Consider the following 144179-nt stretch of genomic DNA (forward strand, 5'->3'; position numbering starts at 1 on the left):
TATCTGATTTGCATATGCAAACTCATCAATAACACCTGATGATTCACATGTGACATTTTTGCCACCTCTCCAGTGGGAAGTGTTTGAATTTTAACCATCCATATATTTACTCAACTGCTACCGTAACAGGTAGAAACAATTGCTTCCCCTTCAAACACGGGTGGTGTTGCCTAAAGAATGATTATAGCAAGATTTTTAATTTCAAGCCCAACTATTAACAGTCAATAGCCTGTTACCACATCACCCTGACGCAGATCTTGACACGTAACCCTCGCAATTATTTTTCATCCCACAAATCTTAATATTTACTAGGCAGAATCAATCTCCAAACCGCAGAGAGTAATTTGCATTGTTGGTGGTATAAATTATGCATTAGCTAAATGAAAATGTTAACCTTCCACTAATATAATTATACAAACAGAACTCACACTTGAGCACGGGTCAAATACTTCTGGTTAATGCAAAAACGTTTTCCATCCTCACAAGATCGCAGCTCGGCAGGTGCTGGGTGCGAGTGCAAACCGTGGGACCTCTCTTGCTCCGCCTCTCCCCAGCAGGGCAATTAACGCAGAAATAGGTCTCAATGAGCTGTGATTGTGTGAAGTCTCTGGGGCTGGAGAGTCACCAACAGTAATCCTCTGTGCAAAAGCTCCCCCTTATGGAAATGAAAAATACTAAACAATGCTTTTTTTCCCCCTCCTGAGTCAGACAGGACTAAGAGTTGATGAGGATGAAGTGACTTCTCGAGCCTACATAGTGTTTTGAAACTCAGTGTTTGAAATGCAGAGGATTTAAGGAATTCGCTTATGCTCCCCATGACACACGTGAATGCTGAAGGCACGTGTATGTGTTTATACTTGAAATTATTTGAGCTGCTTTCGAAGTTGGAATTTCTCGCAGCATTGTGGCAATGAGGAAGGGGAGGGAGACTCTTTGGGTAGCAAGCAGGACTAGGGTGTCACAGTAGGAGTTGTAGTTCTAGTCATGGGAGATAAATAATTTAGTTTTGGAATAGTTTTTATACGTGTTTCTGAGGACACACTACGATGTATATTTGGAGTTGCATCCTGATGGTGTAATTTCACCCATGGCTAATAACAGTAAGAAGTTTCAAGTTGTTTGGACGAGACATGCTGCTTGTAGGCTCAAATGTTACATAGGTGCTGTTGGTCATGCGTTGTTATATGGTCACTTCTCTGCTTAACAGTTCCCAATGAAACCTGTGCGAAAGCAGTTACAGCTCTGTGCTCATCCTGTTCTTGCATTCTCCACTAGCATGTCTGAATCCCAGTCGTAGCCTGTATAGACCTTTGCACTGACTTGACGGGACAGCTCTTGTGATTTGCAGACCTTTCCTGGTGTTGAAGAGCCACAGTCTGAGCTAATGGCAATCAGTATCATCCCACCAATGTTTGCTGCTTCAGAGAGATGCCCTCATGGCAGTGTGAATTGTTCTCGTGCAGGAATCTGAACAGAAATGTTCTTGCTTTTGCAAAACTGGTTCTCAGCTGGGTTAAGCTATTTAAATGGGGTTTGTTCAAGTAATACCTGAATGATCCACTTAGCGGGACTTTCCCTGATGTTAGCGGGCCAACATCAGTGAAAATCAAATACACTCAGCAGCTCACAGGATTTGACACTGGACCTAAGCATCTAGTAGGAGTGGGGAGATGGCTTGAATTAATTTGAAATATATTAAAGATATAGTATTAGTAATATCAAATAGTATTATTGGTATTAAGGATAATGAAAGGGGGAAACTACTGGAGGAGTGGACAGAAAAGTTGTTTCATCGTGGTAGCCTGGGGCAGCTGAAGACGGACAGCCAGCATGCACTGCAGTGGCACAAACAGTGGCACAAACTATACCCAGTCATTTTGACTGACTGGAGAGATGGACAAGTTGTTTTTGAGGGAGTATGTAAAGTGTATCAGTACAATACGAAAATCAAGAACATCGCGCTAAGCACTGCTGGCATAGGAGGAACATTGCTGAAACTGCAACATTTGAGAGCAGCAGTTAAAACTGAACTTCTCTTCAGGGTGACCTGAATATGTTCTACACTATGAAGAACAGTTAAACCTGAAAATCAGGTTAAAAGTTCATTTTTCACCTTTCCTATGTCTACAGTGGCACGTGCAGTGAAAGCAGATTTGAGCGGTTTTTGTTAAAACAATGAAAAACCCACATTGGTGCTGGCTGCGTGCATTGTGTTACAGCTTTCTCACCCATTGCCTGAGCTCTCTTTTACTTGCCAAGTATCAAAAGAGATATTAATGCCAACCATAAAATACTCACCAACATGCATGCTTGCCATTCCTTTATAGACATCGTGAGTTTGTGCATAACAAACACTAGCTCTCTGATCAGGTCTGATCCCAGTGTGGTGTCTTCCACTGCAGAGTTGTCCCTCCTGGAAAAAAGGAGTATTCCCAGTATACACATCTTCACTTTGGTAAGGAATTAACTTGTGTACACCACAGAAAATACCTTGGACGAGGGAGTGAAAATTGCATTACCAGTTACTGCTGAAGCTCAGCCTGTTGAGCAGCCACAGAAGCAAGAACTGCGCCGGGCTGTGGTGCTCACCTGCACCCACTTAAAGCTTTTTGGCTTGGACTAGGAACCATTAAAATTATGCAAGTACGCTTCTGATCACTTCAGAAATACGAAGGCCAATAGCAGGGGCTGGGCTTAGCTGCCTGGAGGTGATGCTTGGATTGGTGTACTCGGGTATTAACCTGGTTATCCGAAGGTCCAGCAAAAGGCCAGCTAAGCCTTTAGTGCTGCCATGTCTGTAGCTAAAGGTGGGAAGAGAGCTGGAAGAGGTCAAATCATTTGTATGTGACTTCTAATCTATCTGATTTTCAATTTATTTTTTTAATTAAATGGTTTTATGACACTAAAACGTTTATAAACTTGCTTAAGATTTGCCAGCTGTTTTCTGTGCTGCAGAGATGGAAAAAGCTCTGACATTCTGAGCACTCTGCCTGCACAGTTTCGAAGCACAGTTTTCCCATTTTTATTTAACTTAGCTGCATTAATTGAAATACATGTATAAAATGTCTTCCAGGTTTGAGAATACTTTTGTTGTCAGTGTGATATGCTCTTTATGTTTTGTTTACTGGTATTTTAAAATATATTTGTTTAGTTTGGGCCAATTTAAGTAAAACTTATTTTGTAGATCTTATTCTCAGTAACACACAAAAAATCTCAGACATTTACAGTTGCGCCAGGTAATGCTTTGAGATATGGTTTATTTTGGAGGAGGGGAAGATAGCATAATACAGCTAGAGCCAAAATACATCTAATGCACATCTAGGATTCAGTTCAAGTTTTGATGGATAATTACTCTTCTCTAATCCTGCAGTAGTTTAGATGACTTTCAGTGTTACAGCGTGTGATGGAAGGAAAGACACTCCAGCATTGGTGTAATTCTTCATTTCTCCAAGCAGAGGCTGAAAAGCACGTTAATGCTGTAAATACAGCCAGGAGGTGGTTATCTGCATAAGCAGAGAGGTTATAGGTCTTGGGATTTCTGTGCCTAGGAGAGGTTTGTAGGGCAGGCCACGTGATGCTGAGGTACCCAGCCATGCCCGGTGCTCAGCTCCAACAGCATTCAAGTCAGGCTTATTACGCCTGACGTCTTCCCTCAGCACTAATCATTTTTCCATTTCAACAACGGCTGTTTACAGCAGCTGCTGCCTTATGTTTGGTTTGATCCTGGTCCAGATTTTGCAAGTGATTAAAATGCTGCTAATAAAGATATTTTAACTAGGATTTACATGTTGACTTGCCTTTTCCAGCTACAAAAGGTCTTCCCACCACTGCTTTTCCTCATCTGCCCTGGTGTGGCTGGCTGGCTTGCGATTTCAGGGGTGACCTGGTAGTCCTCCATCCCCACAAGTGGAGCTTCAGCCAGCCTTTGCTGTCCTTCCTCTGGGAGCACCAGGGAGGTGTGGGGAACGGCTGGATTTTGGAAGAAATCCCGGTGCCCTTGTATGTGCACGATAGGGAGATTATCTTACACACATTCCCTTGTATGTTCCCTTGGTTTACCACATACTCAACTGATTTCTATTGGAATATTATAATTGCATTCATATGGTCTAATAGCAATGGCAGTTACAAAAATTCCCAGATAAAGCCCATGCTGTCGCCGAGGGCTTTGATGCAGCCGGTCTCCTCAGTTACACCCAGGCACTAGAATTACAGAACAAGAAAAGTTTCCTGCCCCCTGCCCCCCCCTCCCCCCCTTTTTTTTTTCTTTAATCCTTTGGCTTAGAAACTAACAGGTTTGCAGCAGTAGTGATGGAGGTGCACGTGATTCTCGTCCTGTGCTCCCTTGCAACCCGTAAAACTGGACCACATGCTTGCAGAGCCTGGTGCACAGGGTGGAAGCGAGCCTTGGCAGAGTCTGGGTGCTGTGGTACCAGGAGTATCCCTTGCATGTGTTTGGGTGGGATCTGAAAGATGCCAAGGGCGTGTTGGCAGGAGGGAGGAGAGCAGCAGAGGGTGCTCGCACTGCACCAGCCACAGTGGCCACAAGCCTGGGGAGAGGGTGTTGTGCAGGGTGAAGGAGGAGCGGGAGCTCCTCTGCATCACACCGAGCCACCTTCCCTTTCTCACTGCTTTCAACTCAACCCCTCCCTCTGCAAATGTAAACGCTCCCTTCTGGGCTGGGGGGCAGAATAGGGTTTGACCTGGTGCCAACATGCAGCAATGGTATCGTGGGTTGGCATCTGCCATGACACTCGAGCAAACTGTCTACCTTGCAGGAGGTTGTGTGTGTAGGAGTGCGGGAAGTGCACAATGTGACTCAGGCATTTTTAATTACTGATACAGAATAAAGCAAAGCTCATGGTGGGTTTTGTTCAGCTCTTCATTCATGCTTGTAACTGCAGGGTCATTCCATTGACTTGGCTTGAATGACCCTGAATATATAGCTACTGCTATAGAAATAAGAAGTGTGCTTCTGTTTGCTAAAGGCAAGGTAAAATTAATGAAAATGTAAGGAGAGAAAATTCTTTACAAGTAAAGGCTCAAAATACTGTTTAATTAACACATTGTTGATTTAACATTTATTGAAAATTCCTGCTGACATCTGCACACTTTGACAGACAAAGCACAGGATTAAGATTTGGTTTCTGTGGCAGCTTATCTGCTCTTTTTATATCACCTCACATCTCCTTCCTCTCTTTCTTTTTGTCTGTCACACCCGTTTAGATTGTAAACCCTTTAATTCTGTTCTGCATATATCTGCAGCTTGGCTTGGTGGAGACCTGACTTGAATTATGTCTTGAACTGCTTATATGGTACTAATTACATTAATAATAATTGACTTCACTGGGCTTTGGATCAACCTCTGAAGGAATACATTTGCATCTCATTACTTACCCTGATGGAGTTCTGCATGTGTTCTTTCTGCAGATGATGGGGATTCTGGTCGGGGGCTCATCCAGGGACCAGTGGAGGACCCCGTGCAGTGGCTGCGGTGGTGAGTGATGTGGTTCCAGCCTGTGGTAGAGCTGGAGCAATGAGATCCCATTTTCCAGTGGATTTGTGCCGTGATGCTGATGGATGTTGCTGTCTGGAAGGTATGCTTCCAGCTGAAGGGTTTGTGGACAGTGTGAAACTTGTGAGGGATCTGTTCACCAAGGGATCTAGGCAGGTTAAATGGGTTATTTTCCCCTTTCTCACAGTAGGGGCTCCATCCCTTAAATTCTTTGAATCACAGCTAAACATACAGACTAGCTCAAACAGATGTTTTAGGTTTGCTAGAGCAGGATTTGGTAGGCTGCTGTCAGCCTGTGTTGTTGAAGAGGTTAGCTAATCCGCATGTCTCCTCTTCTTTAAAAAACAATGACTCTGTCAATCCAGGTAAGGGATTAGTTGATTCAGTGTGTATTTTGTAGACATTGAATTGTTGGTCAGGTACTTATGCCTGCATTTGTTCTGTCTCAGTGAAATACTTTGGTCTCTGTTTCACCTTGTGTGTTGCGTGAGCCCCCTCAGTTACCAGTGGAGAAAAAAAGAGAGACTTTTATTCTTAGGGGACATAGACTCTTTGGGAATCAAGGTGCTGTAAAGTACATACACAACAGATAGTTTTGCAGTCAGTAATATCATCCATTTGTGTCAAAAAAAAGGCTGAAGGTCTTTTGTGTTTGGCTTGTAGAGTACGTACAGGCTCTGCTCTTTGATATCCACATTGGTCCAGGGGGAAAACATGCTGGAAAAGAACCTTTGATTTCAACATTATGAAGGAAAATATGTATGTCTGTAGTTCCCAGGACAGAGTGAAAGCAGGGAAGTTGGGGGATATTAGGAAAAAGAGATAAACAGATATAAGAGAAGGAAGAAAGAAATGTGAAGACAGGAATATTCAAGTATTTGCAATTTTTTTTTCCCTCAATTATACCTAGAAACTACCCCAAAATCAAAGGGATGGCCTGAGACTACATAAGAGATATTTAACCCATAGCAGAAGAGAATGATGAGTGAAGTGTTTGTGGGAAACTCCTGGGTAATGTTAAGCTGCCCAGGTATGAGTGTGAAGAACAGATATGCAGATATGTAGGAAACAACAGTAAGAAACAGCCATTAGTAAGACAGAAAGTAAATGAGAGCTTAAACACACCAAATGAGACTTTTTCTTTTTTTTTTCTCATGACTAAGAGAGAATTAGTTCCTTTTTGCATTAAATATCTGAATTTTGACAAAGTTCCATTTTTTTCATTCAAATGAGGACACAGCATCAGTTAAGGTCTATTCTGGAAACAAATCAAACCCTCTGTTAAAGGCCCTCTCCTGTCCTTTCTGGGTGCTCTCTGAAGGAATAGTTTAATCAGCGCTTCATGGACCCCGGGCAGTGGAAAATTTGTGTGCTGTGTTGCCTATTGTATGCTCAATATAATGAGATACTTAACTATATTAAACCTTTGAATGTGTTTTTAGCTATTACTAATTACAGACAGGGTAACTAAGTCTATGAAAAGTGTCCCAGCACTGGTTGTGTTGGTGTCTGGAGCCGAGACGTTAAATGCACAGATTATCCCTCTTTGGTTAGTTAAAAAACATTGCTTTATCTGGCCATCACCTCTTGTATCTTGATTTTCAAATTAGAATTATTCTAATAAAGTACACTGTGGTCCTGCCTGTTCCATATCTAACAGAAGATATATTAAATCTGTATTTCATTACCTAACAATACCTTGACCTTATCATATGACAGTTGCTCGGTAATAATGTTTTGCCCCTCTTATCTCTAGTACATTCTCCAAAGGATCTTGATGTACTTTCAAATACAGTTAATTGAATCTAGCTGCCCTTTTGTGTGCTAAAATTGTATTAACAATCTTGTTACAAACATCAAAGAGCCGTAAATTAAGTAGTGTTCGCCTAACCCAAAAATTTGTTGCAAAGAATGTTACAAAATGCAGATTTTAATATCACTGTGGCAAAATTTTCTAGCATGGTGCAGAATTCCTGCTGAAGCACAGGTAATGATGTGGATTAGCAATTTTAAAGGTGATTTAGATGGCAGCAGTGGTGACCACTGCCAGGACCATAAACTGTCATGTGAAAAAATCTAATACAATGGAAAATCTGTAGCAGCGCAGGTTTAGTGTGCCAAGCTTGAGGTCTTTTGATGCAGGGAATGAACTAGACTGTATTTCTTGATTACTTCTGTCTTCCAATTTTGAGTGCTTCTTCCTCTGCCTTTTTTTTTTTTTTTTTCTTCCGTGTTCATGTAGACCAAAAGTCTTGGTCAGTGGCTCTCTCTTGTGTTATGTTTCTTTAGGACTCTTGTGTTGAAACTTCTCCTGTTTGTGCTAGGTAAGGAATTTGTTTCCTTTCCCATTAAAATTTTCAGGTTTTTCAGTAAGGATATTCACTGAAATCTAAATCCTTTGAAAGCTGTTCATCAAGCAAACACTGTTCAGATGAGTTAAAATAATTCATTGGCAATTATAAGCACATGCAACATGTTTACTGATAATATTAAGCAAAAATAATGTTAACAGGCTTTTATGCTTGAAATGGTTGAAAGAGGGCAAAGTGATTTAACCTTACAGAGGTTTATGAAGGTAAAAGGTTTTATCCCTGGCCAGTTTTAGTTTCAACATTCTAGGATTTCATAGAAAAAAACCCCAAACAAACAAACAAAAAACTACCAAAACCACAAAGAAACTCACCCACCCACCCCCAGCCAGCTGTAATTAATGTACCACCTACTACCTTGGACTACTCAGAGATTGTCCTGCAATGACTTGCATGGAAAAGCCCAAATTTTCAAGTTGGTATCGTTATAAACTGGATCTTCAGCAGATTATTGCCAGCGTGGGACCTGTAACACACACTGTCTGGATCTAAATCATAGTTTGTCCACATTAATTGAGTTTCAGCTCCCAGACAGCAATGCTGGTGCTAAGCATGACAAGATGTGAAAGCCACTGACTTAATGCTACTGTATTGCCTACCGATGATGGCCCAGCACATGCAGTCCTCCTCCTGTTGTGGAATATATTTGCAGTTTGCTCCTTATCCCAAACTGCTTGTGGGCCAGGGAGATGATGGTTATACTCTGGCTCCTGCTTTGGCTGTAGTTCATGACCTCTTGTTTTCAAACTTCATAAAGTATAGCAAAGTGACAGCAAAACACAAGACGTGTATCTTGCAAGCCAATCTCCTGGTCTCTCGTTGCAAGCCTGTTTCAGCCAAGCGTGCTGCCAGTAGAGTGCCTGTAATCTATGGTGTATGTCTGGGGTTTGATGAGAAAATGTAATTCTATAGCCTCTGTGTGCTGATACGAATTCTCCTGCCTGTGTGGTATGATGTGAGACCACAGCCAATATTTTATGATGCAGTCCTCCGACAGCAAGCTAGTAAGTGAGTCATTTCCTACCGTCCTTTACAATTATACTCTGTGCATTATGGGCAACTCCTTATATATGGTCGCTAAGATATAAGGACGTAGTTCAGTAGTAAGTGCAGAAAGATTTTAATCCTCTCTCCGAGTAGATTTGGAAGGTAATATTTTGACAATGTATTTTATCTCCCTTTTATGAATCAGGCTTTATCGCTGCATTCACCTCGTCTGTGGGCATGCCTTTGAGGCCAAATTTGTCAATTGTTTGCACTGTCCTGCTGCAGGAGTGCCCTAGAGAGCATCTCCGTAGCACTCCATCTGTTACATCCTCAGGGGGAATATGAGAGCATCCTGCCCTTAAAGTGACCTCTGGACACCTCTGCGTGTGATGTGCCAGACCTGCTCTTGGGGGCACTCCAGGCAAGGAGATGGCTACCTGGCCCAAGAGGCCAACCCGCAGCACCTGAGCCGGGGAGGGTGCCTCTGCAGCCGCACTCTCACGAAGGGGTGGCTTTTCAAACTATTCCCAGCAGATTTAGCATCTGCTGCAATATCTCTCTTGCATGCTTTTGAGAGCTGCCACAAGAGCTCTGAGGAAATTATACCTCTCTTCATCTGGAGGAGGTATGGATAGTTGTGATGAGATCATGGTGAGAAGGCAGCTGCAGAGAAGGGTGACCAGGGATAGATATGGGAATGGAAACAAAGCTGTATGGTGGGGAAGGAGGCTGAGGGGAAACATGTCTTGTAGGATAGAAACACTTCTATGTAGCACTGACAAGGAAGCTGCACCCAGACAGCCTGTTGTAATGCGGAAGCATGTCATTTTTGCAGACTAGGGTTGTGCATCTCATCGTCTGGTGGAAAACACAGAGATCTTCAGCCCTGAGAGCACCCTTGGTGTCAAAGCGCACACTAGGTAGAGTGGCAGGCTGCCTAGCTGGGACCACTGCTTAGCAGCAGGACACTTCCTTTGCAGGGCCTAACACCAAGTTCTTCTGGGCCCCAGTTCACCAGCTGTCCTCTAGCTAGCTGTGGCGCTCCAGCTAGCAGGGGTGAAACTAGACATTTTTCAGGTGAGCTGGTGATCTTCTACCTGGAGCAAGCCGCTATATGACTACTTGTGTTTGCTGCTCATCTGACATAGGACCATGAGTTGTAAATGGTCCTTGATTCCTTCAATAGAGTGTCCTGCTATCACTGGCAGACTTGGGAGAGAGCACCAGTGAGTCCATTTTGGGGTTGGTGAGCTTCAGGCTCTGTGGGGGCAGGTGGGGGTCTCACATACCAGGGAGCATGGAGTGGGACAGCTGTGGGGTAGGAGCATCCCTAAGAGCATCCCGGTTCACAGGGAGCTTGGTCAGTTGTGGTGCGCTGCCGCCGTTGGAGCAGATGGGGCTGCTCTGTTCGGGCTCTGTTACCACAATAGCCCTGAGCTGCAGATCGCTTCAGCAGACCCCCTAGGCAAAACACGGTTGATTATTCAGCATGATTTACCCCCACCAGCAATCTGTGTAATAGTTCATTGGTCATCATGGAAATGTGTGATTTTAAGGTACAGAACAATGCAAAATTTGTTCTTACAGTGTAAGTCGATTTCCATGTACAAAACCTTCGCTACTAGTGCGACAATATATAAGCCTGTAGCTAGTGGAAATCACATGCTGTTATGAGACTATGATAGATTTATGCCATTTGAACAATGGAAGTCTGTTGTTTCGATGATATGATATATGCTGAAAGTTTTCAGACTATATATTTAAATAGAAAATGTTTCAAAGCTCTGATATATGCAATAGAAGACTCATTATGCTGTATAGATTTGTACTCTCAATAGTCTGATATGATTGCACCTCTACATCATCTACTGCCGTCTGTCAGTGCCTGCTAGAGTGCAAGGAGCTTGTAACTAATACAGCACGTGAAGGATAACATCTAGGAGGGGAGTATGGGATTTTATGCTGATTGACTGGAATGCAGCATGAGGCTAAGTGTGCTACAGCGAGGGGACACAATTGTAAAAGGCTTTTAACTTTGCCTGTGAGTTGGGACAGATTTGTACACCCCAGCTTTCGTACATAGAAATGTTCATTCCTATTTGGGCTTGCAACATCTCAATTTTTTATTTTTTATAATTATCATACCACATCTAACCTTTTCTTTGTGTTCTACAAAATACTGCAATGGTTAACCTTAAATAACAAATTTGCTTAATGGAAAGCCTGAGCTCTTGCTTCTAAATCCCATTCAAACTGCTGTCCCACTAAGGTAGATCAGAGGTGAGGACCTTGCAAAAAAGCTGGATTTCACTTTTTAGTGTTACTGGAAAGTCAAGAAACTCAGTCCCTGCATGAATGGAGTGGGCTGTGGGTGAGCAAGCCCCAGAGCTGGAAACCAAGCAATGGAGAAGGATTTTGCATTTCTGCAATAGATGCGGGTACCTGGCATCTGGCAGCTGATCCCACATCTTTACATCTTTACAACCTTTAGGCTTGTAAAGCAAATGCTGTTTTCTGTCACGTCCAAAATAACTGTAATGGGGTGTCTCAAAGTGCAGATTTATGCATCCTGGTGCAGACGTGAGGAGGTTGTGCATCTACCCATTGCGTGCAGGCACAACTGCCCTTGTGTGCGCACACCGAACTCCTGCCTGGGGGCTGAGCAATTGCAAGGAGAAAGTGCAAAAGAGAAAGAGAGGAGAGAAAGAGAGGAGAAGCTGCATGAGAACTTGGAGGTTGTCTGTGCAGCAGGGGTGATTCTGATGTGGGCAAAAAGTTCTGCAGTTCTAGACCTCCTTTTTAATATTCTTACATATCAAAAGATTTCAAAATGTTGACAAGAGACTGTAATTTTCTAAATCACTCCCAAACACATTACAGTATTTTCTAACCCTACCCATGGTCTAAAGTGGTCTAAAATTTGCGGGTTTTAAACACTACCTTTTTTTTGGTGTATTTAATTTACTTTATGGTTTACCATCTGAATTTGAAAACTTCCAAGCTGCAATGAGTGAAATGGCATTTTCTCTGTTCTGGATCTGTAGCAGAGAAGCTTTTATAATTTACTTACCCCTATGTGTTTGCTTCCCTTAATACTTGATTATATGAGTTTATTTATCTGGTTGCTTATACTGCTTATACGTTGGATAAATGGAAAAAGAAAACCCCACCACCCAGCATATTTATTTAAAAACTATATGTATACATAAAGGCAATTGCCTAAGTTGGTAATAGTTTCAAGAGTCACACTTCAGCCATTCTGTGTCTCAGTTTGCTTACCTGTAAAAGAAGTAGAGCAGCTATTTACTATCTCAGGAACTGCTGCTGAGATTTAGCATACTGATTGATGGGCATAAAGTATTTCAGGATCCTTGGAGAAAGATCATTCTATTATTTTTTTTCAATAGAACAATTCTAGAGAGACTTGACAGTCTCCCAGAACAAGAAGAAATTCTTGGCAGATACCTTGGGAGCTTGGTGCAGAACTTGTTTCTTTTTACTGGTCAGTCTTAATGAGAGTCTAGATCAGGGCTGCAGGTTGTTCGCAGGCTGATCTATGGCCATGATGTCATGCTTCAGCTGGGACATATTTTACAGAGGATTGTACCTGTCACTTCCATCACGTTTCTAGGGTTCCTGTAATTATGCATGAGGGCAGTAATAAGCACGTTTAAGCAGCAGTGAGCTAAGCCTGGCGCATCAGGGCAGCCGTTCTCGTGTACCTGATGGCACGCAGGGCTGTAGCTGTAGTGGTGTTTGCCCAAACAGGCTGTGTCTTGCAGCTTGTCTCCTTGACTTGGGAGGTAGTGCTAGCTGAAAATCTGGCCTGTGACTCCGTTTTAGTGATGCAAACAATTTTCATATTCACAAGTGGCTAGACAGGCTCTGCCACCATAGCTACACATCTGGGGAAATGCAAGATATTGTGAGAATATGTAGATGAGAGACTGCTGAGCATTGCTTGGGCACTCTAAAAAGGAGTGTTATTAATAGGTTTCATCGGAAAGTACTCATCATGTTTTAAACATAATTTAAAAAAACCCCAAACATATTCCAGATTCAGTGTAATTTTTAATTGTACGTTTTCTCATTTCATTGGGAAAAAAACTCCAAAATCTAAAAATGACTTATTTCACTGTGAACACAACTCAAATATTTGTAGTGACAAAAATTACTGACCTGAAAGGTCCTGAACTCCAAAATGGTAAGCAAACCTCCCCAAAATTCATGTAAGAAAAAAGCTAGAAGGTAAGCTGACCAGTGTGTATGTGTGTCTGTTTTGCTAGGGCAGTGGTAGGGACTAATGCCAGACCCCCACATCACAGGTGAGGAGCCATCGTACTCAGGCTTTGTTTCCTCCATTTGTTGGGGTGGTGCTCGGCCGTGCAGTAGGGGTGGCTGCAGACCAGTGAGCAAAGCCACTGCTTGTGAGGGGGAGACAGACCCAGCCCTCTGTCCAACAAGAACTGACTCAAAGCAGCTAAACTATGAGCACACAAATTGAAATTTTTTAATGTTCCTGCTCTGAGCAGGGTAGAAAAGTGTCCCGAGTTTCCACATTTCATGTTGTGCATGGGCACCCTTTCACTGTCCCACAGGCAGAGGGCTGGATGGCTCCTGCACCTCTTGTGATCTTTCCCAAGGCAGTTCCCTGACACTCTTGATTTCAAGGACTGATGCTTCTTGTCCTTAAACTCAAACTAGCGAGTTTGAAACAGTCTCGGTCTTTTAGCACTGTCCTTACTTGCTCTAATGTAGGTGAGGAGGGAATCAAACCCGAAAAGAACACTTGGATTTGGGTCAGAAGTGTGGAGCTCAGGTGATGGCTCAGGTCCCTGTCTAGGTCTCGCCAAGTAAAGACAGCAGACAGGTATATATGCAATGAGTTGCATATTCATCAGTGAAATAATATGTACGGTATCTAGTGAGCTTGGGTACAATCTGACCGGGAGAGCTGCCAGCACGGATTGCCTATTTCATTGCATGACACTGTCTAATTTCATTTTATTTATTACCCCGTGTAGCACCTATAACAACAACATCTGGGCGATGACAGAACAATCATTCTAACAAAACACACCATACAGTTTTTATATCCTTTGAGACTTGTACTGGCAACTTTGCGAGACACAACGTTGAATGAGGGAGCCCAGTGCTCTGACCCAGTCTGGCGGTCTTGGTGATGGACAAGCTGTGTGGCTGGGGCAGGGGCTCTGCTCTGCTCACCTTCATCCCATCTGCCAGAGCATTGCTTCACGTCTGCTTGGGCACTAGGTCATCCCTCTGATGCAGAGGACCAGGACGCAAAGCAGCTCAAAGAGCTGACCAGGTTTCCCTCCTCTACAAGCGATAGCAGAATTCCCAGGGGACGCACAGGAACTGTGTGATTTCCCTGAGTGTTCACCTACAGCAAGAGTATATTACACCCTAAAAAAATGCCAGCTGTCGCACAGACCTGCAGCCCTGGAGAAGCACCCAACCTTTGCTGCACTATTTCTTTTGAATGTTATAGCTGTGCTATTTCTTCTTTTGCTACACATCTGGTAGCTGCACCGATAGGCTTACCCTTCAGACCATTCATTTTTGTCAAAATCCACCTGCACTCCCTTCTTAATTTTGGTTTCGGTTCATTGCACATGAAAAGCTTCAAAAATAAAGGCTATAAAGTTTTTCAGAACCAAGGATATAATTCTTAGTTAATACCCATTTTCAGTACTTTTTTTTTCTTTCTCAAAAGTCTGCGGGGAACTAACAGTTTTAGGATCACACAGAGGAATTTTAGACTAGAAACATTCAGTCTGAATGCATCTGACTGTGACTGCCCATGCTATTCAAGACTGGGAATAGATCCGAGGACCTTTAGATCCCACTCTTTTTGCAATAATCGGAAACAGTTTTACCATAGAGTTGCTAAAAATGACCTCCTGGATTGCTCCTAGCCTGTCACTTGAAGGTCCATTACAGCTTTTCTCCTTCAATACTTTAAAATATTTTGAATTAAATTACTTAGTCATAAGCCAACATGTGAAAAAGATAGAAAAGACAATGCCTTAGTGAAACAAGGAGTATAAAAGGTGACTTGGGGGAATAGGATGTGTAGTGAGACTGGCTGACCTTGTTCTCATCTTTTAAGCGCCATTTAAACGTCTGAGATCTTTACAATTATTGCTTTCCCAAGCCTGTGTGAATCAGCAGTGTGTTGCAACCCTTCGTTTACAGAAATGAAAGCTAGATTTTTCAAGCAGCTCGTCTTTCACTCGGGAACATGAGAAAGGGGCGAGATTCCCAAAAATGCTCGGCAGCCTTCTCAGAGCCATGTGTGACGGCGAGCCTTGGACCCATCGTACTGACTTCATGCGCATGGATCCTGCTGAAGCAGGGGAAATTTGAGCTGAGCTGTGTTGAAAATCTGTCCAACTCAAGCATTTTAAAGATATTTAGGCCTTGTTCCACTCAGTATTGTGAGACTTAAGTGAGGCGGGCTGCAGGTTTAAATTCCCTTGAAACTGGTGGCAGGGAGACATTGAGGCATGTCCTAAAATATCCCTGCTCTGCATCTTTGTTATGTATCTTTAAAATCAGACTGGAGATTATTTGCCTACAATTCCACAGACTCAACTTAGTAGTTTTAATTGCAAGACTATTTCATTTCCCCACAGCTAGCCACAAAATAAAATAATGAGATGAGAAGAAAGAAAGATTATTCTCTTTACAAATTCCTTAAAATATATGAATATGGCAATGCATTTCTGTAAGGCTGGGCTGTGACCTATTCTGCTGTGCTTCTATGAGATAAGCTGTTCTAATAACTTGTCTTAGATTTTGGTTTCTGACTGAAAGCCTAGCCTTTTTGGTTGGAAAAGATAATATCCTAAACATATGTCTGATGATTGATTCCTCTGCATGTGCGTTCAGTGTGTGCAATGCTCTCTTAAGGGAACAAACACTGCTGTGGTTGAGTCAGCAGGATGGGAACACTCATTTAATCAGTGTTTTTTAGTCAATATTTACTAGTAAGACAAAACAACTTTTTGCTCTGTGGGAAATACAACATTGTATTTTCTAATATGACAGCTTACGGAGAAAATGTTTAGTTTAACCCATTAGAGGTTCTTCTAATGCATCACTAATACAGACAAAACTTGGTTTCTTTCAATTATCATTTAAATTTGATCTACTATTAATATTTCTCTAGAATTTTTCCAGTGAGTTGTTTCTAATCATCATCAGTGAGTTTTGCTTCATCTTAATGATCTGGCTGCTTCATTAACACGTGATAGTGTTTCGTTCATGTGGCCAGACAAATTCTAGTTAGAGCATGGACTGCTTGTAGAGCCGTAGGGTGTGTTTTCCAAAACATTTAATCTTGCAGAGATCATTTGAACACCTATCCTCTGTTCCTGAACGGGCAGGCAACCTCTATTGCCTTTTAGACTTATTTCTTAATTTCATCTACTGTTTTTGCAAAAAAAAAAGCAATGATAGGAGAATATTCAAAATACGGTTTTTAAGCCCAAGAGCTATGCTGGTAGCTCATGGACATACACTGCCCTTGCCTGAGAATATCAGAGGCATTGGTTATCCACAACTCCCTTTTGTTTTCACAAGACTTGCAAATTTTAAGGGTCTTGGAATGTGTCAGACTGCACCGTGGTTCAGCTATAGCGTGGGGGCTGGGGAAAGGTGGAGAAAGAGTGACACAGGCCAGTTTGTGTTCAGTTCAGTCGTGTGTCTCTCCTTCGGGCATACATATGTGTGCCCTGCGCATGCTGCATCATTGTGAGGGGGATCTTTCCCCTTCCCTGGCCTTCCTTCTGATGTGAAAGCCATCCTGGTGGAGCCCTCAGGCTGTCTCTGTAGGGAAACAGAGCAGCTTAGCCCTTCTGTAGAAAAATAATAAATCTTGAAATCAAGGTTAGGCCTGGGAATTAATATTAAATGTGAAAACACACTGGGCGAGCCAACAGTTTTTTTGATTCTTCAGTCTAATCTTGGGATTTTTACAGCCGGTTACATTCTGTAAAGCATCCCCGCGATGCGTAGTGTGCAACTGCAAAGCAAGAAAAGAGGTGTTTTCAGACTAGTGGTAAGGGTACTGAAATGAACTGGGGTGCGAAAACATGAGTCCCCTGTAAGCAGTGGTGTTTGTATCTGTGAGCGTGTGTGTGTCACCCAGGGTTGCTATTGTCTTCTGGATCTGGGGAAACCTCACCCGAGTGCTGCAGAGGAGTGGGTAATTGGGCAAAACAATGGCAAGGCCACAGAAACAAGCAATTCGTGCTCTTGGGGAGCACAAGTCAAGTCATTCTTGTCATCAGACATCCCAGTCACCTGCTGGGATACCTGGGGGAAAAATTAGGGTAGCAAAACACATATTGTTTCTTTTGTTAGAAGTGCCAAGTTCGGTGGAGATGAATTGGCCATCTGTTCCACTCCCAGTGACGTTCTGGCAAGCTGTAAAGCTCATTTTTATACATTGCCACTTTCCATCAATGCTAACAAAAGTCAGAGGGAATTGTTTGGTTTTTTCCTTAGAACATTCTTTCTTTTGACAATGTGCAACCAAGAGCCTTTTCCACAAAGTTTTGTTCTCCCTCTGGCCTCTCCATGTTTGCACAAGACATTCAGGTACCTTATCTCCAAGTAAGAGAGTAATCAGACACCTATTTAAGCTTGAAACTCAAACCTCTCAATGGACTGCCCAACAAAGAGCTCTTGTCCAAGCAAACACTGTTCATCCTGGTGTCAGTTCTTTAGCTGATACAGTCCCTGGCTCTGTGCACGCTTCGTCTTGTAGGACAGTCCACATCTCTCCATTATGGTTAGGGTCACGACCTTCTCCCACTGTTTTCCTTTCATGGCACAGATGACACACTGTGGTCATTAGTTACATCCTAATTGACTGCCGTGGGCCGCAGAGGTATCCTCTAACACGCTTCTGAAGCTGCAGTCTCCCCCTGCGTCTGGATGCTCGAGCTCTTCTTGCATCTGATAAAGTGCATCTGATTCCACGTGCTAATCATCGTCACCCAGGGTGGTTTTATCAATGTGGGAATGTGGAATTCAGCCGGTGTGCAGCATATCTTATATAACATTATATATCATGTGAAGATGTGTAAATCTTACACTGCTGAGCTCGTGCTTATGGTTTTCAAGAGAGTCAGTAACACTTGGCTCTGGCACACACAACTGTCTCACTGAGGTCCCACCTTTCCACTGGCTGCTCGAGGGTAGGGTGAGGTTGTTGGGAAGACAGAGGGGAGAGAAGTGACTCTACAGTCTCTGAAAAGATGAAGCTCCCTCCTGTCTGGAGAAATGGATTTGTATATATTCAGGTTTTCCAAATTGCTGTAAATAGTTTTAATAATAATTCTTTACAGTATTTTTCCTTTCCTGAATGACTGTTTCTGAACACAGGCCAGAATGAATTCTCCTGTGTTAGGTTTTCTGTACGTATGTACTTTGAAATTCCATTTTACTAAACAAAATTACACCTTTAAAAGATGTTTCTGAGCTGTGTAAACTTGTTAATGAAGTCTCACTTCATTCAGTTTGATATTCTTTTAATATTGCAGACAGAACGAAATCAAACACTGCTTTGGTTCCAAAGTGACTTCTTGCTGTTATGAAAAATACAGATAAAATTGCATTTGAATTTTCCCACCAGATAGTTTTCTTAGATATATTTAGCTATAAGGCTGTAGGAATTATCTTCTTTTCAAAAAAACCTGTAACAGTAGCAGGTTTGTGTTTTGTTGAAGTCTTTCTAGAGTTTCTATTCCAGCTCCCTTTCCTCAGCATGGCTATCCCATGTCCTGGCTGCGGTCTTCTGGTGGTACAGGTGGCAAGTGATGGGGACAGTCAGGTGAGCTCTGGGGAGCCAGCTCTGCCCTGATGGGTGCTTTGTGGAGCCTAAAGCCCCCCAAAAGCCTACCGTGCTCTGTCACGTTAACTGTGACAGCAGCAGCAGAGCCTGGTTTGCTGTCAAAAGACTGTTAAGTGTAGTAAGCAGCACCAAACAAATGTCCTGTGACAACTGTCAGGCCATTAAATTATAGAATAAATAACCCCAGCCTATTTAGATACCTAATTAGCTTCTGTATGATTACTGGAGTATGAAATAATACTTGGGTGCTGGAAAGGAGCCAGGGAATGTTTATTTACCCCTCCCACCGCTGCGTGGATTGCTGCTGGCAGGTAACTAAATCCAATAATTACTAGCAGGGGAAAAAAAAAAAAGGCATGTCTGCTGTTCTCGCTCCCAATTGATGACAATTCAACAGAAGAAGGGAGGTGAAAGAAAGACTTGGAAACCAGAAGAATTTGAAACTCTCAGCTTTAGACACAGCCCCCTTCTTCCTGCAGCATGTCTCCTGGAGAGGTGTGGGGGGGGAGGTGCTCTGCAGGAAGAAGGGGACCCTGCCACCTGCGGCACAGGGTGCAACGCAGAGGAGTGGAGCTGGGCATGCTTTGGGGTAATTTTATCTAAAGATAGCCTATCTATTTTGAAATGAGTTGCAGACTCCTGTGGCTTAGTTTTTCCCTTCACATGCCTGTGGCTCCATGGCTTTGATGCTCTTCACGATTGATACCAGTGAAAGAAATGTAATTGAGCCCCTTAAGCTTAGTTTTGTGGTCTGGTTTTGTGTGTATGTGAGAAAATAAGGAGACAACCTGTGATACTTACTTTGTGTCTATCCATTAGAAAAAAACTAGCTCTGGGACGCTTGAAACTCGCCTGGCATTAATGAACATCAAGAAGTCATGCCAGAGCATGGCTGGTAACACACCAAAAGTACCCAGGTTTGTGTTTCACCCTGTAAGTTTCCTAGAGCTGATCATGAGGAGCTGAGCCCGGCCAGCAGCTGCAGTGCAGATCTCGGAGCTGAAACCCAACACTGACAGCAAAATGAAGCCCAATGGGTGGTAGAGAAAATCACCGCAGAGGAGAAGGACTCCTCCAGAAAGCCTGCTGGTGTGTAATACGGACCTGCCTGCTTGCATTATTTACACCGGGGGCTTTGGCTGAGACTCGTGTTAAAGGCAGGACCATGCAGAGCTGCTGATGCTGCGGTCACTCCTGATCTTGGTGTGTCCTGTGGGAGGAAATGTCCTTTTCTAAGCTGCTGTGTAGCCAGGAGAGAAGCTGTGCTTGCCTCTCTTGCCCAAGGTAGGCTGGGGCGGTGTGACATGCCATGCTCCCTGCCCTGCTCCAGCTGAACGCGTAGTGCCCGAGGTGGTCCATCTTCCGGTGCTACTGCTGTGTAGTTTCAGAACCTGGTTTTGTCAAAATGATTTGTGTGACAGCACCTAAGGCTGCATAAGGAGGCTGGGGAAAGGGCTCCGGAGGGTGATACTGGGCTCAGGTCTGGTGCCATTGCTGTCTGCTAGTGGCTAAGGGCAGGAACGGCGGAGCTCAGAGCCTCCGCAGGATGGCACATCCCTTCAGGAGCTGTTGCCTCCCTGCCCCTTCCCACCCTGAGCAATTAGCTGTCTCTCGAGGCTTCACCCCTTGTATTTTTCTCACAACCTCCTGATAAGCAAATGCGGTGCTGGGAGTGACAAGGTGGAGACAGCTTTTAACTGTGGCGGGGGAGGGGAATTGAGGAGTGCAAAAAATTTACTGTCCTGTTCATCACTTTTTAGTGTGGTTACAGGCATACACACATGTCCGTATTTTGTAAGGAAACAAGCCCCACGTGTTAATTCTCTCCCCCAAATCTATGGAAGGCAAACTCCAACTGCGGTAGTAAATTACGTGCAGACACATGACACAGGTATATTGTTGGGCTAGGATTTTTCCACTCTGTGCATTTAATTTGACTCAACAGTGTCGCCCCAGTTTCTGCAGATTCCACACTCTCAATCATTTCTATTACTCCCATAAGGAGAGAATTTTGCTTTATTTCTTTCTTGTGTGCTTGCACCTGCTGTGTTTTATTGTCCTCTTTAACCCTTTCACAGCACAGGTATATTCTCTCAAAGTAACATGCGGTTGATGGCTGTCTTGCTGTGCTGCGGTAGGAAAGGGCCATTTGGTGGCTTAACGGGAGGATGCAGCAGGGAGGGGAGGCTCAGGAGGAAGAAGAGGGGAGGCAGAGCAATCCGTGGTGTTGTGTACATTGGTGCCCTTCTGGTGATCCAACCCTGTGGTCTAGAAACGTGGTTTCAGCTTTTGCTTTGAAATATGTCATGAGAAGTACTGCCAATACATACCGTATTCCTCTTTTGTCAAGCACTTGAGTCATTCTCCCATAGTCTAAGAGCTGTAAGAATTACATCTTTGAACAAGGGTATTTGACAGTTAGTTTGCAAATCGGATTCATATTTCAAAAACAAGAAGGAAGTAGGCTGGGGGTTGGTCGCCACACCAGTGTTTTCATATTCTTTTAGGGTTTTTGTCTGCTTTGCCATCCAGTTGGAAAATAATTTCAATAGCCCAGGTTTGACATTATTTTTTCTAACGAACCTATAAAGTTGTGCAAACAACTTTCTGAGATTTCCTTTGGGTGCTCACTGATGGCTCCAGCAAGAAGACTTTTATGTGTCTTGACTTCTTTTTAGAAGTTTTGAGATGTGTGATCTTGGCTGGGTTTGATAGTGCTGCTCTGCTGAAAGCATCCACTCTGCATGGGCTTTGAATCCTTGTAGACCACTGACTCCAGAGGTCCTTGTTTGAAATTTAGAATTATCATATCTTGTGCATTTCCTCAGAAGACTTCAACACATTTTGCAAATTTAATTAATGCTCATCCATCTCAACATAACAAATTGAGGCATGGAAAGTTAAGCTTAGCTGCTTTTGTTCAAGATGATAGAAGCTGTAACCTAGAGCAGAGCTCAGCACTTAATATGCTAAACACATTTCTTGCATTTTACTAGCAAATCACACTTATTCCCACGTTTTATCAACATCTTTGGTTGGTCCTTCCCCTTCCGTTTACATTTCTTTTCAGTGAAATGTAAGGTTTTCCAAAAGTAAAGCAAATTCCTAAGCTTTTCAGCTCACGGTGAATGCTTAATGTTTTTGAAAACAGGAAGAAATTGTAAAATGGAAATGATTTTCAGGAATTGTCATGCACCTTCAGTCACCCTTCCCAACTTTCAGTGGGTTTTGTGTTCTCTTTAAGACTTTCTAAAAAATGGTCCACACAAGTCCAGATATACCGACATACAGCGGAGTAGTTTCAATATCTGTTGGGGGTGCGTGCCACTCTCTTCTGGTTCCCTAGGACTGACAGGCATGAGGGACCTAGGGCAACCTGCCCTGGACAAGCAGAGTTTTGTAGGCTGAAGCTCTGAGACTTTTGTGAGATGGAATGCGTGTTCAGGAGGATGAATAAAGGCAAAGGATGGGGAATGCCCATTTCTCAGTTGTGCAGAAAGGAAGGGAATTAGTGATGAACAGAAGAAATATGTAATGGGTCAGGCTGGGGAGAAGGGGAGGTCACAGTCTAGATCCAAGATCTACAGGCAGAGCCAGCAGCACCCACGAGACACTGCTCTGGTGGTGTGGAAATTCAAAATATGGCTGTGTGTGCTCCCTGTGCTTCTGGAACATTGCTTAGATCTTCCTGGGGTCCAGAATTGAATAACCTGAGAGTTTCCATCGGCTCAGCTTCCCATATCTCTATGCCCCATTAGGACTCATGACTTGTCCCTCTTCTTGCCACCTGTTCTTGGTGGCAAGTGGTTTAATTAACACCATGAATGTCCATCTTGTTACTGTAGGTCTCCAGCCTTGGCTTATGTTGTTACGGCTGCTGCAGATCAGACAGCAGAGCTTCTGTTTTCTGTAGATCTATCATGGCATCACTTAAGTCAGTCTGTGGTTTTCTTGAAAATAACTCAGCTACTCTTGTAGCTAGAAAAAAATGAGATTGTGGAAAGACAGCATGAAAGCAGGAGCCAAACCCTGCATCAGAAGATAAAACCTGTGTGATAGTGGCTGTAGAGATGTGTAAATAGTCATCTCTTTGCAGGTACAGCTTCCCTCTGCATGGTCACAGTGATGTAAACAGAAGGAAATGCAGGTTTTCTGGGCGTGCATGTAATCTCCCACTAAATCCACCTGCTTAACTTCACAGCATCTTGCCTCCAGCTTCTCCTGGGTATATATTTTGATGAAAATCCCTCAGTCCCAGTCTCATGCAACCTTTACTGCTGCTGCTGACTTCAGTGTTGTTCCTGTAGCTCATCCCAAACCTAGTCAAATATTTCCAGAGAAGGGTTTAATTATAGAGCATTCTTCCCATGTTTTATGACATTAGCTAAGAGTGAGTTCCCATCCAAGAACTGAAGAGCCCACATTTGTTTGATTATCCACTGAAATGTTTGTTTTTCTTCCCATCAAACAGAAATGGACTTGTCACAACACATGTCACTCTAGGGGCAGGGAGGTGTGGGTGAGAGGAGCGTGTTAGCACATCACTCCTTGAATGAGTTGAAGCAGTGTTAATAAACCCATGCACAATCCTGAAGACCTTCCTGGAACCTCTGTCCAAGACCCAGTTTCCTTCTGGGTATCCAATATTCCATCAGTGGTGAAGGAAAATGATGTCTGCAAAGGTGCTAATTGCTCATGTTTATCAAAAGTCCAAGAGTCTGCAAAAAGGTGGGGGAGCATTTACAGCTAGGAAACTTCTCTTTGCCCAGCCGCTCCTGAGAACTCGGCCAAGGTGATTTATGGCCCCATTCACCACTGAATGCTTCACGCGGGGCTGGATTTTTCTTTCAAGCAGTTGAATGTTTAGTATAGAAATGATTAGAAGTGACTAGACTAGTGTATGACTCAGAGGCTGTAATAACGAACAAAACACGCAAATAGCTGTTTATAAATAACAAAAGCTGCAACAAATTAATGCTCCACAGCTTGGCTCTAGAAAAGTTAGAAAGCAAAGAGCAGACCACTTAGGTAAAGGAGGTTAGCAGGGAGTGCTAATCTAGATAAAGTTTGTGTCTCGGTACTTGCAGCGTTGCAAGACGTGAGAGAAGTTTTATCCATAGTTGGGCTCTACTGAGAGAAGTCAGCGGCAGGAGGCTGATGGTTGTGACACTTCACTGTCCAAGTCTGGCATAATCAAAGTCCTCTTCCTGCCACACCACTGTTGGACTGATTCCATTTAAAGGTGATAACAGCTTTGAATTTAGTTACAAAAGGATAAGGAATACAAAAAAGTGAAATACACAAAATTTTAATCGCCAGGTTCTAAGACATTTGGCTGAAGGAACTCCTGTAGGACTAACCTCTTGGTTGAGGATACAGTCCTGGACGCAACCACTAAACTCTCCTTTGGCTACTGCTGGCTTAAAAGCGTTCCCTATGCAAATACACAGCAGGAGGAAGTCAGTGACTTCTTGCTGCAGGAAAGGTCAGGAAAACTTTCAGTTTTATGAAAATGCTTGGCCATCAAATGTTGCTGCCAAAGGCACAAAGCAGAAATACATTTGCAAGTGACTCAGACAAGAAATGTATTAATAGGTCTTTTTAATACATGGAAGTTTATTCACGTCCTATCTTATTGTCATAAAAATAACATAGCAGCTGAAATGCTGAAGGTCTTTTTGTTAGTTAGGATGTTTGGCTCCAAGGAAGGTGTTCTCGCCTGGTACTCTGGAACCAGCCTGCAGGCTGATAGACCGATGAATAGGGTGTTCAGGTTTGGGTAGTGGGGGTTCGTGTTAGAGGAGGCTGCCCCGTGCCGGACTCTCATGGTTCTGGCTTGTTCCAGCTGGCTCCACTGGGCACAGCTGAGCCCAGCAGCAATGCTGGTGGCACCTCTGGAAAAGCATATTTAAGAAAGGGCAAAACCACCGGACGGACAGAGGAGGAGGGGAAAAGAGTGTGCCTATTTTAGCAGGCAGTAAATTAAATTAATTTTCCTCAAGTTGAGTTGGTCTTGCCTGTGACGGTAATTGGCTAGGGATCTCCCTGTCTTTACTTCAACCCCCAGGTCAGGTGATGGTAGCCAGATAGCCACTGAAGGTAATGTTTGGTGTGCAGTGGTGCAAGGTCCCCTCTACTTTGTTTTCTGCATGGCCAACATGTTATAAAAAGATCAAGTGTCCAATGGGTCATTCTAGGACTTACTCTAAATATGGAAGAAAAAAGATCATCATGCTTGATTGTGGTGCTGGAGAGCACAGGCTAACTCAGAGCTTTATGGCTTTCCTGGGTATCTTGGGAAAACCACCCCTCTCATCCTGTGCCACGTAGTTCCTTGTTAGTGCTCTGGAAAATGACATTAGTAGAAGAAAGGGCCCCAAAGGATTATTCAGAAGTTTTCCAGTGTTTCCTAGTAGCCTCCAAGCAGGAATTTGCATTAGTCAGCAAATTACTGGGTTAGTTGAATTTGAATTCCACAGTCGTGTTCTGGCTCTATTGCCCTCTTTCCCTCTGATGACAATAAAATTGTAACTGTGAGCTCCTTTAGTTGCAGAAGCAAGTGCAAACCTTTCCTAGTCATTGAGATGGGAGAGAAGATACTTCTTTTTGAAGAAAGATAGTTCTGAGCTGTTGGTAAACTTAGTTTTGAAGCATAAAAGACAACCCTGTTTTATGTTAATCTACAAATTGAGGCTTAAAAGATTCCACCGATCCTTTCAGAGCATAGCAGACAACAATGTCAAATACTCACTTGAGGAAAAAAAAACGTTAAAAGAGACAGCAAAAATAACACATAGTGAGAAAGGGTGGAATGGTATTTTGATTGTTCTTCTCCAAGGCTTTTTCCCTTCCAATTTAAGCCACGCAGCTGTTACAGATCTGCTAATAAGTTAGAATTAATTGACTTTATTTGATTTTATAAAATCATTTGGAATAAGAAATATATTTTAATGAAATGTGTAGTTGCACAGCAAAAGCTGCTATGAAATTCTTTGTACAGCCCTGTACCAAAGCCAGAATGGGCTAGAATCATTGTCTTAAACTTGGGTAACAAATTTGGGATTTTACAGATTTCTATGTATTTGATTAGTCTTCTGTATATAGAAAGTGTATTGAAACGTCAGAATATAGAATTAATGGGAACTGGGGAGAGTCGACTGGAACAGCTTGTAGTTACCTGCCAAGAAACCGTGAACTTTAGTAAAAGGTAATTCTGGCAGGGGGAGATCGCGACCACCAACTCATATACCACCTACCCAAATCGTACCCCAGACCCATTTCTGGACCTTTCTAACCTTTACTGCGCAGAATCGGATATGGGAGGAGAGTATGTTAATGATTTTGGGGAAATACTATGATTATGCATGAATACTTCATGAATATGTATGAATAAGTTCTATATATGGTGTATGATTTTGAAACTTGGTGTGCGTTGATCGTGAGGAGACTCACTCACGCACCCGGCCGTCAATAAAGAAGTGTCTGCTTATCTACATCACATTGGTGTCGATTAAGTTCTTCATTCCGAGATTTCGGTGACAGTTTTTGGCGACCCAGATGGGACCTCGCTGAAGGAGACCGGAGGAGTCAGGGATCTGATCGGTTCCAGCCGGCACCGAGGATTTCTTGGGGATACCCATCGATCCCCAATCCGTAAGGCTCTTCACGACATTCCCTGGATTTTGGTAAGACACTTATTTTTTTTGTAATTGTAGTAAGTGGGTTAGAGTCCCACTAAAGTAAGCGCACTGTAGGAAGTGGGTTAGAGTCCCACTGTATTTGTCTGCATGTCAGACGCGGCGAAAGCTGCGCAGGGTTGGACTAAAAGAATCCTAGGGGGAGTGGAAGTTTAAGCGTCTGCCCGTAAGAGATAAGCGAAAGCTATTGCGGGGTTGGACTAAAAGGATCCTTTTGGAAGTGGAAGCCTAGGCATCGGCCCACAAGACATAAGTGAAAGCTATTGCAGGGTTGGACAACAGTGGAGATAAAAGAACCTATATGCTATAGTGTTCTCTAAGGTAGCACCTTTAACAAGAAGATAGAAGTTTTCTTTGTGTGATACGGAATTGTTTACTTTGGTTGTGTATTGAGGAGAAAATTAAGAATGTATAATATGGTGTTATATACCTTTGTTTAAGGTAACAATTGTGGAAAAGTGTGAGTGTGGCTGTAAGGGTGAGACGTGCAATTGAGCACAAAAGCGAATGTGGAGTTTGGATCTGCGGATCGGAGTGACAGATTTGAGTGATTGTGTATTGTACTGTAAAGTGATTTTACCATGGCACCTAAGTTAACTCAGTTGTTTAAAAGTAAAAGTATGGGTAATCTGGCTGCAAATGACAAAATCCTGAAAAATTATCCGGGGGAGATTTACACGATGATTTATGAAAGAGCCAGATGATTGAGTATTGTAATAATTGGTGGCCTCTGTATACATTGGATGATCAGGAAAAGTGGCCCACAAATAGGACACTGAATTATAACACTGTTTTGCAGTTAATGCTGTACTGTAAAAGAGAAGGGAAATGGAGTGAAATGCCATATGTGGATTTGTTCTTTTACTTAAGACAAAGAAAGGATTAGCAGGATGAATGTAAGCTAACTATTAGAGATAATTTGGTAATGGCTATAATTTCTGATAACAAGAAAGTGAAAAAAAATGTTGCTCAACCTGTGAGATTGGGAAGGACTGTTTGAAGAAGAGAATTGCCTCTGAAGTTGATGAAGGACCAGAATTAGATATATCCCCTTCTAGGAGAGAAAGGAATCAGGGTTGAGAATTTAGGGAACAGGAGCAGGTGGAGGAACCTGGAGATTATTGGCAAGTAGATTTTTCAGAGTTACCTAGACAAAATGGGTACCGGTACATCCTGGTGGGCGTTGATACTTTTACAGGATGGCCAGAAGCCCTTCTCTGTCGCACCACACAAGCAAAAGAAGTAGTGAAGTGGTTACTACAAGAAATAATTCCAAGATTTGGAGTTCCTATTGGAATTTCTTCTGACAGAGGTCCACACTTTGTTGCAGAAGTAGTTCAAAGTATTAGCAAAGTATTGGGTATTATTTGGGATTTACATGTGTCCTGGAGGCCACAATCTAGGGAAGGTAGCAAGGATGAATCAGACTTAAAAAAGACAAATAAGTAAAATTTGTCAATAAACTAATCTAAAGTGGCCTCAGGCGCTTCCATTGACATTACTATGAATCAGGGTACAGCCAAAGAGTGGAACCTCAGTCAGTCCTTATGACACAGCCAGAAGTATTAGATCGTGTGACAGTATATGCAAGTAACGGCACAGACAGTCAGACAAGCCTGCTTATCTTTTCTGGCATAATTATACCTGGCATCACCTTCTTGCAAGCTTCTTACTTGGATTAAATAGCAAAATCTAGGAAAGAAAAATAGTCAAGTTATATTGCAGCACAGCAGCTGGAGCTCTTATATGAGCCAAATCATGCAACTTACTGAGTGCCCCTGGCTTCTTTGGGTGGCAAGAAGATGCATAATGCTCAGAACCTTTTTACATGTCAAGAGCAGCTGATTCAGCAGAATCATGCAAGGGAGAGTTGTCTTCTCCAGCCACTGAGGCTGTTGAGTCAAGACTGGAAACTGCCTGGAAGGTCTGTGGTAGCCTGTGTTCAGGGTTAGCTGAGTGATGCACAGTCAGCTGGGTGGCCAGCTGGGGCTGGCTGCGCAGTGGGACTTGAGTGCCCGAGTCCAAACTCCCTGGGCAGCCCAGGTATCTGCATCTTCTCAGCCTCTGCCCTGGGGCTGGGGCTTGCGCTGGGGCTGGGATATGCAGAGTGAGGGACTGCAGTACTGAGGTGTGGAACTCATCACTTCATCTTGCCTGAAATCCCAACGGATCCAAAACTACTTTCTGTGCAAGTGCATCCTGCCGTGTACAGTGTTCTCCCTTATACTGGGGTGGGTCTTAGACTCTGCTGGACACTGGTGGTGACTGATAACAAAGCCAAACACTTGCAGGGTGGTGTTTCCCGTTGTCCAGTGACACACTGCATTTATTATAGTCACACATAATCGTAGTGATGATGTAAGGGAGTGCAGTGCAGCACAGTCCTACCACGTGGAACATGCTGCTTGTGAGAGCTGTGGTACCCCGAGAGGCTGCATGCTCCTGCACTCTTCCAGGAAACCTGGCACAGGTGGTATTTAATGTTGAAAACCCAGTCCTGGGTTTTGTAGCTCATGTCTAAAAGGTAAAGAAGTGGGAGACGCAGCGTGGTATTAGCAACTTCTAACACAGCTCCTCTTGGATGCCTTGAGGTCATCCCTGTGGAACTACATCATGTCTGGTTCTTTCAGTCCTGGCCATGAGCTGTGCCTCACCTGTGCTTTTGCTGAGGACTGTGTGTTTTAACGCGGTCTTCATCTCTTTTGTATACAAAGCTCTAGAGAGCTCTTCCATGGATTTACTTGAGTAATTCCTCCGTTTAACCATGTGCAGAATCCTTCTTATCCCCCTGATTCCCTGGCTGTAGTGTGGTTTCTATCAAGCAGTACAAGCTAACTGAACTGGGGTAGGTCAGAGCACCAGGCAGGCTTGTGAGATTTGGTGGACACCATGCAAAGGGCAAAGTGTGGTTTGTCTGAGGCCAGCTGGGGCCAGGTTTGGGTCCCTGCACCCTCCTCCTGTATGCTTTATTCCTTGTGTGCTCCCTGCAGTTGCTGTTGGGAAGAAGCTCCTCCCCCGAGGATGGGTATGTCAGTCTGGCCAAGGGAAAGTAGTGACCATCTATTTAGAGATTTCATCAAAACCTGAGAAACATTAATATTAGTCATGCTCAGAATTGGTTTCCAAAATTCTTGCATTGAGAAAGATTTCACTGGGGGCCAGTTGTGCTAAGCATCCGTCTGACACTTCAACAGGGGGGCAAAGGGTAATGCAAAATTTTCTTTTCTTTGATGCAAAGCTGCTGTAAATGGAGAAGAGTCACAGAATTAAGAGATGGAAGGTACCTGTTAGGTCATCTTGTCCACCCCCCTGCCAGTGAAGGACTTCTGAAGTATCTTCCTAAGAATATTAATGAGTCTAGTTATAAAACAAGTCAAGTAATAGGGCTATGCTGCTTTCCTGGGGGAGGCTATTCCCAAGTCTAATGAGTTTTGCTCTTTGGTAACTTTCCTTGTGTCATAGCTTTTTCTGTCACTTTTATTAATGAGGTTTTGCTTTAGTGCTGTGATACTTTTCTGATTTTTGCTGATTCACCGATCTGAGGGCCAGGAAGGACTACTCGGCTTGAAGCTTGACCCTTTCCTAACATTGTTGAATCAATTTCTGCACACTTAGATTTTGCATGAGAAAAAACTTTCTTTGCAGCTAAGGCAAAACATCTCTTCAATTCCCTGAATAACGATTGGGAAGAGACTTTGGCACATGACTTCAGAGCAGCTCTGACTTATCCTGGTACCCAGCTTTTAGCTCATGTGGGGACTGGCAGGTCCTGCCGGCAAGGCATTCCTGTTCAGGTGGGCATTCTGCATCACACTGCCTGGAAATCTCTCTTTCAGCCACACTTTTCTTTTTTCTCTGGCATATGAGCACAGGGCTTACATTGGTATCTGATCTCCAGCAAAACAGTCAACGCCCTCGTGCTACCTTGTGTCTGCGATGCTTGAGGAACGCAGCTTGCAGGGCATTTGGGACTTCCTCTGTTCCCACTAAAATGCCTGACTAAGCTGTGTGGAAGTAAGGTCAGGGTCAGGGTAGGTCCAGACCAATGTGCTCAAGCACCCGCTTCCCAGCCAGCCATGCATGTGAACATTAGAAATGACGTGAGGCACTGAGTGGAACCCAAATGCAGGAGTAAGGTCCAACTACGAAGTCCGAAGTGCCGTGCCAACAGACCATAGAGGCTCTGGCTGTAAGTACATATTGCTGGCAGGAGAACAGCAGTGAGAAAAACAATCCCCAAGCAGTAAATATGGGCAAAGCTCTCAACATAATGGAAAAATACAGATGCATCTGTGTTAGAGTCTAAGACCTCTCTACAAGAGTGATTTCTAACCCCCACGTTTCCTGCTAGCGTCGCTTTCCTAGAAATGGATACTGTGTCCTCTCTAAAGGACTCAACTGGGGCCTCTGGCTCTACTGCCTTCCCTCACCTGCTTGGATGCCCGCTTGTTCCTGGAACTACAGCATACGGAAAATAGCACTTTACAGAGCTCTTGCTAAATTCTGTGGTTGAAAAGGCCTGCAAAATGAGCTATGGAAGTGAGTGTACGAAGATACTGCTTTCAGTGTACATTTAATAACGGGGTCATTTGGGCTCGAGCCTTGTAGAATGATCTTCTATGTGTTGTTTGTCTGCTGTCTAGCTTTTTATGTGACATGATTTCTTAGTGTAGAGCAGAGCTGGTGGCTGTACATCTAACACAGCTCTTCTGAAAAATGCTGGTCTTTAAATACTTCTAAAATTTCATTTTGGTAAATTTTCCTATTCTAGCAAATATTTGGGATTTTTTTTATTGTTAATAGGATTAAAGTACTTCAAATCTTATGAGATTTTTTTTGAACATTTTTTCTTTCTTTCAACTGGATTTTTTGTAAATGAAAATTACAGATTTCCAAGAGCACTCTGTTTTTAGAAATTATCAACGATTTTTAAGTATCTCCAGCCATTTTGCCCTACTTTCACTAATCTTTGAACCATCTGGCTGATTCCAGCCACGCTGGAGAGAAGAGTAGAAGTCATGCAGGTAACTTTCAGGTTCATCAAAACAGGTTCCAGCTGGAGATTAGACACCGGAGAGCCTGGAAGGAGCAGAGGGAGCAAGAGAATGAGCATGGCTGTGACTGCTGCTGGTAGCCTGGCACAGTGATGGGCTTTAGAGAAAAGTGTCTTTACCTGGGTTGCATCCCTTCCCCACTGCATTTCCCTTCTTGGCTTCCTTCTCAGTGCATGTTGAAATAGAGGGCAAGTTTTTCTGGACAGAGACATCTTTTTCAGTGCACCATTACAGCACACAGTTTCACACGCTTCCAGTTTCGGATGACTACTACAATAAATAACAGTCATCAAGCCACTCACCTGATCCATTCTCCTATGGCAGGGATTTTCTTGGTTTGTCTTCTGGTTTTCTTTTTACTTCTGGTGATTCAAAAAGATGCTTCCCCAGAATTGCTGTAATCACTGAAAATGATGGATCTGTCCTTGTCAGTATTCCTTTCCCAGCTCCTTTCTGAACACTTCTCTCTGTTCTGCTGGTAACACTCATCTGTATGCAACTTTCCTTACATTTTGGCAGACATTGGGAATTTCAGCAGCAATAAATTTAGATGGATAGAATTAAGAAAGAAGACAGCTTTTTGGAACAGAAAGCAAGACTTTTTTTGGTGGGTTTTTTTTTTGTTTTGTTTTGTTTTTTCTAGATATATCATCTATGAACTGTCACCTGGGACTGCTTTTATATAGAAAAAAAATATCATGTGCCTAAATGCCTGTCAACTGCACCTGGAATTGAAAGTAGATTTCTGCTCTAGTCATACTTCTCAGTTGTCCAAAAGGAGCTCTCAAGATCAAACTTTGACTTGTCATATTTTTATTTCCCTGGGCTTTTGTTTGCAATTAACACAATATTTAGCAATTTGTTTACAGAAAACACTTGCAATATGCATGAAATAGCCGTTTCTCACTTTTGACTGACAACCAGAAAGACATTGTTTGTGGGTACCGCTAGCACAGATCCACTTTCTTGGGGTTACACTGGTTTGTGCCGGCTGAACTTGTGACCTGAGCAATCCCTCCCATGCCCCAGGCCAGGGTGTGTGCAGCACGCTGCCTTTTGTTTCCCGACCTTCCTTCAGATGATCCTTCTTAGCAGGGAAACTGTACACGTCCCTGTGCACCAGGCAAGAAAAATGCTGTGGGCAGCTTTCTAATCCCCCAGCAAAGCTGGAGACAGCACCTACTATATCAAATAGCTCCTGCTCCTGCCATGGCTCCCTCGGGCTCTGGCCTCGTCCAGTTTACAATGACGCCAACCATGGGTCGCCTCTTGCTCCCTGGGGAGCCCCTTCCCTGCTCCAGCAGATCTTACCAGTAGGAATATTTTCCAGATGTGCAGCCTGAGCTGGCCCCCACTTTGCTCCTAGCTGTCCCCAGTTGCTTTGCGTATGGTTTTTATGTAAGATTCATTTAAGCAGAAGTGTTGCAGCCTGGTAGGACCAAAAGAATACTTTCACCAGTTCTGAAAAGAATTAATAGCTGAGGGAGACACAAAACACCCAAAACCCTTGGTAGGAATTGCTGTCCGTAAGGACTTGGAAGCACTTGGAGGCTGCCTCTTCTTCCCTTATGAAAACTCCACTCACCTGGCTCCTAAATCCAACAAGAAAGCAGAAACCTCCTGTCTGCGCTGCAGCAGTTCAGCGCATCTCCTGGGTTTTGTCCTGCCTTTTCATTCTGTGTACAACTGGATCTTCACAGTGTGAACCAGTATAAACACACTGTTGTCATCTGAGCTCTGCCAGTTTATACTGGGGTCCTTTCTTCTGTATGAAGAGTCTGTTAGGGGTCCTTCTCTGCGTATGCTAGTGAATGTTGCCTGGAAAGATCCAGGCAGTCTTTTGAGATAACAGATCAACTGCACTTTTGAATCTGATGTGGTGTTCCTATTTCGTGTCATGGTAGGACTGAAGTGTGGTCCCGAGGTGCAACACGATTGGTGTCATCTGTGTGTGAAGTTTTCTTGATGGCTGATTTTTCCTGGACAGTAGTATCCTACTGCCTGGTGGGTGGGGTGGGATGCTTTGGTGGTTAAGGCGATGGACTAGGCTGAGATCATAGGTCACTGCCCAAGAGCCTGTCTCTTTGTCTACTGGCTCCCTTAACAAGGAAATAAGAACATCACCCACCGCATTAGCAGGTGCGTGTCAATCTTCAGCCTGGTGGGGCTGGCTATACCTGTTCCTTTGTGTTTAAGGGTCAAATGCAAAATGTGATGATGATGTGATTTTGACTGGGAAATCTTCTGACCAGTTCACCCTTCCAGCAGAGGGCTGTAGTGTGTCAGTGGTGACACTGGAAGTCTGTGGGCAAAAGAGCTATGAGGATGAAGGTGACAACCCTATGTTGAGAACGGGATAGAAAATACAGGACCAGTTTTACGGGCTTGTCGCAGTTGCCATGAGTGCTGAAAGGGTGGGCTGAGGAGCACCTAACTTCTTGCCTTTCAAGGAAGCATTTTGCTTTGTTTGATCTTGTTTTCACCTTGAGTAATCTTTAATCACACTAGCATATTTAACTAAGCATTATCCTAAAAGTTGCATTTATCTATTTCTTCATCTGACGATATCGAATCTGTAACTTTATGAGAAGAAAATGGTTGTTTGTTTTTTGGTATTAATCCACGTAAAAATTACCCTCTGAAGAAGAGCAAAATGTGTGCTGGAATGCGAGGAAAGAGTGAGCGAGGCTGTGATGCAATACCCAGGAGCTCTGCTTTGGGTCTGCAGGCTGCATCTGCAAACAGCAGCAGCAAAAACAACAGACCAGCTCTTTTTGTGATATGTGAACTGCAATTATGAATTGAAATATGAAGCTGGTATCTTAATATCTTAACGATACTGAATTTATTTTCAAAGTTAAGCTGTACAGAATGAATCATTTATCAGTGGGCCATATGGAAAGGCACTTATCTAAACCCCCTCCTTAGTCCCAGGTGTGCTTCTCTGGCAAGAACAAATCACACACAGCATTTGGAAGAGAACTTAAATTCCAGATGCGCAATTTTAAAAGATGCATTTGCAAAAATAAAATAAGGCCAAATTCTGCAATATGTTATTTTTCTGCAGCTTCACTGAAGTTAATGAGGTTCCATGGGGGTAACTGACACAAAATACAACTCAAGGGATCCCCTCTTTTACTGTGTTACTCCAGTTTCATGCCAGCGTTGATTTCTGAGAAGCTAGTCTGTCATGGGGAAGAGAACTCAACCAAAAGTGTCTACTGTCTAAGTTCTTTCTTTATGTCCTATTTATAAACATATACCGCCAGACAGCAGTGAGAAGGAAGTGTTCATATTGATATTGTTGCAGATTGATGCAAGGGTGGAAGCAGTAGCCCACCTTTCACCTGACTTCAAGCGTGCAGCTTCTGGGCATCCCTGACATGAGAAAGATGTAGTTACTCTCAACTGGCTGTGATGCCCAGTGTGTGCAGCAAAGCAAGCCTTGCCAATGAGGATGTTAAGAGGTCAAGTCTGTCTTCAGCTCTTCATTGTCTTGTTACCCAGGAAATTAGAGATCAGAGATGATTTAAGTAAAGTCTCGTAAAAAAAAATGTTGAGAATAATTTTTAAAATGCCAAATATTTTTTACAAGTAATTTCTCTCACCAGGAACTGCACAGAAACTGTCCCTGTGCACAGATCCATTGCAATACTGTCTTCCACTGAACATTTTGTTTTATAGCAACAAATTGATGTGGTTTTCTCAGGAAACCTGGGTGAAGCTGTTGAGCGTTTCCAAAGTGCAGTCTCTGAGCAGCATTTGGAAGAGCCAGAGGAGAGCTGAGAGCTGCAGGGTGGACTCCATCTGTGGGGGGAATATTTACACGCAGATGCTGAACAGAGCTCCCATGCTGACTGCACTCTGAGTGACTGCTGTCAGTCAGAGCCAAGGTTAAATCTCAGATCTTGGCAGCAGAAGGAATCCAAGGCCAGTAAACCAGTAAAGGCAGAGGGGGCAGCGGCTCTGTGTGCAGGTGATTTGGTGCAACAGAAGCACATCACTGGGTAAAAATGGTTGGTGTTCAGGCCCCTAAACCTCCACTAGATGTATTTGGCAGTTAATGTTAGGATTAGTCTGGCTTCCTGCAAGCCAAGCATGTGACTTGAAGCTGCCTGCAGGCCCAGGTGTTGGTTTGGTCTCTTACAGCCTGGAGCACGTTTGGTGCAAACCTGCATCAGGGCTTCCAGCTTTGCAGCCTGTGGAAGCCCCGTGGCAGCACTCACAACTAAGCTCACATGCCGTAAGCAGGAACGAGTGAGAGATTTTCTTCAAAGCTGGACTGTCGCTCTGAACAGAAACACTGTGGTTGCTGTCAATACAGAAGGACCAGGCCGTGTGGCCTTGTAGAGGAATTTCTAGGGTGGAAGCAAGAGATGCAGGTTTTTCCTCTCATGTGGATGCTGAACTGCTGTGTGACTTCAGGGTGGTTAAAAAGCTCCAGGCCTTTTTACCTTCCCTCTCACAAAGTCTTTGCTCTCACTGTTGTGCTAGAGGAACAATGGTTACATGGAGACAGGTACAGGCTATTGAAACCCTTTTGATTTATTCAGTTCTGTTCTCAAGACCAGATAGAAAAAAACTCAATTCTTGCCCTTGTTGAATGAGTTTTGATTAAAAATAGCTGAAACAGCACACATTAACATAGATTAAGTTCAGAAGTGGTACTGTGAGAAGGTGTCTTTTATATAGCTGTCTGATTTGCAGAGTTTTTACTGCCCTTCTTGTGATGCTGGTGACTTTGTGGAGTGGCATAAACCAAAATGAGAGAACAGCAGCGGAGGAGGGTGGCATCACTAATTGCCAGAGAGCGGCTGCTGGCTGGTGACTGCAGCTGTAAATGGGATATATTCTTTGCTTCCGGCCCTGGGGACAAACCTGCCTTGGTCACCATCAGAAACCACACACACAGCCAGGCTGTGCTTACTCTGCTGTTTGATTCATCTTCATCCCTGTGTCAGTTTAAGCACTGCTGAACAGTGCAGGTGACTGCAGTTCGAAAGGCATGAGCAATTTCCTGCAGAAAGGCTGAGGGGAGTAACTTGTATCTTGAGATGCTCTGAAACATCTGCCAGTTGATTCAGATGATGGAATGATGTCCAGGAGCCAAATACTAAGCTAAGTGATTCAGAGAAGCCTGATGGGCTATGTATCCTAATAACACCAAAATATAATGGACATTGAATGTCTAACTGCCTTTAAGTCATTTGAAAACTCCAGTCTCATTATATTTATGAGACTGTCTGCACCATGCTTACAGAGGCACCAAGCAGGCTCTCCATGAGTTCTCTCCCACCCAGAGTTGTCTGGTGATACTCATACAGGATTATATGCAAAAGAGCAAGCTTTGCTGTTGGCAGAGCTTATTAGTTTTGGCACTATGCAAAAGTAATTTTGCTTTAGACTCCAGCTGTTTTATCAGTGTGAAGATGCAGGTGGGTGTCTGGTAGCTTGGAAGGCTCTGCTGCATGCTGCAAGAGGTGGACATGGCCAACGTGCAGCAGAGGTAATGCTGTCAGGACTGATGGTGATCTCCTTCACAGCAATGAGATGACATCAGTATGAGCAGAAGTATGGCTTAAAGAGGAGAGTTAGCTGGGTTATAGTTAGATAATCTCTACCAAAGCAGTAGAAGCCGAATGGAGATCCCCCCACGTTGCCCACAAGTCAAGGGCTACTCGCTTTCATGGACATGTCTCAGTACCCGGATGGTCCTGATTGCTGTTGGTCTTGCATTTTTAGTTTCCTTTCCTCGATTCTGAAAAAAAAAAAATCTTTCCTGAGTCAGCTTACAAATCCTCCACTTTTTCTCTTTGTTTGGTTTTTTTGTTTCTTACACATAGTGTAGCCTGGAGACCGTGAGTGACTGATTCCCAAAGAAAAATATCTCTGTTGCCCAGGCCCATAATTTATAGAATGGCTTTTCTGACCAGTTGTGTTTTCCATTTAATATATTTTCTGTTTTTCAAATCTCCCCCTTCAAAGCGGAAATGCAGCGTTCCTCAGAGCTGTGATGGGGGAACACTGCTGAGAGCTCAATTTAAAGGTCAGGGGCCTGGGGGACGGGGCGTTCCTTTGCTTTCTGCTCTGAAATAGGCTGAAGACAAAGATGAGGAAAGAAAAGAGAGGTAAATGCCCTAAGATCATAAACAGCACTGCGCATGCAATCACAGGTCTGCATCTCACACTGTACATCACCACGGTGGGCTCATTAATGTTTGCTCAAAACGTTTGCGAACCGCCATTTCCAAAAAATCATCTGTTCTCGTGTATAAAAACAAATGAAGTCAGCCTTGCCATTTCCCTGCAGTGCTTTCCCCTGGAAGAAGCCAGCAGTGGGGCAGGTGGCCAGCTGACATCCCATGGCAAGGGTTCTTCGGGTACACTCAGCCATATATTATATGAATCATGCAGGGCTGTGAATCGGGTGCTGTGCTGTGTCGCGCCGCTCAATGCCAGCCAGGGCTGATGTGGAAGGGACAGTGGTAGGAGGGTTGTGAAGCCGTGTGTGACAGCCTGTAACCTGTGCTCCCGCTCACGTCTCCTCTCCATGCCCAAGGCATGGTGCAGACAGCTGAAAAGCAAAATAAAACTGTTGCTCTTCTAAAACTTGCCATCTTGGGTGTCATTAATGCCCAAGTCAAGGTACTGGATATTTGATTTTCTAATAAATTGAGACTGACCTAAGAAACAAGGCAAAACTCAGGGAATTCTCTTTGTTTTGATGGCCTGTGTTTTATTTATACCCCTTTTGCGTGTATTTCTGTAACAAGGCATTGCATGACTTTATGCTAATTAAAACTAAGGCCATCTGGCCCTGTTAGGATGTCCACATAGTCTTTGATACATGTCGCAGGAGAGGCCACTTACCGCTAGACTTGACTTGTGCTCTGGGGCAATGTATGTTCCCCCTTGGAGAGCTTTATGTGTGCACGGAAACGCAAGAGTCACTGAGCCTGAAGGACAGCAGCTACTGGTGACCCAACTGCCGGACAAGGTGGGTGTTGAGATGAGGTTCTCCACGTTCTGGCTTTTGCTCCTGAGGCAGTTCCTGCTTCTTTATCTGGTGGTGGTGTAACAGCCAAGCCATCACTGCTTTTAGGAGATATAGCTAGGACTCCGCTTCATTTTAGCCTTCCCTAAAAGCCTAAGCAAGGCTCAGGTCTGAGAATGAGACATACGGGTTGGCTGGGAGATGGGAAGTTTTGCTGGGAAACCATCTTTCCAGTAAAGGCAGGGAGGTTTCCTGAAGCACCCCACCACTCTGCCAGAGTTCCTCGTTAATACAGGGGCTGTTAATCTGGGTCTGCACTGAATGCTTACAATTAATAAACCTCATACATAGTTGGTACATAGAACTGATAAGGATCTCCCCTGCCCCCTTGTATGAAAAATGTAGAAGAAAGATTTTTTTCAGTCATTAAGATTATGTTTTTTTATAAAGGAAAATGTTTCATTGGAATTCAATTAACATTTTCAGAAAAAAAAATTACATTTGAATATTTAAGATAGAGTTGTATGTGCCACCTGCAAGGTATTCTTCAATATGATGCTGTTTTTCTGTTAAAAGCAACTGCTGACTCTTGAATAGCCTAGCTAATGGCCTATTGCACTAGAACATGGTTTTCTATTTTCTTTATAAAAAGTTTGTTTATAGATAAATAGTCTGCCCTGCTGAATTTCAATTGTGACCCAATTCGGTCCCACTGTATTCAGTTGCAACTGCAGATGTTCTGTTCTTATTTGTGACACCAGAAAGCAAAAATGTGTTATCACACAGCAATGCAGGCAAGTCTGGGGCATGAGCCCTAAACTAGATGTTTGAAGATGCAAGCTGTATTCATACAATTGTTTTACACAAAATATGCAGGCTGCATACTACAGAACTTATTTTCCTGTAATTACATACACATGAATTTATATTGTTGAAAAAACCCAAACCCAAGCCAGAAGGGAAAAAAAATCCCAACAAAGGTTAATAGACAAATATGCCTGTAGTAGCAAATCGAATAATTCTGCTGCTTCAAATATTCTTACCAAAGTGCTCTCAGACTGGAAGAGTTTATTCATATTATTTAATCCTTTATCAGTAGAAAAATGTCAAAAAGTAGTGGCTACAGATAGTCACAGAGGCTTTTCCCAACTTCAGAAATTTTTTAGATCATGTCACAGAATTAGAGACTGGTCAGAGTTGGAAGAGACCTCTGGAGATCGCCCAGTCCAGCCCCCTGTGAAGCAGGTTCTTCTTGAGCAGGTTGCACAGAGCCATGTCCAGGCAGCTTTGAATGGCTCCAGAGGAGGCTGTACACCCGCTTTGGGCAGCTTTGTCACCCTGAAGGTGACATGCTTCTTCCTCATATTCAGTTGGAACTTCTCGTGTGGCAGTTTGTGCCCATTGCTCCTTGTCCTGTCATTGGGCACCACTGAAAAGAGTCTCCTCCTTGTCAATTGCCCTGGAGGTATTTGTAGGTGCTGATAAGATCCCCTCTCGGTCTTCTCCAGGCTGAAAGGCCCAGCTCTCTCAGCCTTTCCCCACAAGGGAGATGCTCCACTCCCCTCATCATCTTCGTAGCCTCTGCTGGACCCTCTCCAGCATCTCCCTGTGTCTCTTGAACAGGGGAGCCCAGAACTGAACACAGCACTGCAGATGTGGCCTCACCAGGGCAGAGCAGGGGGGAGGATCACCTTCCTCTACCTCCTGGCCACATTCTTCCTCATGCCCCTCAGGGTGCCACTGGCCTTCTTGGCCACCAGGGCACACCGCTGGCCCATGGCAACTTGCTGCCCACCAGCACTCCCAGGTCCTTCTCCGCAGAGCTGCCCACCAGCAGGTCAGCCCCAGCCCATACTGGTGCATGGGGTTGGTCCTCCCCAGGGGTAGGACCCTGCACTTGCCCTTACTGAACATTTTTAGGTTCCTCTCTGCCCAACTCCCCAGCCTGCCCAGGTCTCACTGAACGGCAGCACAACCTCTGGGGTATCACCCACTCCTCCCAGTTTGTATCATCGGCAAACTCGCTGAGGGTATGCTCAGTCCTTTCATCCAGGTCACTGATGAATAAATTGGACAGGACTGGTCCCAGTACTGACCCCTGGGGCCTCCAGCTACAGTCATTGACAACTCTCTGAGCTCTGCCATTGAGCCACTTTCTCAATCCACCTCACTGTCCACCCATCTAGTCCACACTTCCTGAGATTATGTATGAGGATGTTGTGGGAGACAGTGTCAAAAGCCTTGCTGAGGTCAAGGTAGACAACATCCACCATTTTTCTGTCATCTACCCAGCCAGTCATTCCATCATAGAAGGCTATCAGCTTTAGTCAGTCATGATTTCCCCTTAGTGAATCCATGCTGACTGTTCCTGATGACCTTCTTTTCCTCAACATGCTTTGAGGTGACCTCCAGGATGAGCTGTTCCCTCACCTTTCCAGGGATGGAGGTGAGCTTGACTGGCCTGTAGTTTCCTGGATCCTCCTTCTTGCCCTTTTTGAAGACTGGAGTGATGTTGGCTTTCCTCCAGTTCTCAGGCACCTATCCTGTTCTTCATGACCTTTCAAAGATGATGGAGAGTGACCTAGCAGTGAGATCTGCCAGCTCCCTCAGCACTTCAGGGTGCATCCCATTGGCCTCCATGGTTTTGTGGGTGTCTATAGATTTAAGTTTGCTTAGGTGTTCTTTAACAAGATATTCCTTGAACAAAGGAAAGGCTTCCTTTCTTCAGGCTTCTTCTCTTTCCCCCAGGGTCTGGGAAGCTGGGGGGTTGGTGGTGGCAGTGAAGACTGAAGCAAAGAAAGTATTCAGTAACTCCGCCTTCTCAGTGTCCTTTGTCACAGGGCACCCACCTCAGTCAGCAGCAGGCCCACGTTTTCCCTAGTCATCCTTTTCCTGCTGATGTACTTGAAGCAGCCCAGATGTCCATAGTATAGGAACAAATATAAAGATGAAAAAGTGTGTGTGTGGGGAAGGCTTTTGTGCAGAATATAAACTGGAGAGTTTGAGCTAAGTCTCTAAGGAATGAGGCATTCAGTTACCTCGAAGGTGGAACAGTTACACATTTGTAGTAATTTTACAGCAACACAATGTTTAAATGAGTCCTCCCAATGAACAATGGTATTTTGTTCTCATTGAAGCCTTGCACTGCATGTCTCCTATTACAGTGGAATGAGGAACAAGTCTTCTGGTTAGACTCCAGTGTCCTAATGAGTCTTCAGTTCCGACTCAGCCTTGCTGGTCCCAACTGTAGGCTGCTGGCAGCCACGCTACTGCTTGCTAACCTCTGTAAGGTCACCGTGGTGGAAATCACATGGGCTTGATATAAAACACAGACCCCAGGTCATGAAGCTGTAAGAAAACTGCTGTTAGCAATGTTAGGACCAAGTATCATTATGGTATGTCTCTGAATCGAGTAGATGATGCATACATCATGCTGTCTACTGATGGTCAGGGTCACCTTTCTCGGCTGAAAGAGAAAAAATGGCTTTGGTGAAGAGTAAGAAACTGTTGTCTGCCTAGTCCTGTGAGCTACCTATTTTTCCAAAGTATTTGTGTGATGAGGATTTCCTCCAGCACCTTGAGCCTCTTGACTGGCACTTGTTATCTCTTTCACAACAAGCATGGTTATCTTCTAGTCCCTCAAGTTAGTTCATGGCAGGAAGAGATCCTTACAAGCAAGCAGCACACATCAAATCATCAACTGGAAGACACTTTCTGCATGATGATGGAGAAGTTACTTATTTTTCTGTAGTACTTCTATTTTATTTGTTTGAAACATAATTTTCTCTTGACAAATACCATCTTTTCCTTTTCTTTGCCTGATTTATGCTGCAGTTCCTTTCCCTGTGTCCTGCAGGAGCATCACCACGTTCTGGCTTGCCCTCCCTAAAGTTACCTCTGGAAAGGCGCTTATACCCTGTTAATGTGCTCTCAGTATCCATCTATTCTTCACAATATTTCGGAAGCTGAACGGAATGTATGAGAGGGGGGTGTCCTACCCCCTCTTCCAGTTTTCTCTGTCTCCTTTCAATTTTTCTTAAAGAGAGGAAAAATAATTCTGGCATTGACTTAATTGAAAAAGGAAACTGAAGCCTATTTATTTAGTAGGAGTCAGGAGCCCAGATGAGACTAACTCCCTGCCCCTTCTTTTCTGCTGTGAAGTTGTCACTAATACTGGGCTATATTCTTTTAAATTTAATTTATGAAATACCATTGAAATTTGGAAGGGCTTGCAGTGACTGGAACTCAGCAAGAAGTAGAAGTTTATGGCCCCTAACGAGAACAAACAGAACCAGAAAATCCTTCATGTTCTCCCAGCTAACCATAGAAACAGCCATTTTTTTTCTTTTAAATAATCTCAAGGAAAAGTTAGTGAAACATAAATTAGAACGACTGCTGTTGATTTATTTTTCTGAATAAAAAGGACATTCAGTAGCAGGTCATTTGTTTTTGTTTTCTTTCAGAGAGTAAATGGAAACATATTCTTACCTCACTTTTCTCACAAGTACAGTAGATTTCCTAAGCTTGTGTCAAGGTTTTATTGCCAGGAAAAAGTGGTTGAATATTCAGCATTTGTAATGAGGGCATCATCAGACATGGAATACAGCTGTCAAGGCTGGTACATTCATTTTCTAGGCGTGGGGCTGATTTGGTTAATGATCATTGAGTGTCACTTTGCTGCACCATTAATTATGAACCATTTTGCACCTATAACCTTCCTTTGCAGGTGATTTTTGGAGAAGGTGTATTTCTGAATAAGAAAGCACCAAGACTTGATGAACACGCTAAGAAACCATGTCAGTTTTGGAAAGAATAGGGAGTTTTATTTGAAGACGAGCACTGAATGAGATCCACTGTACCAGATGGGACCGTGGGTCTGCTGAGCTTGCTTTCTGGTCTGTAGTAGTATCAGCTTTTTCAAAGGAAATGTGTGTCAGAAGGTTTTTCTGAGGACTAACAGAGGCACTGAGCAGTCATCCCTCTGACAAATTACAAAGTCGGTATGATCAAGTGGATTACAAATAGGACTGGAAACTCCTGAGTTCTCGTTCTGGCTCTGTCCTTGAATTTCTTCTGTGACCTTAAGCAAATCATTTGAACTTCTCCGAGACAGATTCATTGCTCCTGTAATTCCATTTGATATAGTAAATGAGGAAGTGTATGGTCCTATATATCTTAATTTTCCTATCTGTAAACATGGGTGAATGCTTTTGGTATGTAATTATTACCCACGGGTTCTGAGATGTTTCAAATCTTTAGAGTGCTTTGATGTTAGTAAGCCTTTTTGTTGATACATGGAGTATATATGCAGTAAGAAGTCTTAGAAAAGTTTCTAAGCTTTCATCCAAGAGTGGGTGGAAAAATACTGTATGTATATTATATATGTTTAATCTTGTTTTCAGCTTCTTTTAAGTGTAAGAATTTGCCTGTCATTTTTTGTCCAACACTTACCTGTGTTAGGCTGAAAGACCTAACAACTTCTAAAACTTTGTCTGCCTTGTTAAAAAAAAAACCAAAAGGCTGGCTTCAATATTGAAAAACCCTTAAGAAAGTCAGCCGGAGGGCAATACCCTGCTTATCTACACAGGTTGATTGACGGGTGGTGACAGTGACAAGGGTAACGTCCATGATGCACTCTGGATGCGCTGAGTGATTCATAGGCGTATTGCAAGCTCGTTATAATTATTCTCAGCTCTCTTTTCCAGTGAGGAGGTAGTTGGCATTGATTGGTAGCTAGAAACATCTTGTCATCATCTGCATGCTGTTTTGGAAGCACATGTTTACTGGGCATACCTGTACCAGTAGGTTACCTCTGTGTGATGGTTGGGTGGTGGGCGCTGTTGATGCTCCCATGGTGTTGGGAAACTGAAACTAGGGGTTGTCAAGAGTATGTGTTGACAGTTGTGCTGGTACCTGGAACCTGTCTTGTTGGGACTATGTATATCCTATGCAGTCCTTATGGGAGCATAAAACACACTGTTGAGTTATCATGACTTACATTCCTGTAGGCGGAAGAAAGAGCCATTGGAAAGCTGTTCAGAAATGTCCTGAAGCCCACCGTTCAGAAAAACACTTCGGAAAAGATGTTACTAAAAAAAGGACAGTATTTACAGTGCATGTACTTGGTGGCTCAGTGTAGATGTGACTACTTCAAGCTTGTGGCATCAAAACTTGTTTCTAGGGGTCTGGAGAGCGTGGCCTGGATGCTGTTCTGGTGGTAATGGCTGGTGCAGTGAGACGTGGCTTGGTGGGGTGATAAGGAGGTAGACATGGTCTCACGAGGCATTGGCTCTCTCTCAGGTTTCTCAAGTAATACGCTGCATGACAAGTCATTTTTTCTTTCTTTTATCTCCACCATTTCCCTGGGGCGGGAAGTAGCTCAGTATGCAGTTGCGTGGTGCTTACTACAATGAGGCTTTGATCTCAATGGAACACTCTAGACAAAGAAATAATAATAACCCACAATTATGCAGTTGGCTGTAGTACTGTGGCAGTAATGGAGACCTGATTGTAAAACAGGCTACAGGGGTCTTTTTTCAGTCTTGGAGCACATGGTCACATTGCTGTGGGCTGCAGAAACCATGGTACTGCATTTAATGCACTGAAAATCAGAAGTGGAAAAGAGACCTATTAGGTCATTCATTTTGTTGGCTCTTGACAGAATTATTTCTGGTGCCATGCTCTCACCAGAGCCTGGTCCTGTCTAGTTTTGAATAATTCAAGCCCTGGTGCTTCAGCTACCTTTTACTTGGAAAAACCATTTCAGTGTCTAATAGACCTCCTGGGTAGGAAACTCAGACTCAGTAACTGCTGTATATAATTTCTTGAACCATCTGAAACAGTTCCACCTCTATCTTGGGTGGCTGTGCAACTGAAATCACTCAAGCTTGCTAAAGCAAGCTCTTCAGTCACTGTTTTGGCCCAGCTCTTTTGTTGTTTAATCTTTTCTTGTGACTCTGCTCCTCTAGACCCAGAGATTCCCCCATAGCTGTCAGGAGTGATCAGTCAAAAACTACACAGGCAGACTGGTCTTCATTTATGCTAAGCCCTTTTTTATACTTGAATGACTGTATAAAGGGTCCTTAAAAGTGAGTGTATTGTGCAGTTTCTCTAGTATAAATTTATAAAAGGAGTATTTTCACAAAGTACAGTACCATTTCAGTAAAATTACAGCTTAAATCCCCACTTCCTGGATTCCTGTGTTTATCAACAAATATCTCTTTCTTTTTTACCCTAACACGCATATTCCCATTCTTCATTGCTCTAAAGGAAAGTTTAAGAGAGAAGAAAAATAATAAATACTAGGTCTTGAAAACTCAGAGACTATTAGAAGAAATCATAACAAAAATGTTGGGGTTTCCTGCTTTTCCTTTCCTGTGTTTCATCAGTCACAAGCTCTTTGCAGTCTGGCTCACAAGGTCTTGAAGCTGGCGGCAGTTACTGGTTTGCTGTGATGGGGCATCACCCCAATGCGCATGTGGTGCTGCAGCTCCGTCCTCTCTAGCTGATGCCACTGTGGGAGCTTCCTGTGGTCATCTGGAGATGAGACACAGCCAAGACATTTCTCAGATAGTCCTGTGATGTGTAGGGGACTACACGATGAAAATGTCGTGGAAGTCAAGGTATAACCCAAAGAATGAATAAGGAGCAAGTTACTGGTACATGGAGGATAATAAAACACGTGTACTTGTCTCTGGTCAAAAGTTCATCTCTGTGTAGGGCCTTGGGAAGAGCGTGAAACTCCCATCAAGGCATTTTAATCTAGGGATCTCCTGCTCCCATTCCTGCTTGATGTGTTCCTGTGTAGTTACCTCCGGACTTTGCATATGGAGCCATGGCACAGAAGACCCTTCAGAAGTTCTGCTGTGGAGCCATGATGGGCTGGACCTTGGCCTGCCCATGTGCGGTTTTTTTTCTCCCTGGTAAAGCCATATACACACTGAAGGGGATGCACGCACTGCAGGAAAATCTTCCCAGCTGCTCGTTCAGGACAGGGACTAAGTGCCTATTGGCAGTGCATCTTCCACAGAAGGGAGAGAAAAATGGTACCTGGTATTTCCTAAGTAATGTGAGAGTGTCCTAATAAGGGGCAGGTCTTTATAAAGCTTTTACAATACCATTTGTGATTTTAGGTATAATACTGCGAGGTGTAATTAGGCAGAAAGCAGGACATGGTTTTGAAATGCTGTGCTCGACCCGAGGTTGCAGAGGTTCAGTCCTTTGCCTTTCCACGGGCTGTCTGGCAACACTTGAACATGATTTTTCTTTCTCAGCCTGGATTTGTAGTGGATCTTTTGACTGATGTTCCAGTGTAGTGAAATTCTCACTGTATGTTGTCCTGTGCTGGTCCAGCACACCACCTGCTAGGGGCTCCAGGCATCCCTGTGACATTTGGTTAATGCTGTACAAAGTGTTTCCCCAGAACCACCACAAAATTTTGTGAAGAGCAATACTGTCTGCAAAAAATGTTGACTTTTAGGATGGCCACTTATAGCTAAATTGTGTGAGAGTCCCCCATCCCATCAGAGCCCCAAAGCAAAGCAGCAAGGCCTGTGCAAACAACTAAGTCCACCAGGGTCACGTTATATTTCTGTCTTGAATATTTTGAATCACTTTCTCATGAATAATATCTGCAGTGAGCCTTAAAAGTATTCAATAAAGTGTTTCTGCTATCAAATATTTTTAAAGTGTAGCCTAATCGTAGATTGCCCAGTAGAATCTGAAGAAACCACCTCTGTGCAAAAGGGCTTTACAAAGACCTTTGCAGCAATTAATCCCCAATTAAAGTTTCTAGAGCCAAGTTCTGATTTCCAACAAGGGAAGGAAATCTGTGGCTGCGATCTCAGCAGGATGTGGATGTTGCCTGCACCAGGTCTCAAGTCAGCACTTTGCCTTCTGACCCGTAAAGAAAAAGTCACCTGCTAGTCTGCAGGAGTTAAAACCCAGGCGGGATGTGCAGGCTGGTGAGGACACTAAAACCTCAGTGCCCACAGGGCTCGTGGGAGCAAAGGGGAAGGCTCACCAGGGTGTGCTTTGAGAGTGCTGGTGGAGGTAGGCAGGCAGATCGCTGGACCCTGCACCCTAACATGCACATGAACACGTGGAAAATGACGACTTGGTGATTTTAGTTCAAAACTATGTGGACTTGGAAGCAATGTGATTTTCTTTCATGCATCTTTTATCTGAGAGTTGGCACGTTGTGCTGTGCATAGAAATTAAGAAGATGACTTGGGGCTCTCTTCTGTCGTCACTTACATGGTGTGTAACTCAATATTTTGTTTATTTATGGGAAAATGCTGTTCTGCAGCTCCACAAAGATGTGCGAGAGTAAAGGAAGCATGAGGAAGGAGAGGGCCAGCCCTCTCCACCCCAAAGTGAGAGCACTGAAAAAATAAAACCTGGCACCTAGGCTGCGGCTGACTGAAAGCATCTTTCATTTGTGCATTAAAGCCAACGAATCCCTGGCCTCATCTCTCCCAGCCTACCCTCAGCATCAGCCAGCTCGCCAGAAAAGTAAGGGCCATAGGAAAATAAACTATGTGTGTATGAATGACTCTGATCTATCAGAAGCCAATAGCAATTAAAATGTCTCACCCGTATCTGATGATTGCAACACGTCTCTCCTCTGTCCTCTGTTGGCTTTAAGCAGTCCCTTGTAAAAACAAGAGAAGTCTATGTGTTTGAGTGGGTACAGGAGATAAACCCCATCATTTTTGCACTCCATTTGTACACTGAAGTGCAGCTGAGAATAGTCCCGAGCCCTGTGACTGCAATATTTTAGTGATGTTTGGATTATCTTGCTCTAACGTGTCCTTTCCTTTCTGCAGCTGAGGGCGTCTCTCTCTAAGGTACATTCCTTTCAAGAGGATGAGTTCTGCACTGAATATTTTAGGGCAGAAAAGTGTAGTTGAGGATGCCAAATTATTCCAGGTGGTTAGATTATATTTCTAGGCACAAGGCTGGGCTGGTTAATGGTCTTTGAATGTCACTTTGCCAGACTAGTAATGACAGAGGCACTCTGCAATTCCTGCCTTCTTTCTGTCAATGCTTAGAATGTTTGAGGATTCGGATATAACCTTAGGGGGATAAAATGCTTTGGCTTGGTTAAAAAGGCTAAAATGGACAAGTCAAAAACTCTCAGGCTGAGAAAGGAGCATTGAGTCAACAAAGAAAGAAAAATATTTATTTAAGAAAGACGCTGCCTAGAATTTTCTTGTCTGAAAGAAGCTTAGGGAATTTGATGTGAGGGGCTCAAAACCATCAAAAAAAAATCAGGACATGGCCAGAACAAGGACAAAGGAGTCCCTAACGTCAGTCCCAGTCTACCTGCCCATGCTGCTGCCTTCACTCATAGAGGACTATGGCAAGTCATCAGACATCAGCAAAACGTCATCAGACCCATTTCAATGTTTTATGAGAAACAAGTTTTCATTTCTGACTAGCCCAATCCTATAAACCTTGAGGGGAGAGGTTCTTTTTTTTAATAAAATAACTAGATTAACCAGCTGACAGAAGTCCCCTGACAGCCTGAGTGTAAACATCAGCCGACGCTAATTGCAGGACACCTGAAACTACCAAATTACTGATACATTTACCCATAACTGTGTGTTGCTGGCTGTTCCCAGTGCAGTGGCCGTGTCTCCATTAGAACAGTACTTGGATCATCTCATGTGTATCATGCGTATGTGATCAGATCATGCGTATGTGTTACTTCAGTGCTGGCAGTGTGTTAGTCATGAATAGGTACCAAAGTATCTAATTCCTTGAAAATATTTGGCTTTTATTCTGTTTACCAGTTATTTGTCCTGATGAGTCCTAATACTAGGTAGGCTCAAAACCCCTAAAAGACAAATCCTTCCGAATACTTTTGTGCCATCTCTAGTCTAAACAAAGTTCAGCCATTGTTTTCTTGAGTATATCCCCATCACCACCTCCAATTCAGGGATCAGCAACAAAAATCAAATGCAGCTATTAGCAGGACAGTACTGTGACAAAATAAATGAAGATAGATGACACCAGCCTGTATTTCCTTGGTTTCTTGCCCTAAGAGTCACCCACCCTCCTTATTGTTCTCATTATTCCTCCCCATATTTGACAGAGAAGAGTCAAACTCTGCAGGATGTTTGAAGAGTCAGTAGCATATCTGAAAGGACATTGAGGTCATGTCTGCTCATCAATGTCTGTGTTTTTCTTGATATTTAGTACATTAACATTCTGACTGACGTTTCCAGCAGCGAAGACAGAATGGCAAGTCCTGGATGTTGAGTTTATCCTTTTGGGGAAGCAGAAACTCTCAATACCCTCTCTCTGGATGAGCAGTGGAAACAATATTGATATTGGCTGAAGTGGACACAATGTTTTAATTAAAGAAAAAAATTCAACTTTATTACAATAAAGGATGCCTGATTTAGGGGGTTCTTACTCAACATCAAGCCAGGGATTCATGGTGCTGACTCTATGTCTCTTCAATTGCCACTGAGACACAGGAAACATTCACAGTGCTATTGCCTGACTTTTTCCACCTGTGCATTGAGATTACTGCTGCTTATCAAGCCCCCAATAACTATGAACCATCAATAAAAAACTTTGAACATGTAAGAAAAAGATAGAGGGAATCTAGGCAAGAATCTTAAGAAAAAAATTATTACCAAGCACAGGGCAAAAAAAAAAAAAAGGATTTCCAAGTTGTGATTTAAAAATCTAAAATATTTTTATACAATTTTATTGTAGTATTTCTGCTGAATGTACCTAGTTTAAAATGTTGCATGGGGTGCTCATCAGTGTAGCTGCTTGAAAGGATGGAGTGACTGTGGGGCAGCTGTTCATTGACTTGGAACATCCTGAAGCCCTCTTGTTTTATTTTCTATTTCTTCAACATTCTTGAAATATGAAAATATTTTTTTTAAATTGCAGTTGAAATGTAAACCTCTTTCTTCTTTCTTTTAAGCTTTAAAACTGTAAATCTTAGAAACTAGAATATTGGTTTCTGTGTACCCTCTTCAGGAAATGATGCAGGATACAGTGATACCACATGGGTACCTGGCTGAAGCGCGGTGGTCCTTCAGGACACCATGCTGGTGTCCCCAGGCTGGCCTTGCTGTGTGCAAATGCTGTGAAAAGGCACAAGGTTTACAAGGAACTGAAAGTGCATCATCAGAGGCTCTGGCTGCATTGGTACTGAATGTGACACCTGAACTGAAGTTATAATCCTTGTTTACGACCAGGAGCAATGTCGGGAGAACAGATCTGTTGTGTGCTTCATCCAGGTTGACGCAAAGCATAGGTAAATGAGGGAAAAGATACTGTGGGATGGTCTGTGGACCATAGCATCCCTGTGCTGGTGCCAGCCAGGACCAGCACCCCTGTGGAGCAGCGCACTGTGCGGATGCAGTGGCTCAAATGTACAAATAGCCGCAGTAAAGTGCGAGTAAGCGCGAGTAGTTTTGGAGCAGGTTTTCTCTCTGTGGGCCATACTGTTGGCTCGCAACATCATGGAAGCTTCCAACTTTCATATCCCTATGACCCGTCTCTCATTGAGGCAAATGACAAAACCAGATTCTTGGTTTTACTGGGAGGTTATTTTGAGTTATTGCTGCACGGAGGTAGGGGAAGTGGTAATAATTTACATGATACAGATATCTCTATATTTCTTCACTACCATTCAAAGCATGAAAGGATTTATAAGGAAGATGTGCCATTTGTCAAAGGTGTTTTTAAAATACAGTTGATCTAAGCATGCAGATAGCTCCGACTGTGTGGTGTTGTCAGGGACTAAACACTAACCTATGGCCTATGTCATCTGCTAACTTATAAATAAGGTGCTTACATCTCTATGTTTCCAGTCTCGTTCTTCACTGTCTTCACTTGGGGTCTGTTTTATCCAGGCAGATAGTGCCTGGCTTGAACACAGGAACCCTCTTGAAGGGCTTGAACAAATGCCCCCTGCCAGAAAGTGTAAGCATATTATTTCTGAATCAGTATCTACATTGTCTATAGTCTTTACTCCACTTGTTGCAGAAATCCATCTAGAAATTGTGTTTCTCTCCATCTGTTTTGTTTTCCCACAGGTACAGCTTGTGCAGGGGAGGCAGAGCAGCCCCTCTTCTCAGAGCCTTCATTCTCTTTTGATCCTGCAGCCCTTGGGTGCCTGATGGAGAGGTTGGACACTTGGGCATGGGGAGAAGTCCACTCAACAGCAGAAGCATTTCTGTCTCTAAGAGTGGAAGTAATTTTGCATTTTTATTTTTGCAAATTTATTTCCCTAAGGAAATAACTCAGCAGAAAATATGCTCCTCTGAGCCCCTGGGAAGCCTTGGTGCCAGGGCTGTAAAGCTCACAGCCCCGTTTCTTTAGAGAGTGTCTTCTTGGGACACTGTCCCAACAGCTGCCTAGTTTCTGGTACAGAAGGTGACATCCTGGCAGAACTGATGGCCATGGCAAAACACTGGTCTATCAGCTGGTATGTACACACAGGCAGGCATAGCGGGGAGGATGGGGCTCTATCCATGTCAGCCCCATTCCCGTTTGTGCTGTCTCATTTAATCTGGGCTGTTCAGGATTACGTGGGAGCTGGACTTAAGGCCGTGAGAGAGAAGAAAGCTTTGGCGTCCTGATTTGTAGAGCAGGCTTGAATGGGACATCAGATGGGAGAGTCTGGGAAACCTCTCTATACCCAGAGGGGTAGTGTCTTCTGAAGTTATTTCTGAGTGGTTACTGTAACCTGATTTGCATACAGGGGAAATAATGGTCATTACTTTTCGGGGCCAATATTTGTCAGTATTTTTAGATGTGTTCACTGGGTTAGGGAGTATCAGTCCTGGAATATCAGCAGAGCTATTTCATCCTGGTTATTGGATGCACAGCAGTGAATAAATTTGCAGTTGGGTCTCCTGTCTCTCAGGTGACAACTGCGACCACTGAGCAGCTGGTTATTCCAGAAATTGTCTTTATTTTCTCAATAATGAGAAATCTCACAGTGAATCTTAAAAAAACCCAAACATTAAAAGTTACATTAAAACTGGTGATCATATGATTTTGTTTCAATTAACCCATCTTTTCCAGTGAAAATGATTTAATGAAAACTGATCACAGCATCACTTTCACTAGCACAACAATACAAGTAAAATAGCCCTATAGGTTTCATTTACTTCAGTTTATGGCAGGTATTTTAAAAGCCCAGTCTTGCCCTTCACAGGGAAATAAAAATGAAGAGTTGCGATTTCCAAAGTTAATGATGCACCAGCCTGGTGTGTCAGGGCTTAACCATGTAAGCCCTGTAGGGCTGGAGCAGGGAGCTAACTGCCTGACTGCTCTGAGGAGGTAACTTTGCTTCCTGGAATGGTTTTATTTCACATGAATTCAAACGATAAGCAGTCCGTTGAGGAAGCTGTTGGGCCAAACTCTGCAAAACGTGCTTGTGCAATTAATTCTGCTGTCTCCAAATGATCGGGGAGCAGAGCCATACGCAGCAATCCTTTCTGTTGAAGTAGCATCTGCACATGTACACAGAGCCGTCATGTGCTGGGCAGGCAGCCAGCGTGTCCTGCCGGTGCTGAGGCTGTATGCCTGATGGCGTCAGGACTTGGATCTAGATTCGTATAATTATGGCTCACCAAAGGGCAGTGCCTTCTTGAATAATAATGAAATTAAGCACAGGGTTAAAGCTAGAAGCATGCACCAGCACTTCCCTGCTTCATAAATAAAATCTACTGAATGAGATGTTAAAAGGTTTTCTTAATAAGGATGAGATGTTAACTCCCACAAGGAACAAGAAAAATATGGGAAAAAAACAAAATGAAAAAAAACCCCACCCCAAAACCACTCAAAAACTCAGGGTAGATTCCATCATTTGAACCATGTGTTGAAACAGTTCCCCAGAGCACCGGATGAAATAATACCTGTCAGACCTGGTACCTGGGGAGGCAGTGATGCACACTACAAGGTGTCAGAGTGTCGGGGGCTGTATGTACAGTGCCCCGTGTAAGTCACTCTTATGTGTGCCCCACGGGAATATGTGTTGGGTGTGCTGGTTTGCCTGGCTTCACTTTACAGCTCTTATCACAGAGATTAGCTCCTGAGCTTAAACAGTGGGCTTTGCAGCCCTAGCAAAAGCTTCGGGAGAAGCAGCAGCTCCCAGGTAGACCTTGATTCATAAACAGATTTAATAATATGGAATAGCATGGAGAATGTTTCATTTAGCATGCCTGCCTTCTACAGTTTCCTTTTTTCCTACACAAACCCCTGGAAACCTAAATTTCTCATATTTTTTTTTCAAGTGCAAACTAGAATATTTAAGTGCAAACCCCAAATGCTTTTATCTGGAAGTGCCGCTAATATGTTAGCTCTGGATGAGCTGCCTCATGCGTGCTTTTATTTCTTTACAGACAGGACTTGTGAGTGCAAGTTGCTTGTCCCACGAAGCACCCATAGCCAAGACAGGGCAAGGGGTTGCACCATGGGAGGTGGAGCTATCTGAACCCCAAAAGGATGTGGATGCTCAAGACTTGGAGGCAATGGGCTGGCACACCTCCAGGTGCCCAGGCTCTCTTTCTTAGCAGCCCTGGGGATAAACAAAAAGCAGCTGAGATCCCTCCCTTAGTCTGCATTCCTTGTCTTATCCCTAGTCCTGGCTTGTTCACGCTACTGAACCTGCATGGGGCAAGACCACGCAGGATAAGCATCCTAATTACAGCAGAGAGAAAGTTCTTCAAACAAAGTGAATTACAGTAACGAGACCATTTCTCTTTCTGGAAGCGCTCCTTTGCAGAGAGCCAGGTGGGGAGCCTCGGTGGTATGGACACAAGGGCTTCTTTGGGGGGCAAAGCTAGTGAGACCTCTTGGGGCTTTGCATAAGCTCCTCCAGTGCCAAAGGACATTTTTATACAAGCTGACAGTTGTGTTTCTCTCCTTTCCCCTCACTCTCCAGTTTTCACAGGGGAAAAAATAATATCCGTATTTATTTATTTGGGGGTTTCTGCAGCTGTGAACATATTGAGAATAGTTGCAAAAATATCCTCTCCAGGATCTGCACATGCAAAGCAGTGTGCACCAGAGGGAAGCAGGGGGCTTGTCTATTATTAATCGTAATACCCATCAAAACTTGTGCGATAAGGAGCATTGCTTGGGTTTTTCAACTAATTTGTCTGCTGTTCGCTGTTTACTCAGGAATCTGGTTTAAAACCCCATGCGGTAATATAATTGACTGAAGAACCATAATGTAACCAGAAAATGAATCAGAAGGAATTATTTTACAAACCCACCACTTAACTGCAAGTCAGTGGCAACCCGCAGTGGCCCTTCTCATCTGCTTATCTTCATTATGGCATTAGAGATACTGTCTGCTCTGCCAGGCTTTTCCTAACCCCACATTCACAAACATCCTCTTTCTTTTTTTCCTTTTTCCTTGAGATAAATGTAGCATTCTGCTAATATCTGAACCTTTTATTAGAGAAAGGGAATAATAAATTGATGCCAGTGAATAAATAGAAGTTTTGATAATCCTTGTGCTGTTCACCTGTTGAAATGGACGTCAGGAGAACAAGGGGCATAGCAGGAGAAGGTTGCAATTTTAGTTGATCTGAGGGTCAGCTTAACACAGCATCACTTGTACAAATGAAATTGTGCTGATCTCTTCTATCTGAAAATCTTTCTCTTGGCTCCGCTGTCCCAAGACACTAAGAACCTTCTCTGCAGTGAAAACTGCTGGGAGCTGCCCATGCCGGCCAGTCTTATAATTCTCAAGTACTGAGGCATCACTGGTAACAGACTGTGTTTGGGAAATTTGGACTCTATTGAAAAAGAACAGAATGTTCATGTTTCAGAAATATTTTTTCCAACTCTTGACATTATTTGTGGTAGCCGGAAGAATATGAAAATACTGGGAAAGGATCTTTAGTACAGGCAAAGGTATTCAATGTAGATGCTATTTTTTTCTCTTCAACGGAAAATGTGTGCAGATTGTACATTTTAAATCACAGATTACTGTGAAAATGGATATGTTGACTTAATTTAATTTAAGACAGGTAGGTTCAACTTAACTCTGTACCTAAGTTGAGAGAGTTTTGAATTAACTTCACATGCTGCCTATCACTGGTGGTGTCTTGGGTATATTATTCTGGGTGACTCACCAACACCACGGACAGTGTTAAAGCCAAATATACTTTCTTTTTAAATCGCTAATCCATTTTCTTTACCATTAATTGCCACAGTGTTTTAATATGTGTTGTTCTTCTGGCCTGCTCCCCGAGCGTTTCAGGGGCCAGCTGCATGTGTGTCGATTACCAGCTATCTTCTCTCCTCTGCAGCCATCCTGACAAGAAACCACATCTGAATTTGTTCCCTTTTCACACCACCACTTGAATTCTGCTGTGACTCCATTCCAGTTACAGCTAAATCCGTGCAAGAATTGTGAAAAATTCAGATTTTTTGAATCCAGAATTAATGCTAAATGTCCAACTCCACTGTTGATGTCAGATTCAGAACAACTGTAAATACATTGTGAAACAAGTCATTTTTCAAGGCTCAATTAGTGTGATTCATCAGTTTCTGTAGGCTTAGGGTCTGACTGAGTTTTTAACCATAGTTCAGAGTAAGTGTTGCACTATGAATGTGTCCCCTCCCCTGACAGTACAATATTCTTGTCAGCAAAGGGAATGAGAGAAAGAAAATGATGCAAAACTGAAAAAACGTTGGGTTTTCTTGAGCTGGTCAGAGAAGTACCATTTGCTAAGTAGTAAAGACCGTTTGCTAATCCGTTGCCATCTGCCTTTATTACTTCAGCCCACTCAGCCAGGCACTGCAACAGCCACTTTATTGCATGTATTATACCAACTTTAAATCCTGCACTGAAAAATTGTGTGTTTTATTTAATCTTTATTTTTAATAGAGACTGAGGACATGCAGCTTTGCTGTACTGGAAAGGCTATGGGTCCTGTGGATTTAGCATTTTTCTGCAAATTTTGCTCTATTTTCCAGATTTATAACTTTTTTTTTTTAGGTTCCATAGCTCATTTGGTTGCCAGCATTACTGGAAGCTTCTTGATGTAAATCAACCCCATTGCTGTCTCCCTGAGTCTGGAGACCAACTAAAACAATAGCACCAAGAGGTGTGAGTTTCCCCCCTTCATCTTAATAGACTGTTAACTTCAAAGTCTACTTGTGACCACTTAAAGGCTTAGTGTTAACCTCTCCTGCTACAGGATGTCCAACAAATGCACTTGTTGTCCAGCCCCATATGGACATACCAGATGTTCCTTCCACTACAGTGGACATTCCAGAGGAAATTGCTGCTGGCGGTGTGGTCCAGCAGCAGGACAGGGGTAAGAGGCTGGGCCAGTCCAGCCGAGGCCAGTAGTGGTATTCTTTTTGAACTGCAGATGCTGGCTTTATAAGCTGTCTCCAGCAATTCCTCTTGTGAACTACCACTTCTAACCATTTTTCCAGATTCCATAGGGTTGTTGCTGAAATTGCTGAGCAATTTTTGTTCATCTGCATCCAATATTGAGAACTTTTAACAAGTCGTGGAATATTTTTTTTTCCCCCTGGGCAGAGAAAGGGGACGATTTTCAGACATATTTTCCTCTCTTTTTCTGTAGAAATAAAGACAGGCATTGACTTATGTTTGTGCAAGGCCATCTATTTAAAACAGATCCAAAAGGACTTTGACATATGTAGGTAAGAACAAACTTTTCTAAACGATAGCAAAAGTACAAATCACATGCTCTTCTTTCTGTTACACTCCCATTTGGCCCTGTCTTGCTATATAAAGCACGCTTGTTTTGCTTCCTCCTGAGGTGCCAAAAGAGAAAGTTACTTTACCCACCTACATATGCCTTAGAACTACTTTTTATTTATCAAGAGTAATTCTAATTATCATACTGAAAATCACTGTAGATTTTCCCCCAAAGCATGTCTTTCCACAGCTTCCATCTGCATAATTTCAGGCACTTCTTAGGTATTTCCGACTTGCTCCTTTTGCTCTCCCCTTCTCAAAACCAGAGAATCACAGAATCATGTAGGTTGGAAAAGACCTTTAAGATCATCAGGTCCAACCATCACCCCAGCTCTGCCAAGCCCACCACTAAACCATGTCCCTAAGTGCCACATCTACATGTCTTATGCATGATCTTACTGATAAAGTCAAAGACTGAAAACTTACAGTATGATCTCTCCTTCTCTTTGGGGTATCTGTCTTTCTCCTACTTTGAGTCTCTTCTGCTTCTTTCCTGTCTCAGAAATAGCAGCTGCATTTTGTCGCCCTCTTCTAAGCCTTCCTTTCAGCTCCATGATACAGTTTTATTCCTCACTGTCCTGTGGGTAAAGGGATTACTGTGTCCCATGCTTTTTTTCCTCAAGTTCTCAGTTTTTCTCTGGATATTTACGTTCAAGGCTCCTTATATATTTTGTGTCCCTTTTCATCCTGGGTACTGTCTAGTCAGTTCCAGCTTCTTGCTGTACAGTCTCATATCCTTAAAAGTCACTTTCAGCTGAAACTCAGAATCAGAGATTCATCATCACCCTTCATGACCTACCATTGGATTTGGTCCTTGATCTCTCACTATTCTCACTCTAGTTCTCCATTCTTACATTTGTCAAAAAGTAATGCAGTTTCTTTCTGCAGAACATCTCCATGGTAGAAATACTGCCTGGCATCTACTCAACTGAACTTTGATCCATCCAGAGGGTGATTGCTGTACAGATCTTCCCCGCTTGGCTCTCGAGGACACTGTGGCCTCTCACACCTACTCTGACTGCAGAAAGTAGCTTTTCTTTGGTGCTTACAAAAATCCTAAAAACATTTATCAATGCACCATGCAACAGCTTGCAGCAGTGAGTAGTATTACTCATGTTGTTCCCTTTTTGTCTGTGCTCACTTTTTGCCAGTGGTCTTACATGTAGTCCTTCGTAAAATAAGTCAAACCAAGACTTGGAAGCCCTTCTTTCATTTAGTGTTGGCAAAGTACAGTGTAGCTGTTGCCCATGATGAGGACAGCCCTGGGATAGAGGACTGCAGATGGTATGGTGGACTCTGCGTTGTTCCCTCAGACATGTTTGTACTCAGTGCTTCACGTGGCCCCACACGCGTGGAGAGAAAGGAGGTGATCTTGCAGGAGAGGGTTGTGATGGGGGCAGCCGTGGTGGCCATGCTCCTGCTTCTGGCTGCCCAGAGCTCCCTCTTGCAGCGGTGTCATCAGGGAGGGGAGGTAGGAGAGCACACCAGCATCAGGAATGTGTGGGTTTAGCCTCTGTAAATTTTTGGGGAGCTCACTGGAGTCCTGAACTGAAATCCCATTCTGCAGGAAGCATCAGACTCTCTCACATGCTTGGATAACGAAGAGGTTCTGGTCCCCTGTGTGGATGGATCCCACAGAAGCACTGTCTTATTGTAATTCTCTTAACACATCTTGTTATTATTTGTGATAGTTAAAAGGCAGAAAGATCATAGCCTGATTCTCGTAAACCTGATTGTATCTGTCAGTCTGGCAGTTAAGAAATTGTCTCTTGATCTGGAGTCATTCTCAGAGAATACAGAAACCCACCAGGTCCTTTTCACAGCTTCTTTTCTGGCTTCACACATAGTGTCAGAGCTCAGAGAGGGGTGGCAGAAAGCATCAGGTGCAGGGTACCACAGTGACATTTCCAGCTAGAACTGCCTCATATTCCTGAAATTGTTTTCTTAGGAGTCAGTTGGTTGTGTAATTTCTTCCTTCTTTTTTCTTGATGGTTATGATGATCTCTGTTCTGTGTTTATAATAACGTGTGTTTACTAATAGTGTGGTGGCATGCCACTGCCAAGCTTCTTCTGCTAACAATAAAAAAAGGGAAAATTGATATTTATGGAGACTTGGGGGCTGGCCGGGCTGTAGCTCTTGATTTTTATTGTAGCTGACTGCAAACTTCTCAGACGCAAGAATCTGTATCTCATTGTGGAGAGCTGGTTTCCATTTCAATCTGGGTCCCATTATTAGGGTTTGGTTTACATTCTGTAAGGTTAGCCATGTGCGGATTCACACAAACAAATATGTAATTTATGTCTGTAGCTTTCACTTGTGGTATTTAAACCTCCACCTATTTGAAATGTCTCTGGAAGGGGATAAGAGAAACTACAATGTTCCTCATTCTAATGGATGGATATGTTGTATAGCAACAAGCAGTCTAATAAAAATAGTTTGAATTAATTTCCACCCTCTACTGAGCCACCAGGGCAAGAGTGAGTCGTGTTAGGGAAGAGCTTTACAGAAGATGTGAATCGCCGCTGCTCGTGCTGCATATCTCTTGTGGCTACACACAGGACCCTGTCTCCAAGATTGTCACCACCCAGCGTGCTTCCCCAACATCAGCTACTGCTTGGGGATATCTTCATGCCATCCAGTGAGGTTTTCAGGTTCAGGGTTTTTCATATTTGGACAGCCTTTGCAGTGGTTCCTGGTCAATGTAAGAGAAAACATTAATTCACAGAAAAGCTCTTGGTCTCTGGGAGCAAGCCAGTTCCATTTAAGCCAAGATTTCACCCTCGATGATCAAATCCACATTGGTAGAGGTGGGATACTGGACTCCTAACCATGCACAGTTATCAGGTGTTGGGATGGGGCTTCTTTTAAAAAGTACCTCTAAGCAGAGCTACATGTCTGTGGACAATTGACTTCCTTTGGAGGAATGCCTTATGCCAAGGAGGTGACTTGGCAAGAGATTTAAGCATTTCTAGGCGAGATGCCTGGAGGAAGGCAGTTGGCACTGTCTGCCCTGGAGCTAGGGCTTTCCTTGACGCTGCAGACAAGGACAAGGGGAGTTGTGCTAAAGCAAAAGACATCCTTCTGTTTTTCCCTTGTACGAGTAGGGTCTGCTTGTCCTCAGGAGACTCCGGGTCTGTTTCTTCAGCTCCAATGGAGAACTTGGTTCACTGCCAAGCTGAATCCTACAGCTTCCGTTCACCTCTTAGGTATTGCTAATGATGTCTCCTTCCTTTGTTGTTGTTTGTTGTTTGTTTGTTGTTTTTTTTTTTAATTCCATGCAAGCAGGAGTTGTATAACTCCCATCTTTAGGTTTTTGGTTTCCCCTGTGACTGCTAACCCAAAATACTCAGAGAAGAAATGGTGACTTGACCTTTATACTGAGCACTCAGGGTTGTGACAATGTCTGAGTAAAGAGGACTAGTTAGAAAAGGACTTTTTTCTCTGAAGTAAAACTATTTCCTTGAACTTTGTGGTAATAGGGTATTTGATTGTCCTCCCCTGAGTCTCACACCAGTACCAGCCCAGCATTACTGCCAGTCATGCTGCCAACAAAGAAACAGGCTGGTGAGAGCAGACGCTTTCTGTGCAAACTCTCCTGCTTCAATGTATATTGTGCCATGTCAGACACAAGATACATTTATATCTTCTCCTACCAGTTAGTCTGCATAATTCAAGTGATAGAAACCGATTCTTTTAATGCTAAAAGTTATGCCAGTTACATATTATTTGATTATGAGTTTGAGTCTCTCACCATTAGGGGGAAAAGGAGAACAGTATTTTAGAAGTAGTGGGTTGCCCTGCAATACAGCTGTGTTATTGTGCATCTTACACACATGAAAGTTTTAACAAGCTTAATGAATTTAAGCTGACTTCTTGAGAACTTAACTGTGCAACTCTATAGTCTCTAGACAAAGTTGTATTACAAGAACATGTAAACATCATATGTCTGATTTGTCCTTTTCCAGTCCTACGTTTTCTCAATTACACGGGTGCAGAATATGCACTCCACTTTCAGTTCCCATACAGTTTCCATTGAATCCCACTTCATAACCACATTGAATAAATGAAATATAAAGTATGTCTGTGTTTGGAAAGTATGCTGGTTTTCTTACCTGGATTCATAGTTTATATACACATATGATACTAACCATATTAAAGTAATAAAAAATGAATATGAAAACCTTTTTTACTTAGGGAAGAAAATCATGACTCAGCTACAGAACAAATGAAACTTACATTTTACAAAAGCCTGGAAAATGAGCTTCAAAACAAGTTCAGAGGTGGCAGTAGCCTTGAATTTTGAACATTGTGTGGTGAAGCGTTCTTCCTGTGGGCATGCTGAACCAAACAATATTAGCTTTTGCTGTCATCTTGGGCTAAGACTTCAGTGAGAACTTTGCTTGAGAAGTGCGGCTGCTTTTGCAGTGTTAAATGCATTACTGTTTATGGCTCTGAAATTTGTTTTGCTTCTCAAACAAAAGCTTCATATTTGCATTGTTTTTAATAATAACATGGGGTTTGAAATGCTATCCAGACCCTCAGTGAACATGAGCTGGCATAACTACTTCAGTGACAGTGGAGAGAAGCGTTAGCACATATGGATCCTGGCACTTGGCTTGTTCCTATTGTATAAACTGATGACAGTATGAGCTGCTTTTAAGGAACTCAACTTTTTCAGCAGCTAGACTCGCCATGCCCACCAAAATCTGTTCCATAGATGTGTTTGTTACCTCTGGATTTTGCCTACATGTCAGATTCAGAGAGGTAGTGAGCCATCATATGAGAAAATTTTTCCAGGTGGGGATAGTATCTCCCCTCCTTCCTATTGCCTGCTCCCTTGCTGCTTTGTGACCCCTCTTGCTATGAAGCCAATTTCATAATATCCTTACAAGAGGTGCTCCCCTGAGACTGTGACTCATCTCTTCACAGCTGTTGGCATCTTCTGATGGCAGCCAGGGCAGGCTGAGGGAGGGAGATGCTCCCAGAGACAGCCTCTCCGACAAAGCTGTAGAGAAGAGAGAGTTAATAGAAGGGAGTGGATTCTGTGTTTGGAAAAAAATTTAAAACATTAGGTTGCTGCTAGTAATTTATTACACCCGGACTGTGTTCTTACTGCAGAACCTCATAAATAATATTTCATGTAAGATTTCCAAGGATGAAGTGGGGAATTTTAAGGACCAGACTGAAGGAAGCATATTTGTATCATCACCGTCTTTAATTCACTGCTTTTTGTAAACTAGTAGAAGATTGTGGGTTCAGGGACTACTAATAAATCCATATTCTAATACCTTGGGACGCTCTGAGGGTTCACTTTTCAGTAACATAAGTAACACTTATGCATGAGAGTTGTAAATTAAAGGCAAACCAATTTTTGCTGATAGAAATTCTCGTAGTGGAAGAGTGAATTACATCAGCTAACTGTCTGGTTTTTGGAGAGTAAGTGACACCAGCTTGGACCCCTGTGCTTTCCTAAAGTGACAGGGTGAATCTTCAGCTGGAAGAGGGGATGCAATTCAGGTGGAGTCAGGAGAGCCATGGGCACTGGCACGAGCTGAGGATTTGTCTCAAGCTCATCTTCCGTGTTCAACGTAAACTACACTGCGCAGCATCTTTTAACTTCAGGGACTGTTAGTATTCCAGCTCCAGCTGGTGGGATATACAAGTTATATCAGCCACCCCATAAAAAACAAACTTCATGTTGTGGTAGGGAGCTGTCCCGTTGAAACCCAAAGGGATGCTCCAGTGCAGAACTGTGAATGGTTAGGACTGAGGTACTGTAGTGGGTTTGCGTGGCAATTTTTTTGTAGTGGGGGGTGGGGGTATGGGGGTGGCTTCTGTAAGAAGCTGCTAGAGGCTTCCCCTACATCTGATGGAGCCAATGCCACCAGTTCCAAGATGGACCCACTGCTGGCCAAGGCCAATAGCGACAGTGGCGTAGTGCCTTTGGGATAACATATTTAAGAAGGGGGAAACCCCCAAACCTGTGTAACACCAGCAGCAGTCAGAAGAGAGGAGTGAGAATATGTGATAGCAACCATTCTGCAGACACCCAGGTCAGTAAAGGAGGGGGAAGGGGAGGGGGAGGCTGCACTCCAGGCACCATGAAAGGGACCCCCGGTGGAGCAGTTCATGGAGGACTGTCTCCTGGGGGAAGGACCCCACACTGGAGCAGGGGCAGAGGGTGAGAACCCTCCCCTGAGGGGGAAGGAGCGGCAGAGACAGTGTGTGAGGGACTGACCCCAGCCCCGTTCCCTGTCCCCCTGTGCTGCTGGCAGTGGGGGAAGAAGAGAAAATAAGGAGTGAAGTTGAGCCTGGGAAGAACAGAGGGGTGAGGGGAAGGTGTTTTATGGATTTGGGTTTATTTCTCATTACCCTACTCTGATTGTGGCTGGTAATAAATTAAATTGACTTTCCCTAGCAGAGTCTGTTTTGCCTGTGATGGTACTTGTTCAGTGGTCTCCCTGTCCTTACCCCAACCCACAAGCCTTTCGCTATACAGGCCCATAGGATATGAGGGAGTTGACACTATCCTCCTTTATGGGATTTTGGTTCTCTTTCTAGAGAGAGCACAGCCATGAACTCACTCAATGTACCTCCAAAGGAGGGCTTTTTTGTCTCACTATTTTTCTTAAACCTTTTACAAGTATCCTTGTCTCAGTGTGAGTTTTCAATGGGTATTTATACATAGCAGTTGACAGCAGTGTCAAACTACATTATGCTTTTAAACACAGTTCCCACAATAGGGTAATGTTGTCTTGGTTTAAAAATAGGACAATTAATTGCTAAGGTGATCAGATTTCTAAAGGATTGTTGTGGCTGAACTTTGGAGTGTTAAGCACATCGCAGGGTGTGCTGTTGGACCCAGGCTGTGTTCTGTGAAGCACTGGATATGCTGAGTCACCAAAAGCATATGGAGAATATATTTTGAGTGTCTCAATCTCCTAGCAGCAATGGTCAAGAAGTTACTGAAGTTAAAGAAATGAGATGGGGGCAAATGGAAGCACAAGAGGAGGAAGGGAGTATTTTCTGTTTCCCTTTATTGTTAAGCAGGAATGGCATTGGCAAGCATGACTTTTACTAATGCAAATCCTTTCAGCCTAAAGTAAATCCAAGCACTTTGCAAACTACAGTCTGTCTCAAGATTACTCTTCAGTGGAGGACACTGCCATGCAAAAGTGTAGGTGCAGTGTTATGGGAACTCTCTGTACTAAAATTATTTTGCATATCTCTGGAATCACATCTACAACACAGACTGAGGCACTGGGTCCTACCTGGTGATTGTGTATCTTGCACCGAAGCCTGTGTTGTGTTTGCTGCACTGCAGTTGCTCTCTAGCCAGCTGGAGAAGAAATGGTCTTCTCCATTCTCTTTCTTGAAAAAATATGTGTCTACCTGAACAGCAGGTCATGTTAGATTGTAAAAAAATAAAAGCAGGAATGCCACCTTTTAGCTTGACACAGAAGTGGTTCCCAGCAGCTTGGGATGGGAAGGATTACATCTGGAAGGGGACCTGCCGTGAGGATACAGCTGAACGTTGCACAGTTGCCCAAGGTACTGAAGGCAAAACTTCAGCCAAGATACTCAGTAAAACTCTTTGGATTTTGTTGTCACAGATGTTCTTTGTTACCACAACTGATCAGGTGCTGACTTTTTTCCCCAAACCATCATCAGGATCATGGGCTCCCCTTGCCAGACTGGGAAGAATTGCTCGGTCCCTCTTCAGGAGGGCAGGGTCATCTATAGAGTCTATACTGGCTCTGTTGGCCTCACTGGCAAACCCTGGTGCAAAGACTGCCCCAGTATTTGACTGATCAGATCCCTTTTATAACCCAGTGGAGCCTGTTCTGCTAATGCCATACAAGCATGTGGTGAATAAAAGCACGTTTTATATGTCTCATTGGGAAATATTTTTTGGAGAGGATAGCTGCCTGGATTCATACTGCATTTGAAACTTCACATATGTTGGGTTAGTTGTCATTAATGCAAATGAGAGGTCATTGCTCCCAGGCTGGATAAAACATAATCGTTACAACCAAGAGAACTGAAAGAAGTAGGCTGTCTTCCCCAGAGGGATCCAGGAAGATTAGGTTAATAACATAAGGTGTGTTGGCTGGAGCAAAGCTTAAAATAAATTTTGTGGGTTTTGCTTTCACACAATGTAATTGCATGCATGTACACGGTTCTTGTTGGGAGAACTCTGGATAAATCCCTGTCTGGATTGTTTGTCTCTGTGTCAGAGTCTGGCAGTAGGTTTTATGAAATCTGGTGTTGCATCTCATGCGCCGTTCTTCATATGGATATTAGTGCATGAAACTAAAATACACTTTTAATGAGCATTTGAGTGAATATAAAAGTAAACCCAATAGACGCATAAGCACAATTAAAATGAATTTGTAAATTGGGGAAAAGGAGGGGGAAGGGGGGAATAACTAATATTTGCAGTTCTTGCCATGATTGTCAGATGTTCATTTTGATGACATATGTGAAATGTAGTGGCAACCTGCATCTAAATGCATCAAAATTAGTTGGAGAGACATGGCTAAATGCCATGCACTGCTCGATTGCAAAAACACCAATCTGCACATCTGCCTTGCAGCGTGCCGTGAGGGGGAGTGGAGGGAGGCTGCCAGCACTGCAGATGAGTAGCTGGCTTTCCTTTCCCACGTTGTGACATACCTGGGGCATGGTCACTGGAGCACTACATTTTTTTCTTCTAATAATATGCCTGCTTACATGGTGCTTCAGCATGTGTCAGCACGTATGATGGTTTGCTTGACTCTGTGCAAGCTGGCATTTTTAAGAGTATCATCTATTCTCAGCAGTTTTTAAAATATCTTTTCACTCTGTTATATGCATGTCATTACCAAGAAGCTAACTGAATCCCCTGGGCAGAGCATCCCTGCAATTGCTGGGACCTGATATTATTCTGTAGTGTAGTCTTGGTGCGGTTCCACAGAGTTTGTCCTAATAGATAGGATAAATGTTTGGCAGCACCATCTGGAACTTTCTGGAGGCAGGTCACACTGGCTTTGCAGACAGTCCACAGTGCAGATAGTTACCACCTAGCGTCTCCTCTGCCAAACTCCCATGTCCCTCTTGTGTTGTTCCTCTCCATCACTATTACCCTGAGAACAGTAACAAAAATAGCATTTGTTTTTATAGCAGAGCCTCCCACCCAAACCAAAATGAGGATTCCCTTCTGCAAGTCCTGTAGCCTAGGGACACTTCTCAGATGGGCTGTGTTGTGCTGGGACAGAGTTCCCACACCCACCACTGACCCTTCAAGAAGTTACAGGTGTAAAGAGTCCCCGAGTTACCTCCAAAACACATTGAAACTTCTGTAATTCTGCCCTGGATGAGGTCATTCTTGTTTATGGATTTCTCTTAAATTAAATTTCCATTGCCATTTTCACAGGTACATGTTACCATGATAGGCACAAACATGCAAAAAGATGGCATGCTCTTGTCTTCAAAGATTCTGGTGTGTGTGTTCATGGAAAGAGGTCAGGTCATCCTAGAAGCATGCTTCCTATTTGCCTACATCAAAAATATTCCTGGATGAGAGAGTCATCACTGCTTCACAGAGACCTTGTGTCTAAAGAGATGGCATTCCTCGTGGCTGTGAAATGTCCTTTCAGGACACGGATGACTTCCACAGAAACCTGGTGAGGAAGAGCCTATAGATAGTGGGCAAAAGACTCCTGGGATAATGGAAAAGAGCTCTGTCACTTTGCAGGCTTACCAGAACCAAAAGAGTTCCTTGGGATATTGCATCTTTTAGCGTAGGTGAGTGCCTTCCTCTTCCACCCAGTAACAGGACTGTAGGTGATGTGTTGTCACAATGTTGTAGACTAGGTAAGTCAGGGCTTTTTTTTTTGTTTGGTTTGGTTTTTTGGAGAGCAAGGGAGGAACTGGAAGGAGCAAGGATGAAGGAGATGGGAAATCATTTTGCCTTTCTCGTAGCATTGGCTAGGAACAGGTAATGTGCCTCAGGGCTGGAGATGTAAATTCTTAGTACTTTCCTGAAAGTTTGTGACATCCCGCAACTATGGCAGGTAAAGCCCAGCAGCACAAGTTAAAAGAATCAAGAAGAAATTGACTTCACAAGATGTACTATCACCTGTGGCCAAAGGAAAACCAAAGCTTTCAACAAATATTTGTTCGCTATTTTCTGTCTTCTTCAATAGGAAACAAGCAGAACCTTTAAAAGCAAGCTGAATCCTGTGGTAATTGAAATGAGACCTAATCCATGCCTTGTGTCCTTGACAGGAGCATTATAACCCTTCCAAATGATCTGCTATTAAATGCAAAAGAAATGTGGACCCTGTTGCTTTGTACCCACCCTTTATCTGTCTTTAGTCATCTGTGTCTACATCAGTGCCAAAAGGCAATAGCATGAAAACAGAACTATGCTTTTCTTAATGCAAGTGCTCCCTGAAACTCATGGAAGAGACACATTGATGTATAGAAAACTTAGGAACCCAGGAGCATGAAAATCCTATCCTGGATCAGTCCAAGGGTCTACCTAGTCCCCACTCTAACAGAGGGGGAGTCTGATGAAGAAGAACATTTGAAGCTTCATTTATTTTCACAAATAGGACATTCAGCCAATTTTTTATTTATTTATTTTTTTTTTTTAGTTCTTGAAGGATAACTTCTAAACTATTGTCCAGTGCCAAAGAAAGCAGAGCAGTGTTTTCCATCAATCTGCAAGAGGTCTGATTGAATTCAGTAGTACTATCTAACTGTCCAAATGAACAGGCATAACAGTTTCCAGTATTGGAGCCTCCAGAAAAGTTCATGCTCCACAACTATGGAGATAATATGATGGCTGGAAGGGAATTTTGACTTCTTTAATGTTACTATTTTAGAAGCACCTTGGAGAATAGATTTAATAAATGTGAAATGGCCCAAAACTTGCCTCTTCCCCCAGACAAAGGGAACTTTTTTCTGCAGTGAGGTGAAGTTATTGCTAACAGGAATATATCCTCTTCTAGACATGCGTCTCCACAAGGCAGTGATGGACACATTTGAATAATTTATTTGTAAGAGATTGTCTTCTGCTGCCAGATTCTTAACCCTCAGGCATATAATTATACTTCCCTAATTAGCACAGAGGGGGGGGGGGAGTTGATTTTGCATGTGCTTGGAAACATAGGGGCACCAGATGATGAAAATCCAAGTAACTCATTGAGGGCTCCAAGTTAGGCGGTGAAGGAACCTGGCTTAGAGTAGTGCTTGCTGCTTCTGCTGGTTCTCTAGAGTATGTACTTAATAACTTCATGGGCTCACTCGAGGCTGACACTCATGGGACCAAGAACCAAACTGCTTTCTAGGTCAGCTTCCCTGGTCCCTCATCTCCTGCAAGCTATCTTTAAATCATGCAGCTTCGGGCATCCTGAAATAACATTAGACATATCCAAGGAGCCTTCAGGCCTCCTAGACGTCTCAGTGAGCGACAGCAGAGGTTATACTTTTTGGAGGGATGACTCACATGCTTGCCATGGGCAGAGAACCAACTATTCCGTGGACTAAGATCCCCTGCAAGCTTGCCAAGCAGAAAAATTGGCTTTAACTATAAAGGTAGCTGGTAGCCTGCCCTTCAGTTGGAGGTAAGAGGAGTTGGAGAGCTGCCACTGTAGGAGCATACTTCAGAAATAGGGACAGAAATGAGGAAAATGTTATAATGGAGAGAAAATGCCAGTTAAGGAGCCTGTTATAAACACCTCAGAAGGCTCAGCAATGTAAGGCTCAAGCACTAATAGCGAGCAGCAGATCTCATGGCTAGCTAACAAAAGGAGGGAGGCTTGGCAGCAGGTTCTGGATAAAAGTTTATTAAGAAACATACTTTTTAACATCCAATTACATCATGTTATTTCCAAAACATAGAAATCTATCTCTGGGTTTAACGAGCAATTTAGTAGCATGGATGTATCTGCAGTTTTGCTTCTGAGGGAATTGGGAATTGCTTCCTCGGTCTAATCCCAGGGATTGCTTCTTTTCATGCAGCTTCCTGGAACACTGTGAGGCTCCAGTCGCTGTGTCATTAGATCTGCTTCTTACAGAACACTTTAATCAGTAGATCCCACAGCATCAGCGTGTGGTCAGTGTCTTCTGCTGAGTTTCACAAGTGGAAGAACTGAGGCACACAGTAGGAGGGTAGAAGAACAGGTGAAATGCTCTTCAGTACCAGCTCCTTAGAAGTTGGGGGGTTGTCAGCTCCCTAGCAAAGCTTTGTAATTTTGGTTTCTGAGGTTGTATTTATTCTGCCAGCTTACACTACCACACAGATCCACAGAAAGTCAAATACTTCGATCCTTCGCATTACCTACATGTTGATTCTCCCTTGGCTTCCCCGTGTGCCATGCCATGGCCAGTACCCGGGGACAAGGAGCATGCCAGAAAGCCCAAGTGCTGCATGGTTTGGACGTGGCTACTGCCACTGTGGCCAGGACTGGCTCATGAGGCAGGAAAACTTGGATACGTGGAGTCTGGTCTTCCTCTGACACTACAGGCAGCATGGGCACAGATAGCTTCAGCCATCTGCTTCCAGCATCTTCAGCTTGACACTGTTGAGGTGAAGTCTGGTGTAGGCTGGACAGCACAAGATTTCGGCACTGATTTAGTAGAAAACACGTTACCAGTGGGATTCCCCTGGGCTGTGTTTTTATGACATGGGACTTGGTGGGACCAGATATGCTGCCATTTGCTGCGGGCAGGGTCCTTGCTGGCACCAGACATGCATGAACTTGGTTCATTCCTTCAAACAATGCCTTTTTCAAAAGCACGTGACCTGTCCTTTTGCATAATAAATACCATTTGGGAGTTGCTTCCATCGTGATTGGCTTCTAGAACCAATTATCTTACAAATCCTTTTTTTAAAGGTCATCGTAACTTTTCTGCCTTTTCTTTATATATAGTTGTGTGTGAGCCTTGGGTTTTTCTCAGCTTTTAGTCATTTTTGTAACTTTAACCTTCCACCTGCCTATTTTACTTCAAGACATGCTTCAGATGTCCCAGACATAATGACTTTAACAGTATGTCCTTCCTGTAAGTAGCAGTTCGCAACGGTAAGACACCCAGAGACCAGGTTTTAATCAGCCTTGACTGAAGTCTAAAAATGATTCACTCCTGTCAGCGCTGGGCAACACAACAAACAGCTCTCCAGCAAATCACTTAAGCAGAAATATGTTGGCATGTTTCTATAGCAACTAAGGAAAAATATTTCACACAAAAGTCCATCTGCTGCAACATAGAGGGAGATCTGGCCAAGGATCCCGTTATAAATTAATCTTAATTTGCAAATTTTATTTTTGCAAACCTCATGCAGCCACTTGCACAAAAAGGCAGAACGTTAAGTGAAAGACAATTGATTTTTAGATAGAGGCTGTCAATTAATCAACAAACTCGTCATTATTTTGGGAAGCAGCAATTGTCTGAGGATGAAAAATCACAGTGCATTTCAGAGGTATTCATCTTCACTGCTGTTTACCAATCAGGCTGCATCACACCATCTTGTACGCAGTGTATTTGGAAACACACTTTATTTTTTCAAAGGAGGCTAGTAGCAAGCATCCAATTTTTTTTTTTTAAAAAACCATTTCGGTTTGATTTACTTGTAAAGAGTTACTCAAATTTATTCAACCATATAAAATGCTTTGTAGAAGCCATCAAAGTGAGGAGAGGGGGAAAAACCAATGTGATAATTTGGACTGCGATGCATTTTATTTTATGTGATGTCAACACTTCAAAGCCTATTGGAGCTGTGCTCGGGAGATCTGAAACATTTTACGGGGTGCTTGGTGTCTGTGCTACAAACCATCTCCAACTATAGATTCTCTTGCACAACATTTGCATGCTGCTGCCAGTGTTTCTTTCTTCCTCACTAGCTGCTTTCTATGTCTCCGCTGGCAGTTTTACATAGTCCCCAAAAATAAATCTAAAAAAATAAAGAAACAAGAACTTTCGTCCAGTTAGGGAGCGTGTAGACCAGTGTCCCAGAAGGTGTGCCAGGTCTTCAGGGGCTGTCTCCAGGGGAAGGGAGTTACAGCTGGAGCAGGCTTTCTCACCTGGAGCTTTTTATGAAAGGCTAGACCTTAAGATACTTCAGGAAAAGGTGAGATTCTTGTGTCTTATGTCATACGTCATTACTAATATGCAATGGTATATAAACATAGATTGATAGAGCTGGTAAGCACTGTGATGGTAGAAACATAGAGTTTCCAGCACCATAGTCGTAATCACTTGCTTTGTTACCACCATTTTCCCAGGCTGCTAGCATCCTTGATGAGGAGGAAACACAGCCCGTTTCTTTTCAAGTGAATAAAGGCACTATCTGAGTAGTGGCACGTTAAGTAAACAAGTGAACATGGGAGTAGAGCTGCATATGAAGAGGAGAGGGAACATGAGAGAATGAAATGTGAGAATTGGAGGACTTCAGATGTCTTGGAAAGATTTCTTTTCTCTGTTTTATTTCTTCTATGCCTTTACCCCCTCTCTCCCTTATCACTGTTCTTACTAAGTGCCATCTTCTGCACAGGGTGGGATTGGAGGGGGAAAAAACTTCTCCAAATAAGTTCAGAATACATTTGTATTTTAAGCAGCAAACAAACACTTATTTCTAAATGAAAATTACAACATTTTTTGGGGGGGTCCTTAATAGACAGAAAAAAAATGTTCCATCTCATCCTCAATGTGTTTTGAGATACCTTGCACTGATCAGTTGGAAAACAAGAAAAAAACTTCCTTAGCAGCAAGAAATGTCCGACCAAAAAAATGAAAAGCAACCAAATTACTAACATTTTTCATAATCTATTTAAACAAATTATTTTATCTGAGATTTTTGTGTTGCATAATGGTTACTACTACTGTTTATTAAGTTGTTGGAAAAGAAGAAAATTGGGCCCTTTTGCCATGAAAATTACACGTCTCCCCCCCCCCATCCCCCCCCTCGGTTTCTGTCTCCTGTTTTGCTCTCAGGTGCTGGTAGAATATCTGAGCTCTACCTGATACACTGACTTGATCTGGAATTCTGATCCACAAATGTTGGACCTGTTGAGTTTCAACACTGAAGTAAAAAAGATTTGCAGCTTTAGAGTACAAAGTATGAAAGAGTCTGCTCAGCACATTTGCTTATGAAAATGCTACGGTCTACTTTACTATGGAGCCATCAGAATAATTAGGGGTGAGTGGGTCAGGAAATTTGAACTGGGCCCAGGTCTGGCCAGGTTTGAACTCTAGAAGAAGGAAAATGTCTTTCAAAAGCAAACACATTACAGCATTTTGTATGGATGAAGTTCCAGAGTTCCAGGTATTATTTAAGAGTCTTCGTACATTGGTCTGTGGACAGTGAATCAAAGTATTTCAATTTGGTTTGACACTGTAATAGCTTGCATGAAGCTCAGCTATATCCATAGCTACACCCATAGCAATGTCCACGTCCATCCACATACAGTTATTTAAATGCCGTGAACCTCTTGCTGCATTCCCAAGTGATGAACCATTTTGCAAAATTCATACTGGGAAGGAATTGAGGAAACTGGTTTAAGTTTAAAATAGTCTTCCATCTTCCTTAATTCTTTTTAATTCAGTTTAAGCCTAGAAAATATGACTGGACTGACCTTACAGTCAGGTTTGGAAAAGTTTTATTACATTCTTTCATCCTAAAAGTTGTTTTAGCCAAGCTTTATTCAATAAATACTATGATGGTCTGATTCTAAATACTTTCTACAAAATGTTTATTATCATTGTTCTATAGTATTATCAGTAGTGGTATTCTATTGTTTAAATATATTGGGGTTTATTATCACTGAGTAATTTTTGCTGGACACAGTGAGCCTTAAACACAGTTCCCCTTGGCTGAAAAGTGTTGAACCAGGGCTCACAGGGTGAGCTCCTCAGTGTATTTTCGTGTCTCTCTGCTGGGACCTCTATGCCATGCTAAGCTCAAATGAGAAAGTGCAGCTGAGCGGGAGCAGTACTGATGTGTAGAACTTCTTGTTTTATTCCTGTGCCCATACTAATTTGTGCTGTAGCAAGTCCATGATGTATCAGCAATGATCGAAGATTTACTGTTCAAGTAATGGTTAGAATTTGCAGTTTGATACTAAGGCTTAGGTTGTTGTTGGAAATACTAAGATCACTTTCTTTTGTTTTTGCATCCTATATATTTTGTCAGAGCTCTCTGAATTGTTTAAAGTATTCTGTAGGTGATTTTCCTTGCACTGCTCTTGTGGGTTGCAAGGGGGCTTGACCAAATCATCTGTCCAAGCTTTTGGTGTCGGTTGGCAAGGTACCATGGTATAAACCTGCATCTGAGATCCATCTTTTGGCATCATTCACAAAACTGAGACTAGAGGTCCCAAGAAGGGCTGTACCCCCACAGAAGCAGGAAGTGCCAGAAATCTCATTAATCTGACAGCCCCATGGTTTTAGCCTTATTTCTGGAGTAAAAAGCATCAGATAAGCTTCAGTCTTCTGCAGCTCACCCATCACTAGCTCAAGTATCCAGCGTACAATGTATTGTAATGACATGTGTCAAGTTTTCCAGAGGTTTAAAGTTTAAAGCAGATTTTCTTCCAGCGTAAAATAATATTACAAGACTTTTTTAGGTGAATAGGACATTTTACAGCATGATGTTATGTAAGCTTAGTCAACTTTTAAAAACTCTTTTCTGAAAACCAGCAGTTTTAAAAAGAAAATCGGAGTCCTGGAGTAGAGGCAATATAATCTGACACGCTTTATTGCAGCAGCTGCTTGCTTTGTGGATAGCTGTATTTGACAGGTTTTTTTCTATTTTCCTTTGCCATTCTATTTTTACATCATTACCACTTTGCTTCAGTTGGATGGATCTGTCAGCTCAAGCTGTGCAGATAGCCTGGCCACAGCCCAGCGCCCAGCTGTGGGCAAGGTGGGCTCCAGCACCAGCACTGTCTGCTGACCATCGCTGGTTGGCACCTAGGGGCTGGTGTAGCTCCATGCTCTCCTGCCCTGTATCTCTCAACAACTCCCCGTACTCTCTTCTGGAAGCCTCTTGGTAGCATTTATTGATGGCTTGATGGCTGCTGTACCTCATCCATCAAACCACACGGCTGGCAGGTTGACGACAGCTGCCTGTGCATAGCCAAGCGATCTTCAGCAGCACAGGAAGAAGCCTTGCTACTTAAGAACATATTCTTTCTGCCCATTTTACATCAGACCAAAGGTCCCTTCTCCAAAGCTGGCTGTTAGAAAGGCCTGAAGAGGAGTGTCAAGACAGGGTGAGTGTACACATGGCTGCTTCTTCCAGCCTCCAGCTGCACTCTCTTCCTGGACTGCACGTGGTTTCTGCGTATGCACTGGCCCTCCGTGGGTTTCTCTTCTGTAAAGATGTCCAGAGTCTTCTTGAAAAGCAAACTGTTAGCACCCTTCTTTTCTGAAGGGCTCTGAGAGAGAAGGGAAGTGCTCAGCTAACCACAAATTCCTGTTGTCTCACAGGAGACACACTCAGATCTGGGAAAGTGAGGACACTGACGTTGAAGGACATGCTGTAGAGATATCAAGACTGATGAATAAGTAATGAGCATGAAGCAGTCGGTGTGAAAAGAGGCTTAATAAAATTTTTGTTGTGGGATCTGGCTAGGAAGTAGCAAAACTTTCAAAGAAAATAGAAAGTTTTATAAATAAAATGAGGCTTGGGTAGGGTCAGGTAGGGGAACCAGGGTCGTCGAGGTTCAGTAACTCCTGCCATGAGCCTGGTGCATTTACCTACAGAGCAGGAGAGAAGGTTGTGCTAATCCAACTAACCCAGAGTTGGCATCACCAGCATGGCAAAATATCTGCTTTGATGCCTGCCTGCCTCGCTGACCTCTTGAGATACTGTTCTGGTCTTGCATGACTGCTGTCTGATTGGAGTTCTGATCCCTTTGCCTTACTGTTGGCTAATGTATTTTTGCTATTCACAGCTTTTCTTCCCTCACAGAGATTTTCAAACCAGTGGGTTGCAGTTGTTATACCTCTCATTTCCCATTACTGCTTTCCCCACCCATGGTCATATATCACCTTTGCAGTGGTTGACGTGCTGGGTGGAAATCCTGAGGGGGCAACTGCTCAAAAGCCTTCCTGCCCCAGGGGGCTTGGTCAAAACACGTCTTAATTTGGAAGATGACTTGCGCCATGGGTTTAATATTTGTACATACGACATGTTTGTGAATTTAGTCTCTTGTTAGTCATGATTTTGGCTTCTAGAATATAATTTTTATTGGCTGGATACCAGAGCCGCTGTTGAAGGATAGTTCTGGTTCTTTAACTATTGGGAGCAGCCATAGAATTTCTTTATTATAACTATAGGTTTCTCAAAATATTTCAGGACTAACATTTTCCATGTTCAGTCTAAGATAAATTCAACATCAAAACAAAAAGCCAAACAATCTGGCTTATCTGTCATTTTGGAGATGTCTGAGCTAAATCCTCCTTTAGTAAAAATGGACATTGTTCCTTTCGGGTGACAAACCAGCCAGAGTGGAGTTACTTAAGACACCGAAAGCTCCAGTTACCTGTTTGCTGGGCTCCCAGTGGAAAGGCAGTATTTGTCTGGCTTGGGAGTTACACAGTCAACTTTGTTCAAATCTGTTGGGTGTTGTACCTCTCAGTGGAAATTAGAAAACAAGGATGAAAAGGAATTTTTTCACTAGATCTGAATTACAAACCCTCAAAAATTTTTCTGGCACGTTTATCAGTTTATTTCCCTTTAGTTTCTCTGCTTCATCAGCGTCTAAGAATGCTGGAGATGGAGAGAGAGTGGATTTGGTAGCTGGTTTATCACATCCTTGTAAATTGGCTTTGAGTGCTGTGAGACACTTGCATATAATCCTAACACAGAGGATTGGACTTGAAAGACTGGAAAAATTTCCAGATATTTTTGTACATCTAACACATCTTTGCCAATCTCTGTACCCCGAGTGTGTCATGGCATGGAAGCACTCCAGCTATTTCTGTCTGCCCTTAATATTTTGTGCTTCATGAACCCTTATTAATTAGGATATTAATTTCCATATGTAGTTTTGGAACAATGCCATGCTGTGAAGGAGCTTTTTCTCACATGCCATTATTCTGTGGCTTTATTCGTGTTCACTTAACCCACACTCTGATGTTGTTTATTACAGTACATGTCAGGTAGGGCTTGGGAAATTCAAGTTTTGGCAAAGAGAACAGGGTCTTTGTGAGGTTTTGGATAGCATCAGGTTATTTCTTAAAATGCTACAGATGCAAAATTAGCAATTTTGGTTTCTGTGTAGAGAGTAATTTATGAACAGATTTTCATTTTTACTGCTGTGGTGACATTTATCAAGAGAGTGTATGCAAATGCACTCTGTGCTAGCAGTTGTTCATCAAGGGTGCACTCTGGCATTTGTTATTTGTTATCTAGTGCATGTGACCGATTTCTTAAACAATACTGGATTTGTTTCTTCTACCTGACTAGAGAAATGAGCTACTTCAGTACTAGAGTAACAAAAGGGAATCAAAATATAACCACCTATTTTATGCAGAGACAATAACCAAATTCATAAAGAAATGTCCCTAGATGGCTGCACTCATTGGTATCGGCAACCTTTCCTCAAAAATGTCCGTGAACAATAACACATTTTTCTGCAGGGCACGGATTATGATGTGAAAATCACTGCTTTTGTCTGTCTCACTGCTGGCTGCTGATTAAAGGCACCAATTAAAAGCAAAACTCTGTTCTTTATGTCAGGATTACATTCAGAAGTAAATTACCGTCTGAAGACCAGGGGTGCTGTAGGGTAGGCTGCTCAGTTTTGGGATCTAAAGTTGTCACATGTTTGTTACTTTGATATAAAGACCACTTTGACTCTGGGGCAAACAAGGGTGACATCCTCTGCAGTCACTGGAGTCTCAGCTCATGTACGTCATGATGGAGCTCGGTCATTGCTGAGCAGCTACAACCAGAACTTCTGGAGAACATAAAATTTGTTAAATTTTAATCTCAGTTTGGCATGTTGGAGGGGGAATTAGGTGCCTCTTTGACTTTTAAATGATCTGAAGAGGAACGTAGTTGGTACAGGTGGTAAGAATTATTCTTGGAGTCCTCAGATATTCCAGGCACACATCTATTTTTATTCCTTACAAACATATCCCTGGTGAGAGGGATGGGGACATCAATTAACAGGAAAGCCATTTTCCACAGTAGTGAAGGATCTGAAATGAGCCTTCTGCAGATTAAGCAGAACAATCTCCAGAGGTTTTGCCAAACAAATTTTTCAGATTTCTTCAGGATTCTAGTCATGGCCTGTGATCTGAAACATTTGCCAAGAATTCAGCAGAAAGAGAAAAAATACCCCAACTCTAAAGTTTTGAACAGGGAGGTGGTTTGTGGGTTTCATGGGATTGCATCAGAAGTCTGATCTTCCCGGCAAAAGATATTCTCTTTGCAAACAATGAATCCCCTAAAACCACAAATGCCATGAAGTCAAGCAGCATGTGGTTTGGATATGAGCAGGCCAATTTGTCAACTCTCTTTCATTCAAAGAGAAGGAAATAATGAGTGGAAAAACATTGAGATAAAAAAGAAAAACCTCAGGATATTTGCTCCAGATTGATCCTCCCAAAGTAGAACATAACCTTGTTTTTACTCAATGGAACTCCCCTGTATTTGTACTTTAAACGGTACTGCTAGGTGATCTGAATAATACATATTTATAATGTATGGTTATTTTTGACTGGCACAAGGAGTGTTATTCTAGGTAATACAGTATTTTGTGGGAATTTCAATTTTGTTTTAGAATCCAGTCTAAATATTGTGATGAATTTCTAGCAGATAGCCTCAATAGACACATACTGTCTACAAGGTGAAACTGCCGTTGTGCAGCCAGGAGTGACGGCGCTCGGCTGCTGCCGTTTAGATCCCGTAGCCAGGACCCAGGACTTTGAGGCATCTGTCCCAATATTACTGTGTCATTCTAATTGGTCACAGTATATAAAATTATTCTTTGAGGCAAAGATTTGTTTTTTTCTTACTATTGCTAAACATGCCCGACACCCTCCCTTTCTCAACAGAAGTTTTAAAAGGATTTACAAAAGTATTTAACAGTTTTATATACTTAATTTTTGGCTTCTTTGTTCTTCAGAAGATAAAAGATGGGACTTCTAAAATATTTCAGTCTATGGAAAAGAGCATTGCCCCACCTAGACAGTACTTTCTGAAGAGCTGATGGGTAAAATCTTGGCTTAATGAAGTTATGGCAATAACAATAATATTTAGGTATATGATAAGTATTTCATGAAAGGTGCACTCCACAGGAAAAAGCAGAATTTCTTAGTGGTTTTGCTAAGATGGAGCCAGGAAAGCAGCTTTTCATTCTAAAAATAAACTGAGTAATGCAAGTCACGTTATTCTCTGTGTGCAACAGTGGTGATTTCAGTCTGAAAGGTCTTTTTGCTGTCTCTGAAACCAAAATCTTCAAAGTCCTTCTTGCTGAAAGTCAAACTTTTCATAAATAAGCAAAGCCATTGCAAAGGTGAGCATCACACTGCAGTTTATGCTCACAGTTGCTTTAACTCAGGGAATTCCTCATCTTGTTGTTATGGGTTTGCTCACACTGACTCTCTTCTTGGTACACCAGGGGTACTTTGGGGTCCCAGCAAACATCTCAACAGCACGGGCTCTGTCCTAGCACTGCCAGTTCACCAGTAGAAACGTCACCTTTGAAAGACATAACCTGTGTTAAAGACATTGGGTTTAGCTCCAGGTTTGTTAAAGATAAATCGAAACAGAAACTCCATCTCTAACAAGCCAATATTTCAAAGATATCAGGTATACGGTTCCTGGATTTAATTTTCCCTGGAAAGAAGCAAACTAAGATGTCAGCTTATGAGTGAAGGTAGACCTACAAACCATTCTCCTTCACTGTTTCAAAATTGCAACAGCCTGGAAAAAGGGATCGGAGACAAGAGAATAGTAAGTATCACTGACTAACACAAAATCACACCCGAAATGTTTTTCCTCTCGAATAAAATAACTAAAGAAAACAAATATGTAATCCATCAAGTAACAGGCTAGCTGGCGACTTTTGTGCCAGCACTGGCTTGTTCCCACTGGGTTACTCCAAGCATCTGAGGCCCCCACATTTTGAATCCAGTGCAAACTCCCACGCAGGTTGGCTTTTTGACTGGTTTACTGAAGAGCAGACCTGGGAAGTTAAGAGCTAGAAGGTTAGGTTCTCCAACAATGGGCTGTAATGAATCTTTGTGCTCTATGTATTGGACATGGAGAGAGAACATGTAACCATCAGTCCTGGGTCTTGGAAACCAAGGACAGAATTCATGCTAGCTATAACAATTAACTGTTGAACTCCTGTGAAAATCCAGTAAAGAGGCAGAAATGGATGTAGCCCAATTTCTCTATACATAATGTTTGTGTTATTTAGTTCCAACCTAAACAATATCCCACCCAGTTTCTGAGCAGCCCAGAGAACATGGTGATGACTCAGTGGAGGGTAACAAGAGGTCATCAGACATTGATTCAGTAGCAATGTGGGGATGAAGACGAGTAAAATGCGGGAAGTACAGTGGTTTATACATGAATATGGGTGTAGCAAAGGTACAGTAGAAAAGTGGAAAGTTGCATTATCTTTGGGTTGCCCCCCTAAAAGTTTGTGTGTAGTTGCGATCAACAAAACAACAATGGAGAACAGGAGGTTCCTCAGCGTGCATCGTGGTTCTGTGCCATGCTTTTCTTGTCAGTGAGGCTGTTGACAGAAGTGGGCATTTGGTGGTTTTCCTTTTATCCCTTCAGATGCAATAAAATTCCAAAATCAAAATCCTGCTCCCATCTGTGCAGTACCAGAATCCCTAGCTGAAGGTATGAGTAGGGGGTCACGTGGCAATAGAGGAGAATAACAAACAAACAAACAGACAGCCTGGCCTTGAGATCCCAGGCCGTGTTGGGAACACAAGTAGTTAGCAAAACTGCGTACATCATTATCAACTGGACAATTTGGTCTGCAGCAGTTGAGACAATAACAGATAGAAAGCTTTTGGTGCTGCTGGTTGTCTCTGAGAGGAGTCGCACCGCAGTCACCACCACCCATTTGACTGGTGTTGAAAAAAGGCCTGTGTTTTCTGAATGTGGAAAATCTGTTTGGGAAACACTGATCCCAAGAAAATGGCCAAATATGACTATGTTACTGAAGTCTGAGGTTACCTACCACATCAGGTTTCTTTTCAGGGAATGTGTGTGTCCTCCCTTTCTCCATTCCATGATTCATGGAGGCTGAACTTCTGCCTTGAATCCTCCTCTCTCTCCATATTTCCAATCCCCTTTTTTACTCATACTCCTTCCATTCCACACCTGTTTCCAGAACCAGGCTCTAACCCAGCAGGGCCGGAGGCGTCCGGTTGACTAAAATTCAGGTTATGAGCAAGCTCCAGTGGAACAGACAGGATCTGTCCTTTTTTCCACAGGGTGTAAGTCATGTCTAGTAAGGAATGAAACTCCAAGCTAGAGTGTGTTCAGGAGATAAAAGGGATGGGCCCAGCCCAGTTAAACTTGAGATGGCTCAAGAAGTGTCTGAGCCACATCCCTGTAATTCATGCGGTATGATAAGTCAGCACAGTACATAATATCCTTCACTCAGGCACCTGCAAGTGCTTTGTTTTGAGTCCAGTAATCCCAAATGCTGTTCTCAGATAGCTGGGTTTCATCCCTTTCCTTTTTCTCAAAGAGAAATTTGGATTGGCTCGCTCTTTAATTTAAACCATTTGCCCGTTACGACTGCTTTTACAGGCACAAGTCTCTGGTTTCACAAGACTTTTTAAATCACAGATACCTGGTGGAAGTACATGTGCCGCAGACATATGGTCCTTTGCTCTGTGTAGCACATCTATTGGTCAGCTGGTTGTCCCAGTTCTTCCAGTGTCAGGTGTCTTATTCATACTCCTCTCACACTTACTGTCCTGACTTAGTTTTCGCTCATAATTTCTTACCCGAAACTGAGAAGCCCAAGACAACCAAGATCTTAATGAAAACCAAATTATTAGCTACAAATGAAATTGTGGACTTGAAAGAACTGGGTGCGGGTTACCCTGCAGGTAGCAAATGTTGAGCTGCGTACAGAGCCTACATGGGTGAACAGTGGGACGGTGACAGGCTGCGTTTCTTTTCCTTTTGCCAGCTGTTCGTGAACTGCTGGTTTAGGACAAGGCGTAGCCATTTTTCATTAAGCGCCTTTTGTTCCTTATCTGTTCTATCCTTCTGATTCCCACAGTCATGAGATTGTTTTCTTAAGTGTGTTTGTCTTAAAGTAAGACTCAGGACGTGCAAGGTGGTGTGCATACCCTTAGCAGTGAAGACCTTATAATCCAAACAGACAGGACAATTCTCTTTACTCCATTTACATAATGTTTAGGCACCATGAGAGTGCAGCTTGTTGAAAGGAGGCTGTGGCAGAGCCAGAAACAAAACCCAGGTGGTGTGCCGTCCCAGCCAGCTCTTCACTCACACGCCTCCCTCCCAGAGCATGTTTTGTTTGTATCCCTTTCCAGTTTTCAGTGCAGAAAGATAAAAAGGGTGGGATTCACCTCCCCTCACTTTAGAAATCTGAAAGTTAGGAACTAGTCTGAACTAGTTGTTTGGTTTCCCTCCAGAACTGGCACCTCCAGGAGGTAATTCAGCCTGTCTTGGAGCATGTGGGTTAAATCACCTTCTGCAGGGCACTTGATGTCTGTGACTGCTGGCAGAACTGAAGAGACTAGGTACAGCCACACGTCTGACTCCTGGGTCGTGAGGCTGGCGATGTAACCACCACAGAGAAAACAGGCAAGTGGGAATGGTCCGTCTGTTCCCATAGGAGCTGCTGGGCTGTGGCTGTCTGGTAGATGCTATGCAGAGGGATGCCTTCTGCCAGCTGAGCTGGTGAGCTCTCATCAACACCCCAGGACCACCCCAGGCTTTGCAGTGATTGTCAGTTCATCAGAAGTAATGTTTCACCTAGTAGTTTTCTCTCACTTGTTTTCCGAGTGAAGGGAGTTTTAAGTGAAACCAGATATGTATGCTTTATCTGCATAGCCAAAGCTCCATAATTTATAGCCCAGCACCTTTCATGTACTTTAACATTTGGGTGGGTGGGTTTGTGGTGTGTGAGAAGAGAGCAAAAATAAACATAAAAACTTTCCTACATCCATAGCTATTTTATAGTGAAGTGGTGGTTGCCACTAGATTTAGTTGGGGTTTTTTTGTTGATTGTTTTTTTTTTTTTAATTGTGGAACCAGGGAGTGTGTTTAGCATGAAACAGGGAGAAGGCAGACATTTTTCAACAGTCTCAGAATGCAGCCAGGAAAGCTCTAACACAAACCAGAAAAAGTAAAAACTTCCCCAAACCGGGTACATTGTAAGATGCCATCTGATTGCACGGCTGGCACATCAGCAGCAAATCATCCCATTTTCACTGACTTTGGAACCAACTTGGGGCAATTTGTGTGAAAGGATAAGAGGTTGTTGAACAGTTTCTTAAATTATCAAATGTCTTATATATATTTTGTTTCGGTATCAGGCATTGATACAGGGTTGTACACTAGGAAAAGCTCATTCTACATGCCCCCCCTTTTTTATACTTTCCTATCTGTACCTGCTGTTGGCTGGGCTGCCTCCCAGACTTGAACCAGGATGGCTCTTCTTATTGTCTACAGTTTTTTTCTTCCAGTCTCTTTTTTTTTTTTTTTTGTGACAGCTAATAATAGAAAAAACAAAACCCCAACACTTCCTATTTCAACCCTTGACAACCGTTCAAGGAGTCTCTTATTTTAAACTCTGAGTGTAATGTTTGTAATGCAGCTTCACCAGTGCAGTGTCATGGGTGGATGACACTATTTACAGTTTATTTCCTTTACCAGTATTTCAGGGCAGTTTCTCAATGATCTACTTTGAAAGAACAAGACTCCTTAGGAACATAACATTTGAGAGTTTGTAGGTGTCAGTAAGTGTCTTTCTGTTGATTTAGCTCAGGTTTGGTGAAAACCCAAGGTTTGAAATTTTGGGTGGCAATTGGGACTAAGAAGACTGGGACAGTGAAAGCTGTAAAAGTACAGAAAGGTGGCAGTCAGCCTAACCCCATACTCTGTCTTACAAGAGTGCTAAATGTGCTAATTGTTGAAGGATGTGTTTTCCAACATACAAATTTTCTGTAATTTGCTGTGGGGTTGGGGGGGGGGATGACGATGACAGTAGGTATTTTAGCTTTTTAGTACAATTAGAATGCAAATATTTCTGAATACCTACTGCTATGCAATTACTGTCACCAAAACCTGGTACTCGAGCAAACCAGAAGAATTTAATGTGGAGAAAAAAAGCTCATTGTAATTAATCATTCCATAAAACATGTTAAAATATCGTTCTTATTTTTTATTGACAAGAACAGGAATACTGAGATACATTTATTTTATGATGCAAGACTGATATGGATGTTGTTTTGTCTGCAATGTCAGTTTTGAGTAATTCATCCTATTTCATCTGATGCGTTATCTGTATAGAAGGTAGGAGGATGGGACACACAAGCTCCAAATTACACATAGAGTTGTAATGCTTCTGCTACAGCTTCCAGTGCTTTTACAAGGAGGCACATGCTAGGTCTTCGATTGATTTCACTTAATCAGTTCTACATGAGTTCAAGTGACTGATTGCAGCAATTAGAAGCAGACCAGCTCTGGCAATCCCACCTGAACAACCTCATGGTGAAGGTCAATCTTGCCATCTTCTCATTTACGTAATTAGTTGCTTTGGCACAGTGTTCGCTGGAAGGACGCTGCATGAGTTCTTTGGACAGAGGCTCTAACATCCAGTGGGCAGCACATGCTGGTAGGAAGAGGGTTCCCTTTAGCAGTGGAGTCATGCCACGTGTCCGAGAGGAGAGCGCAGTGATGGCCACTTGATGGAGTCATACCAGAGAAGAGAGAATGGATTTACACATAGAAAAGTTGCTGAAGATGTGAGTGGGTGACAGAAACAGTAAGGAAAGGAGCTAAAGGCAGTGGAGAAACCAGCTTGTGTTATGAGGGAAGGTAACAATTTACAGCCATTGGGTAAGTTACTGAAAGGAGAGAAGAGTGGTTGAAAAAGATGCAGTGAGCTTGTGGTGTTGGCAAATACCCAGCAAAATACACGGCAGGGTGGAGGAGAGAGATAGATGTAGAAATATGAGATTGGACAGGTGATGCAAGTCCACCGAAGAAGAGGAAGATGGGAAATCAGCAACACCAAAGTAATAGCTGAATCTCCAAGATTTATCAATGATAAGCACCTGATTTGCAAATTGCATCCATTTAGTTGCTTGCACATTATTAATCCCATGAAGCATAAGGTCAAGTAGCTCCCCTATAAATTGTTGCCTGTTTTCTGGGTATCATGTTTTTCTACTGTACTTCCTTGCTAGGTAGTATACCTTTGAAATCAGCCATACAATTCAAATTACAAGTGCTCTGAAAGAACTAAGAGACGATTTGTGGAAGTTGCAAGAAAGGGTTCGAGCATTTTAAATCCTGACTTTTCTGTGATTAATCTCTGACTTAAGTGCATAAATTTGCTCTAGTTTCTGGCATTGAAATATCAGAAGAAAAAGTACCTGGAAATACTACCAAGAGAGTAAAAACTCCTCATGCAAATTATTTATATACATACAGGAGACTGCTATCAAGCAGTGAATGCATTCTTATGTGAAAAGCTTTTTCTTGTGTCTTCACATCTTAGTTGGGAATAAACTAACTCAGAGGGCAACAAAAATTGTTTAACAAAACTAGCAAGTAAATTATGTACATTTGAACAATTCTTCACAAACAGACAGTCAGATCTCTGTTCTTAAGCTTATGCACACTGTGAAGGGAGATTATAAAGACTAAGGAAAAAAACCAACTGATCTGATCACATTCAAAGGCATAATTCCCCTGAAGCCAGGATTTTACCCTTTGTTTATTGACTGGAAGATTATTTAATGTTTATGTTTAATGTATATAAAGTTTCTAATAAAAATGATCCATCTTCTTTTTTTCCACTCTCAAAAATAAACTAGAAAAGCAACAGAAAAGGAAGACACGTTTTGGGCATTCTTTTTATGGAATTCTGCTAGGCAGCTGTATGAAGGTTGGGTTTATCAAAGTCCCATAGTCAGATGAAGACTTAGGGGAAAGGTAAAGACCAAGGATTTGAAAATGGATTCACTGACATTCATGATCATCTGTTGGATGGTGAAGTTTGTGTCATGAGTACTTTTGAACACAGTCTGGATGCAGTTAAATTTTTGGTCACAGGAGGAAGAAAATGTACGCCAGCAAAAATTACTTAGTGTTGTTTTCAACTGGTTGATTCGATGAGTAAACAAAAAAGTGAATCTAGTGCTGGATAAGCAGTCAGGATCTTGAATACGATCTAAATATCTATGAAAATATTCTAGAGGTGCTTCTGTTACCTCCTAAAGAGATTCAGCTCACAGTGAGCAATAGTGCTTTTATTTCATAACAATATATCTGTATCTCCTCTCAGTTCACAATTTCAGTCCATCAGTTAACAGTTGCAATAAGGTAGTCAGTTGACAATTGCTAAATATTTTCTGTCTCATCTTCCCCCAGAACATCCTGCTTTACTTTCATGTCCAAACCTACTGAGATACTTTGCCAACTCTGAGCTCAGTAGTAAAATAAAAAAAAAAGATATTTGATGCACTTGACATTCACCAGTGACTTGTTTTTTTCCCTTCATTATTTTCCCTTCATTATTTTCCCATTAGAATACGAAGAGATAATTGGTTTTATATTTGTATATTTGAGAATACGGCTGGTGCTGCCTTGTCTTAAGTATTCCTCCCAGGAGCACAGAAGACAACAGTCGTCTGCACGAGCTGTGGAGAGTGAGCTACAAACGGAAAATGAAATAAACTATTTTGTCCAACTACAAGTGCCAGCTGATATGGATAAAACCAAGAAAGACCACACACACACACAGAGTTGGGGCTTAGTCTTGCAATCAATAGAAGCTGCACATGCTGCACATCTTTTGAATTGTTGCCTGTAGATGGGACAAGGGAGATTTTTTTTGAGAGTGCCTAACATTTTGGATCGTAAGCTGAGCTGATGTTTGGCACTTGCAGCCTTCCCTGCTCATAGCTGTATGGATCATTAATCAGAAGTTGAAATGTTTGCTGCCAATTTTCAGCCTACAAAAGGATGTTAAAAAGGTTGAATTGCAGTGGTCCTTGGAAAAATCTTTGCTCATCCTTGTGATTTTGTTTTATTGACATTTCTGTGATTTTTATCAGAAGGAAGGTATGAGGAATGTACAGCCCGTGTCCATGAGCATCCTTACCTTTCTCTAAATAAAAGCTGAAAGATGTTTCAAGCTAGAGATGCTGTTAGGCACTCTTAAGTATGATTTTCTTTTACTTTTGGTTGAAGCTCTGATTATTTCCTTTTCCCAAGCATAAGGTCAAAGTAAAGCAGGCAGACGTTCATATTAATACATTAATACAGCTATAGTATTTCATTGTTGCCATGGTTTTGTGTGTGTAAATGATGATAAAGCAACCACTTACATTGAAAAAAAGCAGTTAATCACTAGGCAGGAGGCAGGCACCACTAAAGAAGTTTCCCTAGTGTAGGTAGTATTTCTTACTTAAAAGCAAGTTTTATTTGGCTTGTGTGCAGAGCTCTGTCTTTATAAACTTTTAATCTCAGAGCTGTCAAACCTTCTTTCACCTGGAGTTTTACAGTAAATGGAGAGGGGGAAAAAAAAAAAAAAAAAAAAAGAGAAAGATGCTTCTTTGTAGAAAAGCAAGCTTAGGGGACATGGGACATAGTTCAAGGTGAAAATCTAGCAGTGTTGTTTTAGTAACATTGACAGAAACTGATTAACGTGAACTTTTCTGGGATGGTCCTGAACAGCTGCAGCCAAAGACTTGAGAAGATAACTAGTATAAATCCAGGATCTTCTAGGAAACTCCTAAGGTGGCCTCTGTAGCGCAGAGAGAAAGGACAAGACAAGCAAAGCGAAGTTGTGTGGAGACACAGCACTGCCTCATTGCACTGGTGAGCAATTTATGTCACGTTCTGCACAGAACAGTTCTTTAAGTAAACCAGTTCATTGCAACATTTTTTTCTTAACCTCTTCACATACTTTGCACATGATTGTAATGTAAGGGGGTGGTGAAACAGTTCTGGCTTGGTATTCCTATCTTGTCCTGCAATTGTATTTCCCAGACCATGCCTCTGTTTACGCAGACTTGCTGTGATCCCAGGCTCACTTCTGGATCTCAAGCACCTTGAGTTTCCATCCACCACCTTAGTGCTCATTAGCGTACATTACAAATGAAGTGATTTTTCTAGCATTAACAGCAACTTTGCATGTGTTCAACATGTACATAGCCTCATTAAGCTCTGCTAACCACTGTCATCATCTCTGCTAAGAAGCAAGAGAAAGCTCACTGGTAATTTTGCTCCTGTCTGTGACCCTGCTCAATCATTTAGCTCTAAACTTCTGTGTAAATGTACACAAATGCAACTCTATGATGCATATGTGAATCATTTCCTATACTGTACCTTTGAAGTGGTTGAAGGAGTGCAGATGTCAGGTACCCAGCAGAGGCATTAGCAGATATTATGAGGCTTTGAGGGCACTTTGTGTTTCCTTCTGAGAATGAAAAGCAACTTACTGATAGTCCTTATAGGTCTCTGAGCCTGTCTCTGGTTCGGGTGATGACTAGCCTTTGCATTTTAAAGGTTTATTTTGCATGAGTGGATGAGGGGGAGAATAATTGTCAGTGGACATTAAGCAGCCATAGGCGGAAATAATCAATGGCATGATATGTATGTCAGGACTCCAGGCTTGACCATTCTCCCAGTGTTACAGAGGCTGAGATCCAAGGTTTAAGGAATGGGAAATCTTTTATGTGACCATGCAAGGCGCTTAAGGCATTTCTTTTAATTCAAGAGGTTGACTTAGAAGCGTTAGCCATACTCTATATGTCTAGTAGTGCCCAAAGCCTTAATCCTTAGGAACTATGTTACTATGTCCTTTCTGAATCTGTTTATAATTTTTGGCCTCCATACAACTCTCTGGAAGGTCCAAAGTTTAATTACATTTGCAGACAAACAGTCGAATATACCTTCCTTTTGTTTCTTTTAAATATGGCAGCTTATGCAGTCTCACCTTACAGAGAAAATAATCTCACATGGATCCTCACTTCACACAAGAAGCTAAAATCCCTGGAGACAGCAGAGGCTGGTCGCTGGTGAGACCCATTAGCAGAAGCCATTTTTAAAAAAAGAAAATAACAAACAAAAAACCCCCCTCATTTGCTTATTTTCATTTCTAAGACACAGAGTTCAGATTTTTGCTCAGGAAAGCATTCAGTGATTCTGCTCTTGCTGTGTCTTCCACTTTTGCTGACTGTCACAGAGTAGATGGTAAAAAATGTTACCATAAGTGTTCCTGAAAGTTCCTGAAACAGGGACCAGTCCTTGAACTTCTCTGAATGGTGATTAGGGAACTTCTGACATGTGTAACACAGGGGGATGCCACCAAATCACAGAAGAGAGGGAATAACGTGCAGCAGTAGTCTATTTAGAGAAGGTGGTCGCTTTTTTGCATTCATGAAATGTTTGCAGGTACCTTTTGATTTCCATAAGCTATTTAGCAGATACATTCCTGAATCAATCCAGGTGGATTATTCATGAGTGTCTTTGCTATGTTGTTTTGCGGTGATTGACCAAATTACTCACAAGATGTCCTTTCTTTGGCTTGGTTAGAGGAGTGTACTACTTATAAGATGAATCTGGTGTACACAACTTAAAATTCATTTTCCATGAATACTCCTGTGTATGATTTTGAAATAAGATTTTTATATGCATTTTTGCCAGTAAAACTCACTGGCTTGAATGTTAACTGAAAACAAATGCAGAAAGGTTTAAACAACTTCATTTGCCATGTAAAATCACTATTTGTGGATATGTACTTCAGAGTTATTAGCCCAACTTTACTTCATCCTTACTTCATTCTGAACAACAAACAGAGTTCATACACGTAGCTATGATCAGGTTTTTCAGTATTTTTTTCTATTATGGACAAAACATGGAAAAGATCTGGACTGTTTTTGAGACACCCTACTACTGCTGTTCCCCTTGTAGAGAAGATGCCAACACAGTGTCAATAGCAGCATGGGCAGCCTGACGGACAGAGACATGGACAGACTGATAACGAGCTCCTGATTGTCTGGCAAGCAGCCGGGAAGGAATCATTTCTCAGCAGATGCTCCAGGGAAGGTCAGGAAGGCAGGGAGGGTTTTACTTTATGACTCCAGCACCACTTAGATGTTACTGAAAACACACTCTGCCACTTCTTACTTGGAACATCAGATTTCACAGCTGCAGTATTTCCCAGGTTCAATTTAGTCATTTTAGATAAGCGGTTAAGATGCAGAAAACATATCTGTGAAAAGAAGCAAATGCAGAAAGTGATAATGCTACAGCTGTTCTGTCTAGGTAGGAACATACTCATCATCCCATGTTTTTGTGTAACAGCTGATGTGCTTAATCTGCTTCTGGATTTATAATCAATAATTGAAAGCCAGAATATGTTTTATTTTTTCCTTTTGGGTGCCTGTGAAAAATGTACTCATACTTACCAGCTCAGCCCGGTCCCAAGACTGTAAAGTATTCAGATAGAGGTATATTTACTAATTTTATTTTTATGCATATATTTAATTTCAACCTTGAGGAAGTGAATACATCTGGTAGCTAGAAAAGAGGTATGAAGGGTGGTAAGGAGAAGAGTAGCTTAGGTTGTGGGAAACACAGGGTCACTACACAACATTTTTGGAGCAGGCAGGAACACAGATAACCAGCATTTGAACAATTTTGAAAACCAATTCCAGCATATTTCAGGGCTTCAGAGCTAGGTAATGGACAAAGACCATAAAGCTAATAAAAGGTGGTAAGGAGGGACAAAGAGCAAGAGATTTAGGTAAAGCACTCCTGGGTATCAGATCTCTTGTCTAGATGAATAATGCATTCTGTGTGGTCTCTGGGATGGGCTAAAGGCAAATTAGAGATTGTGGGTTAGATAAGACATATATAGAAGGATTGTTTGTTAGGACATATGATTTTTAAAGTCTTGAAAATGCTGTATTGAAAAAGATGGTTTAGGCTAGAAGGGATGTGCTAAGAAATGAAAATTCATGGTGACCCCCAGAGAAGAGGAAAGAGGAAGCCCATGCATGGCAGCATGAGTTAAATGAATGTGAAAAGAGGAAAGGGAAGGGGAACAGTGTTGAACAAAACATGCAAGAAGGAGCTCAAAAATGCTCTGTACTGGGGGTGTGAGGGTCAACAAGGGGAGAAGTTGAGCAGGGAAACATGTCTGAAGAGTAAGTCTTGAGGTACAAGCTGAACGGCCACGTTCAGGATGTCAGGAGCTGAGCCTACCCTTGGCTGCTGTCACTGAGTGATGTCTAAAAGATCCCAAGCGATAGTGAGAAAAGAGTTCAGTGCAGCCATTGAGGCAGTGTTATTTAGTTAATCTCTGCTTTTGCAGAGGTATTTTCAAGTTTTTGACCAAGAATGCAATCTTTGCTCTTGCAAGGATAAACTCCTTGTTTTTCACCCTAAACTAGTTTAATATTTGAAATGATACTTGGTTGAAGTTACCTAAGTAATACTAAAACTGCCATGCTAGTGTTTCCCTAAAAGCACAGGACAAGGCAATGCAGATCCCAGGCAGGAGCTGTGCTGGGTTTCCTGCAAAGCTGCTTGTTTGAGGCGTGATATCCCACAGGATCCTTTGGTCAAGGACCGAGTGTCATAGAGGCCACATTTTCACATATCTCAAATTGTTTAAGGATAGAGCTTGAGTGGCTGGCAACTTTTGGAAATTTAGTTGCAAGTGGCTTTTTGGGAAAGCTGCTGATTGTTTCCTGTATATGAAACCATAGACACCTCCACTCCGTCCTGCTGGAACCTGTCTGGATATTGGGGTGTTTCACAGAACCGCAAAACTAGGAGAGCAGTGGTCCTTGTTGCTGCTGGAGAAATCTCCTTAGCATGAAGTATGAGACCACAGATCTTGCGCTGCAATGTAGACCAAGGTCCTTTGCGTCTTCCTGTTTCCTTGATCCCACTTTGTATCACTTTCTTGCAAAAAGTAAACTACTACCGTGTGTTCATCCACTTCACACAGGGGTGCTACTAAATATGCCATCCTTTCTGCAGTCTAGATGAGGCAGTAAGAGGTACCATCCTTCCCAGTTGCCTCTCCACAAACAGACCTGAGCAGACAAATTTAAAAAGAGAAGAAAGTGGAGTGGCTCAGATGGGACACCTGCCTGCCACGGTTGGTGCTGGAGCAGAAGAGTTGGGGAGGTGTGAGAGAGGGCAAAGCTTCCCAGGGGAGCGCCATCCATGCCTAATTTAGTAATAATGAAATAGATGATTCCTAGGGAGATCAAACTTACTTGGAATGCCTGGAAAGGACCCCACTATGCATTTAACATGGGAGGACTAGAACCTCAGTTGAATTCTCTCTTTTTCTGAAAAAAAAAAAAAAAAAAGAAGAAGAAAAAAAAAAAACGATTTTGACAGACCAGTGGCAGATTCAAGTTTCCTGCTCAGGAATAAACTGAGGCAACTGTTTCTTAGCATACCGTATTTTCAGTTATTAAAATGTATATGGTCTGTACCAGTCCCAAAGATTCATCACCACTGCAGAGCCTCTGATTTCAGTTTTCAGTGTTGGGCTGGGGGCACCCGCAGTGCATGCCGCTCGCCTGGGAGATGCTGGAGGCCAGGGGAAGCCTTTGATAGGGCTGGGGGGGACCCTCACAGGCTCCGTGAGCCGCGTCCTCTGGGTCGGTTCACAGGCATGAGGGATGGGCTGGGTTTGCTTGGAAGTTCAAGCTCAATGAACTGAGACCTTGGAGAACAATTCCTCTGGCTGCCACCACCGTCCTGGGAAGCCCACTAAAGCCCTCCTTCCTAAGAAACCCCCCACCCTCTCCCCTGCCTCCTTCCCTTAATACGTTCACAAGTTTTGCTGACAAAAGAGCAATTACAACCTGACAGAGACAACTCACAAAGAGAGTGGGGATGACCCCTAGGAGAGGTTTATACGACTCAACACATGGCCAGTCACCGACAAAGCCAGCCCCGCTCACATTTGATCACAGAAGAGCCTCCCAGGCTGGCATGCTTGACCAAAAACTGGCTGGGTGACTCATTCGTCTGGCGGCTCTGTGATTCATGAGCCTCCAGGAGGAAGGGAGGAGGGAGGCGAATGCTTTTCAGATCTGAAGTTAAATGGGAGAGAAACACATTCCCCCAAAAGCAGACACTTGACTGTGTCCAATTGGTGCCTGAATACCCACACAAAGCCAGGGCAGGAGTCCTGGTGTGACGCACGGCAAGGCTCCTGAGGCCAGCCACACCGCAGGCTGCACCTTTCCCAAGTCTGTGGTTTGGAAGATCCCAAGTGTATGAGCAGGAATAATGCCTTATGTCTTATCCTTGTGTGCTCTGTCCGGTCTGGCTTTGGGATTTCCCCAGGAACATCCCATTCCGGTGTGCTTTGGAGCTGATATTGAGGGCTTTGACCTAAGATTCAAGTCAAAAACCTCAAATGACTTTTGATCAGCTAAACTTTTAAGCTTCTGATCTGCACTAATAATTTTGGCTCCCTCTCTTATCTGTTAAGGGAGTGGATCCACAGACAAGTCTCCCATCCTCAGAGGTGTGCACAGCAGGTAGCATGAACCCTCCACTGGAAGCACCTCTGTCTCCACATCCTCTGGACAAGCCTCACCAGCTGGCTTGACTACTTGCCTCACTTTTAGGTGACAGGGGTCAGGTGAGGGGAATCCAGCCCTGGGTGCCCAGGGGGACCTTTCCCTCTGTGAGGTCTCCACCCTGCAGGGAGCTCGGGGAGGCTGTGGCGTACTCGCTGAAAAGCTTGTGCTTCCCACCACCATACCTCTCGGAGTCAGCCATTGCAAGGGATTATGTTACTTATTGCTTCAGACATATGGGTCAAAATGCTAAATTATTCAGCAGCTGTTGCCAGATGGATTTTAAAACAATTAACAAGTGCTAAAAATAGGCAGCTTGCTCGCTTTCTTGGATTTTGCCAAAAAACATCTGTTTGCTGTTCTCTTGCCAGCAGTTTGTGCCTTGTGCTCCTGGCGGCCGTCAGGGTCTTTAGCGGTGTCTGGACCTTGGAGTGTGTTTCTCCCTCAGTGAGCTTTGGCTGCGTGTGTCAGGGCACAGCTCTCCTGGGCAGGGGATTGAAACACCTTGGTGTTATCTTTTTGCATTACTGGTGATGTTACTGAGATTCTGAGCGATAGGCATTCTGTATCACCTGCCTTCGGTGGCTGGGTTTCACTGACCCACGTTCACGCTAGGGTGATAACAGCAGGAGCCTTTAAAGCCCCAGCATTAAAGGGGCTTGGGGGCTTAGCTCTCTGGGGGCACCAACATAGCTTTGAAGGACCCAGGTTTTAGCTCTTCCTTTCCGTGGTGTGGCAGGCAGGAAGACACTGCCTGGGATGAGGAAATCCACATCCAGAACTGCACTGAGCTCTCCAGTTCACACGAGGCCACCCACAGCTACTGGGCTTACCCATACCAGCCTGCCTTACTGCGGGAAGAGGAACGTGTCCAGAGGACGTTGCCACTCACACCCATGTGATAGACTCTGAAAGAAAAATCACCTGCAAGCTTGAAGGCCGTGAATTAAGTTAATGAGCTGGGATCAAAATAAAAACAAGCTGCTGTGCAGTTCGTTGGTGAGGCCCTTCCCTCTAAGGGATTTTGCTGTTTGCTTCAACTGGCAAACCAGATAATCCACAGCAAGACGTTTGGGGACATGTAAATTCAGTGCTTCCTGAAGCTCACAGCTCCATGTTGTGAAGGCAAGAGCATCCTCTGGCCATGTTTCAGCGTGCCACTGTCAGAGCCTGGCGCCCAGGCAAGACTTTGGCCACTAAACATTTGTTTGTCTCCGTGGCACAGGATGTGCTTTGTCCAGAGGCAAAGGAAGTGTTTGTTTCTTTTCGGAGTTTGCAATCATCCATAAAAACAGGTACTTTGCATTTAGCCACAGGTTTACGAGCCTCTGCTGCCAGCCTAGCCCTCGTGCTTCGCTTGGTGGGACTTGCAGCCCTCAGCCAGCTCATGGGAATAGTGCAGATGATAGAGCAGATTTAACTGAGTTTCAGTTTCTAAAAAATGTTACGCTAGGCAAACGCTTTGGACCTGAATGAAAGTGGTGGATCTAATTTTAGACGGTACCTATGAACGAAACTTGAAACGATCTGTTCAGGAAATACCTTCCTCTGCACCAGTGCCAGGGGAGAGTATGTGATTTAATGCTAAATTAGCCAGTGCCTATGAACAGGTTACCGCGAGAATATTTTTTCCCTACTTTCAACTAAACTATTTTTTAAAAAAGAAGTCTTAATTTCTACACATATGCCCATGTTCTTCTGCAGATCTTTCATCTCCAGGGAGTGAGAGACTTCTCTGCTTCAGTGCCATATGTTAACTTGTGATGCATGTTTGTCACTGTGGCTCCACACTGCAGAGCTGTTTCCTTCGATCTGGTGGCCAAAAGTGAAGGGCACGTAGGCGAGGATTTTGTGCAAACTAAAAGTCTGTCCCAGGGCTCTTGCCCAGATAAGCAGCCACGGTGGCTTTCAAGAGGCCGGATCTTTTTCAGTTATGCTTTATTATATATTGTCCAAACATTCCTCTTTTCATAACAAAGACAGAAGAGAAAATTGCCCCTCCAGATATCAAGCAAGCATCCTGTCCCTGTCTCTCAAGCCTTTTTCACACAGCTTTTCATGTCCATAATATGAGACCCTGGACACCTAAGGGTTCAGCTGAGAGAGAAATCAGCAAAACAGCTCTGTACCTTCCTGCACAGTCTTTCCAGACAAGCACCGAGTGATAGGTGCCTTTCTGAATAAATGGACTATGCATAGTAATAGGTGGAGTAAAAATGGGAAAAAATAATTGCTAACAAGGGGGCATCAGAAGGTCTAAACCATACTGCTTTATCAAAGAATAATTTGCAGGTATTGTAAGCCAACTGCTCCCTATCTAAGCCTTAATGAGATTCTCAGCCATCAGCAATGGAAGCTTTAGTTAGCAAAACACAGAAACATTTTGTAATGCATTTTTGTCCTTTATCTGAATAATCTGTCTTGCTGTTCTGGTTGTGGGGCTGTTGGTCTCTGTGTTCAATGGTGTGAACTTTGGTTGGCTGATGGTTCACACCAGATAAACTTTGTTTACAAAAGGTTAGATTAATACTTAAAGAAATCTCAGCTGAGATGTTCATAGCCTATAATATAGCAGGTAAAGGACACTTTAGTGAAAAGATAACAGGTTGCCTCCTAATTTCCTCATTACCTTCTGTGGAAACTACTTGAGTAATCTATTTGAACTAGTTTTGGTAGGATCTCCTGATTTCCAAGGGCTCCAGGACAGGCAGCCCAGACTGGGGAGGGAAAGTAGCGTGAGGTGAGTGGGAATGTAGTTCTGGGTTGGCCTTCAAGAAGTATCTTTTGCTTCATGTCTCATGATAGCATGGGTTGCAGGCAGGACACATCAAAATTCTTGTTAATTAGCTGCTATACAATCACAATCTCTCCCAGTGACCAGAGACTTTAATTTAGGCTCTCCATTTTCATGCTGTCTGTCTGAGGCAAGCTCGCAGCGCTGTGCAGGGAGCTCACTGTTTTCTGGAAAACTCCGGGGATGATACTCTCAGCTCATCATGGGCTGGATGCACACCCCAACGTGTGGGACAGGTACTAAGTACCTTCACACCTTGCCTCCTGGGAAGCGCTGGCCTGGGCTTTGTTGCCTGAAAGTATTCCTGCTAACCAGGGGTAGCCTGGGGATGTTTGTGAATACCTAAAAAGCACTTGTCCCTGCCTGCTTTTGCTCTTTCGGAGCTGTAGCTGCAGTCACTGTGCAGGGCAGGGCAGGGCAGGGCTGGCTGTCACGGGCACGTGCTCGGGGCTGCTGGTGGGGGCTGACACTGCATCTGGGACAGTCTCCAGGGGGGAGTCACAGCCACCCCCTGCTCTGCCCTGTTGATGGACATGGCCATGCCAGGGCTTTGGGCAGATGTTCAGCTAGAGAAATGTTTTCAGCTGTGGTGACAGTCTTGGATACTTCTGTTTCTGGAGGTAGGACAGAGCCAAAACTGGGGACTGGTAGAGCAGAGGAAAATGACATGGGTCAGGTCTCTGAGCTGAGTCGGTGTGAATTCCATGAAGCTGTGTTGATTTGTACCACGAGGGGATCTAATGCCCTCAGGGATCATCACATGAAAAGCACGATATAAAAAATGTGTGTGATGATAGTGATTACATTTCCAAAGGGGTCTGTTTGTCTGCTTGTGCCTTTTTGGTTTCCAGCATCCTTTTGTCCTTGTGTTCCATCCCTCAGTCATGACCTATTTTATATCTCGGTAAAACTTCACAGTAAAGCTATAATACCAGCTGATTACAGTACAGATAGGAAAGAGAGAGATCAGATACATTGTTTGTATTTATGGGTAATAACTGCCTGCCTGTCCTATATTTGTGTTTCATTTATTGCTCTGAGCCATTTCTGAACATACATACGGAAAGCTGCATTGCCAGAATAATTCAGTCTTGCTTAAAAAGATGCTGGGATTCTTAGAAGTATCCAGAAAGACTTTTCCCTCAATTTGCCAGGAATATATGGTGACCCAAAGAACTGACTGAGGGGGAAGGAGTGAACCCACCCAGCTAAGTAAGAAAACTTCAACCTTGAATCTGTGTCAACTGCATGAAAGGAGCTCAGGCAGTTTCTGAGTTTATGAAATATGTAGATATTTGCACAAAACCTTGGTCCTGTTGAAGGCACAGGAGGTTACTGATTAATGTCAATGGAGTGAAGATTTCACCTAGGTTCTTTCCCCTTCTCCTCTCCAGGCGAGACCTGAATTGCAAAGCCATTTCTTGTCCAAACACGTAATCCTGCCAGTGGTTAAGCAGCAATTGGGAAGGGTTGACCTTGCTTCGCTCCCAAATGAAAAAAGGCAGTTGAAAGCATTCAGTCCTTTATAGCTCTTCACAACTTTATCAGACTAGACCCAGTTGCTTCATGGAAGGCATTTTGAATACTGAGTTTTAAACTGGAATTTTCAAAAGACATTTGGAGAGGCCTGTGTCAGTAATGTCCAGGCTCAATGGGAATCCCTCGAGTTCCTTTTAGAACCTTATCTCTGCACTTTTCTGTTGTTAAGTAAAAACAAACTGTATGTCTTGGGATTTGCTTATAACTCTGGCTATCTATAAAATCCACAACTGCCATGAGCCATTACTTTTCCATCCCTTCCATAATAAAATTCCGGGAAGTAACACCTTTTACCAACAAGCAAACCTGCCTTAATAAGACAAAAGTCTAATGCTAGAAGTCCAACTTTCCACTGGCAGCACTTCTGGTTAATACTGGAAATTCTAAATATCTGATTAAACATTTCTGGAATTTCTGGGAATACGTTGAGATGTTGCATGGGCTAGTTCTTCATAAAGTTTTCAACAAAATAGCTTGTGTTGGGGCTTAAAGGAACCCTTCCAAATAATCCATCTCCCTAATTTCTTAAAGTGGTTCCTTACATTTCCTAAGCTGACTCCTTAAATGACTTATATTCTCCTTTGCAAAATGCATAGACACAAATAAACCGCATATATGAAGAAGGAATGTTCCGCCGTCCCACAAAACAAATTAAATACATTGATCCAAAATCACCCCTGGGGTAACTCCTGTGAATTCAGACGAAACGCTTGAATTGAGTTTATTAAAGCAGCATTTCTGATACGTATTGGAAATAGCAGTCAAATGAAGTTTTGCAATAGTAAAATGATTGTTTATTAGTGATGAGTGAATCACAAAACTTCTGGCATGTATGCCGATCTTAGAAAAAGAACTGGAAAAGTTTGAAACCTGATCAGGTCTCTGAATCCGTATGTCAGCAAAACTGCCTGGAAGTAAGTGTGAGTCAGGGTTCTCTTTCAGACATATTTCTGAAATGTCCAGATTTATAATTTTGGATATAGTCATATCTCAGCAAGTGCTAAAAAATTAGGGATGGTGAATTGAACTGGTAAATAAACAAGAACAAACTTGTTCCTAAATTTTATGTGATTCTGATCTTTTGGAGATAGTCACACAAATCCCTTAACCACGCCAAAGCTGCAGAATGGAATATAAAAGCAGGGGAAACAAAATTAGTTCCCAATTCAGACTTAATAAATAAACAATGCAAGTCCTTTCCAAACTCTTGTTTTGTTTTCTTCTTAAACACTCTGTCAAACCTCAAGTAGCTTTTCAAATGTCTCTGTATAGAAATCAGTTTTGGGCTTGGAGTAGCATGAGTTTTGTAGGGAATTTTGGAGACAGATACTCTCACCACGTGCTGGGCCACAGTATTTCTCCTGAGGAGCATCAAGGCAGAGATCCCCCTGATATGATCCTTGACCAGACAGTGCTCTCACACCCCTGACCTCTTAATTTCAGCTTCTCAGTTGACCGTTAACATCAAAGGGCTTGCAGACACATCTTAGAGAGGAGATGACTACACATGGCCCTCCCCTGTCAGGCCCAGGTTGGCCAGGGAGGTGCAGGCAGGAGAGGCAGCCCAGGCAAGGACATGTAACTGCATGGTTGGATCCTGGGCAGAGAGGGCTGGTTACTCAGAGGCTGTTACATCATGCCAACAGGGACTTGCGGGAAGAGTCCCTTTCCCTTCAAGCATCCGAGAGACTGCTCTTTGCTAATACCATTGAATCCATCAGGTCTGTTGCTGGAACAGCAAACAGCTCACGGGTCCTCACCTGCCCACTTCACACAGGGACTGGGGGTGGTTCGAGCCTCTGACTTGCAGTGCTGCCCCCTCACCACCATCCCGGTGGCAGCAGGTTTGTAGGGTGGCTTACACATGTAACCAAAACAAAATTATTGCACAATCTGGCAAGTCGTTGGTTCCAGCAACCGAGAGCTATGTCCAGTGTAGTTAAACCCCATTACAAAAATAAATCTTTGGGATACCCCACCATGACCTGCAGTAATAATCCTCTGTACAGCTAGGTCTCAGCTTAATTCCTGTAGGGATCATTTTATAGCAGTGTAGGAGAACAGACTGCTTGATTTGCTGAAGCTGACTTTCATCTCTGTGATCCTGTGGTTCCAGAGCGGCTGTGGCTCAGCGTCCCCAGGTACAGCAGGATCTGTCTTTGTGCTGCTTTCAGCAAGTGTCTGAAAGGATCTTTATTTCAAATTATTTGAGGCTATGAAACCTTGAAGTGCTAACTCATCTTTATTCAGTAATTTCTCCAGCAGACGTCCATGTGGTCACTATGGTACTTGCAGAAGTGTTGTAATGGGAGCAGGAAGAAGGGAGAAGCCCTCAATAGATGAGTGCTGTGTGTGCTGCAGCGGTACAGGAGGGATGGCTCAGTGGTGAAGGCCCTCACTGAAGCATCAGGGGACCTGTCGTGTGTCTTTTTGCTGCCACAGATACCCTGTGAATCCTAAGTCAAGTGTGCTGCCATTTTACATGTCTCCTGATTGTACCTCCCAAGGATGCTGTGAGGTCCTTGGAAATACAGGGAAGAGGGGTTTGGATATGCTTGGATGTTTGGTGATTCTGGCCCTTACTCCTGCAGACAGCTGTAGGAGAAGCTGTGAGTCTGCTAGGTGTAACTGAAGACTGCAGTGGCTGCTCTAACGCATTCCATTAAGGGGAGAATCTTCAGGGGACACCCAGCTCTCAGAAAAGCTACTTTCAACTTAAAACCAAATTTCTCTTAGATCAATGAAAGATTCTAAATTCTAAAGATTTCAGGTACTTAATTAGAGATCTTGGATAAATAATAACATTAAGGGAAAATGTCTAAATTACAACTTCCAGTTGCATGTCAACTGCATGTCCTATCCTAACATCCTACAGTGGGGGTCATGGAGTGTTGTTACTCCTTAGAGCTGAAGCCTCAGGTCATCAAGCCAGACACACTAGGTCCTCTGAGATCAGGACTCACCAGATCCTTCTATAGTCTTGTCCAAGACCTGGCATAATGAATGACCCAGATTATTATTATTATTTTCATATGTTTGGGTAAAACAGAGCCCCACCTTTCTGATTTGGAGTGGCCTTCTCCATGCTGGGAAGGTGTTAGCAGGTTCTATTTGTGCTCTGGCCATGCAGAGAGACATCTGGGTTCCTAGAGCTAAGCAAGGATGGCTAGTAATCTTTTGGAATAAATGTTAAAATGTATTACCTCAACAAAATACTGATCTTTTGAATCAAAGCAATTTTGAGCCTCAGGGACATTTTGAGCCTCAGGAAGAGAAGTGCATATCTAAAGAAAAATGTCTCCTAAAACAGTGATTTCCAGCAATGGGAATGGGAGGGCAAAGTCTTGCACTGAATCACAGCCCAGAGAGCTGTATGAGCACCCTGGTGGGTTTTCCAGTAGATGAAATCAAGAAAGAAATTCAAGTTTAACAAGGGAATATACAGCTAAGCAGAGTTTTCTTTTTTTCATATGCAACTTTCCCCAGAGCCAGGAATTATGTTTAAGTATTTGCATTGTAGGAAATAAATCCATTCCTTACTGCTATCTTCATTTAGCCTGAAAGGAAGTCAAGTTCAAAGTTATTCCACTGCCAGTCTGTAAAGCAGAAGTGGCAGATCCCTCCTGGTGTGCCTTCACCAGAATACAGAATTTAAGGTACTCAGGAGGCAAAAGGGGGCTCCTCTAATGAGCTCTGTGAGTCAGTTTGCAGGCTGGAGACTTGGTCTTCCCGTGACAAGCATTAGTCAGAGTGTTCCTGGCATGTGGCAGGACAGTGGAGAGAGCGCCTGGACCTCGAGGGTCTCCTGCGACTTCAGTGGCTCCCGTGATCCCTTCTAGAGGTGGCTGCAGTTCAGCGGTGTGCAAAATGATCCCTCTGCAGAGGTCACGGAGTAGTTTTTGTCTGCTGAGCAGGAGCTGGGGTCTGGTGGGCTGAAAAGCGCTCCACAAACATCCGTTATTATTCTTGATTAGAGAAACTATATATAGATCCTTTCGGGATCGACAGAGCTTCGTTACCAGGCGGACAACAGAAAGTACAAATTTATCAAAATTAAATGGAAGTCAAGAGAACATACTGTCTAAGGCAACAAGGCGGTTCAGACAGCTCTGCAGCAGCCTAAACACATGACAGACTCAAGCAGCTCCCACTGCTGCCAACACAACTGCTCGCGGGGTCTGCCAAGAAGCCAGATGCTGCTGCTGGAAAAAATATCTTCCAGAATTTGGCATCAAGATCCTGTGATTACCATCCAAATGGGAGGAGATGGAGTGGTAGAATGTAAGTTTAGTATTTAGCACCCCAGAACTGTGCAGCAGCCTTTGAAGGCAGAGGAAAAAAGTTCAAGCAAAATATTTTTGCTAAAAATATGTTCAGAGAAATGAACTTTTTTTTTAAATAGCAGAAACCCAAACTATTATTAAAACAACGCAAAATATTTTATGTCCGTATCAATTAAATGAGTAAAACCAAAGAGGATTGTGGATTCTTTACTTGAGCAAATTTTGTTAAGGAATAGTTTTATAAAGGTCAGAACATGAGCTCTTTGTCTCTCATGTTGTTGCTAATGGAAAGTTCCACTGCAGATAGCATCAGAGTGACTCCCCTACCCAAGACAAATAGAGATGGGTCGAAGCATTCCCTGGTAAGTTTGGAAAGGGTTGAATTTAGATCCAAGGTCTGCAGCTAGCCCTTCTTGCATTGACAAACAGAGGCCAAATCCCTAAATACAAACTGACCCAGGGTTTGGGGGAAGGTTGAACCCCAAACCATCTGATCCTGGTTCCAAATCTTGCAGCTTAAACCCATGTTTGAAGGCAAAGCAATAGAGAGATAGGCTGTTTCTTAAAGAGATTTAAGGCTGCTCCTGAGCCTCCTCCCCCTCCTCCTTTCTAACAACTGTGGCTGATAGTTTCATAATCTGTGACTATAAAAGGATTTGGAGTCCCTTCTGTTAGGTGAGGTCTCTCGCCAACTTGCCTGTCTTGCTGGGCTCCCCCGTGGACATGGTGGTTACAAGTGCTCAGCACACTGAAAAAAGCAGTCGAGACAACATCTGCTCCCCTGGCTGGCTGCACACACCTCTTGTCTCCAGTCTTAACATTTCTATACGTGTGCTGGTTCTGCTCCATGACTGGGAATCCTATTATTATAGTAATAGTAGTAATAATAATAATAACAACCCAAGTGGGAACTCAGAAACGTACATCTGGAAAGTTAAGACGTGAAGACTGTTTTGTTTTACTTGCATTTTTTTTTGCTTATTTTTATGACAGATCTGTATTTCAACAACGTTATCTCCTTGCCTGTTATAACATCTCACAAAAGAGTAAACAAAGCCATTAATCATAATCTCCCATATTCCACTTTCTGGGCATGTCAGATTATTTTGGAGGGGAGGTGGGCAGAGAAGCAGAGAGCGTCTGTTCCCTCACTCAGGAACTCCCCCAGGGATACTGCCTATCAGTGCCTTTTCCTTCAGGGAGGTTTGTAAAAGGGAGGAGGACCCCATGGCAAACCTCTGTGTGTCCTGGAGGGCTCAGACTGCGTCATTCCTGGCCAGTGCCATGCCTCTTCTTGGCACAGCCTGAGTCCCAGCTGGCCTGGCTGGTGGCGGTTGTCTCCTTGAAAGCCACAAAGATTCCCAGTAACTGCTTACCTAGTATGATTTTCCAGTAGCTTTTGACACAGCTGACCACGTGAGCTCATAATATCAGCTGTTAATTCTACAGCAACTGGATGAGATAGTCCAAAAATGCCCCACTTATCCTTTAAGGTCACTAATTACTCATGGAAATGTGGTGGGATGACTCGCACAAGTGGAGGGCTGCAATGGATGGCTACAAACTCTTTGGAAGGGATAGACAAGGAAGGAGAGGCGGTGGGTAGCCCTGTATCTTAGAGAGCCTTTTGATTGCCTAGAGCTTAATGATGGTGACTACAGGGTTGAGTGATTATGGGTAAGAATTGGTGGGAAGGCAAACAAGGCAGATAGCATGGTGGGAGTCTGTTGTAGACCACCCAACGAGGATGAAGAGGCAGATGAAACACTCCATAAGCAGCCGGGAGAAGACTCACAGTCGCTAGCCCTTGTTCTCGGGGGGCACCCAACTTACCAGATGTCTGCTGGAAATACAGCACAGCAGAGAGGGGACAGTCTGGGAGGTTCCTGCAGTGTGTGGAAGAGAACTGCCCAACACGGCTGGTGAATGAGCTGGCTGGGGAAGACGCCCACTGGACCCGTTGTTTGTGAACAGAGAAGGACTTGGGGGTGATGTGAAGGCTGGAGGCCAGGATCACAAAACAGTAAAAGTTTTTGCTTCTTGGAGAAGGAGGGGGGTCAGTAGAACTTCTGCCTTGGCCTCCCTGAGGGCAGACTTTGGCCTGTTTAGGTGCCTGGTGGACAGAGTCCCTTGGGAGACAGTCCTGAGGGGCCAAGGTGTTCAGGAAGGCTGGACATTCTTCAAGAAGGGAAACTTCAAGGCTCAGGAGCGGGCTGTGCCCATGAGCTGAAAGCCCAGCAGCGGGGCAGACGGCCTGGATGAACAGAGAGCTTTGGCTGGAACTGGGGGACAAAAGGAGAGTTCATGATCTTTGGAAGAAGGGGCAGGCAGCTCGGGAGGGCTGCAAGGGTGTCACGAGGTTATGCAGGGAGAAAATTAGAAGGGCCAAAGCCCAGCTAGAGCTTAACCTGGCTACTGCTGTAAAAGACATTAAAATTTTTTTCTAAATACATTAGAAACAAAAGGAGGGCTAAGGAGAATCTCCATCCTTTATTGGATGTGGAGGGAAACATAGGCACAAAGGATGAGGAAAAGGTTGAGGTGCTTAATGACTTATTTGCCTCAGCCTTTGACAGCCTAAGACCAGTTGTTCTCAAGGTCTCAGCCCCCTGAGCTGGGTGACAGGGATGGGGAGTGGAACGAAGCCCCCATAATCCAAGGAGAAATGGTCAGCGACCTGCTACGCCACTTAGACACACAGCAGTCTCTGGGGATGGCTGGGATCCACACGTCTGGCTGGGCGGCCGGGCCAGAGAGCGGTGGGGAATGGAGTCACATCCCGCTGGCGCCAGGCACTCGGGGGGTTCCCAGGGCTCAGGGCTGGGCCCGTCCCTTTAACATCTTTACCGAGGGGCTGGGCGAGGGGACGGGGCGCACCCCCAGGCGGGTTGCAGGGACACCAGGCTGGGGGACAGCTGATGTGCTGGGGGCAGGAGGCTCTGCAGAGGGACCTGGGCAGGCCGGGCCGAGGGGCCCAGCCCAGCTGGAGGAGGTTCAACAAGGCCGAGTGCCGGGTCCTGCCCCGGGGGCACGACAGCCCCCCCAGCGCTGCGGGCTGGGGCAGGGGGCTGGGAGCTGCCCGGCGCGGAAGGGGCTGGGGGGGCTGGTGGCCAGCTGGGCAGGAGCCAGCAGCGTGCCCGGGTGGCCAAGGAGGCCAGCAGCACCCTGGCTCGTAGCTGGGACAGCGTGGCCAGCAGGGCCAGGGCAGTGCCCGTCCCCCTGTGCTCGGCACTGGTGAGGCCGCCCCTCGAACCCTGGGTTCAGGTTTGGGCCCCTCACGGCCAGAGGGACATGGAGGGGCTGGAGCGTGTCCAGGGCCGGGCACGGGGCTGGGGAAGGGGCTGGGGCACAAGTCCTGGGAGGGGCGGCGGGGGGAACTGGGGGGGTTAGTCTGGAGAAGGCTCCGGGGGGACCTTATCGCTCCCCACAGCTGCCTGACAGGGGCTGTAGGCAGGGGGGTCGGTCTCTTCTCCAGGTAACAAGTGACAGGACAAGAGGAAACGGCCTCAAGTTGCACCAGGGGAGGTTTAGGTTGGCTATAGGAAAAATTTCTTCACCAAAAGGGTGGTCAAGCCCTGGAACAGGCTGCCCAGGGTGGTGGTGGAATCACCATCCCTGGAGGTGTTTAAACAAACACACAGATGTGGTGCTTAGGGACATGGTTTAGTGGTGGACTTGACTGTGCTGGGTTATTGGATTGGACTCTGTGATCTTAAAGGGCTTTTCCCACCTAAATGATTCTACTCACCCACGTGGCTGATGTATCAGTCCTCACCAGATTCTGTTTGGACATTGCTGTTCCATAAGGCTGTTTGACTTGAGAAGGGGGGATGTGGGGGTGTTTTCAGGTGAAATGTCAGCAGGATGCTGACATACAGCTCTAGCTTCCCATAGTCCATCCTGGAGACCAGGACAGATCTGCTTCCCCAGCCCTCGGCCAGGCCAGGAGCTTTGATGAGAATGAGCTCTGAGAGTTTGAGCAATCTAAAATCATGGAGGTCTCTAGTTTTTTTTAAAGAAGTGAATGTGGATGGCACCTTATCTGACAGAGTCCCCTGCACTTGCTCGCACGTGCTCTAGGTCAGGTATGGTGTTGGCCCTGGCATATATATTTATATATATAAAGCGCCTATCACCATATTAATAAACATTCTTTGGAACCATTCTTGATGGCAGAGGTCCCAGGTGAACGGGGTATCTGCATGTGCCTTCTTACTTCACACAAGAAAGAAATTTTATCTGCTCCAATTAAGAGATAGGAATCTTCCCTGTCACACAGCATTGCAAACTATAATTTATTATCTGTTTCTGCATTAGCACTTGTGTAGATTTCCCCTGTCATTCGACTGTGTGTGTTCAGAGGCACATGTGCCCTCCCAAGCTCAGGCTCAGGTTTCTGGCTTTAACTCCTGCCTTCCATAAATGTTATTTCTGTATCATCAGTAGTACCTCTGTTTCTGCTATTCCAGAATCCATAATGAATTAAAATAATTTGTTCTTCAGATCATCTTTTAAGTCCTTGATGGTGATGTTATTCAATTGATCAGCTTAAGTAAGGCTCCTGGAGCTCCCTATGTTATGAAGCCTGTCCTCAATCGCTAATTTTGATCTGGGCTTCAGGTAGAATGCTATATAATGGTATTTTGGCTTGGCATCCAATTTGTATACCAGCCACTGGAAATGTAATTTGCATGTGTTTCACAAGGAAGGCTTAAACTGTTAGAATACTTTAAAGAAACGGCCAGGTTTTCTAATGCTTTGAATAGGTTTTCAGTTGGACTTTGGGAAAGAAAAGATGGGGGACTGAGCCTTTGCAATGATTAACTGGCCACCTGCCTCTCTAAGGAGCACCCTCCATGGTGACTTCTGGAGGATGCTGTGTGCTCTGTGCCTTTTCCAGCCGTGCAGGACATCTGGATACCGTATGTGAGACTTGCTCTTGGTGCCTGCAGGTGCTGAAGAATCTTAGCTGTAAATGTACTTGTCTGCAGCCTCTTGCATTAAGAGGCAAGTTGTCACTTGAAATAATTCCTGAAATTATGATGCTGTAAGATTTTAATAGTTTAAGTGTTAGCATTTCTGGCCACTTTGAAGAGGTCCCATAGACAAACTCTTTCCTGGTCAGTGTTTTAACATCAGTCCGTAGATGTTGAGTGTCCTAGAGACCTAGGTTTTGGGCTGTCTTTGCACACTCACATGTGTCACCTTCTAAGAGACACTATGAATCTGTGGATGTGGTTGAGCTACTGTGTGATTAGCTTTAGGTGTTAACCATCAGCATCTCATCTACTCCTCAGTGTTTGTCCATGCTTGCTTTTCCCCTGGAGTAAAAGTACATCGACTTTTCTTCTTAGGGCAACAGACAGCTATGAAGTGCTGTAAATTGAATTTACACAATGGTGTAAATTGTGTTTATCTCTCTATAACTTCTCTGTGTACCCACACCCCTTGAAAGATTTCATACCGAGATGGATCCACCAGACTATACAGGGGACTTGAAGGGGAAAGCTATGTATGATTCATGATACAGGACTTTTATCCTCAGAGTTGGATGATTTTACCTCTTCCCATCAGTTTACATGGAGCAGCTAGCCTATTGCACAATAAGCCAAGCCAGCACTAGTTTCAAAACACGTGAGATCTAGCATACCTTGAATCAGGAACCACAGGTTTAAATCTTGTATCTCAATTTCAGACAACATGCAGCAAGTCAAAGTTTGTCCTTCTGAACAGAAAGGTAATACAACACGTATCTGAAAAAATGTGCAAAAACCAAACCAAGCAACAGTTATAGCTAAACTGAGATATTCTCTTTGCCAGCTGAGAGAAATGCCTTTTCAAGGGGGCAGTGCTAAGATGTTGGGTGGCTGTCTGCCTCATCTGCTGGGGGATGGAAGGGACATTTGTTGAGGAGTTGGCCAGTTCCCTCGGGAGTCTAACTGCATGCAACTTTATGTCTCTCCTCCAAGGATGGCTCAGGAATGATGCCCTCCCTAAGTCTGTGCCAGCCTTTGAAAACTTACGTGGCTTCACGTCTAACTCAAGTAGTTTAATTCATAGTAAAATAACCCATTTTCAGTCATTGCAACCATGTTTTATTATCTATTGTGTAACAGAAAAGACTGATTTCAGGAACTGTTGGTTACCTCGTGTTAATGTGTTGACATTTGCTTGTCTAAAGAAATACCTGAAGCTCCCCTTCCCAGCACGGCCCATTAATCATATTTCTATCTGAAGAAAATACCTTTATTTTAGCTGTATATGGAACTTAGTTTGGTTTCTGAATGTCATACAGAGACATAATTTGCTTGGACTGCAAAACGTAAGCCTTTAAAGTACACATACCGAGTACTTAAGGCAGTTATAGTGTCCTCGTTTCCTGGGAAGCACGACTCTACTCATTAGGTGCAAGTCACCTAGACTGAAAAGCCACTGGTCATTCCCTCAGGTCATCAGCTTCACTCCGGCAGCTCCAATTACCTTAGCAGAATAGTATCACCCATAACAACCTAAGTAAATCAGGAAGTCACCGAACAAGGGAAGTAATTACAGCTTCTTTCAGTACTGAGAAAGCAACCTGTTCTTTTACGATCCATCAAAACCATGTGTTTGCCTTTAGTGGTTAAAATAAAGGGTGTGCAATTTGGGAATAATCCAGCTATGAAGTTTCCCTAGTAATTGGCAAGTCCTGAAAGTTATTCACTTTTGCAATTTAAAGGTGGTGAGCACGAGATTAATTTAATTTTCTTTTAGATTAGTCTTTAAGGGACACTACAAAACCAAAGAATGACATTTTCAAATGGTGAACCCACATTTCACCCATTTAACATCAAGATTTATTTTGTTAACTACCTTTAAATTTTATTTATGATGTGATTTACTCATGCTGTAAACCAGAATGTCAGTCACTGTAGCTGTATCAAATATTCAGAATTCGAAAAATATTTACAACTTTCAGAAAAAGGTCTAGCATGTTACTCAACCCTAATAGTAGTATTATCAGTTTACGCAACTCACTCTTGTTTTTCAGTCTTCATTTCAACACACCCATTTGATTCAGATTCAACTGATTCTAGGCGAAAAAGTATTTGTTTGTAATAAGTCTACATGCAATTTTATAAAACACTTTTCAAATGGTCAGGGCACAGGCATATGTCATTGGTTTAATGGGGGGAGCTTCTGTAAACCTCAGCATGAACCATCTATTCTTTGAAATAAAAAGTCTGATCACACATTGTACTTAGCGCTGTGCTTAGACTGAGCATATGACTAATCTGGCTGAAATCAGTGGGATGACTCAAAATGTTTAAAATTATGTGCATCCCTGCCCCAGGGCCAAGACACAGGACTTAATGCTTGGGGGGAATTTTTTTCACCTAAATTACAGTTCATTCACTCTTTTCTCTAGAAGACACTTTAAACAGAAGAATAACAAATAGAATATTGCTCTTGACCTTTAGTAAGGAGAGTATCTAAAGGTTACAACTCAATGTTAATTTGAAAATCCAATTAGATCATGATGTTACATTGTTCTGCATTTATTCAATATTTGTGTGACAAATTTTCAATGTCCTTTATATCATATAATTTACTTGACAGAAGTGGCCTCTTTTTTCTGTTAAGGAACTATCTACAGATCTCTGCCTCTTTCTCAGGTGTGTTTGTTGCTGTTGAAGCAAATGGCCGTATCTCCAGTAGGCTGTGACCAAGCACTGAACCGTGGAGACACAACCCTGAGATGAGGCAGTTGCTGTTCCTGAGAATGAATTAAAACCTAAGTAAGCGCTTTCATGCTCAGACCTCTGTGAGGGTAGGTCTGCACCTTCCCAACAAATCATCCTTCAGTTTCCAATATGCCAAGATCTTCCTACTGCTGGAAAATATGTGCTATGTTATGTATTTTTCAGTTGTCGGTAAAATGTTTTGAGTTTTTTGCTCTAAACCAGGCACAAAGGTCTTACTGAACTAAGAGCAAGGGCAGTATCTGCTTGGGGCAGCACTACTGGCTGCTAATAAAATTTTAGAGAGAAAAGGAAAATGATAGCATCCTTTGTTGCTGAGCTGTTTCCAAAGGCTCTGCAATCCTCTCTGCTCCCCACATGCTCCTCTGTGCCGGGGTTTTCCCAGACCCGCTGTATGTTCACTGATTCATCCTCTCCATTGCCGAGACACCTAAACATTTCCAAAGGAAGGCAAAAAACCAGGTCAGCAGAGTGGAAGTAACCAAGGAAAAAAACACATACGCTTGTATTGGGAGAAAAGTCAGAAGAAAAAAAAATACAGTAAAGTGGGATTTAAAAAAAAAAAAGAAAAAGAAAAAAGAAAACATCCCCAGAGTGGATTTGAAAACCAGTGTCTGACAGCTATAGTATATTCGGTGTCTAACATCCTAGTGGCTCAATGAGAAAAGCAAAGCTAATGGTACAGAATCTGAAAATCCCATGTCTGAGCTATTTTGGGTTTACTCAACAGACCTACTAAAATATAGCTGCACTCTAATTATGTTTGTCCCTTAAACCATTGGGGAGCAGTCTAACTTGAGACACAAGCTAAGGTGTCACGGAAAAGATGTCAAAATACTCTCTGGTAGAAAGCAAGGGCTCCCTGTTGTGTGCTTGTCCCTCTACAGCCTGAACAAAGGCCACCACTCCAGCCGTGCATCCCTAGGCAGGTCTGCAGGACTTCCAAGGGAATATCTGGAGTTCTGCATAGACCAGCCTGACTAGCAGAAACCTACTGAACTGATGAGGGAGAATATCCTTTTTGTTGCCTCCTATTAGCTCATACCTTTGACCCTTTCCCTGTTCTTTTCCAGATTTTGTTTTTCAAAGTAGCTGCCCATACAGCTGGTGGTATGTGGCTCACATGCTCACAGCGGTGGGTTCCTGATATCAAAATGTGGACATTCCAGGCCAAAAACATTTCAGACCTAACTCCACAAGCATTTATTGGCTCCTTCAGGACCGTGTTACAGCCTGCACCAAGTACCCATGAACACACAGCTAGCTGATCCTGCCACCAGCATCCCATCGAACTGGAGTGATCACAGCCATGGCAAACAAACTGCATGCAGATTGATTTCACTCTCATTTTTGCAGCTCAAGCCAACTGGGAATGTAAACCGCACTGACCAAGGAAAGTTGGGGAAATTGCCAGTGAATGCAGAAAAAAGAAAAGGAAGGAAGATGTGGAAAGCAGGAGGTAAGAAAATGAAAGCTGTTTATTTAATACTCAACATGCTGATTTGGGTCAGGCCTTGCAAAGCAAGGCTACATGAATGTCTACAGAAGTGACATTCCCTTTAGTAGAGGATAAGACCTCAGATCAGTCTTTCAGTCTCTGGGTGGGGATTAGCTGAATTAATCGTTTGGCAGAGACACCAGGTGGGTACAGAAGTTAAAACTCACCTATCGGTGCCATTTTGGGGGGTTGGTTCAACCCACTGTACAGTATGGTGCCGGCAAGGAAATCACAACTCACATCTAGATTCAGATGGGAAGGAAAATACAAACCTCCAGAACACCTTTCCCCCACATTTTCCGTGTTCAGACCAAAGGGCTGGTTTTGACTCTATGAAGGTAAACTTAGTCCTCTAGAGGGCATGGTTACACTGATTATATATTTAATAATTAACTAGTACTACCTTGGCTATCTGTTCACTTTTCCTGGTGTAAATCAGGAGTCAATGAACTGACACAGGTAGAGTTTCATTGTCTTTAAACCTTGTTGTAAGGTTTTCCATATAATCTGTCTTCTTGAGGGGGCTGATCCTTGTATGGGCCAGAAGGTTTGGGTTTGATCGTTGGGGAAACTTTCCAAAAGGTAGCTGTAATTCTTTCCTTGCTACCAAACTCCAGTGTGAAAATCAGTGAATCTATTCTTCACATGTGTTTTTGCTCCTGCTTTGGTTAATCCCAGCATCCCTCGGTAGTAGCCTCGTCTGAGTCATCTGATTAGTAGCACAGTATGGGTTTACTGTCCATCTTCTCAGAAAGCATGGCAGCTCCAGACACTAGATGGCAATTATTTGTGTTTGGGCAATCTGCTGGTTGATCTTATTCAGCCAAATTTCAGAGTTAACAAAATCGTGCAGATGTAAATATGGCCACCATCTGTCTTACTGCGTGTGTTTCCCTGGTGTGTGAACAGAGCAGAGGTTTGAATCGGGGGCCTCATAATGCAAAGGAAGATGCTACACTAGCTGATCCAAAACCCACCTCCTCCACTGAGGCAGCACAAACTGTGCAAAGCCCTTTTAATCTGGAAGTCACATCTTTGTAGAGTTTACACTAGGTTCACTTGTCTGTATTGCAAACACCTGCATTTTATTCAGTTTTACAATATTTAAATCCCCTTATAAAATAAACGGCTACTTGCTGGAACGTTATCCATGCTGTATGTCCAAGATCTGATGAATTTAAAAGCTATTTTCTAAGATGCATTGGAGAAAGAGAAGGACTGGAAATAGCCATCAGCTAGTGTTACAGATAGAGAAGTATGTCTATTTTTTGTGGCTTCCTTCAGATTCTGAGTACATTCCACACGCATAACATGTTAAGATTTCTTTCTTGGGTCATTCATAGTGCCAAACCAACACCTAGGAGCTCAGAAGCACGTTAATCTGTGCTAATCTGTTATCATCACTGAGCTGTGCCACACAGTATCCCTTTACTTCCTTAGTTACACTTGGAAGTCATCCTCAGCCATCACATCCTCCTTGTACTGGACCATGATGATTATGGTCTTACACTTTCTCAATTTGCTCATGAGAAAAAAATCCATGTTGCTTTTTTTTAGATTTCTTTCTCACGGCTGAGGAAATTATGTTCTTAGCTGGTTTAAAAGATATCTGCTGGCCTGTGGATGAACCAGATTCCTTGGGTTGAATCTACACTTCCCATTTTAACATGAAGCTTACAAGGGCTGGGCTGCCCTTCACTTGGGCTGACCCTGCTCACAAACATTGGCCAGTGCCAATACGCTTTTTTTGCCTCCCACAGCTTTGTTGTTAGCAGGTTTGTAGGAAGAATATGGTCTAGAAGAGAGTCTAGTCCCAGAAATTTTACGCTAACCTGATGATTGACCTTTCTCTGAAAATGGATTAAGGTGTTCTGAGTGGTATTGTAGATCTCTCTTTTACTGCCAGAAGCTATACACTGTAGGTCAGGTTTGTGAAACAGCTAAAATAGCATTGCTCCTGGAAAATTCAGGCTGGATTTTTACGCACAAGAAAACACCACTTCATAGCTTAGTTTTTAATACAGATTAGAATTTACTGGATGCAACCAGTGAAACTTTCATTCTCTGTTTTAGGATGGCAGCCAGGCAAAACTCTCCTTCAATATAGAAAAAATGATGTAATTTTCTTTTCTCCCTTTTGTCTTCATTTTCAGCTAATATTTGGGTTTAACGGCAGCAAGGATTTCCTGTGAGAACTAAGCTAGTGCAGATCTTCAGCTGATTTCTTTGTGCTCAGCCTGCTCACCTCTCCATATCCACTTGCTGTGTCTGATCTTACTTCAGAAGTTTTGGGGGTGGATGTGATCTGTGTTTAGATCGGTAGGTCCCTGGCCTTAGACACTTCCACTCTGTTACAGTGCAAATGCTATTATGAGCGTTAAAAATAACAATAGAAACTAGTTATGCAAAGCACATTCTGAAGCTGCAGTTACATGGCCAGAGGTACTCCGATTAGCTCATTTACAGCTGATCCAGATACCTCAGCATTATGCTGTAGTCTGCGGTGTAGACATCCCTTGACACTGCTGTGGGCTGGATGTACTTACATAATTTTTTGCAGCATACATGAAAATGCAGCATGAAGGCCATTAAAGAGGAAGGAGGGGGTTGGAACAGGGCAGTGTTGGCTTCAATGCTGGACATGCCGTCTCAGATCATTGTTACTGCAGCCATTTTACTCTAATTCATCCATATCAACCAGTTTTAGGTCTTTTTAGCATTTCACTCTTGCCATCACGCTGAAGAAGGCTTTGGCCACGCTTCATTATGCTTGGCTGGTGTCAGCGAAGGAGTGAGTGACACTGTTATCCAAGTCTATCTCTCTACCACAACGCAGACAGCCAAGTGCTGTTGGCCCCAATGGATATTGCTCAGCAGATCTTTGTCAGGCTTGTTCAAACAAGATACGTTACCACTGACCTACCAGCTAAAAGTTCATGCCTCTGACTCCAGGATACTTCTTGTCTTGGTGTCATTTGTTCATTGAAATAATTAGTTATTGTACGATTATCACATTAAGAGGGATTTTTGTTTTGTTTTTTTTACGAAGAATGGCATTCTTCTTGCTATCAGATGCTGGGTAGGTAGTTTATTCTTTTGCTTTCTATTCCAGTGTGGGTTTGGGTTCATGAAAATGAGAGAATCTAAGCCTTGAATAGAGCCAGCTGCTTACAAACCTCCCCAAGCCTTTGCCAATTTAATTCATTGCTGGCTAATGCAGCTCAGGATTCTTTTAAGTGAAAGGTGCCAATCACGCAGAATTACACAGTGGTTTTAAACAAAGCCAACTCACCTGTTTGCTGGAGTCTTGAATCAGACCACCAAATGCATTTTCACTTATGCCTAGAAATGAGCCAAACCCACAGAGTCCAGATCCAAATCTGGCTTCAGGCTCTCACGGTTGGATTCTGATGGACTCTACAGCTTCTTTACTTAGATCTCCATGAGGACACCAAAGAGTAACTTCAGATTAGATCTCTGAGGCATGACAGAACATCCAGTCCTGGTTCAGAACCACCACAGAGCATGGCCTAACCCACTTTTCACTCTCTAGAAAAAAGAGTTTACAGATTTCGTTCTGATCTACTTTTGACGACTTTGGGGCTTTTACTTTTCATGTCCTTAGTTCCCAGATCTATACAGGATCCTAGATCAATTCAAGCATTTCACATCAAAACTGATGGTGGTCCATCTAATTTTCACAATTCTTTCTTTACACATAGAACAGCATGCATTTTGGATCTGACATCTGAAATAGCTCATTTTCTTCATATTTCTTGACTGAATTCAGGGGAGCTGGCTGTGCTGGGACTGCAAGGAGGAAGGTTAAATTTCATCAAGCCTTTTTTCAAAGAAAATTTAAGAACTAGCATTTGCTAGTGCATGTCATTTGCATCTGTTGGATCTCAGATTCAAATCTGACAGGATGAACAAAACTCTTCATCTTTCCAAGACAAAGGCACTACCTACTGTCCAGTCCACTGCACTGAATTATTTCATGGGACATCTTCAAAGTCCAAGTCTTGTCATCTTTGTAGAAACACCGTAAGAGAACATAAAACTTTTCACAAGGGTGTTTGTCCTAAAATCTGCATTCTAAACATTTCAGTGATCCATCAGAAAGTATTGGCAAGCAGACACCTAGCATAGTGTTGAGGGGTGGTAGCTATCCTGTAAAAAAATTAGAAGTGGAGTGTGACTTCTTCAAGCCCAGCAGCTCTGCAGAGGGGTGCGTGTGGAGGTTCCCTGGGAACAGAGGTCAGGCATGTGGCTATAGGTCTGTGGAACTCTAGCATTTCCGAGTCGAAATTGTTATTACTATGTTTTTAAATTTCCTTTCAAGTTCCTAATTACCAACAGCCAAACCAAACTAGCTTGAAGCCCTAAGTCTCTCTGTCCATCTGCAGCCTAACAGCATTGCCAAGTAATACTCTGTTACACTACTTAGTACAAATTATTTTCTATCCCTTCAATGTATTTCTAGTCTGAAATAATACTTTTGATTCTGTTTTTGCTTCTTTCTCCTTCAGTGACTTTGCCTCTGTGGAGGATGTCCTTTGACATCACAGATCAAGGACTAATTTTTTCAGGTCAGTTTGTGGGAATTTAGGTAAATAAGTGGGTATTCCCATAAATCATGTATTTTCAGAGGTCAGTGAAAGTGCATATATTTCCATTGCCTCTGGAGAGATTTTTAGCCTTAGCTTCTTGATAAATCAATTAAATTTCCTTTTGCTGACAAAGGTGAGAATAGCACTGTTTGCCAAATCATTGCATGCACATTTTGTGTGGGACTTTGAGAATGTGGCTGCCTTAATTGCATTCCCCAAAGAGGCCATCCTGAATGCCTTGCCTGGACCAAATTCCCACTGATTTCAGCAGCAGCTTGAGGTGTGGAAGGTAAGCACCAGCATGAGGGAAGTTAGCAGGCATGGAGTGCGCTCAGGGCAGCAGCAGGAGGATAGATGCTTCCCAGGATAGATGCTTCTCTGCTGCTCCAGTTCCCCGGTGCTTACCCAGACAGATGTGTCCCCAAGTCTCCTTGTCATGGTTTAACCCCAGCCAGCAACCCAGCCCCATGCAGCCGCTCGCTCACTCCCCCCTCACCCGGAGGGATGGGGAGGAGAATTGGAAAGGAATGTAAAACTCAAGGGTTGAGATAAGAACAATTTAATAGGTAAAGCGAAAGCCACGCACGCAAGCAAAGCAAAGCAAGGAATTCATTCATTGCTTCCCATGGGCAGGCAGGTGTTCAGCCACCTCCATGAAAGCAGGGCTCCATCATGTGTAATGGTTGCTTGGGAAGACAAACACCATAATGCTGGATGTCCCCACTCTCCTCCTTCTTCCCCCAGTTTATATACTCAGCATGACGTCATATGGCATGGAATACCTCTCTGGCTAGTTTGGGTCACCTGTCCCGGCTGTGTCCCCTCCCAATTTCCCATGACCCCCAGCCCTCTGGCTGGCAGGGCCCAAGGAACTGAAAAGTCCTTGATTTACTATAAACATCACCCAGCAACAAGTAAAGCCATCAGCATGTTATCGGCATTGTTCTCACACCAAACCCAAACCACAGCACTGCACCAGCTGCTAAGAAGAAAATTAACTCTACCCCAGCTGAAGCCAGGACAGTCCTTCAGCCCTAATGCATGCATATGGGCACCACTCCCCTCGCAGCCTTCCCCCGGCTGGAAACACAACTGACTTTCATAAGAGAAGAAATTATTTCTGCATGAAATGGAAAGGACCTGAGTGCAGAATAAGGATAGTGAAGTAAGGCATGCTGTCTCCAAAACGAGTTAAAAAAATACAGATGTAGAAACAGGTGTTCAGGATATGTCTTTCCCACCTTACATCCTTGTCCAAGCTAATCCACATTTGAGGACACAAAATAGTGTAAGCATTCCTCCTTCTCCCAATACAACTGCATTCATTCTTCCATCCCACAGCTTTCAGCACCAGGCATATTCCATCCACACAGAGCATAGCTTGCATACCTCCTCAACCACAAACACACATCCTACTCATAGTCTTCCATGTTTGCAAGTGCAGAGCGAGTAGAGAATATTATACTTCATTTAGATATTGACTGTTGCTCCAAGGTATGCGTATTAAGCAGAAGAACCTCTTCATCTTGCATGTTCTTCTCGGTCACAGAAGTCCAGACTGTACTGAATTGCTTCCTCTTCTTTAAAAATAATCTGTGAAATCAAGGGAGAAACTGGGATTAGACACTTGTTTCAGTTGCATAAAAATGAGTGTTACCTTCAGGTGGAAAAGACGTGTCTGATCACATGTAGATCTAGCCCACAAGTGCTGTACTCACCAAATTAAAAGTTCTTCTGAGACAAAAGACAAGTCACAGTGTTTTCTGTAGCCCATCTGATATGCTTGGGCTCCTAATCCTGATCAGAGTGTTTTGAATGAAAATGATGAACAATTCAAACTAGTAATAGTAAGGCATAACTATACTTTGGTTTCTTGCTTGGTTCCTGGGAGACAGACACTCAGGTGTGTATTGCAGCATAAATATGTATGGTTTATTCTTTGTGGTTTCAAGATATTGCAAAGGAGTCATCAAAAGGATGACATGTCAGGTAAGGAACTGTAGTCTTCACAGTGTTGACAGAGGCAGAAGGTTCACTAGAGCCCTAGGAATATCCCTTTCTCGTCATGGTATCATTAGTATCTATACTAAAGCCTCCAGGATGAGGTTTATGAGATGGCTAATGCCTCTTCTAATACTGTACCTCTGCACTGCAGCAGCAGTATTGCCTCTGACCTTCAAAATGGCCAAGGCTCTTCTTGTTTACTTGCTCCTGGCTGCAGCACTAGTAGGATTTTCTTGTGTTTATGGCTATAGTGTATCCCAGAAAAGCCATTTGGGTGCCCAGGTCCCATGGGAATGCTGTCTGCCAGTTAGGTTGGGACTTTTTGCTTGTTTATGGGATGCAGCATTCGCTGTCAGCCTCTTTCAGTTCCTAGTTATCAAGCAAATGAGGAGGAGAGCCAACATTTTGCCTGTTGCCTCAGGCCTTTTTACCTCTCTCTGCCCACCAAGGTAGCTTTTCTTTAGCTCACACTTGAGGATCCGTATAACTGTCAGATTATTTCAAGTAATGTTGCTGATGTAATGATGAGATAAACAATAAATTCAGGAAACGTAAATTTAAAGGTTACAAACTAATGGAAAGCCAGGAAATCAGAAAATTGCACTGATGGTACAAAGCCTTCAATGCCTGCAAGTCTGGAACTACCTTGCTGGATGGCACAGTGAAGAGAATGATAACAGAAGCCCTTTGGCACAGGGATGGGAGAGTTCTGTTGCAATCCCACACCTCCATCATCCTCTTCAAGAGGCGCATCTGAAGCTCTCACTTCAGTCTGCACCAGGTATGAGAGGGTAGAAAGGGAAAAGGTGGAAAAAGAATTAACTTGGTGTCTGTGGAAATACTACTCGTGAGTTTGCCCCAGCTGCCAGGCGTGGAAGTGGCTGACGGTGGCAGAAGGGCTGCAAGTTTTGTGCTTCAGCAGATTTTTAATTCTCATCGACTGATATTTTGCAGGAAGCTCTGAAGCGGTTCACAAGTCATCCAAACCTCCTTGCCCGTTCTCTTGGCATCCAGCACAGCTGCTGAGGGGTCTAAAGCTGGGCTGGAAATGTGCAGCCAGGGAGTCTCACCATTAATTCTACCATTTCACCCTCCAGATCTGACCTCTTTAAGCGTGATTTGATGTTTCTTTAAGCAACACCCCGTCTCTATGAAGAAATGCCAACAGAGGAGAAGTTTCAAGCTTGCTATTTTTATTTAAGCTGTTGGAACAGTATGGACATAATGTAAGTAACTGGACCAGCCAACGGGGTGTCTGTCAGTCAGTGACTCAGTCTTCAGATCAGACAGATGCAAGCCCATATAAACAGGTTCAGCCCAAAAGTCATGATAATAAATAATTTATTTTCGTACATTTCAAAACACCAGATACAGTAAAGTGAGTGTTTTCTTTGGAAGCAGGCATTACTGGTCGGCTGTATTTGCTTCCCGCACCAGCAATAACATGTTCTGAATGAGTGGAGGAAGACTCCGACCACTGTTCTGCCAGAGCGTACTTGGTTCTTGGTTGAAGGCTGCTGAGTCTTATGAAATCACTCCGAAATAAATTAATGCACTGTTTTGAGGTGCATGGCATCGTCAGGTTTGCACTCCATCACTCAGAGCACTGGAGAAATGGAGTCAGCCAGGTGGGCATCTGGGGAAAGCTAACTTTTAAGGTGTTTTTTTTCTCATTATTGTGGGATTGCTGAGTCACTAAATGGAAAATGTCCCGGGACATTTAAAGATGATTTTAGGTCATGTGAACTGCCACATAAAACTGGGAAAAGGAATGTGGCCAGACACTCAGGTGAGGTGCAGAAACATGGAAGCTTGACAGGGAGTACTCTTAGGGACACTGTCCTTCATCCAGACTCCTGTGCTGGACGCAGGTGCCATTCTTCTTGCAAAGCAGATCAGGGAGACTAACCAGGGGTCACCCTATAATACAATCCCCTGCAGTTTGGAAGCATGATGCTTTGAGATCTTTTATGTCCTATCAGAGGATACTTAGAGGGACCTAAATAGATCACATGGTGATATTAAAGATGACCTCTTAACGCAGGGCTGCTTTGGGCAGACCTGTGGTGCAAGCCCTCTGTTCCCTGGGACCCTGCTCCCTAAGCCAGAATGGAAGGTGCAAGCTGCAGAATTCAGGGCTTGGGACTGCCTTGAGGAACATGCCAGAAGGAAACTCCTTGAGCAAAGATGAGACTGTTGCCCCCAGTCATCTTGTGAATCAGGGCTGAGCAGGATGGGAATACCGAAATACTCAAGACGAGGAGGACAGCAGCTTGCTCCAAGGAGCCCACTGGGGCTCCAAGAGCAGTCAGTTACTGCAAGGCCAAACAGGCTGAGAAGAGCCTGACCGAATCTGCAGACACAGGAGTTTCATGTGAATGGAGCAGACTGATCTGCAATGTTTTAGGGTTCATATCAGGTGGTCATGGAGTGTTTGAGAACCCCAGTGGTCTGACTCAAAACATTTTATTATCTCACTTGTTCACAGTGTTGCTGCCTACGGACTAGGTAAAATCCAGTATAGGAGCAAAAATATATGCGCAAAAATGTAGATAAGATTTCCAAATATTTCAAATGCTCTGTGTAGAACAGAATGCATCAGTGAGCTGGATATGATCTTGCTAGAAGAAAGGAAGAATAAAGCATGCAGTATCATAAGCAGCATATTCCAACATAAGTGGTCTCTCAGTCTTCTTACCCATGCACCTAACTTTGAGGACAAAATCTTTAGCAAATCTTCAGCCAAGATCTCTGTTTAATGTGGTCATTTGGGAAGACTTACAAATATATATTTATTTTTAATATCCTCTAGCTGTGCATGTGTTGTATTTGCCTGATCAAGGAGAAAATACAAACTGCTTTTCTCATGCAACTCCTGGGGTGACTTGGCAGATGTCTGCTGCACCTTTGGATGTAAACCTGGGGTGATGCATACCCTCATTTGCAGCAGCCCCATTCACATATTTGCATTTATAAATTGAGACATTGATCTGTCTCCATTTACAGATCAAATGCTCTAAGTTTACTAGTAAGAAGTGAAAAGCTTTTTGTAGCTGCTAACTCTGCAAACTCAGAGTGGGCTCTGCAAGTCAAAGCTGCTCATGTGTTTATTAGTAGTAGCAATGAAGGTCCATCGGGTTGATAAGCATAGAGATGACTTGTTTTCCCTGTATAGCCTACAATTACTTGTGAAAGTAGCCTTACAGAGCTGATGGGTAAGAAGGAGCGCTTTTTAATAGTCATCACTCCCTCGGGTACAACCACACTTCCAACACCTGCAATGGCCAGTGAGCACCTCTGCCAACTAAAACACCTCTCTTCAGAAGAATAACTAATACGTTAGAATAACTATTAGAATAACTAATGCTTCTTTGAGAAGCAGAGGATTAGTTTCATGTATCCTAGAATAAAGCACCCAAAACGGTTTTGTTTGAGGCTTTTGGAAGAGGTGGAAGGAAGAGAGTTTGGAGCAGATTGCTTTCGCTTAAGGTCCTTCATCGATGGGACAGGAGGGCACTTGCAGGATGGGGCACTGAAAAATAAATAGCAAAGCAGGTACAATCACTGACAAATACTCTTACAAGCCAGGCTGTCAGGCAGGAGGCTCCAAGCTATCAAATACTTTGTTAGTCTCAGCAAGTTGGTAAATAAAGAAAAGGTTCTTCCACATAAATCTTGGGAGCTGATCCTCACAAAGAGTGCTTTCAGCCTGAGCTCCGACTTCAATACTCTACGGCTGGGGGAGAGCACAGTGAGTCTTATTTACGCGTCCAGCAGCAGTTTATGACAGGCACCATCTCATCTCAAGGGTCTGACATATACATGCATCGTTGTCCAATTCGCAAATTCTTGCATCTAAAAGTTTAATAAGCTCTTCATTTGATTTCTTAATGTTTTTCAGAGAAAGTGAACGTTTTTCCTGGCAGAGCAGGGACTGTGAGCTCTTTTATCTGCACCCCATAAAGGGCTGGGATGTCTCTTTGAGCTTGGCCAATAATTTGAAAGTAATCCAGATTTTGTTTTTCCTGCAGGTTTAAATGAAAAGTGAATGTTTTAAGTATAGGAGTAAGAGTTTCATTGAATTTGGGAATACAACCCCAGCAGCAGCAGAGCTGTGGAAAAATTCAAGAAGTTATTAAAATGTTTAAAACTCGATTGTTTAGAAATTAGGCGCATAGCTTAAAAATGATGTTTTAGCAAAACCGGGTGAGTTACCTTTCCCATCATATATTACATTAAACGTCTGCCATATGTCCAGTCTTAGCTGGCCAGGAGCATTGCCAGGAGTATCCCCTGGTTGCCTCAAAACCCAGTAAATGACCACAGCACAACATTTCTAGCCACTGCTCATCAGCAGTTGAAGAAGACTTTATGCTTGATTCTGAATTACTGGAGGCAAAGATGAATTTCTGCCATTTACATTGTTTGGGAGTGGGTCTGAGTCCTTGAAAAGGGAGGCCACTGGAGGAGATGATCTTTCTCTCCCATGATACTGAAAGTATCCTAAGCTAAGGAGCTTTATGTTTCATAAGGCTGAGCTGCTTCTCTCACGCTGGAGGAACAGAAGAACATCTGGTCTTAGCTACTGTTTTTCAACTGGATCATCTTGTGCCTCACTAAAATGAATGAGAAACACATGCAAGCTATATTTTCAAAAAGTTGTATTTCATTGATGCAACTAAAGTAGTGATTTTCACATGCAATTAGATACACAGATGTAGACAAGCAACAATTTACACACACACTACATTTCCAACGAGGCCCTACATACATTCCCATATGCTTTACACATGCGAAATATGCACATGGTGAGGAGGCATGGGAAAGTATTTACATGTGCAATTGTATCTTCCCACAGCAATGCCTGGGAATTAGAAAGGACTAACTTAGACGGTATTTTGGATGTAAAATCTGATGACACTTTCAATTCTCTTCTGCGGGCCCCACTATAAATAATGCTAATTATTAATTATGATCTGCCTACAACAGCACTTCCCTAGGCACTTTGCAGATAGACCAGAGACTAGGAGCTCAAATCACTCTCATGTTACTCTGTTCTTGAGAAGTCTTTTGGAATAGACAGACATCAGTGTCCAAAGCCCTTTAGAAACAGGCTGTACGCAGATGTATCTGAGACACTGATGAAGAGTGAAAAATTGAAGAGGAACATCGTACAACAAAACCAAAACGTTCAGGAGATACAGGTCAAGATCACCAAAAATATAAGATTCTTCTTTAATTTTCTTTTTTGATAATATCACATCTTGAGTCCTTTTTGAAAAACTATGGGAATGTTTTATTTACTAAAAAGGTAAAAACCAAGGTACTGTTTTCCAAAAAGCTCTGCTTCCTAGGAAGCAGAGTGAGACTTCAGGAGAAGGTGAGTGGCTGGGGACTTGGCTTGGCCCTTAGCAGCACATGCATCCTGCAAGGCCCCTCGTGGCCTGTGTGTAGGCTCCCTGAGCCTTAGGTCTCCAGGTGACAGGGTGGGAATATTAGCCTTTTCTTCCTTCAACATGTGTGAAGATAAAGGCAGGGTGTGGCGGGGTGAAGATCCTGTAGTGGATGATAATGTGATAATACGAGCCATTGATGGGAAAATGCGCTCCCAAGAAATGGCTTTTTGTCTTTTACTCTTCAAGGCAAATAATTTATTCAAAAACAAATTGGTCTGTGATCTGATCTAAGACAGATCTGTAAGACCCACCAAAAAAACCCCAAACCTTAATGACATTAAAATATTTGTGTTTTTTTCTTTCCAAAGAGTACAGCGTATGCTATGTGATATTGAACGTCTAGCTACCATGGAGCCAGCACAGCGAACTTGCTCGTTCTACTGTAAGTCTCCAGTTTTGAGTGTGATGGGTTCTGGCTCACCATGATGATAACTGTGCAGTGTCTTGATCTCTGTAGGGGTCTACAGCAGCTGTGACTCTCTGATGCTTGTTAAAATGTGCTGTTAGGATGTAAAATATGCACGGTATCAGCCATGCAGGGAGATAGCAGTGAGGACCTTGGAGGTTAAGCCTGTGGACAGCAATAAGAGCTATTGGTCATAGAATCATAGGATGGAGTGTTTGGGTTGGAAGGGACTTTGAAGACCATCTAGTTCCAATCCCCCTTCCCCGGGCGGGGACACCTTCCACCAGCCCAGGCTGCTCTCAGCCCCGTCCAGCCTGGCCTTGAGCACTGCCAGGGATGGGGCACCCATAGCTGCTCTGGGCAGCCTGGGCCAGTGCCTCACCACCCTCACAGTAAAGAATTTCTTCCTAGTATCTAATCTAAACCTACCCTCTTTCAGTTTAAAACTATGACACCTTGTCCTATCACTACAGGCCCTACTAAATCTTCCCAAAGCCGGTGGAAGGAAGTCACATGAGATGGCTTAGAGAGAGTTCTTGGACAAGAGCCAGCAAAAAGCAGTACGAAAATTCAGGGATGGCTGAGGGCAGGCTTCTGGGGAAGCGGGATGGGCAGGCAGGGGCTGGGAGACAAGCAGGGTGTGAAGGCAGTGGCAGCTAGGCTGGAGGATGGAGGGTCATGAGTTGTAGCCACATGGGTTTCCAACAGCTGAATGCTTAGGTGAAAGTCTTTACACTCAAAATTACCTGTCTGAGAGCTTGCAACAGATTTCTGCTCATTTTTCAAAACAGATCATTTATGTGACCCTTTCAGTCCTTGTTTCTATTAACAGGCCAAACAAGTTCTAAGTGCCAACATATTGAAGAAGTGGAAAAGTTAGTTTATAGAAGGGAAAAAAGGGGAAGGAAAAGAAAAACAAAACCCAAGTTATTTCCACAATGTTTGCATTCCCATGTCTTAACCACAGTATTCCCAGCACGCAGATTTTTATGGTGCATCTGAAAATCAACCACAATGCAAAAGAAACTTCAAAGTTTTTAAGGAAGGCAAAGCTGAGAATGAGACATGGGGAGGGAAATTGGACAGCGAGGAGCAGAGTATGGGAGCAGTGCCAGGCTTTGCTGCCTGCCTTGCACCCCGTGCTCCCGCAGTCCCAGCCAGGACCTTACTCTACAGGTGACCCAGGAAGGCAGCACATGTTAAGGATGGGGGGATCTGTAAAACTCGTTTATTTAAATGTTTTTAGTTCTCTTTTAGCAGGTTGAAATAGCAGGGCATGATCAAAATATGTGTAAGTGCAGCTCCTTTGTCCCTCTAGTTAAACCAGAGTGGGTCCTGGTGCTGTGGGTGGTACACAGTTGGGGACAGGGGGAGGTCAAGGACGGGAAGGTGTCTTGTGCTGTACCTGGTGGTGGGCTGTAGCTGAGGAGAGGTGAACAGAGGCACCTGTGGTATTACGTAGGATGTGCAAGTGTGGAACACCAATGGTGCATTTTACTGGACTATGTATGTTTAAGAGGCTGAAGGGATTAGTGTATTTAGTTGCCATAAACCTGTAATAGTGCAAACCGCAAAGGTTGCAACAGCACCTGAGTACTCATCCCACACACAGAATTCTTCATTATTAATAGCATATATCCACTGCACAGCTTGGTTTATCTGCAATAAATAAATTGCATTGTGGCATTACGGCTTGGTCATAATCCACTGCGTATCCAGTGACACTAGAGACTGGATTTAAACATTACCTCCGCTGCTAGATTATAATCTGATCTATTACACTGCAAGGCCTGAAGTCACATTTCTACTAGTGAGAAGATCACTACTGCCCTTGCCAGGTGGACTGCCCTGGGATTGCAGTGTGTAGCAGCACATGCAAGCATCAGTCTGCTTAGGTGAAAGCAGCAAATCATCAGAGTTGTCTCTGCAGCAATTCCTTCCTTGTTTAATACTGATGCTGTTGGTAAATACCTGATATCCCACTTTCAGAGTCTGATGCTGAGAAAATGGATTTGGACTAGGAAGCGTAATACTAATTAGCAGATACTTGCAAAAGACCTCTAGCCCGTTTGGCTCCTCACAGGCTGAACTCCTGGCTGGCTGTGGGTAAATACAGAAAGGTGTCCACAGCAGCAGTGAACCAGGCTGGTCTGCCCAGGAGCTACTTGTCTAACTCAGTGTTGTGCCGAAAGGTAGCCAAGTGCAATGAAGTATTTTCTAAGCAGTGCTTATTTGTATTCATGAGTCGAGACTTTCTGGGAACATTTCCCAAATTAAATGGAAAACTAATTCCTTTAAGCCACTTAAGCATGACTGACATGACAAATGGTGAGGTGGCTACCTGGAGCCATCACTGCCTGTCCTCTGCTCAGTGTACTCAGCTCAGCAGCTCTTCTTTGTAAAATGACTGGGGTTATTGTGTGCCTCTAAAACCTCTGCCTGAGCCACGGACCAGAGAGACTCTCAGCTGGCTGGAAACAGCATAATTTTATCAAAACCAGTCCAGAGGTAGCAGGGTGCATCAGCTTTAATTCTGGGCCACTGTCTTCTATTTTGTTTTTCTGTGGCTTTTTTTATTGCATTACACAGATTTTCACTTTGGGACCCCAATGCCTCTCCCTCGTGGTTTTGGATCTAACAGCGTGCACTGCTACAGAGAGCAGAGTATCAATTTGAGCACTCTGCACCAAAGTTTAACACAGAATCAATGATTTCTGTTACATTACTGACAACTTGACTTCTGTAAAGACCTGCTGGCTGAGACATTGTACGTCTCCAGTATAGGAGACAGTCATAGAAAAGGCAGTCGGAACTATTCTCTCAATTTAAGGAGAGAGAACAGAGCCCTAGATATAACAGATTTTCAGGAAAGCATAGCTCCTACAATTGGGGCTAGCTCAGGTGTTCCCTGGGCATCGAATTAACTTAACCAGGCTTTCAGAAGAGCCTCCCAAATGTGAATTTTTCCAGTGTAACCAGAGGAATTTCACAGGTCCATCCTTTCCACCAGTGGCGCTATGTCCCTATTAGCACTGATGCTGCATTACATCTGTAGGACATCTGGAAGACAGTTGGCTGCTGAAAGCCAGAGGGGGACTTTGAGTGTATTTTGGGATATGTGGTGTGACCAAGAGCCTGGTTTATACATTTCCAGGGTAAGCAGTCACTGCATCCATGCACTGAACAATACAGTGCATGCACCACAAGGCTACTGCATCTCGCATATTACAGACTCGAAGTCTAGGTGCTAGACAGCAGATTTGCAGTTTGCACTCACGTTTCCATCCCAGGCACGTGTGGCTAACTGCACACATGCTTTAGGAACATGCATCCCAATTCCCTCTGGGATTCCCTCTTAAGAAACACAGCAGCTCTGACCTCCCATTTCACATCTCATGAAGCTGCGAAGCACCACAGCTCTGCAGCTTCCCGTTTGGGTGAGGGTGGTCCTGCCTTTTCCATTGCTCCTGCTGGGGGAGCACCATTTGAGGATAGTCGGTGTGATAGCCAGTATCCGCCTATTTATCCTGCAGCCTGTTTTCCACCACATCATCATGTCCAGACACATGATGATAGCAGGAGTCACTGAGCTAACAAAACACTGGCCCCAACAATGCCCCATGCAGATGCCAGGAGCCACTTCTCAGGCAGTGAGTCCATCCCATGTGATGGAGCTCCTTTGCTCTCTGAGGGTTTTGTCAACACCTCAGTATTATTAAAATGTTGTTTTTAAAGTCAATTTCCTTTTCTTTTCTTTGTAGTTTATAGAGTGTTGCTGAAGACCTTTTGCCAGGCTAAAATGAGGATCAGTTCCAGGTTTGCAGTCATATCAACAGTAGGTTCATGATTTATTTCTAAGGTGCCTGTGTAATTACCTATACCCCACACACACCTCCCATTCACACTGAGTTTCCCTGTAGCTAATGAGTCTTCTCAGAGAGGCGGAGGAGGAGGACTGATTGGTTTACTAAACTCCCGTACAAATGAATGAGCCTCTAAAATGAATCCAGCCTCTGTAAAGACAATGTGTCCCAAAAGCTGTCAGGCCTTATTGTAAATGTAAATGACTCAGCTTTCTTAAACTGAACATTTCTGCCAAGTTTTGCCAACAGCATTGTGTTGATGTTCTTTTTTTTTCAACTATTTCTGTTTTGGTCAAAGTGTTGATGGATTTGTTTTGCCATTATAGCTTCTGTCATCTACACCAGCATGTTGCCTGCAGAAGGCAGGGTTTGGCCAGTGGTGCAGAGCTTACAGCCCCAAAAGATACTCTTAAATATTTGGATATCTGAAGCCAACATGTGCTGATACTGGGAAATTTTTGGAGCAGTAGTTATGTTTTGAAATTATGAAATGCTGCCTTTGTTACCAAGTTTAAGCTAATTATCTTTGCTACACAATGATGGGATGAGCTTTGTTAACCTAAAACCAGCTTTGGCTATCTTTGTGGGATTCTGTTTTTGTACCAGCTGTGTGAATCTGGGCATATCTGTGTGTTAGAGAGAGGTGATGCAAAGTAGTGCTTGTCAGCGTACCTGGAGGAGGTGTGAGGGACCATTTGGTAGCCCATTAGAGCAGCCAGCTGGTCGCCAGCCCCATTTGTACAAGATAGCCCAGCATGGGGCTGGAAGCCGAATCTGGCAAGTGGATGGTGCCAGCTGCTGACCTGGGTGCTGGCCGGTGGCCAGCCTGCATGCAGAGCAGCTCGGGGCAGCCTTTGAACTCTGTCTGAAGCGAGCTGTACATTGGCCCCCAACGTAAATGAGAGCAGCCTGGAGACTGTTATAAATTACAAGCCTGCTCTAGCCCCAGAGGCAGGCACACATCTGGCCGGGCTCTCATCAGGGGAGCGGTGCTGGAGGTATTACTTTGGCTCTGTCTCACAGTCGGACTTCCCTTTACTGGGGTGATCTTCTCATAGCTTCTTATACCCGTGTTGGGCTATCAAAGCTGGGAAGACGTTTCCATTGCTTTTCTGGAAATATTAATCCTGATGTGAAGTGTTGTCAGTCTCTGTGCTTGACCTCTTTCCTGTGATCAGCCCAGTGACCAACCTGCCCTAGGCAGGACCACCCTTCTGTCCCCATCACCAGCATCTCTCTTCGGGATTCCTTGACAAGAACCTGCCCCAACACTGGGGTTTTTCTGCCCAGATGTGACCAAAACCAGCAAGAATGCATTCAGCTGAGCTCCAGGTGCAATCTGAGTTCAGACATGCTCTGCTGATGTCCAATCTTTGTGCTGGATCGCTGGGCTGATCTTAGAAGAAGAGTCAAAGTGGGTGGAGGTCACCCAGACTAACATCCCCTTGCAACCTTGTGCCCTCCGTGCATGGCTGTGAGGAAGGATCAGGGCCCTTTATGCTTAAACTATATAGATGTGAGATACTGTTCCACATTATTCAAGGCCAGGTTGGACAGGGTTGGACTGGTCTAGTGGGAGGTGTTCCTGCCCACGGCAGTGGGGTTGGAACTAGATGATCTTTAAGGTCCCTTCCAACCCAAACTCTTTTATGATTCTATGATGTGCTACTGTCTTTTCAGTTTAAAAGATTTTAAGCTTTTACCTTTTTCTCTAATCACTTGGAAAGGAGTTTTTGAAAAGGCAACCAGGAAAAAAAAAACCCACCACCAGTGCAAAGTAGTCACAAGCCCTAATAAAGTCACATTTTCCTGAAATGGGGCATAAACAAAGTGGATGGCAGCTCTGAAATGTAATGAATTCTCATGTTGATACACACCACTTAATTAATTTATCTGCAGGTAATGTAGCGACTCCTGAGGATGAAAACCCTTTCAAGTGTACTTTTCCTTACACAATTTAGGTGGAGAAGGTAGTGTGTGGGCTGCCTGACTGGCAAAGGGGAGGTTCAGTGCTCACCATCATGGGTAAGCCATGAAGCCCTTGGCCAGAGCACTGGGGGTCCACAGCATTATTTTTCCCTATGAATTAAGCATTAATCAGACTTGATGTTGGCTTTCTGCTCAGGATGAAAGTTCATCTTCTCATTTCAGTGCCCCCAAGTATCCTGAAACTCATCACCTGTGAGAAAAACTACATGGGGAAAAAATGAACAGATCAGTTTTGCTGTATATGCAGATAAATTAGTATGATTTCAGATATATAAGCTATTGTATATTCTTTTATAAGCATAAATCTTAACATCAGATATGAGTTTTGGAGAGGTAAATGTTTGGGGTCTGGAAAAAAATGCCCCTACGGATGGAGTCCTGTCAATCTGACAGCCAGACTCATCTCCCATACCAGTCCTTCATCCCAGATGCGCCAGAGATGCTGCTCTAAAAGCCTCCTGTCCCAAAAAGTCAGAGCATTTCCAAGAAAAGGGAGAGTGTTCTGTTTCTTCCTTCTTTATCTCATCAAGTGGGAAATACTATTGTTCACACAAAGGCTGAGCCACTGCCCACTGGGCTCCACTCTCTGCGGTGGATTTTGGGAGACAGGACACCGATTATAGCAACACAACTTTTACAGACATGCTGAAGATCACTTTAAAAATATTATACAAAGGACGTATTTTCAGAGGCAACACATACTAAATGGACAATAATAATGATGAAGTAATAGCACTGACAGAATATACTGAAAATTTCAGAGTTTTGAGGAGAATTTCTAAAAAATCAGGTTTTCCTGAGCAAAGCTTGCTTTGATTCTGCCACTGTGCTGGGTGCCTGGTAGGAGCTGGAAGCTGGAAACTGGAAACTAGGTGCTCCCATTCCTCTCCAAAACACTACCTGTTTTGATAGTAAAACATCATCTCCCAGTTCTCCTCACCATCTCAGAGTTCATTTCCCCTGCCCCCCAGAATTAAGGCTTTTAGATGAAAAAGGAACATTTTGAGGAATTCAGACAGTTACCACAAAAGACTGAAAAATCTCTTACAGACTATCTCCATAAGGATTGTTGCAATGTCTGTGTGAGATACATATCAGCTGTGCATTGCACCTGTGCTGCACGTGGGACCAGTAAAGCACATGCCCCGTCGGGTACCCTCGGTGGCAGAGGGCTGTGTGAGGAGCTGCCTGGCCATGCATGTGTTGTACTGACCACCTTCCTTATGTGACCTTAACAATCTCTTCCACTTATTTGATTGCATGTTCAGGGCTGAGCGTAGCTCCCAGAAAATCTTGTACAGTTCAGCTGACCTCAGCAGACCTGCCCAGGAGAGCAAAATTCAGCTGTATCTGCTGTGTGATGTTCTGGAGTCACCCGGATGGAAGGTGCTATGGAGGTATGGAAACATTTGATTTCTTTTTAAGTGCTGGGGGTGCAGGAGAGGGGGAGGAGGTCTGTGCATGGCTATGTCAGCCTGGGGAGTACAAAGTGGGTTCCCATATGGTCAGTTTTTAGGATTTCTCCTGTTTCAAATCTGCATAAATGGCCCACTCAAGGAGGCCCAAGTATTAAAAACAGCTGACAACGAAAAAGGGGGAGGTGAACGCCAAGCAAGCAGCAAGTAAACTATGTAACTGAGCTGACAGATGGCAAATTAATGTTGTCAAATAGAAAGAAGTACATAAAGCTAAGGAGCACTATGACCAGATTGCTTTCTTGCACATGAAGTCTTTAATCATATGGATATCCTTGCTATTTTTACTCTAATGAGATTGGGAAAGAAAAATAAGACTGAGGCATCAAATTAAAGATGAATTTGCTTTGAATCCACAAGAAATTGAAGCCCTTACAGAAACAAGGAGAATTATTTGCCAGGCAAAATTAGTGTCACAGATGAACTTGTTTGTGCTTCTGAATTTTGACATGTTTATTTTATCGGTAATATTGCTGTAGCGAAAGAGCATAATAGCCAGTGTAGATAAGCAGTCAAAGGAAGTCGAGTGAAAACTGATGTTCATGGAGCTTTTTGCCCTTAGGCAAAGGCAAAAAATCCCAACCCACGAAAACCCTTCCGTCTACTCATTGGTAAAAAGAAAAAAAAAAAAGAAAAAAGCATTGCTGTTGTCAGATACAACTTGATGAAATGCCAGTAGGCCAAGTACACGAACATAAAATAACCATTTGCCCATCGTGAGTTTTATACTGGAATATGAATTTGCTTTGGTCCCTGTATTTCTTTAATGGTAAGTGTGAGGATGTCTTTTAATCAAGAGGTTAATGTGGGCTCTGACAACTATTAAGGTATTCACACCTCTGATTAAAGGGAGAATCGGCCTGTATCTGAGCAAGGAGCTCGGTAAACAAATACATCAATCATGGGAAAATATCCCCTAGTATGTGTGTGGTCAGAGAAAGCCAGCCAAGGCAGTTAAAAGGAAGCAATTTTCCACAGTGCTTGGAGGTAGGTAATATAAAATAATCCATAATTAAGTTTAATCGTGGCTTATCAGACCTTTCTAGGACTGTGAGCATTGTGGTTAATGTTTAACATATTACGTTTGCTATAAGCTTTCTCTGATGCCATTTCATTGATACTATGAGCCCATTTTATTTGGAAGTGGCAGATGTGACAACTGTGTCTGGAGGCCAGATTTGTATCTGATACAACTCAAGATAGCTACAGCAAGCTCTCATATCATGTGGAATAGATCCTCTGCTAATAAAAAAAAAGGATTTGCTCGATGGTGCCAATGGAGCAATCCAATTTACACCCAAGAGCCTGGCCCAGCTATTGTGCTGTTGCTGTATAATGGCCAGATCCAAGTCCCTATGGCTTTCTATTGACTTCAGGTAGAAGCTGCTTCGAGCCCTTTGTAAGGACAGTAGTTCTTTTACTAGAAGTGGGAAGTAGTACCTGCTCCTTGTAAAGAAGCACGCACCCTTCTCTGCTTGCCTGCTTCAAGCATGGAACAGCCTCTTAGGGTTGGACCTGAATGAGAGATGGGCTTTTCAGCTCAAGGGTACAGAAGGTGAAACAATCAGTGGTGGCCAAAGCTGAAGAAGTCTGCTGTCCCCCAACCCATGCAGCCTATGGTTTCACAAAACGGATTTATGTTAGCGGGGTATAAAGACATCTCGTTGTTGTAAGTGGCCTTCTCACCCACTATATTTTTTCTATGTCTTATGGGAAGTGGGCAGTGTGTTATTTCAGGCTGTCCTGCAGTAGGCAAGCTGTCCTTTCATGAAACCAATGCCAGCTAATTACAGAAGCACGAGAGGAAAATGGTTTTCAACCTCTATAGTTTCAAACGGCAAGTGATCACCAGCTAAACCAGGGGACAGCACTTAGAGACAGTGGGTGACTCCAGGAGCAGGGCTTCAGCTCTTGGTGTGAGGCACCATGAATGAGATACCTGGCAAGAGGAGGAGACAACAGTGATGATGAGAAGAGAAGCTTGTTGCTGAGCACCAGCACCAGCCTTAGCAGCTTTGCACACTTCATTAAGTACACTGTCAACGATTATTTTTTTTCTAAAGGGAACAATTTACCCAACTTTCAAATACTAACCCAACTTTCAAATACTAACAGATATTTTTTGCAGCACATAGCCAGCAGCAGCAGCAAGTCACAAAGATAATTAACCTATTCATCACTTTGAACAGTATATTTTAGCAGAAAAATTAAGAAATTGGGTGCTGATCTGGGAGGATCTGGTAAACTATCCTAACCTGATCACTACAATCAGTACTAATGCTAGGAGAAAGCTGAGTTGCTTCACTTTTGTGCCAGTAATGTGTAACATCTCATCCAATAACACTGGGATCTCAAAGTTCCTTCAGGAATGATATATTAAAAAGACGCTGTTCGGGATTATCAGATCTATATACAGTCAAGTTAGCCATGCTAATGGGATAAATGCTAAAATCTCAATCTGACCCTAACAGAGGTCATCTTAGTGGTCTGTGACCACTGGGTCTTCTTAGAAATGTAGCTTCATTTCCCCCAAAATGTCAAACTTCTTGTGTACCTCTTAAAGAGAATATTTTGAGTAATCCCAGGGCTGGGAGAACTTTTCAGAACTGCTGCTATATATTACAAGTATATAGTGTTCACTTCCATGTAATATTGCAGATCTTTTTTCTTAGTGTCTCAGCATTTAACTAAAGCTGAACAAAGTTTTACAGGCAGAGATTTTTGTTTTGCATTTCAGAAAGAAATCCAGTTTGGAGCTAAGTGGGAACTCTTCATTAATCAAAACATGCCATTTTAATACTGTCAAAATAAATGCTCTTATGTACCAAGATGACATTTACATAATTTAATTTATAATCTTTAAAATCAAAAAACACCATCCTGAAAAAAAAGTAAAGTTCACTGAAATACAAAATATCTGATCTTAATTTTGATGAGAAAGTTGGAGAAAATGTTCTGGGGAGTAGACACAGTTTGAAACATTGTGTCTGCTTTGGCAGTTCTTTGGTGGACTGAAAAATGGGTTGTTCACAGAGCTCCCCTTTTTAACTAGCTGAGAGAGTATCTGTTGACTGTTTTTCAAACCTACCCTCGTGGCTTTAAGTTTAAATGCTGTTTCCCAGTTTTTCATCCAGGCCATCATATTTTCCAGGTCCCTTTGAATTCAGACACATCTGGACTTAAGCAAGCCTCCCTCATTTATTTTTGCTCTGGACTTGCTGAGCCATGCCAGGGTTTTTGTGAGCATGTGCGTGATTTGCAGGCTCCGAGTCTGTGAGTGCCAAGAGTCCTCAGCATCCCCCCAAGGCTTGTGACTCCCCACAGCACTTGGGGATCGACTCCTGATCCTGTATCACTGGGTTTCCACAAAAACATCCTACCCTCAGCCTGCAAGCAGAGGCAAGCTTGCTGGGAGAGGGGAAGGCAGGACCAAGAGCCAGACCCCCAGGTCAGGCAAACTTGTTTGTTAGGTGCAGAGTTAATGCAAGCACTTTGTTTTAAGCATGTCCTAGTGCAGCAGTTTCATGTTAGGCATGTGCTTAACTAGTTTTGTGAATCAAGGCTTTAGACTTCTCGGGACAGGACTTCTTTCCCTGCAGTGCTGGGGCTAGCACAGTGGGACATTGGTTTGGGCTTCAAAGGTTGATCATGTTCCAAGTACCAATAAGCAATTCACAAGCAGCAGAAAAGTCAGTGTAGTCCATCAACTGTCCCTGAGATGCATTGGTTTGTAAGTACGAAGGGCTGCAGGTTATTCTGTTTATCGCAAATGATGAGGCCTGAAGAAAGGTTCAGAGGGAAGTGACAGCCGTCCTCGCTTGCACTTGACCCTGGCACGGGATGGACCTGTGCCCACCTGGCAGAGTGGCTCATGCCTCTCTACTAGCCCATGGCTTTGGGCTCAGCTCTTCCAGAGCTGTACATATAAAACCAACTGCTAATAAATAAAGTGTTTGCTGTTTCTTGGGCAAAAGGAAGAAAAGCTACAAAGAAAACACCTACAATACTTTTTTTTTTTTTTTTTTTAACATGGTTGGATGGGAGCTGAAGGTCTATCTCAAAGATGCTTCTTTGGCTTTGGCTTGACACTAGATTTCAGTTGGTCCAATGGAATTTTAATGCTATGGCCAAATATAACATCAAATAATGAAAAACTTCAATGGTAAACATTAACACAAACAGGCATCAAGTATATTAAACATCTTTTAGAATGCAACAGGCCAAATCTGCAAATTGGGAACAGGTCCCTGAGCTGGCACACTATAAAAGCAGGCTTCAGTTTGCCATCTCCAGGACCTGTCGATGGAATACAGTGTATATCTGAGTTAGACTCCATTACGTGTTTAGATTAAACTCTGTGTAGCATTGATTCAGCTATTTGGTTTGGCTACAAGGAGACGGTGTTCAAACATGGGTGCCTAAATGGGATGTCCATAGCCCAAATCTGCACTAAGGAGACTAAGTGCTTGTTTTGTAAGTCTGGCTACTTGAGGCCAGCAGCTGAGCCCAAGCCTTGCAAAGCCAATGCTGAAAACGGAGCCACATTTTTCAAAACTCGGGGCCTGCAGCGCGTACTTGGGTATTTTCAAAAGTGCAGAATCGCCTGCAGCTCCTGCAGGATGCAGGTGTCAGGGCTGACAGCTGGACCATGAGCGGCGAGTCCCCTCTGGGCTCACAGTACGTTTGCTGCCCCTGCAGGGATCCTGCCTGCTCGGGCTGCACTTACCTGATGTGGTCACCCTCGATGTATAGACTAGACACTGGCCAGATCACCAACTTGTTTAAAATTTGCCACACCAAAATAAGTTCAAAAATTGCCATATCTCAAGTTCTGCCCAGCTGAAATGGATGATTTTTTTTCTCTTTGACTGCCTAGATTTTAAGTGATTGCTGCCACACGTCAAGGTTGTAGTGATTGATGGCCAAAAAGCATCAGATGGTGGTTTGGCTGTCCTGTTTTGGGGGACACTGCATTGTTTTTGGTGACCAGGAGCCCAATGTTGGAGAAATGCACTGGATTAAGGGGTGGTGCTTCTGCTTTTCCCAGTAAATAAATAATGTAATAAGTATGCCCAGTGAATAAGTCTCTGCCATTAAAATAATTCCTTAGCTATAGAACCGGTTCGTGCAGGAACCCCCCCTAGCATGCAAAGGCACATACGTGTCGCCTGAGCATTATATCCTTGTGTAGGCAACTATGCTATATCCCAAATGCCAGCTTCCAGCGGGGTTGTTTTCCCCACTTTGATTTATAATTACTGATCACATGGGAGGATGGAGAGGAAAGGCCTGAGTTGTTTGGGGTTTTTTTGTTGTTCCTCGTTTAATAATTTAATTTGTATTCTGATCTTCAAATCCCAATAGCATCATGTGAAGTAGAGAATCTCGGCAGGGGAGGGGGAGGAGGGATAGCGGAGGGAGCCAGGGCTTTCTATTTCCATATGGTGAGCCTCTCCTCCTCGCGATCACAGCTTGTCATCTGTCTTCTTTTAAACTTCAGATCCCCTGTAAAAATCTTCCCAGCAAAGAATGGGCCGTAAATGTGACATAAAGACATCGTGAAGCATGATTTCATTAGAGGATTTCTTTACATGCAGGCAAGGACACAAGAATAACCCAAGCCACGGGAACTGTGTATTTCTGAAGCGGGGCACAGTGGCACAGTGTTATTAGTATTCTGGGGAGATATGCCTGTATGTTCCCTTTTCATTTACTTGGCAGAAAAAAATGATACGTGCCTTTCTCGCAGTCTGAATTGTGGTCAGATCAAATGGTCAGATTAAAGTACCACCTTGTTTTACCTGGCTTTAAAATGGGTAATCATCATGGCACAGCAGAGCTGCTGTCCCTGCTGCATCACCCTGTCAGGGACCACTCGGTGTTGATACCCCACCAGCACAGGGAGGGAAATTGTTCTAGTTTAGACACTTTCTGTAAAGTAACAATATTGTCATCTGATGTACAACCATGAGAAAACAGTATAACATCTTGCACCTGTTTTTTCTGTGACCCAAATGCTGCTCACATGCAATGCTTCTGAGCATCTTTCTTTATCGAGTTACTTCATTCAAACTGTACTTAAAAAAAAATCAAGTTAATAGCCTATAATCTAATTCAGTGTAATGCAAGCATCTCTGCAGTTGATTTTCATGCACACGACCCACTGTTTGCTGCAGGTGTGTGGGGGACAGCATTTGCTCCACCTCGTTTGTCATGAAAATTCTGGACATTGTCAAAACAGAACGATTTCTGCAGAAAGGCCTCATTTTCCTCCTACGGCTAAGAAGGGCCTGCTCTTGCAGAAATGGTTTGCTTTGATGGTAGGGCAACTCCTGGAGCTGGCTTCTCCAAAGACACAGCAGTGACCCCATACCCCAGGAAAAGGGACTAATGCCCCCATCAAGACCTAAGACACAGCACCATGGACCAGATCTAGTAGCAGGAGGGGAGACGGGGAGCAGCAAGGGAGGGAATGGCCAGAGACTATCCTGGGGGGTGAGCAAGGCTACCAGAGACAGCAGCTGTGCCACAGGCACTGCCTGGGCACCTCCCTCCTGGGGATGGACTGCCTGCCCCATTTGTTTCTGCAAGGAGATAGGCAGGTTAGTTGAAAGGTACATGGGAACTCCTGGGTTGGGTCAAGGCGTATTTCTGATTTTAGCTATGTGGTTGACTTCTGGAGGTCCCCGTGTACTGACAGAGCCAAAACATGACTTTGTGCCCCACAGAAGACTCCAGACCAAAGCCATCACTTCTTTCTCTCCTTGTCCCTTAGATATGTTGCAGAGAAGACCCAGAAGACAGAAGCAAAAGGTGCAGCAGAGCACTGCTGTGGTGCAGGCATGGCACCTGGCTCACAGCTTGACAAGGACTCAGCTGAAGATGGCTCAGTTCATCCAGGTAAGGTGTTGTGGATACAAGCTCTTGCTGGGAGCCACAGCCATGCAGCCCTCTGCCTACCACTGCTTCTGCCCCCCCAGCCCACCCCGGGACCCCACAGCCCCTTGTGTTTAGCAGGTGCCTCTTTTTCCTTCCCTTCCCATCTGAGCAGGCTCAGATGAAGATGTCAGGTCACCCCTCTGCAGTAGCTGTTGCAGGCAAACCCAGGTCTTCACCGTCTTAGAAACGATGCTGGACCTATAGAAACTGTTGCAGGAAGCAGAGTGACCAGCTGGACCAGCCCCGACGGACTGCCACAGCTTGGTCTGTGCCAGGGTTTCCCGATGTTACTGCTCTGTTCCGATGAAACATTATACAGAAAGATATAGGCAAAGCATTATGCTCACAGCCTTTGCCAACAAGTTATGTTTTAATGTAATTTAACTGTAATCTCAGAGTGTTTTTGTTAGCTATAATTAGTAAAATATGTCTGTTTTCTGTGTTCCTTGAAGACGTCTGAACTCCTGCCAGTTCCCTATAGTTTTCTTGACATGCAGTGTAACAAGCAGACCACCAAAATGTATTTACCAATAACTGTTTATTTACATTCCATGAAATCTAATAACATTTGCTGCCTTCATTCGGGATAAATGCTGGCCAAAGTGTAAAGCATAAAAAAATAAACACTGCCTTAATTTCTAACCCAGTCCACAGAATATTTTATTTTTGCTCAATTTGCCCTGCCTGTTAGCATTTTGGCTTTCTGCTGCTTGGAAGTTGAAAAAAAAAAAGTTCAAAAAGTTCTGTAATGTATCTTCCTGTTCAGTCCAAACCTTGCAGGGATTTCCTGGACATTTTATTTTTCATTTCTAAAGTCTGCACGAGGCTGATATTTCATTTCTTTGTTTTCAGCTCTCGCAAGCGTTTGAAACCATATTGTAGAGAAAATGTCCAGGGCACTAAGCAGCAACGGTGGTTGGTGTTGCACTAGTGCCAGCGTAAAGCACTTCTCATTCTCCCAGAGTCATTGGCTTTGCTGGTGTAAAAATAATCAGAATTAGGTATCTTGTTACTAACCAAATCTGCTCTTGTTCAAGAAAGTGTAACTGAGGGCAGAATTGTCATCTCAGATCTTAAACAGGTTCCTCTCCTCCTGTATCTGGTTTTGTTTATATGAGTACATGCCTTTTCAAAGCCCAGAAAATTCAGATGGTGTAGGGAGGAGAGGCCAATACAACAGCTGTGGGCGGTATCCACAGCTGGCAAAATCTGATGCAACCCTGCTAAAGCCAGCGACGCGTGGTCCTAGCCCAGCGAGGAGGTGGGCTAGTGTTTCTGCCTGGTTCTGTAAAGCCGATGGGCTCACCCAGGAAAGTGCTAGCAAGCTCTTGTCTCTGAGAGCGCTACAGGAGCCAGACACATGCAGAGTAGCTGGACAGACTGTGGCGGGCTGTGTATGCATAGTGGGTGCCAGACTTTCATGGTGTCACTGGTATGTTGTGCTAAAATCCAAGCAGAGCTGGGCAGAGCAATATGCTTGCTGAATTGAGCAGTGAGATGGGTTTAGAAGGAACCAGAGTTCACAAGTCGCCCGCTCTGATCTGAGCAACGCACAGCAAGTGGAGAAGTGAATGCCACCACATCCCCTCCCAGGACAAGGACAGCCAGCAGAGCCCGGGCGGCTGCAGCTGCAGGGTGCTTGAAGACCTCGTGCATTTGGCTGCTGTTGCTGCTCCTCAGCTGCTGTGCCAGCGCCCAGTGCCCGCTGTTGCTGAGCTTCAAGCTGTGCCTGCTGTATGGAGCATGAAACCAACACAGTGCTGCCCCACCGCTCTGCAGTCAGCACTGGGCTTTGCTTCTGCCCAAAGGACCCTTCTTTGTAAATTTACCCTGCTCAGTCATCTCTCCCTGGCATGGGATCTGGAGTGCCTGTCACACCATCTAAAGAACCTCTGTTCACTAGGTCTGAGGTCTGAGAAATCTCGGTTGTGATTTGGAGAGGCAGCGCTGTGCCTTAGTCTTGACGGGGGCAATAGTCCCTTTTCCTGGGGTACAGGGTCACTGCTGTGTCTTTGGAGGAACCAGCTCCTAGAGGAGCCCCAAACCACAGGTGAGACCATGGTTCTGCTGCAGCTTTAGAGGCCTCATTTTTAAAGCTCTTCCCTGGAAAGCAATCTCCACCTTTCTTTACTTCTAATGTAACTGGTGTTTTGTTAAGGGAGAGGCCATTTTCACTTTTCTAGATGCTTCCAGTTAAGGAGCTCCATACACTGAACGTTAACAAATTAAGCCTCAGATTAACAGACTTGTCCGGGAAATGCTGAGCAGCCCTGCTCTGTGACGGAGATCATAGGAGACTTTCTCAGCTACGTTTCCAAACTGCCTTGGGCTCTCTTGTCTCTGTACTCACTTAAATTGAGGGAAAAACTTTTCCTGCGTTCAAATGAGAGCAAAATTTCAAAGATTTTGGAGGGCTTCCTTGAAAAATTTTAGGCTCAAAGGTAATAAAAGTGAAATTCAAAATCCAGTCCAAGCAAAACCAGACGCTGGTGCGGGATGAGGAGCCTGCCCTGTTTAGCATCTCCCTCTGAACGCAGCAGTGGTGGCATGGTGCTTTTTTTCCCTGACAAATTGCCCATCTACCCAGGCTTCTGGCAGAGCTCAAGCATAGCTCCTTTGGGATAATTAAGAAAAAAAAAAACCCTGAAAATTATGGGTTACCCATTTTGGGCTTTTCTTTGATTGCATTTCTGGGTTCCTGTCATTTTCTACATTCAATTTTCCTGTGTTCAAGGCTTACGTTGTAACTGGTTAGAGGGTTGTGGAGTGGAGGAAGGAGAGGGGTTCAAAATGCATGAAAAAACTCAGAGAAGACTTCTCTCCTGCTGACCGCACTCAACAGACAACACATGCCGCAGCATTCCTTCATTGTTCCGGTAGGATGCTCAGTAAATTGAGCTGTAAATAACTCCATAAACTGTTTACTGCTAAAATCATGTTCCCAATAGCAGAGAGCTTTCAGAACCGAGCGTACAAGGATGCGGCAGGATGCGATGGGGATGGAGGTGAAATCAGCCGAGATGCAGGCACGCGTAGGGCTGGTCCTGCCTGCCCAGCACCACCGTTCAGCCCAGTTCTGGGTCAGTCACTGCTTTCTGTTGCGGTTTGGTGGCTGGTTTTGTAGGCTGCTAAACCATGTCCCAACATGTTGAGCTCAGCCAATCAGGGAGCTGCCATATGACCCAGCCACCAGCCAATCAACAGGGCTGGTTTTGTATGTTAAACCCTGCTATAAACCAGCCTGGACAAGTTAGAGGCCAAGAATGTTTTCCAGAGATAATTATAAATACTGGGAAGCGAGCTAAAAAGAAAAAAGAAAAAATCGGGATGTGCTGACAGAAAGAAAAACCAGAGTGAAGTGCTTTCACCCCATGTTTACAAACAAGCCATCCCACAGTGTTTGCTGGGCTTAGCGAAGACATGGCTTTGGAGTGGCAGAGGAAATCACCTTAGGACTTTTGGACCACATGAAATTTTTTTGGAGACAAAGGCTGAAAATAAGCAAAACCAGCAATAACAAAATCCCTTGGTAGAAGTGATATTTCCTTCATTGCAGAGGATAGATTCACATGAATGTGACCGAGCACAATCCCCAAGCCACTAGTCATCGGATGCTTTATTGCAAATTGTGGTTCTTTCTCATTTAAGCTGGAAATTTCTCAATTTGCTATCTGTAAAAGCAACAACAGGAGCCCGTCATGACGGTCTGGGCCCATTGACAGTGGTGGGATATTTACCATAAATTTCAGCAGACCCAAGCTTGTGCCCGTGGTGCAGCTTTGATGATTTCAGCAGCACCTTGGGACCGTTGAGCATGGCAGGAGGCCAGATCCACTGTGGGTGTTTGTTCTTTAATTTGGGAATTTTTGCTGAAGAGGCAGCACAGTCTTCCTGTGAGGTACCTGCTAGCATGGGATGTTGCCACTCAGCTTTCTGCTAGGCATTTTTATGTAAGTACTCTCTACTTTTTAAGGCATTTCCAGCATATAGAAGTATTTCAGTGCATAGAAATTATTTAAGAAGACCAGCTTTTACACCATCTTAGCTGCAACATGGCAAAAATTTTAAAGTAGCCTGAGGATGTTGAGCCGGTTTCGTTTACTGGGACTTGTTAAAGTAGACTGGTCTTTTTTTCGCTTGAAACTGGGATTCTCTGTGGAGGTGTATGGAGAGCGCAGAACTGGACGGGCTTGAAAGGTCGCCCAGCTGAGAATCCCGCTGCCCCCAGCCGAGTGTCAGCTAAATCCCTTCGTAAAACGCTCGGCAGAGAAGGTGGAAAAAGTAGGTCAAGCTCTGCTCACAAATACACCTCTTACATGTCGCCAATTCTAATGAAATTAGGGAATGAATCAGTATTAAAACCTGGGCAAAGGAGATCAAAACTTGGTTGAACTCTCATAGGGAGAGTCCAGCTGTAACTACTGACTAGTCGATGTCCAAAAAAGCTGTAGCAATGAAGTAAAATAGACCTGTGTGTTCTTCAAGGGAGAAACCCAGCAAAAGCAAGGAGAAAAAAACACACCCCTTCATGCAGCATTTGGTGCAGACACGGCCCTGGAGCCTCTCCTTGTCTGTACCCTCACTCCCTGCTCCTTGCTCCCTCTTTCCAACACTCCAGCTTTTTTTTGGGTGATTTATTTCACAATCAAAAGCTGCTTTGCAATAAAAATAAAACAACAACCCAAAAATCTGTCTGACTCATCCAAGCAGGACCCAGTCTAGTTTGGATGCAAACACTGGGAAAACAGCGTGGGGTTAGGGAGCAGCTGCTGGAGGAGCGTTTCTGAGATGTCGTTTCAGCCCTGACCAAAGTAACTTTTTTTTTTTTTAAGTACCCCGACAATTAGTGGTAAAAAGGTCACTAGTAAAAATGAGTTTTGTGGTTTTGCAACTTTGCATTAAAAAAACCACCACGCTTCTGGCACCATGTCCCCTGGCTGGCAGCCTTTCTGCAGACCGAATTGAATAAGCATGCAGGCTGAAAAGCCCGTTCAGATCGGTCCCTCTAGGTCAGGCTTTCGTTACGTTAGCAGGGTATTGGGGAGTTTGTGTTGCACCTGCCTGCAGTACATCTGGCTGGAGAATTAAAAAAAAAGCAGGAGTTTAATGTTCCCTTAGTTCCAGCTTCTCACCCTCCGTGAGCCCTGGAATATATCATTTACAATTAAAATATAATGAAATCAAATTGTGAGATCATTTCAAAGTTACTGACCCTGGTGTTTAACGGGTTCTGAATGTTTTCACAAAGGCTGAGGTGGTAGAAATATTTTATTCCATATTCTTTATCCTTCAGAGACCTCAGAGTAATAAACAATTAAGTTGAATTCAAACTAACTGTGGATAGCACAAATTCTCTTTTATTTGGTGTCCAATACATCACGTTTTTCTTTGCGCTCTTAAAGAACTGGGACACAGGCTTGAGGTGTTATCAGAGATGATGAAAGTAACAAAAATTACAGTTCCATTTTAGGTTTTGCAATAAGAAACGATCTGAAATACAGCCTGGAAAGGATCTAATGCTGTCTAATGGTCCAGTATCTCAAGGACTTCCAAACTGGCATTATTTCAGGCAAGTACATCGGGGGCCAGGGGCCTTGTTAATGCATTTAGGACTTCTCTGAAGCTTCAGTGAGCTTCGTGGAAGAAGCAACAAATTGTTGTATGAGGTGTTTAACTTCCAAGCCTAGTTTCTTATGGGTTTTGTCTTCCGTTTGGTCACACCACAATTTCCTCTCGTCTCCATGACACAACCCACCTGCCTCCCTCTGTAGGAGAGCCTCAAGTGTAGTTGCATCAATGAGGTTTCTCAATAAGATATTTTTACCAAAAAATGACAATACTAAAATGACCAACCTGATCCATCTTTGGACTGGTGCTGGTCTAGAAGTGAAATTATGTTTTCTAAGAAGCGGTTATAGAGATGTAATCCCTTTTCTTCCTAATGGGCAGGATGACTTTGGCAATGGTTTGGTGGAATTCCAGACACATTGTAAAGCAACAGCAACATTTTTTTTTCCTTTAACAAATTAGAATTTCAGCTGTACTCTTTCAAAGAAGGTCCTGGATCTGGATTTCCCCAGAGGAAAATGCACTGGAGAGCATGGTGTGTTTGGTCCAAGGACACGGCTTCTTGCTTTTTTTGCACTGAGCAGGTCCCACCACAGCAATACCTGGGTGGGCTTGATGAGGACAGTACAAAGGACAGTACTGCCACAAATAGCAAAAAATGTCAGACAACACCTATATAATACAGGTAACAGTGAGCAGCAGTATGAGGGGAAGCTTCCCAAGAGAACACTGGGGCACTACGTTTTGATGCATTTGTTGACTGCTGTGCAAACCATGAGGCGTTGATTGCCAGCGAGCATCCACTGATCGCAGGGACACAAACAGTTTCTGTGGCAGCAAATAGGGCTTTTCAAAACTCTTGTGTCCTTCCATATGAACTCATAACACGCCTCAGACCCTGGGAACTGGAGAGCGGTCTCATCAAGTGAAGTTCCAGAAGCTCCTGCAGCTGATGATGCATGGGAATCCCTG

The 144179-nt window shown here is 43.5% G+C and overlaps 1 long non-coding RNA gene across 1 annotated transcript; it reads left to right on the plus strand.

Annotated features, from left to right (window-relative positions):
- The first annotated feature begins 5434 nt into the window (after positions 1-5434).
- LOC114016794 (uncharacterized) lies at positions 5435-110856 on the plus strand. The gene is made up of 3 exons (XR_003561467.2): positions 5435-5497; positions 109313-109435; positions 110756-110856. It is a non-coding gene; the product is annotated as an uncharacterized LOC114016794 (long non-coding RNA).
- Positions 110857-144179: the final 33323 nt, after the last annotated feature.

Source organism: Falco cherrug, chromosome 8 (genome assembly GCF_023634085.1).
Source record: "Falco cherrug isolate bFalChe1 chromosome 8, bFalChe1.pri, whole genome shotgun sequence".
Classification (NCBI taxonomy): domain Eukaryota; kingdom Metazoa; phylum Chordata; class Aves; order Falconiformes; family Falconidae; genus Falco; species Falco cherrug.